This window comes from Marmota flaviventris, chromosome 14 (genome assembly GCF_047511675.1).
Source record: "Marmota flaviventris isolate mMarFla1 chromosome 14, mMarFla1.hap1, whole genome shotgun sequence".
Lineage (NCBI taxonomy): Eukaryota > Metazoa > Chordata > Mammalia > Rodentia > Sciuridae > Marmota > Marmota flaviventris.
The window spans coordinates 84,107,057-84,248,372 of NC_092511.1; the positions used below are offsets into that span (position 1 = coordinate 84,107,057).

General features: G+C 53.9%; 3 long non-coding RNA genes across 4 annotated transcripts; 2 read left to right on the forward strand and 1 right to left on the reverse strand.

The window, feature by feature from the left end:
- Positions 1 to 6,926: 6,926 nt before the first annotated feature.
- Positions 6,927 to 10,298, reverse strand: LOC139701743 (uncharacterized). Its single transcript, XR_011704252.1, has 3 exons — positions 9,559 to 10,298; positions 9,336 to 9,412; positions 6,927 to 8,168 (listed from the first exon to the last, which is right to left on the reverse strand). It is a non-coding gene; the product is annotated as an uncharacterized lncRNA (long non-coding RNA).
- A 39,409-nt stretch (positions 10,299 to 49,707) lies between these two features.
- Positions 49,708 to 97,969, forward strand: LOC114105528 (uncharacterized). The gene is made up of 2 exons (XR_003585019.3): positions 49,708 to 50,517; positions 97,669 to 97,969. It is a non-coding gene; the product is annotated as an uncharacterized lncRNA (long non-coding RNA).
- LOC139701821 (uncharacterized) lies at positions 50,534 to 64,296 on the forward strand. Of its 2 annotated transcripts, none has more exons than XR_011704419.1 (2): positions 50,534 to 50,915; positions 63,964 to 64,296. It is a non-coding gene; the product is annotated as an uncharacterized lncRNA (long non-coding RNA). The 2 variants fall into 2 exon arrangements; XR_011704420.1 differs by lacking the exon at positions 50,534 to 50,915 and adding an exon at positions 63,297 to 63,599.
- Positions 97,970 to 141,316: the final 43,347 nt, after the last annotated feature.

Here is a 141,316-nt window from a genome sequence, read left to right on the forward strand (position 1 = left end):
CAAGTCCGTAGAAAACTGGGCAAAGGAAATGAATAAACGTTTTATAGGGGAGGAGATACACATGTCCACTATGAGCAGAAAATCGCCACCGTTGGTTGATCAGGAACATGCAAATCAGGACCGCAGTGAAACACCATTTTACTAAAAAACAATAACAAAGAAAGAAATGCCACTTTATGTCCATTTGATTGTCAAAATTAAGCAGTTTGGCAATACTAAGAACACACTGAGGTCATAGGTGGGAGTTTCTTTGGAAAAAGGACTCTTCTCACCTCCTAAGGTTAAATGCTCACCTATTCAATACTAAGGGTTCCTTTCCTGGCCCCCGTAGGAGCAGATACGTGCAGGGATGTTCCTGCCACACTGCTGCTAAAGTGAAGCTCTGGACCAACTCCAGTGTTCATGGTAGATGATAGAGCCCGTGGCGTCCTCACGTGACAGTAATATAAAGCGCAAACCAAACACATGTGCCTTTAAAGACAAGGGGCAGACGCATCAGAGCCAGGAGCAAAGGCCACGAGTAAAATAAACACCAGGAGGCCACGCAGAGTGCTGCCAGTGTGTGTCGTGGGTCCAGAGGTTCCCCCACCCTCAGGAGGACTTTCTAGAAGAGCAAGTGTAGGAGGTAAGGCAGTGGCTGGAGAGGAGGAGCTTCCCGCCTCAGCAGTGTAGAGTGGCAGCTAGTGTCCCCACCCAGGCCACAGCACAGGGGCAGGTAGGGTGGCCTGCTGGAGTGAGGAGCAGCCCAGGGCTGACCCTCTGTGACTGCCAGTCCCTGGGTCCGTCCTCCTTCCCCTTCAGGAAAGAGAAGTAATTCCACCCATGATCCCAGATATTATTGAGACAGTTGATGAAATTTAAATTCATACTATATATTAAATAATGCAATGTATACATGTTAAATTTCCTGAATTCAATCATCATTATAGTCCTCTAGTGTGCTGCTAAGGAAGCAGGTTTGGCGTTTCATGTGGGAAACCCACAAGTCCTGCAGACAGGCAACGGCTGAAGACGGCCTGTTGCACTTCATGTGAAGGAAGTACACCTGGAGGCTGTGGCACACTTACCAAGCCCTGGACCACGAGCTCCGGGAGGCCACCCATCTCATCTCTCCGGCTTCCTACACGGGAGTTTCTTCACTGACATTCGACTCTGGGGCGTTCAGTGCTGTGTCACCGTCTCCATCAGCCCCCAGGGCCCAAGGCTCCAAGTACAGTCCTAGTGTGGTTTGTGCTCAAGAAACAGAGTTGGACTGGAACGCAGTCTGGAGATTCCTCGGAAAACCAGGCATTGAGCCACCATTTGACCCAGCTACCCTCTCCTCCGTGGCCAGTGGAGTCGCTGGGACTGGTCTGGTCCCTGGGACTGGGAGGCCTCATTCCCCCCAACATCTGCATTAGGAAAACCTGTGGTGAGTGTACCAGGACTTAAATATATCCAAAGGACTTAAAATCAGCATACGATAGTGACTCAGCCACATCAATGTTTATAGCAGCTCAACTTTCAATAGTCAAACTGTGGAACCAACCTAGGAGCCCTTCAGCAGATGAATGGATAAAGAAAATGGGGTACATATACACAATAGAATATTACTCAACCATAAAAAAGAATGAAGGGATGGCATTTGCCAGTAAATGGAAGGAACTAGAGAGCACCGTGCTAAGTGAAATAAGCCAATCCCTAAAAGCCAAGGGCCGAATAGGGAAGAATAGAAGTTCAGTGGATTAGTCAAAGGTGATGAGGGAAGAGAGGGAGATGGGAATAGGAAAGACAGTAATAGATGGGACATCACTTTCCTGTGTTCATGTATGAATGCAACACCAGTGTAACTCCAGGTCATGTACAACCACGAGGATGACAAGTCCCACTCCATGTATGTATAACATGTCAAAACGCACCTCTACTGCATGTACATCTGGAAAGAACAACTGAAAACATAAAATAAAAGGAAACAGAGTTGAAACACCAGCTTCAAAGCTGTGGACACTCGGCAGGTTTTCACTTGCCCTCCCCTGTGTGAACTCCTGCTCAGTACCACACAGTTCCAGGGTTACCTGAGAAGCTGCACATAGGGTCCATGTGATGTGGCCTTGGAGTGCATCCTGTGGAAGTCTATTGCAGGGTGGCCGAGTGTCAGCCCAGCATCACACGTAGCCACAGAGGCGGGGACTATTCGTGCCAGGCCTGTGCTCACATCAGGTCGCCCTGGGACATTCTCCCAACATCTGCATTAGGAAAACCTGTGGTGAGTATAGCAGTGGCCACAAATAGAGGCTGGTAGGTCCCAGGGCGTGTCCACCGGCCAGATATTGACCGAGCTCTGTGTTCCCGCCTCACTCAACCCTGCTTGATGATTTTATCATTACCGTCCTCTCACGGAGAAGGAAACTGAGGCCAGGGAGATGGCTGGCTAGCCTGCGCTGGACAGGGCAGCGGTGGAGCAGGTGGAGGCGGAGGTCCTTCTGCAGCCTGCTTCCTGGTGCTCACAGTGGGACACCACAGTTTGGTGGGTCATGGGGAAAAGAGCTTGGTGTGGGCACTGGGTTCTGAGGTCAAGGGAGCCTCTGGTGGTGGCCAGATGCTGGCAGCACGACAGTCCCCTCTGTGTACCTCAGGGAGGGAACTCCAGCATGCGTTTCAGATGGGACGAGCCTCAGAGTGTGTAATGACCCCAGGTCCCTGGTCTGGACTCTCTTGACACCTGGTGGTTTGCAGTCCTGGGACAGGGTCCTCACTGGACAGGAGGCCACAGTCCTCTGTGTGTAGGCCAGGCCCTGCAATGACTAGGGGAGCTGCTCTCCCGCCCTGGCTGTCCCTGCTCCCTCCCTGTCACTTTGAGGGAGACAGCCAGAGCCGCCTCTGCAGAGGAGGGAGAGGGGTTTGTTTTGCACTTTTGCACCATGATTCATTTTATTTGGGGAGGCACTGTTGCCTTGAGAGAGGATTGTTAGGTGCTGGGAGAAATAAATGGACCTCCGAGTGAGCTGGCTGCTCCGGACTTCCCCCGTGTGACCACTGGCTTCCTGGCCAGCCGCCCTGGCGGGCCCTGGGCTTGGGGACAGATGCTGGCTGGAGGCCAGTGTCTGAGCTGAATGGTGAGGGCAGACGGTGCTGTCCCCGGCCAGCACAGCTGTGTGCCCACTCTGGAGCAGGCAACGGTTTGGGAAAACACGCCGGGCATCAGACCCTGGCCTTGGCAGCTGAGGCCCAGGCTTCGCCGCGTACCTTCTGGAAGGACTGGCTTGGCAGTTAGCTGCCGGACGTTCTCAGGAGGACCGGCCCAGCTTAGGAAATGTCTCCTGCCCAAGAGGAAACCCAATGTTTCACAGCTGACATAATTGGAGACTGATTAAAGCAAACCCATGTGCAGTGAAGGCCGGGAGAGGACCCAAAGAGCTCCCTTTTCCATTAAAATGCCCTCTTCCTGCTCCTCTCCATTAGGAAGGACATGACATCCAAAGAAAAAAGTAGATCAAATGCACTCGCAATCCTCCCGCCAAGAAAGTGAACGGGCCTGTTTTTGAAGACCATCCAGCCCGTCATTTTCTTTGGTGAGTCAAACCTGGGCACGTGGACAGCTGGTGACCCTGGGAAGTGTCCTCTCAGCTGTCTCCGTGTTGTTTTTGATAACGAGCGTTTCCAGGCAGGGTTTTGGTAACTCACCGAGGTTCCCCCTCCAGGTACATCTCCCACGCCAAGCCGCCTCTGCCCACCTCTCGGGGCTTCGGGGGTGGGCTTTACCACCTGGTGGTCTCCTTGCCCTTGGGATCTCAGGGCCGACTGCCCCTTGAGCTCTTTCTGCAAGGGGTGGCCAGGGTTAGGAGAGACACCTGTCCACACCCCTCACCTGTCTCTGGGACTTTAGCAAAGTCACCCCCCAATCACACACGTGGGTGTAGGGCCAGCCATCCTCGAGGGGCTCTGGAAGAGGGGAGTCGGCTGCAGCCTCCAGGAACCACTGTGGTCAGGAGTGAGTCTGGCCACCTGCACCAGCACCGCTGGGCCAAGGGGATCCATGTGTGCCCTAACGATCTGGAAGGGGCAGAGCGCCCTCACGCTGTTGAAACGCTTCCTGTTGTATTTACCTTTCTCTGGTGGCTCTTGTCACTGGGCCCCTCCTCGACTGTCTTTTTGAGACACTCTTTTCAGACCAGGACTTGGGACGCTCACACCCCAGACCTCTCCAGGAGGATCCAGAGGTGTGCGGAGTGGGAGGAGGCCCTGCCCTTCCTCCCCGCTCCGTGCCTGGCCAGCTCCTCTGCGACCTCCGGTGCCTCTCCGTCCGGTCTGGAGTTTGCAGGGAAGACCGTCCAAGCACGATGGCTCCCGTGCCTTATCTAGGGAAGGGCTTGTCTGGATGCCAAGAGCTGCGTGATGAAAGTCAGTGTGTGGACTATTTTGAGTGCTCATTTGAGATTGGAGAGCAAGAAAATGGTTCCAGTGTCACAGGATCACCACAGATGAGTGGTTTTAAGAACAAGATAAAACCTACCGAAGCAAAAACAAACAAAATAACCCTTTTCAGTTGGGACTCAGTATTTTTGTGGCACTCATCTGGGGTTTCGAGTCTCGGACACTGGTGTGAGGTGGCAGGGGCTCAGCTTTGTCCCCCCTTGTGCCCTCCTGTCCCCATCTTCCTATGGGTGCTGTCCTCATGGGAAACGAGTCCAGACTTGGCACAGTCAGGAGGTCCAGGCTGGGCACAGAGGCAGGGCCATGTGGGAGGCCCCCTGGGGACCTGTGGGCTCTAAGCTTCCAGAGGGGACCCCCAAGCTCGGCCCCCATGACCACGTACAGCTTCGTGACCTCGGAAAAGTCAACCAGCTGTCGAAACCCCCCCACTTTGCCAAAGGGGTGAGGAGAGGCTCTCCATGCCTTCAGGCTGTCACAATGGGTTAGATGAGACCAGGTACGGGACACGACACCACAGTAACTGGAAAACGGTGACCATTCTTATTCACACCTCCACCACCACCAGGGGCATTGGCCGGCTCCTGCTGGGGCCAAGAGTCACCTGGCACTTGGGCAGGCCACCCACCCATCTGGATGCTGGCGTCCTGGTCTGCTCCCGACTGCTGCTAGCCTATACTTCTGGCCCTGCTCTGACTCTGCCCTGTCCCTTCCTCCCGAGGTTGCCTGCTGACCCACCGGTGGCACTCTGGCTGCCCACCCAGTGCCCATGCACGGCTTGATCTCTGGGGACCCCAGGTGCTTGCTTCTGCCTCTGCTGGGAAGGTCTTAAAGGCAGGAGCACCATGCCCCCCAATTCTCTGCCTCCTGGAAGGCGGCTGGTGGCTGGTCCTCCAGTGCTGGTCAGCCAAGGGCATGAGCACCACAGTGCGTGTGGAAGGGACGAGACTCCCTTTGCTGAGTCCAGCTTTAGCAGGACACTGAGTACCTGGCCAGGAAACGTGTAGGGTAAGTTCATTTGGATAAGAACAACCACTGTGACCACAAAAGAGCCAGCGGAGTAATGGGCTTTGCCTGACGGGTGTGCGTGTGCGCGTCCGTGTGTGTCGGGCAGGGGCTACGGCCTGAGGGTGGTGGACAGCTGCCCTGTGGAGAGTTGGGGAAGAGATTCCTAGTAGACACAGGTAAGTGGCAAAGGCCCTGGGTTGGTGGCAGAGTCCCTGTATTTCAGGGGCAGAAACGAGGCCAAGGTGCCCGAGCAGCGGCGTCTCCAGGGCATGGTGCAGGGCATCCTCTCTGCACCAGCAGGAGCCCTGACAGCTGCCCTGACTCTGGGAGCCATTAGCACCCACAGAAGAGGGCATTTCTTGAGGTGTCTTAGAGCCCTGCTCCAAAAAAAGCCACCACCTCTGAAATGTGTGGAATGGGCGGAAAACACAGAAACTAGCCCTCAGGGGTAGGCAGGGCTCCTCTCTGGCTCTACTATATCTGAAAACCCCCAAAGGACGGGAAAGCTCTGGAGGGAGAGTTGAAAACTTCTCAGATAAGACACAGTTATCTGATGTCAAGCCAAAGGGAAGAAAAAGTGGCACAAACCTGGGGCCAAATTTCTCCTGTGCCAAGTCCAGAATCAGCTGTGTTGCCCTGTACCTCATCCCAGGTGCACCGGGTGCTCCTGATGTTTGGGGGGTGACAACCACAAGGGCCGTGTGTACTGAAGCCAGGCCCTTGTGGGGGCTGTGGTTGGACACTCGGACACCTTTGGGGGAGGGAGAATCCAGAGGTGATGCGCCATGCTGGGAGCCGGTTCTCGGGGGCACCATGCTTTTATGGTGTGGATAAGCTACCTAGTGTCCAAAGCAAGCTCATCTTCCACTAAGAAATCCAACAATGGCAATCAAGATGGCAGAATCCCATCCAACCCCATTGAAAGAAATGAACAAAAGGGATTGCTGGTGTTGCCCGTAGAGCAGGCAGACTTTAAACTGTTCTTCCAATCTGGCAACACCAGGAGCTAGCTGTCACAGATGGCCACCTCACTTTGTGGACTAAGAAGGATCGTATCTGGCCAGGCACGGTGGCACACCCCTGTAACCCCAGCAGCTAAGGCTGAGGCAGGAGGATGGAGAGTTCAAAGCCAGCCTCAGAGATGGCGAGGCACTAAGCAGGGTCTCAGTGAGACTCTTGTCTCTAAATAAAATACAAAATAGGGCTGGGCATGTGGCTCAGTGGTACCAAAAAAAAAAAAAAAAAAAGATCATATCTGAACAAACAGAATAAAATCTGGTGTTGGATCTTTTCTGAGTGTTACTGGGAAAGACAGCGTCTCAGAGGAACTCAAGGAGACGGAGTGGTGCAGGAGACAGAGCCAGACCTTCAGCCTCTGGAAGCAATGAGGAGCCAAGCAAAAGCACATGTCACTCCAGCAAGCCCACGGCCTCCGGTGGGTACTACACCTGCCTCCAGCTGAAACATGGCGTAGGCAAAATCTGCCCCAAGCCTGCCCTTGCTCACTCCTCTTGTGCGTGCAGGAGCATTCCTGATAGTTCTGATATGAAGTCATCGTCAGTGAAAACACAGAAAACTGCAGATACTGATGCAAGTTTCTAATTTCAACCTGAACATTAAACAAAAAAGCAAGTATCGTGCTTTCTCCAGAAAAGAAACCACAGATAAATGGCCTTGATTCCAACTCTCTGCAGTTCTGTCCTATTAGCAAAACCAAGAATCCAAGCAAATACCTTGCCTAGTGCCATGGAGTGTGTCCCATAAAGGTTTATGGACTGGAAACCTGGTCCCTCAATTCATAAGTTAATGGCCTGGGAGTGGGGTGTTCTGGAGGTCACCAGGGTCCCATGAGGCTGAGGGGGGGGGGGCTCGCATGCTGGGGTCAGTGGCCTTGTAAGAAGAGATCTGAGCTGGCGTGCCTGCTCCGACCCACCATGTGCTGTCCTCCGCCATGTTACCATTCAGCATGAGGCCCCCCGCAGGGGCAGAACAGGTGCCTGTGCCATGCCGTGCGCTGTTCTGTCTCCAGAACTGTGAGCTGAATAACCTTGATTGCTTTATAAATAACCTGGCCTTAGGTGTTTTGTTAGAGCAACAGGAAGTAGACCAAGAAGCCAGTATTCCCCCTGAGGTGCCCAGTGAAAGTGGCTCCAAGAGGATGGACGGTGTGCTTCCCATGAGCTTGCAGTCGGGGTAAAGCAGCAGGTGAAGAGGACATCTCCGGTGGGCTGAGTGTGGGCGCTGGAAATAATTAGCACACTTAACGTTTAAGAAGGAGGGCGAGGAAAAAGCCCAATGACAGTAAGTGTTTCAGTCAGCTTTTTCCCTGCTGTGACTAATGACCAGAACAATTGTAGAGGAGGATCAACTTATTTGGGGCTCGCAGTTTCAGAGGTCTCAGTCCATGGATGGCTGGCTGCACTCCTCAAGGCTCCAGGTGAGGCAAAACATCATGGCAGAAGGTGTGCACAGGAAGGCAGCTTGTATGACGATCAGAGGGTGCAGAGACTCCACTCGCCTTGAGGCATCAGTTAATTCCACCAGGAGATTGACTTACTGGTTGGGAACACCTCATATCCAAAGCTGAACAGCAAGTGTTCCATGCCGGAGGACAGAAGTGCTGACACAGTTGGCCACGAGACACTGGATGTGGTGGATCATGGAGCAGCAACCAATGAAAACCATGCAGAGATGTGCAACAGCCGCGTGTATACACAAGTGCACATACACAGACGTCCTTGCTCGGTCACCTGGGAGGGCCAGGGATAGTAACACCTCACAGCAACAAGCACACATAGCACACAGATGATGGCCTCTGACACCACCCTCAGTAGAACACAGGAGCACCTCCTCTTAGAGAGATGGCTGACTCCAGGGCTGGGGCAGGAGACAGGCAGGATGCGCTGAACATCTCAGAGTGCCGGGATATAAGGAGTGTGCGTGTGGGCATGTGTGTGCAGCCAACAAGAAGAGCACTCATGCCCAAAGCTAGAATAATTTCAGCAAGAAAATAAAGTAGTATTGGATTATGACCCAAAGTACCTTGGGGGCTCAAAACAGGATACCCTACACTGTAGCGCCTTGGTATGCTAGCTATGTTACTGTCACCAGGAGACAGCAGACCCTTCCCTGAGGTTGCCCTGTCTGTTCAAAGGCCAGGTCTACCAAAGGAGAACACTATGGCCTTCCGTCTTCCTACGGACTGTCATTGACTGAGGAAGAGGAGACACCCCATCACAGAAGAAGACGGAAAATCCTAGCATACATGGGCCAGGAAGTGTGCTGCAGGCACTGTCTGTCCTTCAGGCCATTCGCGACCCTCTTCCTCTAAAACTGCCTACAGTCCCTGTCCCTCTCCCCTTGGAGAAGGGGCGGAGAAGCTTCAGAATCTCACTGGTGTCTTGGTGCCCCGCCTCCAGCCAGGCCCCTGGGACCAGGCCTGGTACTTTCCTCTCCTCCATCTCGTGGCTTTATTTCAGCAGACAGAGGTGCAAACTTGAGAGAGGGAAGTGAGGAACTCTTTACCCCTATAGTATAAAGTAAATATCCAGATAAATCATCTGGTAAATAAATAAGTGGGGCAAAGAGACAAATCTCCCTAATGAAGAATTCCACGTAGTTTATATAGTTACCACACCTTCAAGGCATGAGTGCAGATCCCCAGTAGCCCTGCAGTGTAGACGTAGTGAATGTCCACACCACTGTGTATGTAGTATGTACATAGTGAACAAATATAGGCTTTTGCTAAGAATAGTGTATCAATATTGGCTCATTAATTACTATAACTGTACTATATTAACATAGAATGTTAACAATGGGGGCACTAGTGGGAAGGTATATAGGAATTTGATATAAGATAAACAATGAATAATGATTTTTAGTATAAATACAACCTGCCTGGGTTCAGTGGTACATACCTATAATCCCAGCAGTTTGAGAGGCTGAGGCAGGAGGATTGCAAGTCGAGGCCAGCCTGGGCAACTTAGGTGAGATTCTGTCAAAATAAAAAGGGTTGGGGATAAAGCTCAGTGGTAAAGCACCTTGGGGTTAATCCCCAGTACTAAATAAAAACATCCCATGTAATATTGGGGACATGTTTGTACTATGCATTATTGTTGTTTATCAAGAATTCAAACTCACCTGGGTACCCCCTGCTTCTCCGGGTGGCCCTCCCGGGTCTCAGTGCTATCACTGGCTGTCCCAGCCTCTGCTGTCACCTTCTTTGCTGACTGTGGCTAGGTGAGGGTGTGAGGTGTGCAGAGATAACAGAACCCTATGCCCTCCGATGTCCTGGGGGCCACGGGCAAGGCCCGGCAGGCCGGAGTCCACCCTGGTCCTGCTCAGGCCCTCTTTCCCAGACCCTGACAACTCTGTCCCTTCTGGTTGTCACTGCCCCAGATCCGCGCAGATCAAAAGCTGGGCTTGCGAGGAAGGGAGAGAAGCAGGCTCTTACACAGATGAGGGCTTGGGGTCTCCCGGGCCGCCACTCAGTGTCCCGCCTCATAGGCCTGTTAGGGACACCTACAGCTATGCTGTGGGGAGCGGGAGCCCTCTCCCCTTGCCCTCCAGCCGCAACCCAGCTCTTTCAGCCTCAGAGGTCACAGTCATTCCCCTGCTCGGGCTGAGAAGGCAGGGGGCGCCCTGGTTGCCTCCGTCTGGCCCTCCAGGCGGTCTGGCTGCTCCCTCTCCTGCGCGTTTCCCACACCCAGATTCTCTCAGGGCCTCCTGGAGCAGCACCCCCAGGTCCCATGGGCCCCTCCGGCCAGCGCTTCCTTTCCTCAAGTGCACGCGGGAACGGGAGCCCGCTGCTGGGAGCCGCAGTACGCAGCGTTTCCCAGACGTTCCGCTCCGCTCCCGCTGCTCCCACTTCCGGTCGGGAGCTCGGCTCTCATCACGAGCACATGGCGCCCACGTGCTGCTGTGGGCGAGACCTCCGTGCCTACGTTGTGGGCGTGGCCACGGTGTTAGGGTTGTGGGCGTGACCGCCGTGCCTGCTTGTGGGCGTGGCCGCAGTCCTGGGCGGGGGCGGGGCCTCCTCCCTCCTGCGGACACCCCAGTGCCGAGGGACTATGAGGGCCAGCACTGGCCTGCCAGACATGACTCCAAGATCTCTAGGAATTTTTGCAAACTCCTTGTTAAACACAGCCATTATTTAAAATGACAGAACCTCTGGTAGACAAATAAAAAAGGAAGGTAAAGGACACTCAACACGCATCATTTCCTATTTTAGCACATTTTACTACTTCCTGTGCCGTGTCTGTGGGGTTCATGAGATGCATGCCCCCCCCCCCCCATCCCTTCAGGAGCTAGGCCAGTGGGAGGTTTACCCAGGGAAACAGCCAGCGACGGGTTAGGACCTGGAGAACCGGCTGTTAGGTTTCCTAGCACAGCACTGTCCAGGCGGTCCTTCTGATCTAGAGACAAACCCCGGGCCACCTTTTTCTAGCGGGGCATGTGATGCCAGCCCAGCACCTCCCCCTTGCGGTCCTCCACTGCTGTGGGCCCCGGCACCTCCACTCAGCTGGGCAGGTCTGTCCCTCTCCCTGTCACTGCCCCCCAGTGCTCCTCTGCCGCCTCCTGTGCCCTCACCTAAGCGCCACAGCTGGGGCCCCACAGAGCTCCCTCCCGTTGTCCTGATTCCTCACCCCCAAATTCCCCGGCCACGTTTTAAATAAGCTCATCCGAACTTTCCGGGAGGAGCTCACAGCACCGCTACCAAAACAGCCCCTGGAGACGGTGCCATGTCTCCGCGCAGGGCACCTGTTCACTCTGCACAGTGACACCCGCGCCTGCACCACTCTGGAGTCCCACCCCTCCCTATAAAAGTCCCCCCACCCCTCCTTGTGCAGACACCCCCTCCTCCCTGGGCAGGTCCCGCGGAGTCCTGATACCCCGACGAGAAACCAGCACAGGGGACAGGGTTGCATTTTAGGGATGGGAGAGAACTCTCCAGATGACGTCAAGCCATGTGTGAGACCTTGAGGATTTTGTGGCTGTGCCTTGGGACTCTGAGTAGGGTTGGGGAAGAAGGGACTTCACCCCAACATGGGTTTGGACAGAGTTGAGTGTCCTCTAAGGGTGGATGGGCTGAAGTTTACCACTGGGAGGTAGTGAGAGGATGGAGATTGATCCAACTCTAGGTTCAGAGGTGGAGCCTTTGGGAGGGACAGGGTGAGATGACATTGTTGGTAGGGCCCTAAGCACTGTAGTGAGGCCCTGTCTCTAACTAAAGAGGGCTGGGCGGTGGCTCAGTGGTTAAGTGCCCCTGGGTTCAGTCCCTGGTACCAAAATAAAAGAAGCGCTCTCTGGCTCAGAGGCTGCCCTGGGCTCCTCTCCACGCCTCCTCCAATGACCTTGAATACCCAAAGTCCTTGAGGACATGCTGAGGTCATAGACAAAAATCTCCCCAGCACAGTGATCGACCCATGGCAGGTGCTGAACCCATGTCAGCTCCTGGTGCCTCTTAAATGCATCTCTCACTGTGCACCAGGACAGCTCGGAGCAGGAGGGAGACAGGGTTATGTGTCCTCGTCCATGTCTTCGTCTTTCTCGAGCTTTTCCTACTGTATGGCAGGAAGTGGGGTGGGGATGCTGAGTGGAGCTTCCACTGGAAGGTCAGGGTGCAGGGGGCACATGGGGGCAGGGCAGAGAGGCCAGAGTGGCCAACAGGCATCTTGAAGGGAGAGTAGTGGCACCTCGTGCAGGTCTCTGTGCAGCTCTGGGGGCACCCTGCCTACCCTGCCGCACCCCCAGAATCCTCAACAGAGCTACATCGCCTGTTAAAAGCTGGGCCTGAGTCCCACTCAGCCTCTTCCTGGCTGCAGGAGCCTCTGGGTTGTGTGGGGTGTAGCATGGGGCAAAGGTCACCCAGGACACAGGGGCTTGGGGGTCAGATGAGCACTAGGGTGGGGTGATGGCGCTGGTCCCCAGCGCTGCCTTGGTTTCCATGACGATGGCGATGTTGGTGGCAATTCCTAACACCTGCTGTGCGGGGCGTTCATCTGTGTGAGTTCCTCATGGAACTTAGATTCTATAGGGGACAGGGACAATCAATGAGCAATCACGATGGCATATAATGTGGCAATAGGAATATAAGAGCAATCACCCCCGAGCCATGCCTGGGGGCTGCAGTGGTGGGGCCCGGCATCTCTGAGGAGCCCGTCTCTTTGGGTCTTCCCCACTGCTGGCCACCTGGAGGGGACTGGAGACCGGCTGCCATTGTTCTCCCTCCTCTGAAGCTTCTCCCTCACACCCTCCCTTAGCCCCCTCTTTCCCTGGCCAGCCCCTGGCCAGCCCCTGGCCATTTTCTCCTAGCCTAGGAGTATTTTATACTGTTCTGCTCAGGGTACTTTCCCAGGCAGGAAGTTGAATGTCCTTGGGAGGTGCCAGCCCCCAGGCCCTGGTCAGTTCTTCCTTTTATGTGGGTCCCTCCAGCTGCACACCACAGGTTGGGGGTGTTTCCTGGGGGGGGGGCAGGTTTCTGTTCTCACGACTAAAAGGCTCAGGGGTCACTCCAGTTAAACTGGGCTAACTGGGCTGCACAAAATAACCACACAAGAGACACAAATATCTTTTTCTTTGGGGTTGCTGTGACAGCTCCTCTGACCTTAAGGGTCTGCAGAAAGAGAGAGAGTGAGAGCAAGTGCTGACCCCTTTTATTGAGAAGAAGCTATTCAAATGAGGCAGGGGGTCAGGTTTCAGGGGGCTGAGTCTATCTTCATGATGTCCACTGTCAGCAGGTTGACTGACACCTGGGTAGGCCACACCCAAGGGCACAGTAAGAGAAGGGGACACACAAGGCATTTCCATGGAAGATTCTATCCTAAACAGGGCAAGGGGTTATATTACAAAGGAACAGGTGAGCGTAGCTTCACCCATGGGGATGTAGCAAGACACACCCATACATGAGACACCGACCCTTGGACCCAAGAAGGGTGGGAAAAGCTCTGCCATATTTCTGCGACTGAGTGCCTCAGCACCCAGCCGGGGAGTGTGACTCAGTCACGTGTAAGGTTGGTCTCCCACAGGGGTGTTTTTCCCTGGGATCAGGATGATCCAGTCCTTCTGAATGATGTGATCATCTGCAACTACGTCTTTAAGGTCCCGTAACATTGCTTTTAAAGGAGGTGCTGATTTATGGTATTTCTTGCCACCCATTCATCAGTGCTGAACGATCTGTGTGATACTGTGAAATATAATATGGCAGAGAACAGGGTAGGTCTTGCAAGTCAGGGGGTGGGTGGTGATATGTTTACCTGTACCACATTAGCCATGCCGCTCCCCCACCCCACCATGCTGACACCATGGTGAGAGCCACTTCTGTCCAAATCATTACAACACAGCACGTTCAGGCTGCTGGGGTTTAAGTTCGAACAGCCAGGGTGACAGGTCACTTGTCCTGCTGGCTCTGCTTTCTTGCCTGCCTCCAGGGTTGAATGGCAGGATGTGCATAGCCTTTCCAAGGCTCAGAGCAGCTGTGCCACTGCTGGTGCCCAGTGTCCGCCTTGCCAACTGATCCCTGGACACTCTGCAGGCTCTAGTTCCCAAGTGCGTTCTTCGGAAAGCCCCACCCTGGACTTGGGTTTCTGCCTGTACATTCCTTCCTCCTCCCTACCCCCAGGTACTCCTCCCTGCCCACCCCCACTGAATGCCCCACCTCCCGCCTGCCCTCACCCCTCCACCTGACTCCAGGTTCCTGCATTCCAAACTACTTCGTGGGTTCTTCCAGCTGTCTGCCCATCTGGAGCTGTCAATGCTCAGCTCAGGGGTTCATGAAGTTCCAGAGCCCCACACAGGATGGCGCCCCCGAGGGCTGCTGCCAGGTGCTCAAGTCTCCAGCGACTCTTGTTACCAGTGAGTCTGGCTTGGTGAAGCATGGAAAGCCACCTCCCGAATGGCAGGTGCCATTTGCACCACAGAATTTCTAATGGTTTAACTGCAGTGATTTGCAGAGAGCTTTAGTGGTAAGATGCAAATGAAGATGAGAAAATTGAACAAGGAGACACATTCAGCCCCGTCCAGTGGAGGTTCCCATTTCAAGGGTCTCAAATTGGAGGATGTTGTTGGAGAGTCCAGGGTGAGGGCAGTCCAGGGTGCTGCAGGCAGGGCCAGCCTCAAGCTTTTGTCCGGCAGGTAAAGACTGGATCTGGGGACAGCTAGGACAACTGTGGGACCTGGGGCAGAGGAAGGAGGAAGGAGGTCTCTACACTAACTGACCCTGGTGCTCACAGCTAAGTCAGGCTGGTGCATGAGCAATCAGGAGGCGGCAGGCACCTGACACACTGGACAGACAGGGAAGGTGTGTCGGGCCTTCAGATTCACAGGGTTTTGCAACTGCAGACAGGAAGCGCTCAGAGCTGACAGTGCTCAGGAGCAGCCCCTCACCATCTGATGGTGACCTTGGCCACAGGAGAGAGGCCGCCCTCCCACCCAATGAGGGCAGGTGGATTTTACATAAATCAGAATAATGGGGATTTGAAACTTGACATAATGCAAAAATTTCCTTAGTAGAAAACCACCTCCAACAAAAATGCATAGAATTTCAAAGCTGTGTAAGGGGGTGAGGTAGGGGGCATGAAGCGTGCTCGTTTCAGAGAGTGAGCAAGTGACAGAAGTGTCACTGTCCTTTGTCCAGCTGGAGTGACCTGCTGTTGATGTGCTTCCTGAGTCAGGTTTTTGGCGATCGTCCTGTGATCATTTGAACCCTCATGCTGAGTTGTAATCTTCAACACAAGCAGAGCATCCGGCTGCCACTCGGGTGCTAGCTCAGAGGCGAAGAGCACACCATCATTGGCAGCTTTGGCGGACAGTTGGGGGAGGTGGACTGTCATGAAGGTCTGAAGACGTGGGACCTGCCAGCCTGCTGGTTGTAGGACAAGCACTCCTAAGAAATATCGGTGATGCTGCTGAGAAAAGCAGAGCGTTAAAGATCCAAAAGTGGCCTGACCTTCTTTCTTTTCAGTTGACCCCAGGGAGAATCAGCCTTGACCTGAGGGCTTCAGCAGTGCAGGTCTCATCTAGAACATTCTACCCTGAATCTTCAGAGTAGGAGCTCCCAGGGTGGAGCTTCCCCGGCAGCAGAGGCTGGATCAACACCATGTAGGACGTCACCCCCAAGATGCACCACATCAGCTCTGTCAGGAGAGGGGCGGGCAGTCTGGACAGACCCATTCCCGTGCCTCTGGCTGCGGGCTGCGACTGCATCCTTGAATGTGCATGGAGCAGGACCTGGAGGTGACATCCTCACCTGCAGACTGTGGGTGCTTCTAGGCCCCGACTGTTTTCCCAGGACGTCTCTGTTCCGAAAACTGGGCCTTATTTAGAAAGCAAGAAAGAGGTGCCCAGGCACACCATCCTGGGGGCCAGGGACTGGGGAACAGGTCCTCAATCCCTGTCCCAGCTGTCCTGGTGCAGTGTGGCAGTGACCATCGAAGAGGGCACAGCATCCCCTTCTGTTTTCCTGCCCTGAGCTCACAGCACCTCCGGGGTGGGGGGATGTAAATGAGGGGCTTAGTCAACAGATGCCTGTTTCTCATGGTTTGGAGGCTGAGGTCTAAGATGGGGTACTGGCAGAGGTGGTGTCTGGGGAGACCCTCTTCCACACCTTCTGATGGCCACCTTCTCTTGTGTCTGCAGATGGCAGAGATGGGAGAACTGGTCTCTTCCTTTGTGTGTGTGTGTGTGTGTGTGTGTGTGGTGCTGGGGATTGAACCCAGGGTCTCGCACGTAGGAGGCGAGCGCTCTACCGCTGAGCCACAACCCCAGCCCCTCTCTGCCACTTCTTACAAGGGCACTATCCCATCCGGAGAGCCCTACCCTGTAACCTCTTGTAAACCTAATTATCGCCCAAAGTTGGCCAGGGCTCCCACTGGGGCTTAGGACTGCAACATACTAATATTGGGGAGACCCAAACACTCAGTCCATCCCAGCACAGCAGGGCTCAGGACCTTCCAACGTGGTAAAGGCTCTTTAGGTAAATCCCTCTGCAGGAGGCTGCTCTGGGCTCTGTGTGCTCCCCACGTCACTGCCCCTGCAACAGCTGCCACCCCATTGTGGCCCCAGAAGTGTCAGGCAGAAAGGACAGCCCGGGTCTAAAGGAGGAAGGCAGAGGGTGGGGTTGGGCCTTCCTGCTCCATTCTGAGGAAACTCCCCCAGAGAGCTCAGGGCCAGCCTGGCCACTGGGCCACAGACTGGGAGGTGGCTGTCAGCTGGGAGTAGGGCCTGTGCCCTGGACCCAGGAGCCCAAGAGAGAGGTGGATGCTGAGGTTATCGCAATGTGGCTTGGCCGGGAGGATCAGTCCTCAACCAGAAAAGGTGACCGCAGCCACTTGCTGGACATGACCCAGTGAGGAGCCAGTGGAGTGCAGACCCTGTCCCATCATTGCAAGAAGCCCAGGCACACCATCTTGGGGGACAGGGACTGGGGCACATGTCCTAAGGCCCAGGGAGTGCTTGCTTGGATGGGGAGGGGAGGGAGTTAGCCCAAGGCCAGCACAGCTACCCCAGCCTGTCCCCGGAGGCTCCGTACTGTTCCATGCCATGGGCTCGGCTCTGCTGGGTGCTACCCTCTAGATGCCATGTTTCCTCAGTGACAGTGACAAGACCATGTGTTCTCTGGGGACAGAGAGCACTTCCCCACTCAGTGGGATACATACAGTCGGTCATCAGACCAATGCTTGTGCCGTCTCTCGGAAGTGATCTTGAATGTGGAAGTGAGCATCTCAGAGCTGTGCAAAGCACCAGGGCCTCAGCTTGGACCTGCCAGCCTCCTCTGTCCCCCACCCCATCCAGCACCTCCTCTGCACGAGCGTTCCCAGGAAAGATGTGATCCTGGGAAACCGGCCATCTGTATAAGGGGTCCACACATTTCCACTTATCTGTCAGCAATCACTTATTTAAGAGCTGCACGTTTAAAAAAAAAAAAAGGATTATTCATTCCCCCCCCTTTTTTTTTCTTTTTTCTTTTTGCAAAAGATATCGCAAAACAGAACTCACCCTGAAACTGAGAGAAGTGATTCTGCGTTACCATGCTCTGGAAGGTTTTAGCTCCCATCCGGGAGCAGTTTGCAAACCACCCCCCACACCCCCCCTTGCACCACCCCCCTCCCGCCTTCATTTATAAAGAAACCTCCTACATGGTGCTATTAAAATAAAAACTTACTCATCTGCTTAGTCAATGCCGAGCAGAATTTCTTTCATAGGTTTCCTATGAATGAGTTCTGAACTCACAGGTCTAGAAAATGAAACTGCTCAAAAAGAATATGAAAATGATTTGAAAAGGTGCCAGAAAATACTCTGTGCCTGTGTGATACGGGTGGGGAGAGGACCGGCTCGTGGGAGGGGAGTGTCCCAAGGCTTCAGGTGATGATGATTAGAGGATAAACCCCGGAGTTGCCGTGGGAAGATGCCGTCTAGGCTACGACACCCCCACTCCAGACCCCTGGGCTGCTCAGTGCATGGCCTCTGCTTCCCCGCTGTGTCTGAGGTCTTGGCGTGGGGTCTCGGCTGTCCTCAGTGCTGGCTGCGTGTTGGGCTAGTTGCTGGGCCAGCCTCAGCCCCATCTCTTTCCTGGACTGTGGGTATCAACAACACTCCGTGGGATGCGGGCTGACCTCGTCCCTGATTCCTCTGAGTTCAAGATTCAGAGTAATCCCAATCCCTGGTCATAACAGGCTTATGAGTGGCTCTCTGGGTTAGTTTTGGTTATGTAATCGGTTACTTCCAATAATATAATAAGCACCCAGGAATCCACCTCCCAAAACCAAAGCTAGGTCTGGGGCCACAGCCTCCATCTCACCATGGAGGCCCCAGAGTCAGCATGGAGGGCCCAGGTGTGCACCACCACCCTGGGTCCTGTGTTCTGACATCCCGGCTCCTTCTTGTCCATCTTGACACTTCTGTAGGGTTCCTAGAAAGTGTGTGTAGTTTTATCCTGATGGTTTTGAACGTTATAAAAATGGCACACTGTGTGCAACTTCTGGGGGTTTCCTGTGTTTTATCAATGCTAGGCACTAGGGCCATCCACTGCACTATGTCCCTGTGGTGGGTGAAGGTGTCTGAGTGCACTGAGTCTCTGTCCAGGCTGCCACCCAAGGTCCCTGAAAGGGGAGGAGGGAACTTGCTAGTTAGTCCAGTGCTGTAAGAATCCTCCTTGTGCTCATCCTGTGGAAGCCTAAGTGGGCGTGGACCTCAAAGGAGATCATGTCAGAGAACACGGGAAAGTTCAACTTGAGAAGCTTCATCCAATGTGCTGTTTCCTTAAGAGACTGCACAGATCTGTAGCCCCCGGGCTTCATCCCGCACCTCTAGCTCACTGAATGGGGGGACCATGCTATTTCCCTGTGATCTTGATTTGCAGGGTTTTTTTTGTACTGGGGATTAAACCCAGGGGTGCTTAACCACTGAGCCACATCCCCAGCCCTTTTTTATTTTTTTATTTAAAGACAGGGTCTTGCTAAGTTTCTGAGGCTGGCTTTGAACTTGAGATCCTCCTGCCTCAGCCTCCCAAGCTGCTGGGAGTACAGGCATGGGCCACTGTGCCTGGCAGTTCTATGCACACTTTTAATACCAAACCTCTGAGGCTGACATTATGAACATCCTGTTCTAGGTTCCCCTTTATCTACTCTCTTTTCAGAGACATTGCCAGGTGGATGGCAGTTCTTGGTTTTGATACAAGTTAAATGTATCATTTTATAGTCAACAATTTTTGTGCTTAAGGAAGTCTGCAGCGATCCTAATCTTTTTATCCTATAGAAGATTGTCTACTATGAATACGTGGTATTATCTACTATAGATTTTAAAGTTCGTTTTTGTCACTTAATGCCTTAATTTCTTTGGTACTGCTTTTCAGACACTCTTGGGAGAGGCCTCCATTTCTTTTCCTCACAGGGTGACCATTTTCTTCAGTTCCATTTATTGGTCCTTGAATACATGGTATTTCCAGGCTTGTTTATTCTCTATCATATACTAAACCTCATTCTACGCATGGCCTTTTTCTGGGATCTCATTCGTATTCCATGGTCATTTTTTCCTGCCCACGGACCAGTTCTGTAGGATTTTAATTACTCCAGCATCATAGAAGTCCCACTAGCTAGTAAGGCAAGTTGCTGATCACTTCTTCTTCAGAAATATCCTGGCTATTATTTGCCCTTTACTTTTTCAAATAAATGGGGCTGGAGGTGTAGCTTGGTGGCAGAGTGCTTGCCCAGCATGCAAGTACCCCCAGCAATCCCCAGGCCCGCGCACGCACACACGTGCGTGCACACACACACATACCCACACATACCCAAGGATTTGGTAGGAATTGCCCTGAAGGTGTGGATCAAATTATAACATTTAGTCATTTTGTCCTTGAGCATGATATCTCTCTCCATTTGTTTAGGCCTTCTTTAATATCTGTTAGTAAAGTCTTACACTCTCTTTTTAGAAGCTTTGGACATCTATTGTTAGATTTATTCTCAGGAAGTTGACGTTTTTCTAGCATTTTCTAGTACTGTTGCAAATAGTATCAGGTCTTCAATTGAACTTCCTAGTTATTGGATGCATGCAAATCTGTATTACCTTTCTGTTACTGTAACAGATATCTGGATAATCAACTTATACAGCGAAAAGGTTTGTTTGTTCTCACAGTTGTGGAGGTACCAGTCCATGTGGGATGGGCTCTGTTGCTTTGGGCCTGTGGTGAGGCAGTGCCTCATGGCAGGAGCGTGTAGTGGAGCAGACACTTACTTATGGCTGGTGTGTGAAAAGGAGGAAGAGGAAGAGACCAGAGTCCCACAATCCTCTTCGAGGGCATGCCCCCAGTGACCTCCCATGAGGCCTGGCCTTATCTCCCGATGGTGCCACGCTGGAGACCCGCCTTTAACACGGGGCCTCCTGGGAGACATTCCAGGTCCAAATTATAGCACATTTTTATATCTTCATCCAATTTTATTATTTCACTAGACATTTGTAGATTTGGGGGAGTTTTCTATATGAGCAATTATGTCTCATGCAGACCATAACAGTTTTACTTCCTTTGTAAGATTATTTTAAGGACTAACTAGGGTTATGCAAACAGAGAAGCTGCAGCGGTTGGCAGCTGGTTCGCGCCGTGGCTGCCGGGTCCATCCCTCCTTAGTGAAACAAGACTTCTAGAAATTGCTGCAACCAATTGCCTCATGCTGAAGAAGAGGGAGCTCAGATCCATTTCATGATTCCTCTGGGGTCCCACGGAGGCTCAGTGTCCGGGCTAGACCTGGAAAACTTGGGTTCCTGGGCTGGAAGGTGAGCGTCCTTCCTCTTAATCCCCAGTCTTGCTCTGTGTGGCATAAACATCTGCCAAGGGTGTCTTCCTGTGAGCAGAGATCTCTGGTGCCCGAGACCAGCAGCCTGAGCGCCCCTCCAGCTGAGTCCCAGGATTCCCACCTGCACACGCTTCCAACAGAGGAAAAAGCTACGCACTGCAACTCAGAGGTGCAGAAAATAGTCATGCATCTCATTTAAAAATTCTCGACACTGATCACATCGTTTCCTGTAGGAGGAAGGGGAGGAAGACAAGCCTTCAAATTACCCACAGAAAGCAGCGTGGACTCTCTGGGTCTAATTCACTTTCTTTTGGGTAAATACATAACTTAAAATTCAGATTTCCCTCTCAAAGGGTGCCTTTTCACCCTCCTCTGTCCCTGGTTGGCAGCTGGAGGAGGGAGAGGCCCCAGGCTCTCATGATGTGTGTGGGGGCCTCTGAGCAGGACTGGTGGGCTGGGGGGGCCTGGGCTGGACTTCAGCCATAAGCCTCCAGCCTCCAGCTCTGGGCCCCTGGCTCTGGCTGGCCCTGGGACCTCAGGGTCTCCACTGCTCAGACCTTCCTGCTCCTGCAGACCCTCTAACCCCCAGCTGTGCCTGTGGTCTGTGCCCAGGCCTTGAGTGGTAACCTGCTGACAGGCTGGCACACAGCTGCACGCTCCGGGAACACACAGGACACTGGGGCCCTTTTCAGGCCTCGATGAAGTGGATGGAGAGGCAGGCCAGGCTTCCCTCCCTGGGGTGGACGTTCTTGGACAGTGGCTCCGTGTCCACTTCTCTCATCTCCTCTTCTCTCTGCACACCTGTCGGCCACTCACCTGGCACAGGGCACCTGCTTCCCCTCCCTGTGGGCGGGGCTTCCCTAACCTTATTCCTTGGCCTTCTCTTGATTCCTAGGCTGGCCAGGCCCAGCTCTTTGTCGGCGAAGGGGGTTTTGAGACCTGGAATATTGTATGTCCTTTCTCAGCAAAGCCTGACTTTCAGGGCTTGTTTCTCCAGGGCCCCTTAAAAGGTCACTTTTGATATGCAAATGTCCTCCACATGTTGTCCCTGTTCCCCACGGGAGTGGTTGGCTTCTGGGTTATGACTAAGACTGCAGAGGGACAGAACATGTCCTCCCGCCCACTCTCTGCTCGGTGGGGGGGCAGCTGTGTGGGAGGGGACAAGCATTCCCTTCTCCTCCTCCCTTAGAGGACAGGAACGAACGGAGGCCACGTCTGTCCTCAGCAGCCGTCCGTCCCTGCTTAGCCACCACACAGGTCACTGCTGCTCAGAGATCAGCCTCCAGTTCCACCCTGCAGACCCCTGAGAGATCCTTCACTGGAGAAGTTATCTGAACCAATTCCCTGGTGTTCAAGAAGGAATGGAACCAGATCAGCTTCATGCTTCATGGGGGCCCTCAGCTGCTCGGGTCTTGGGCTGCTTAGATACGCGCCCTTGTCTTATCCCGGGGTCTGTGTGCGCTCCTGTCTGCCACGGATATCCAGTAATGGGGCCGTTCCCAGGAGCAGAGTATTCTGGCGCCTCCATGACCAATATTCATTAAATGAGCCCCGTGAATTAAGCTGCTTGGAGTTGCAGAGCTGATATGAGGCCAAGGCAGGACTTGAACCCAACAGGGAGGCCCCCCGGTCTGTTTCCTGACCTCTCACCTTTGTTGAGGCTGCAAGAAGTGGACAGGTGTAATGGCGCACTTCATATCACGCCTCTTTCTACCCGATTTCCCTGGAGTCCAGGACAATTAGCCAGGGGGCATTCCAGTGATCTCTCCTTGGAGTTCTAGAGAGAGGGACTATTTCTGCGGGGTTTGGTGGGTCCTCCTGGCCAGCCGGCCTTGCCTGCTATCTGCTCTCAAGGGGGGTCCTTTAACTCCAGCAGCTGGGGATCCACAGGAAGCCCTCACAGAAGCCTCGTTGTGTCTGTGTGGGGGCGGTGCAGGGCAGCTATGCTGGGGGGTCATCTTCAAGGGAATGTCTTTGCTTCTCTGCCTCAGCATGCCGGGTGCCAGCCAGGCCAGGCAGGAGTTGGGACATGGCAGCTGGAGATGTGCAGTCCCCATGTGCACCTGTGTGTCCCAGGAGGACCCTGGGCTGCAGGGTCCTGGGCTGCAGGGTCCTGGGCTGCTTACCCTCTCCCTGTCCTACCACCATGAAAGCCACGTGCACCAGGCATTCACAGAACCACAGGGGGAAGGGTACATGCCAACCTTGCCCTGGGGTCCCCTCAAACAGTGCCAGTTTCCACGCAACCTGTCCTCTCACCAGAACCCCCATACCCACCAGTGTCTAAGTGACAACCCGCAGCCCACAAGAGGAGGACGCCGGGCACCTTGGCTTGCGCTGGTATGACCCTGTGCTGGTGTGGCCCTGTGCTGGTATGACCCTGTGCTGGTGTGGCCCTGTGCTGGTATGACCCTGTGCTGGTGTGGCCCTGTGCTGGTGTGGCCCTGTGCTGGTGTGACCCTGTGCTGGTGTGGCCCTGTGCTGGTATGGCCCTGTGCTGGTGTGGCCCTGTGCTGGTGTGGCCCTGTGCTGGTATGGCCCTGTGTGGTGTGGGCCTGCTGCTCCCAGAGGAATGGGTGCTGCTCCTCTCCTGGGCACAGATACCCTTACCTGGCATGGCCTGGGTCGGATAAGCAGAAAACGCAGAGTGACCGGTTCTCCCTGGATCCAGTCAGGAGAGGCCTCGGCTTCCACAGCTTTCTGTAAATGGAAGGGAAGGACCCCAGGGAAATGCTTTTGGTCCCAGACTAGAGGGACATCCCATCATGTTGTGCCTCCTGCCGGCTCTGAAGGAGCTCTGGGCAAGGTGGCTGTATCGAGCTGGCGGTGAGGCCTCCTCAGTGAGCAGCCCATGAGCCACGCACGTACCCTGAGTCCCATGTGCACTGGTCACGCCTACAGCGTGAGCCACACAGGCACCACTGGTCACCGGTGACCCCCAGGCCCTCCAGGTGAGCCTGGGCAGCTGTTTCCAGGGCCTCTGCTTCATTCACATGCTCCGGAGGACTTCTAGGCAGGACTTTTGGCCATGCTGGGGACTGAAGGGCCTGGTGGCTTCAGAGCAGGGCTCTCCCACGGCAGGTGACATGCAGCAATTCCATGTCAGTGCTATTGATTGCTACTTTGCGAGGCAGCTGGTGACACTGGGCAGGGGAAGGACACAGGCCCTTGATTGGAAGTGGCCACAGTGTCAGCCTGACAAAGCCTGAAAGGGCATGTACACCACGTCCCTCAAATGTCACCGTCACTAGAACCAGCCCTTCTGAGACACTCTGGTTGACCCTCTGAGGCAGGTGTGGTGGGCACTGCCTGCCACCCTCCCTGTGTCACATGTGGGGAAGTGACAGGTGAAGAAGTCAAGTAGCTGGCTGAGGCTCTGCAGGACCCCACAGACTCTGGGGGTCCCAAGGGCACTCCCAGACATCCCCACACTCATTCTACCAGAAGTTCAGATCTCCCAGGACTCCTAACCTCCTCGGACGCCAGCAGCGGGAACCACGCAGGCCTGGTGCGTGGACCCCGGCCACCCCTGCTTCCACGCCACTGGTCTCACCCTTGGCCCTCTTTCCCAGCCAGCCACCCTTCCCTCCTGTCACTCAGGGGCAGCCAGAGTCCCCTCCAGTCTCTTCCTTCAAGACTGCTCCAATGGGGACAAGCAACCTTGTCACATCACGCACGTCCTTGTCTCCGGCAGATGGGGGCTTCTTTCTGCAGTCTGATCTTCTGGGAATGCTATAGGTGGTGGCTTCCTGAATCACTTAAGGGTGCCTCACAGCAGGGCCTGTTTCTCTCAGGGAGCTGCCCTGGCCTCTGGGAAGGACTGAAGGACCCTGAGAACAGAGAGTCCCCCTGAGAATCCCCAAAGCTCAGTGGGCTGCGCTGCGGTGCTCAGACCCCGTGGTCCTGTGGGGATGGAGGTGCAGAGACACCCAAATCCTGTGGGCCTCTCAGCAGCACCCTGTTTCTTTCCTCCTCATTCAAGAAACTGAGTAAAAGATTTCTCAAAAGTGAAGGTTGGCAAGTGTCCCTCTAAAGGGTCTCTTCAGAGCCAGGTCCTGCTCCTCATGAGGCAATGGGACCTCAGAACCCCTGAGCAGCCCGTGCTGAGTGGCGGGGGTGGGGGCGCTGGATGGTGAGTCTGGGGCCTGTCGCTTGGACCCCCTGGGTGGAAAGCAAAACAGAGAAGGTAAGAAGGTGGTCTGGGTTGAACGCCGTGGTTTCCCTTCTGCAAGACAAAACCCATACGATTGAGGTATATGCAAAGAAATCTTTAGAGTTAAAAGGAAACTGAATTTCAAAATTAGGAGATACCCCCAAGAAAGACGTTCGTATGTTTTATCATATTTAATTAAAACTTTTGTCGAAGAACCTCTCAGATAATATGCTGACACCGATCATGACCATGAGCTCCCCCTTCTCTGCCCCTGGGCTTCAGCGATGACCTGCTCAGGGACAACCACCTCGCTGTGGTCTGCAAAGTTTTCAAAAGCAGAGCCTAAGCCTCATATGGTTTTGTCTGTAAATATTTCAGTGTGTATCTGTAAAATATAAGAACTCTATTTTTCTTAGGTGTAAGCGCATGGGCTGTGATTTTTAAGGGGAACAAAATCCAATTCATGAGGTTAAGCCCGATCCCCTCCATCACACCCTTCTTGTCACCCTTGGTTTTCAATGACTCTTCATGTTGTTCGAAGGCTGCTTTGCAGTCCACTTCTGACCCTTCCAGAAGTAGCTCCTAGATGCGTTCGAGGTGCCCCCCCCAGGTGAGCCATCTAGACTGGAGCCTCTGGCTCTGGAAGAGGTGAGCCTGCCCGCTATGGAGACGCCTGGGTGTGGCTGTGAGTGCACCCGCCCTCTGGCTTCCGACATGGGCACTGTCCCCTGAGTGGCGGCAGAAGATCCTCAAGGGCAATGAAGGCGGGACTGAGAACAGAGCCACCATCCAAGACAGCAGCCAGTCCAAGGACAAGTGTCTGCTGACAGGGTCTCTTTCAAAGAGAAATAAAGAGCTGTCAAAGCACCAGGCACCCCAGACATCCAGACTGTATGGGATGGCTGCTTCCCAGATGGCTCTTGGCTGGCCACAGAGATGCCCCAGGTAGTTGACACAAACCACAGACACACCCTGACTCAGTGAGTGTGTAAGAGAAGCCAGGTAGCCCTCTGCTGGGCACACCCGGCTCCACAGCTAGTTGGGTTTTCGTGGGTGATGGAATGTGGGATGACTGTATGCTGTTCCTGGAGCCACAGAGGCCACCGTGAGTGCCATCATCAATGGGCCTGTGATGGAGGCCAAGGGAGGCCCATGGGGTCAGGTATCTCTGAGCAGCTTCTGCCTGGAGGCTCAAGGTCAGATTCAGAGGTGACTGTCTGAGAGGCTCAGAAAGGTCCCCTGTAGTAGTCTCCCCCAGAGTCGTGCCCCTGCTTGATGTCCACTAAAGCCGAAGTCTGCAGCGGGACAGGACCCGCTGGCTGTCACCCCCGGGAGTGTTTTGCTCAGGTTCAAAAGCCTGACTGAGTGGTTCTCCTCCTGAGGGAGCGCCGTGGGTTTGGCGCCCTGTATTTCATTAGCATTCTTCTAGCAAAACACGGTTCTGAGTCATTTCTGAAATACCTGCTCTGTCTGCAGGTTGTTTCTGTTTTGACAAAAGTTGCCTTTTCTACTTACTGGCAGAAGGGTTTACTGCCACAGGAGCCTAAAATGGGCCTGCTGAGAAAAACACAGCGAGCTGCCCGGCGGCCCTTGGCCCCGGCCCAGTCCCTCTGCACAGGGGCGGCCATGAGGGTGAGCACCGTGGGAAATGCCCCGTGGGGATGTGGCCACCTCGGCCTTCTCAGGTCTGAGCTGGACTGAGTGGTCAGAGGAGGTTGAATGAAGGGAAAAGGAAAATAGGGACTAATATGTAAAGGGTGGTTAGTGAGTCGTAGTCAGACAGCAGCGCTGGCCCGGCCTGGCCTTTGTCCCTGGCGGGGGGCACTTTCTCCAGGAAGGCCGAGAAAAGATGTTCCCTCCTCCGAGTGAGTTATTAGTGTGGTTCTTCCGACCAGAGGCATCGGAGGCTCCCATGCCGTCTGGGTGTTGTAGGACTTGCCCGGTTTGCCCTTCAGGGCCAGCCACACGGATCTCTTGGGTGCCATCCGTGGGCAGTGCCACCTGCCCTCGCCGCTGGCCTCCACAGCAGAGAAGTGGTGCTGGCCTCTGAAAAGGCTGTCACACTTGTTTCCATCTCTTGCTTTTCAAGGACACCAGGGACAGACCCTGGTCCATGACCTCTGCCCTCACTCCATGGGCTCCTTCACACCCTCTGAGGCCCCACTGCGTGGGAATGTGGGTGTCTTTGGGACAGGCTCTCTGGGCTTCACTCCACCTCTGCAGGTGGGGCCTTGACCCAGGGTCAGTACACACTCACAAAAGACCCCCAAGAACTTCCACAACCTCTGGCTCATGGACGTCCCTGGAGCACATGAAGGAGCTGCTCTGTCCCTGACGGGAGGCCCGGTCTCCAAGACCGAGCCCAGGGGCAGGACCAGGACCATCTCCAATTCCTTCCTGGACTGTAGAGAGAAGCCGTGGGTGTGGCCGCTTACAGGCACCTGGGCCGCCCTCCTGGCTCCTGGCCACTCACGCCTGTGGGAACTCACAGGGACCTTGAGGCCTGCAGAGCTGAGCAGAGAGCCCTGCTCTGTCACTCTGTGGGACACAGAATGAGCTGGAAGCTCAAAGTGGTGATACTGGGATGCTGTCTTAGGTGAGGCCCAGGAGCCCCAAGACTGCTCTGCCCAGGAAATGGACCCAGGCCCTCGCCCTCTGATGCTGCAGTGGCCAGGGCCTCACCTGAGGAGGGACGGCTCTGTGGGGAGGGCCACCAGCCACTCACAGACACATTTAGGGGAAATGGCCTGGGCTCCCTGAGTGGAGCCTGGGATGCACCAGTCAGCACCAGGTGAGGGCCAGAGCCCAGGGCCAGCAGCATGGCAGTGACCAGCCAGGCTCCAGGACCAGGAGCAGATGGCCGTGGGAAGCGGATGGCTGGAGCAGCACTCGCTTCTGGAAAAGGTACATCTGGGGTCACTTAGGTACCCTGCTCCCGGGTCTCCTTCCCAGACACAGGTCCTCCCCCGGCCTCGGTGCACCACGAGGAGGCACCAGCCCCTGGTCCTGAGTCTGTGGAATGTCAAACAGTCCCACCGTCAGCACGGTCCAGTGACACCTGGGGGGCATTTATTGTTGTGAAGCTGTATGCAGAATGCTGTGGTGGACACGATATGACAAATGACATCCTCCCTCCCCCACAGGATATGATGGTCCAGAGGGAGAGGCGGGCCCTGACTGACCAGGGCTAAGTCATTTAACACGTGGGCACCTGCAGCACAGACCGCCGAACTGCCTGGTGTTCTGTGCTGGCCTGGGGGGAGCAGGGAGAGCCACCTGTGCAGATCAGCAGGAACCATTGGCTGTTCCTGGGGACCGTCTGATGAGCTTCACCCAGGGGACACCACAACCCAGGTGACCGGTCTCTGAAAGTTGGAATTTGTTGAGCAATTCCACAGGTGACTTCTCCTCTGGTGTTTTTGCTCTCCCATTCCCAGAGCTCACAGGGACGCCCTGATGACAGCTAGCGCATGGATACTTCACTAGGCACATGCAGGCTGTCCGTGTGGTGCTGTCCACGGTGTCCCCGGGCAGTCCTGCACATGGGAGATCGTGGGGCAGTCACCTGGGGACAGGTATTGAGGGGGCCTCATTGATACCTTGCAGGCTCAGCAAATGTGTCTTTCCAAAGCACGCTGTCCACTGCCCAAGCCGGGGTTTCCTGAGCAGGCCCAGCACCACGTGGCTTCCCTTCCCACATCTTTAAAGCAAACTGCCCTGTCTTCTCGTCGGCACGTTCCAGAAGCACTTGATTTCCCTGGCTGCCCAAATGCCCTTACTTTCAAGTTCAAACCCCAAAGAAGCAGTGTGATTATTCTTCAAGCTGATCCAGTGCAGAGTAACCGCAAATGCCAGCCCGGGTGACGGTTTCTAATTGAATGTGACTTTCTTCGTTAACGCCTGTCCTTGCCCCCAGCAGCAAGCTGACAAGCAGGGCCTGCCTTGTGAGCCAATATGATGTGGCTGATAACCAACAGCTTGTACTAATTTTTCCTGATAATCTCACGGTCCTTTTAATGAGCTCCGTGGCAAACAGGCTACTTCTGGGGCAAATTAATTTGCCCTTGCAAAACAGGGTGTCAGCAATTTTTATTTCCTTTGTGTCTGATGTGTAACGGGCTGTGTTTTCAGTGGAGGTTGATATAACCTAGTGTTTTCAGCTACACTGCAGGGAGGACAAGATTTTGCCAAGAGCAATAAAATCAGCACAACCCGAATTAAAGCAGATGATTGACATTTGGAAAACGGCTTGCTGATGGGTCTCCCATTCTTTTCCATGCCAAAGTGCGCTGTAATTGAGAAAGGACCCAAAGACTGAGTGAGGCAGTCAGAGGCTCGGCCTCTGTGTGGCCTGGCCATGGAGAAACTTAGTGGACAGGGAATGAGACCCCTGCTCCCTTCATGTGTGCCTGCCCTCTGTGGTCAGTGACCAGGCTCTTACCTCATGGGCAGGTGTGATGCTGGGGACCTGCCTCAGGCCATTTGCATTGCTGAAGTGATAAGGTGAAGTTCTGGAACACGCATTGGAAGGAAATATTCTGACTCTTCCATTCTCTCGTTTCCAAAGTATTGTTCCTTCCCAGCCATCCAAGAAATCAAATCCACATTGCCACCGGGTTTGGAAGGGTTTGACCACAGTATCAGTCATGGCAGATTTTGTCTTCTTTGCTAAACCTTTTTTACTTGCCTTTCTTTAATCAAAGCATGGGATGGAGTTTGGAGCTGGGGGGATTCACGGAACCACACTGACAATGGACCCAGCTGGGTGGAAAGGAATTTGTATGGGGAATCACTAGGTTTCAAAGTGTAGCATCCCTAGAATTTTAACTAGGAAATCGCCTGCTTTTAAGTGTTTGTTGAGAGAAGATACAGGCGGCAATGGGTTTGATGAGCAGCAGGTGCCTAGAAGGACCTGGCGGTGCAGCCTGCCATCTCAGTGACATGGGAGGCCGGGGCAGGAGGAGACCATGATTCAAATAAAAAATGAAAAGGGCTGGGGGTGTGGTTCATAGGAGAGTGCCCCGCCCCGGGCTCAATCTCAGGGTTATAAAAGGAAAATAAAAAGAGTGACTTGCGTGGTAGAAGGAGGTCTTTCCACAGACACCAGCAGAAAGCGCAGGTGGGATTCTACCCTCTGTTTAATTTCATCGGAACCAGTTGAGGACGAGGAGCTTCCTCCGCAGCCGCTCTGTGCTGTCCTGGGTGAACCCCTCTGGCGTGGCTGGCGGTGTCTGGACCACGGCTTCTACAGGGCGGCAGGGAAGGGTGGCAGGGAAGGGTGGCCTGGGAGCTGAAGGGCCACGTGTCAGGGGCGTGGGCCAACTCTTTTTGGCTCATGATTGGCAACTTGGGGCACCCAGCGTTGGACAGCTTGCACAGGAAGTGCCCATCCTGCCTGAGCCAAAGTCTGCTTCATTGCTTTTAGCTTGGATTTAAAAGCAGCAAACCACATAGGTACCTTACTCTCAGGCAGAAAGGCTTGGGATTCCTTATAATCAAGGGAAAGCTGGGTTTTTAGCAGATGTTTTCAAAATTGACCTAGACAGTAGGATAAATGTTGCTTTTTGGCCCCAGTGACGCAGACCTTTCCAGGGACACGCAGCCTGCACGCCCTGTTCTGTTGGGGGGTGGAATTCCAGCCCTCCAGGTCACCCTGTTCAAGACCAGCATGTGGGCCAGCCCTCTGGGTCCTGAGTCTTCCCCAGGGGCTTTGGTCAAAGGGATTTTGAGAAAAATACGGCCCCTCTGTTAAGTCAGTCTTTATCTGGGCAAGAATAAAGCAGTCTTTGAACATTTTCAGAGTGTCCCCAGCTCTGCCTTTCTCAAGAACCCGGGGCCAGAGTTCAGGCTCAACAGGAAACAGAGGTCAGGTTCCTTGGCGCTGCCTCTCCTCAGAACACAGGGACCTAATTCCCGCTTGGATGACTGTGACGATGCCAAGATCCTCTTGAGAGCGGCATCCCCAGGTTGGGATAAACAGCAGTTTGTGATGCTATAAATAGAACAAGATGAAACTTTTGATCTAAGGTTTTCAGGTTGCTTCACAATGTCATTTACCTACCCTGGCCTTTTTCTCGCTATCATTTTTTGGAAGGATGGATATAAATAAACTGCTCTCTTTGCTTCGTGGCTTGGTCACCTGAAAACCCAGAATCTGAAGTCAATTCCCAGCAAGAGAAATTGTGCCTTGCCACATACAGTAGGTCTAGAATGAGTCTCTGTGTTCCGGTCTGACTCAGGATGTGGCCGTGGCTGCGCGGTGCCTGCCAGGGTCTCTCACTCAACTGAGACGAGCATCTCTTCTGGTGCACATGAGTCGCGCTGTGCCCTAAAGACACTGTTGTAAAATAAGGACGGGGCTCAGAGACAAGGGATGAAGGTGGCTGATTGTCACACACCAAAGGGTGGCCTCGCTGAGTCTCCTCTGTGGCTCTGCTGATCGATGCAGCAATCTCCCTGGTTTCCCACGACTTCACAACACACAGTGATCAGTGTGTTTCACACCAGGAGTGTTAACGAGCACCCAGATGTGCACAGATAAAGAAGATAACTATGACTGAGTGTGCCTTTGTATTTTGTGGACATATATTTATAACACAAATGTCAATATGGTGTTGGTGAATGAATGAATCTTTCTTTTTCTCTTTCCTGGTGCTGGGGATGGAGCTCAGAGCCTTGCACACATCTTTGAACAGCCCAATGTCTTCAGTGGCCTTTTGACTGGCCACCTAGCACAAGCACTCTCCATGTCTACAGTGACATACAATGATGTAGAATGACTACCAGTGGCAAGTGGATTTTCACTTAGCCTCGTGAAATGAGAAATTATTTTCTGGCATTTTGACCATTCTCAGGTTAAAGCAGAACAATGTTATAATTTTAGGGCATATGTATTTTTTTTTCCAAAAAGTAAACCCCCAATTAGTACTTTCAAAATTTCTGGTTTCTCATTGAAAAACAAGAAAGACAAAAAAATCAGGGCAAAGACTACTGAATTAATATTTGCTTTTGTCAGTTTCTTTTTGCTGTGGATACCAAAAGACCTGGCAAGAACAATTAGAGAGGGAAAAGTTTATTTGGGGCTCACAGATTCAGAGGTCCCTGTCCTTAGGTGGCCGGCTCCATTCCCTGGGCTCCAGAGACATGGCTGAAGCGTGTGACTCAGGAAAGCAGCTGTGGCCCTGGCACCAGGAAGCAGAGAGCTCAGCTAAACCAAGACAAAGTGAACCCCAAAGGCTAGCCACCCCCCCCCAACTCCCTCCCTCTGGCCACACCTGCCTGCTTACATTTTTAATCCCTATCAGGGCATTAACACACCCTTGGGTGAAGACTCATAACGCAGCCATTTCACCTCTAAGCTCTCTTGCATTTTCCCACACTTGAGCATTTGGGGGGACACCTCACATCTAAACCAGGGCAATAATTTTTTCCACGTTTTTCATAGGTGCATCATGGTCGTGCATGGCGGTGGGGTTTGTTGTCACATATTTGTATGTGCACACGATATGACGATATAATGTGGCCAGTATGCCTCTCCAGCACTTCCCGCCAATCAAAATCTAAATAATGTTTAAATACCAGATTAATTTTTAAAGTAATGTTGCCAAAGAAGTTTCTTGCAGATGAATGGCAGGCTTCAATGGGAAAGGTTTTTTTTTTTAGAAGAAAACATTGGATAACTTCATGATCGCGGAAACTGGACCCAGAAACACCATAAACCTAAGTAACAGGAAAGAAGCCACTGAACTAAGATTTGGTCCATGTTTATTCCTCCATCCGAGTGAAAAACCCAGAACAGAAACCAACAGGGCAGCATGTTTCCCCGTGTTGGAGGGACAGGCCTCAGAGGCCAGGTCACTGCCAGCTCGCTCCCGGAGGTAGGGAGCCCATGGTCACCGCCAGGGCTCCCCCTTCACCCACTGTCCCCTAGGGAGGGGTCGCCATGTGGGACCCTTGCCCCCCGGAACACCGCATTCCATCTGGACAGGACCCAGAAGTAGATACAAGGAAACTGAGGCCGAGTGAGGTTGGGTGATTTGCCCCAAACCAGGCCCCCGTCCAATGGTGGGGGGTCGTGAGCCTGTGGACCCTGTAGGGCCCCAGTTGTGCTCTGGATGCAGGCCTCAGGCCTCGCCCCTACCACGCCCTTGACCACGCCCCGCCTGAGTTCCTGTGGGCCCCTTCCCTGCCTTTCCTGGGTGAGGGCTCCCGAGCAGCCACGTGATCTGTTTTGTTGAATTCGGAGCCTGGACCAACCGTTTGAACATAATTCTGAACAAAACCCACCCCATTCGTTTGTTTTTCTCCCTGCAAACCATGTTCCTAGTGGGTTCCATTCGGTTTGAAGAGCCTTGATTCAACTGGAGGACGGAGAAGGAGAATAGACCCCCCTCTTCAAGTTCAAGGTCAATCAGGGTGTCAGTTCCCTGTTGAGCCATCAGAGAAAGGCATCCTGGGACCCGGCTGCGACCCAATATCCTCGACATCCCCCTCCTCCAGTGCCTCGGACGTTCTTGTCGCCTCCAGTCAGCAGCTGTCAGATGTGTGAAGAATGACAGAATCACACTCATTTTGGGGTCTCAGGCTACGAGCACTTGAGCATGTTAATATCAATTAAAAATCCAACACTCATCTGCTGAGGTGACATTCAAAGAGTCAGGTGTAAATGCTTGCTTGGTTATCTGGATGTATTTTAGACACTTACTTTGAGAAGTTACCCCTGTGACTGGGACTCAAAAAGAAACTTCCAGAATGAATGTATCACCCATGGGATGTAGGCTATGGAGAAAAATCTGTAGCACGATTTTTAAACCTGGCACATAATAATTGCACGTGTATTTATGGGGTAGAGTGTGATATTTCAATACATGTATACAATGTGTAATGATCAGATCAGGGTCATCAGCATATCTGTCACCTCAAATATGTATCATTTCTTTGAGTTGGCAACATTCAAAGTCCTCTCCACTAGCTCTTTTGAATTATGTTTTTAACCATAGTTACCCTACTGTGCTTCAGAACATTAGAAGGTATTCCTCCTGCCAGGCACAGGGGCACATGCCTGTAATCCCAGCAGTTTGGGAGGCTTGAGGCAGGAAGATCGCAAGTTCAAAGCCAGCCTCAGCTATTAGTGAGGCCCTAAGAAATTTAGTGAGACCCTTTCTCAAAGAATAAAAAAGAACTTGGGGTGTGGCTCAGTGGTTAAGTACCCCAGGATTTAATCCCTTGTACAAAAAAACAAAAAAGAAGTTATTCCTCCTGGCTACCTGCATCCCCATACCTGTTAAGCATCCTCCCTGTCCCCTCCCCTCCCCCACCCTCCTCAGCATTTGGTAACTACTGCTCTACTCTCTGCTTCCGCAAGATTGACTTTTCCAGCTTCCATGTGTGAGTGAGGTTTATTTGTCTTTCTGAGCGGTATAAGTTCTGAGTACTTCCCTTCACGTACGTGAGCTCACCTGTGTGTGTTCAAACCTTGACAGTCTCAGGTGTGTGAGCAAAGTCCTGTGGATGCAGCATGGCTGTGCCGACCCCAGCCCCCGATCAGAGGTTGTGCCTCCCATACCTGTAGCTCCCCTAGCCCCTGAACCCAGAGGCCTGCTCCTCCATGTGTGGTTCTTGGGCCAGCAACAGGGCATCCCCAGGAAGTGTGTTGAAGATGCTGAATCCCAGGCTTGACCCAGGCCTACCACGGAACCTGCATTTGTCTGAGAGGCTGGGGATCTGGCTGCCCATGGGCACTCAGGAGCCCCATGCTGCTTTCGGGCCTGGGCAGGGATGATGTCCTCTTCCATTCCCTGGGTGGCACCTGTCTGTGGCTCCCGACATCACTCAGGTGACTTATTGATAAACGTGGCCAGGGCTGAGTACTTTAAGACTTCTTGGACTTCCGAGGTGAGTTTGGCATGGTCTCTGTGCTATCTTTTTGCTTTCTTTCTTTCTTCAGTACCTGGGCCCATGCATGCTGGGCAGTCACTCTTCCACCGAGCCACACCCTGGACCCTGGGTGCTGCTTCTATGGCCTGGCGTCCTTGGTTGGTGGCCTTACCACTTTGTTTACTAAGATCTCCTTTGGAAAGAAGGAAAATTTCAGATGGATTGGATTTCAGCAGCTGAGAAGCAGAGAAAGCTTGCTAGATCCAGCCATATGTGAGGCGGAGTCCGTAGGCCTCTGAGAATTCTCTCTGGGCACAAGATGGCCCTGTCCAGTCTGTCCTCATCTCTAACAGGGAATTTTAGCAGAATATTTGGAACTGAACTATAATTGTACCTTCAATTCCAGTGGTAGCAAGCTTGCAAACATTCTGTCTGATAAGACGAGCAAATTTCCCCCAAAAAATCTGGATGAAAAATATTTTAAAATCATGTCAGCATTTGGTTGATTTCTCTGATTTAAGGATGCTGATCCATAGTATCTTGTGGGGTGGGGATGGGAAGATTAAATGAACTCTAGATAGGGCAGAGAGGAAAGGGGGAGAGGGAGGGAGGGGTCATGGGGGTAGGAAAGACGGTGGAATGCGACAGTCATCGTTACCCTCAGTACATGTAAGAAGACACCAAGGATGTGACTCTACTTTGTGTACAACCAGAGATGTGGAAAAATTGTGCTCTGGGTGTGCAATAGGAATTGTAATGCATTCTGTTGTCACATAAAACAAATCAAAATTAAAGCAATAAATAAAATCATGTCAGGATGAGGAGAGCATGGAGGGGGCGGAGATGAGGAAAGGAGGAAATAACAGAAATTATAAAAGAACAGGCCAAAACTCCCCTGCGGGATTGCCTGCTCCGTTTGGCCCTTCTCTTGGAGAAGTCCACCTCAACGTGTCCTTCTCTTTTGAAATAAATCTGCTGCTTGCTACTGCTACTTCTATGCTCTGTTCTTCAATTCTTTGCTGAACTAGGAGACAGTGAAGCCAGCACCCCTAGGCGGTAACAAGGTCACCTTGACTTTTTATCTTGGTGACTAATGGATTTAGAGGCCAGGTGGGTTTTAGGATCCATTGTACTTCTTGGATTTACCTCCTGTTCTCAGCGGGATCCCCTGGGGTTTTCTTAAAGCCTGCTCTTGGCAGCTTAGTGTGAGTTCACAGCCACTCACACCTTCCCTCTTCCCATCTGCCCTGTGGCCGCCTGGCCCTCTCCTGGCCCCTCTCACAGGCTCTCTGCTTTCTCTCAGTCTTGAGTCCAGACTCTCCATCCATCAATGGTGGATGGAGCCTCGTGACTGGGGGGTGGGTGCCCACGTGGACCAAGGCTAACTGAGGTGAGGCCACGCCCCCATGGGGACAGATCCGTTGGGCCCAGATGCTCTTCTTGGCCCTCCCTCTCCTTTCCTGGAAGAAAAATCCTAGAAACCTCAACTCCACTGTTACCACCCCAAAACCTGAGCCCACTACAGCCCAAATCCAGGCTCTGCATATTTTATGTGCTGCTGGTAAGAGCATCCAGCAGTAGAGAGCCCCAGAGGAGGACTCGCAGGGGCCCCAGAGCTGCAAGTCATACTGTGTTACAGGACATGAGTCCCCAGGGAGGAAAGATGCTCAGCCTTGTCCACTGGGAGGCAGGGGACAGAGGGACTCCAGGAATTCCAGAGTGATCCTGAGCCCACCCTGTCCCCTGTGTGGACCAGCACACACACTCGTGGGCAGCATGTCTCAAGCTCTGTAGAAGTCACCTTTTTGCACGTGGAACAAGTTTTCTATTACAGAGAGGTTCTCTAAGTGAACAGCTCGTGCAATGAGGGACCCCCCCCCCAAATGCAGCTAACTGAGCCAACGTCTGCATTTGGCTCTCAGAAGCAATGCACGCGCCCTACATAGATGTCAGTGCATTTTTACACTAAAAGATCCATGGGACAGAGTGACACCAGCAGCTGTGCAGATACGGCCCAGCATGCAGGTGACTTACTGCTCCCTGACAACCCAGCAGGGTCCCCTTGCTTCTGGGAGGCCCGGTGCCTTCTGTCTCGTGGCTCCCCTCGGTTCCCTGGGACCTCGGACACCTCTGCACCAAGCCAGCAGACAGGCGAAGAATGGAGAAACCTGTGTCTCTGAAGCCTTGGTCCAGGTGTGGCTCACGTCACTTCCCTCACTGCCCACTGGGACACTAGGCCCAGGGCAGCAGCCCTCCGTGGGGAGCTGGCTGGCTGAGGGTGGCCTCAACTCCACCATGAGAAGACAGTGCACTGCATTTTGGTCACGGAGGCCATTTCCATCACGCCATAGGTGCTTCTGCGCCGGCTGATAGCGGTCTCCTCAGAGGTGTCAAACTCTGGAGCCTGAGTGACTGACTGGGTCTTCATGGAGGGTGAAATAGTCCTTGCATTGGGCAGGCTCCAGAGTAGGACCAAAGACCCCGGGACGGGCTGTGCTCTGCGAAGCCTGCCTCCAGTGTCACTATGGTCTCGAAGGCAAGTTTTAAGAGGGCAAAAGACAGCCTGGACTGAGCTGCCCAGGAGCAGCTTTGTGGCCCGGCATTTGGAGACAGGATTGGACCTGGAGTCCTGGCCTCAGCTTGAGCACCTGCCAGGCTCTATTTTGGGTCTGGGTCTGGCCACTGTGGGTTCCAGAGCTTCTGACTGTGTACTGCTAGGAAGTCCCTGGATTTCATCACTACAGCGGAACCCGGAGACAGTCCTGTTCTGCAGCCTCAAAGCACAGACGTACCGAGCTCGTGGGAAGACCCAACCCCATCTCCTTTGCTCTGAGTGCAGGTGCTCAGTGTCTGGGGGGGACACAGCTTCTGCCCGGAGACACAGGTGCCTACAAGGAAAAGCCCAGCCTTAGGGTCCCACAGCTTGGGAATTGCCCAGCTCTGCTCCCCGAGAGCATCTGGGCTCGGGCCTCCGTCATTCATCTGAAAATGAGCAGAATCCCCCGCTTTGCAGAGCTGCCTGGGCTGGAGATGTGGGGGCTCCCCACATGGCTGACCTCTCCCCCAGGCGTCCCTTCCTGCTCTCCCACTCCTGTCTGGTCTGTCTTGACTTCTTGGGTGCCGGGGGACGCTTGGTGTGCCATTTGAGCTTCTCTCTCTGAGTCTGATGGCCTCCTTTCTGCTGCCCTGCTCCTGCCCACAGTGTCCTCTGTGGCTCCTGGCCCCTCCACACCAAGCCCAGAGGTCCTTTCTTACAATGGCCCTTCCTTCTCTCTTGGCAAGGGTCTTGCTAAGGACCCCAGCTCCGAGTGTCTTGGAATAAATCCTCTGCCCCGTCCTCAGGGTCCTGCGGTCCCCTCCCACCCCCAGTTCTGGTCCCTGGATTGCCCACTGCGGGGGTCTGTGTGTCTGGCTGTCCCCTTAGCCTTGCTCTCCGGGGCTCTTGTGACCCTCCACAGCCCCGCCACCCCATCTTCACCCCCCGTGAATCCTGGAGCCTCTCCTCTGCACACGGCTTCAGCGGAGACATCGGAGACATCGGGCTCTTTCCGTGGTTTTCTTTTTAGACAAGTCCCCACCTCCGGGAGGTGGCAACGACATGGACGGGGTTCTGCGTCTCTCCTGGACTCTGCCCTGGGTCTGCGCGGGGGGTCTTGACAGGGAGGACTGCCCCTCTCCGTCTGGCCTGTTCGTGCTGCTGCTTGCCACACCTCACCTGTCTTGGAGTCGCAGTAGGTTCTGTGACCCATGCCCCTTGTCCCCATCCTAACACATGCTAAGCCAGCCAGCTGTTGTCCTGTGAGGGCTGCCAGGTGTGAGGAAGGAGTGGCCATCTGGGTACCACACAGACCGCTGAAGGAGAAGAATCCGTGTGCACATGGTGGGCTTGGCACTCCTAGTCTAGCAACTCAGGTAAGCCAGTGAGTCTGCTCTGTCCCACGTCCCCAAGGTGGCTTTTAGCTGTAGAGACACCAACTGAATCTTCCCTACGTGAGTGACTCTAGAACCTTAGGAGGCCCTCTGGGTGCTGGTTCCTGGTGTTAACAGCCATCCTGCCCAGTCCTGAGAAGGAGTCCACTTTGTCCCCTCAGGGCAGCTTGGGGAGGGGGTGACAATTACGTGAGATGCTGTGATCGGGTGTGCTGGTTAGTGTCGAGTGACAAAAGCGGGGGACTCACATGTTCTATCTGTCAGGCTCTTTGGTAGCAAGAAAGAGAAAACTTGAGGTTACATAAGAGAGAATTTATGGAGAGACCTGAGACCAGCTCAAAGAACTAAGGGAGGCTTGGGAGGTGAACTCTGGGAAGGAGGGGAGGCGGTCAGCTCCCTGCCAGCCCTGGTCCTGTGCGGAGAGTCCAGCAGAAGCCCATAGATGGGGACATGGCCCATGGATGGCGACGGTGGTGGGCGCCCTGTTGTATAGATCCGCAGCACCCTCTGTCCCCAGGCCATGAACGCAAGTGGAGGCGGCCTCAGGAGCGCTGGGCTGGGGGCTTCGCGGGAGCACTTCTCTCGGGAGTCCCGACGGGTCAGGAGGAGGAAATGGGAGTGGCTGGTATTCGGAAGGACAGAAAGAGGCCTGTGGGCACGCGGAGTCCCTCTGACCCTTTGAAGCAGGAGACCCAGCCCCTGCCTGGAGAGCGACCTCCCTGGACACCAGTGAGGGGCTGGTGACTTCCAGCGACAAAACTCACAATCCTGTGCTTTTTTTCTCTTTATTAAACAGGATCAGGATCTGTTTCAGACTTATGTTGGGACCACAGTGTCCTAAGCTAGCGGCTGCCATGTTCCCACGGAGGTTGAGGGAGACATGATTCATACATTTTGTGCGTAGCTCTGGGTATCAGTTTGGTAACTGGAGACGTCCTGTTTCCTTCCAAGCCCCGTAGTCCAGTCCCTTCAATCCCACGGATCCGGCCTGGTGATCAATGTTCAGACACTGCAGGGTTTTTTTTTGTTTTTTTTTTTGGTGGGGGTTCCTGGGGATTGAACTCAGGGGCACTCGACCCCTGAGCCACATCCCAGCCCTATTTTGTATTTTATTTAGAGACAGGGGCTCACTGAGTTGCTTAGGGCCTCGCTGTTGCTGAGGCTGGCTTTGAACTTGTGATCCTCCTGCCTCAGCCTCTGGAGCTGCTGGGATCACAGGCGTGGGTGACAATGCCCAGCCACACTGCAGTGTTTAAGAGCCTAAATGCTCTTCTCCCTCAGGTACCAGGACCCAGCCAGAGCTCTGTCCTCCAGTCCACCAAAAAAGTTCTAACAAATGAAATAAACTTTCCATGTGGGGCCAATCATGGAAACTGCTTGGGCCGATATTCTCCTTTGAAGACTGAGGAGGTCACCTGATTATTATTATTATTATTATTAATTTCCTGGCTGTTCTCACTCAGGCATTGCACGGCCTCCCTGATGGAGTGGCCTGGCTGTCCCCAGGCCCAGTGTCTTGGCCTAGGAGCTGTGAGAACCGATGAGCCCCTTCTGAAGGAGCGCTGGGCTTCCAGGAGGAGTACCTGGGTGCGTGGGGCGTGGGCCAGGCTTCCCTTGTGCCGGCTCACGTAAAGCGACCTGAAGACTGGGGGAAGGACGGTCCTTCTGGTAGGTAGGACCCAAAGAAACAGGGATGGAAAGGACCACAGCGAGACTCTGCCCAACATCGGCCATTTCCTTGAGTAGTTTGGGGAACTGTCCTGTCCTTTGGGGCCATTGGTAGAGTCCAGTGACATTTCAGGAAGTTGCTACCACTATTTCTTTCTAAGGAATCCAGGAGATGTCACCTTTGGAAGGACTTGGGGGTCTGCTCTGCAGACCATCAGGGTGTGTCCTGGGGCAGAGGCTGCAGGCTCGATGGCAATGAGGGGCCCTGGGGGACAATGAGGGGCCCTGGGGGACAGAGGGAAGGGAAGTGCTGGGAAAATAAAAACCGGGGAATGCTCCTGGGCTCCTGGGTGGGTAGAATGTTCCCTGAGCTCTCTATAAGACGCAGGACCAACCATTCATCTGCCAAATGCATCGGAGTGAATCGTGCAGGAAGCCCCAACAGGTTTTACCCTGAATTTAAAACTGGAGTTAGAGAGAAGATATTTTAAAATATTTTTCCTCATCATGGGGATGACGTCATGCAGACCTGGGTGTATGCAAATGCCCAGACATTGAGCATGTCCTTCTGTCCCCCCCGGGGGGTGGGGGGCGGGCAGCCTGGGCCGGCCAGGCATGGTCACTTCCCCCCTCTCCTCTTCCTGTCCCTCCCCCTCCCCCTCCCCATGGTCACCCCTCCAGCCAATACTTCCTATCTCTGTTTTGCGAAATCCTGTCCCCTCCAACACAGAACTCGGATTTGGCAAAGGTGGCTTGTGGGCCAAGGCTTTGAAACAGACCTGCTTTGGATCAGGGCACGATGTGGGTTTTAGGATCAGCTTGCCTGGGGCTACCACCTGAATGTCTCGGATAAGGAAAAGCTGCATGGGTTGGAATGAGAGTCCTGTCTGTGTGACGGGAAGGAGTGACCCTTGTCGCCTCCCAAATAGGGCACCCTTGTTCCCAGACCCTTGGAGCCGATTCTGAAATCGGGCCTGGCTTCTGGCCTTCGCGGTCCACCTTGGTGTGTCATTACACCAGAGGTCAACGTGGGGTGCTCGGGAAGCCTCTTTATTTTTGGTATTGGGGATTGAACCCAGGGGTGCTTTCCCACGGAGCCACATATGTTATTTAGAGACAGGGTCTCGCTGAGTTGCTTATGATCCTCCTGCCTCAGCTCCCGGAGCGGCTGGGATCACAGGCGTGCCCACTGTGCGCATCTGGAACCCTTTTAATTTAACAGGGCCTCTGCAGAGGGATTTGCCTTGACCACATCCCGGAACCAGGACAGAAGTGCCAACCTCAGTAAATTGAGGATGATCTAGTCACAATTGGCTGGTGAGATGCACTTTGGTGTTTCCTGGGCTTTACCCATGAGCTCCCTTCAGTGCTGGTGCTGTGGGTGGTGAACAACCCAGGATATGGGTGTGAGGTGGCCCCCAGGAGCTCAGGTGAGAGACAAGAAGGTTCAGAGGAGAAATGGCAGGGGTCAGCGATCAGCCCCGGGTGGGATGAGCTAGCTGATGGCAGCTGAGGTGGTGGGTGTGGCTGGCAGGTGGGTATGGGGCTGGCTCTGGGGTGTGTACTTGCATCAGGTAGCGGGGTCTCTCTCTGCTTCTGGATCACCTCGTGAGCTGCATCCCTCCAGCACACACTCTGCCTGACGTTCAGCCTCACCTTGAGCCCCAAGAAATGAAGCAGCCTTCCACGGACTAGGACCTCTGAACCCTGAGCCCTTAAATAACTTTCCCTCCTTTACGGCTGTTCTGGTTGGGGCCTTGGAAGTGAACACAGGTCCACCCGGATCCGAATGTCCTCACGGCCTGCAGCGCCTCTGCCCTACATGGCTGAAGACACCTCAGTGCCCCTCTCTGCCCCATGTGTGCCCCCTGAGGCCCCCAAGTCAACGACGCCTTGGCTAACTGTCGCCCAAGTCTGAGCTGGAAATCAGGGCCACCCGCCTGGGCTAGCCGGGCGGGGCTGGGGAGTTCCTGGTGCACGCCCTGCAGAAGGCCGGGCTGCTCCACCCAGCAGCTGTCTTCCAGTGTCTCAGTGTGTGGCCTGCCTGGGGACACGGTGGAGAGTAAGTGACAGCATCCAGGCAGCCCTCAGAGGCCCAGTCCTGCCCTGCTTTGCTGTCAGTGGCTTGGGACAAAGTCGCTCTCCATTAGAGACCTGGGGTCTCATCTGCTTACCTCCATCTTCCTACCATGGCTAGTGATCAGAGGTCCAGTCCCAGAGAGATGGTCTGAGTGTGGGTCACTGCTCGCCACTGCTGTGTCTCCTTGGGTGAACTGCTGAACCTCTCTGGGCCTCACTGCCTCATGGAGCAGACAAAACCCTTCCGTGCTGCAGGACTCCTCGGCCCTGTCTCCCAGGGCAGGGAGGTGGCAGGACAACTCTCCCCTGGTGCAGAGGCCCCTGCGGTTCCTCAGACAAGCAATGCCCGGCTTTTGAGCTTCCACATGGCCTCAGATACTCTTCTTTATTTTCCAAAATGTTCTTATTCATTCATTTATTTATTTTTTGGTACTGGGGATTGAATCCAGGGGTGCTTAACCACTGAGCCACATACCCAGCCCTTTTTAATTTTTATTTAGAGACAGGGTCTCACTAAATTGCTCAGGGCCTCGCTGCTAAGATGCTGAGGCTGGTCTTGAACTTGCCATCCTCCTGCCTCAGCCTCCCAAGCTGCTGGGATTCCAGGCATGTGCCACCACATCCTGCCCCAAAATATTCTTTCAAGGTTCCACCTGCTGCTGCATCTTCCTGGAGGCAGAATGGCATTACCCTGCTCTGGACAGCTCGCTGAGGACGCCGCCAGCCCTGTGGGCCACTGACCTTCAGCATCCGTAGTGCTACTCCATGTTCTTGCCTGGTACCGGGGGGACGTAAAAGAATGAGAAGGGGAAGGACAAGAGATTTGAGGAAGGTGACCATACCGAGGCCAGGAGAGTCTGTCTGCCCCTCAGGGCATGTCCCCCAGGTCCCTCTGCCCTTCTTTCTCTGAAGCCACGTCTGCCTTACCCTGGGGATCGGGGCAGTGAGGGGGCAGAGCCGCTGCTGAGCCTGTCACTCCTGCTTCTTCAGTGTGGCCCCAAGAGACACTCATCCAGGACAGGGCCGCTGCCCACCGTGGGTCTGATCCTTTCCTGGGCTAGAGATGTGGTCATTTCTGGAAAGGCCGGCAGCAGGGCACTCCTCTCTGTCCTGGGTGGACCGTGTGTCGTGGCCCCTCCTGGGGCACTGCGATGCCGAGCAGGTTTGGGACGTCACCTGTGTGAAGCGCTTGTGCAGTTTCCCGGTGGATTTCCCGGGACGCGGCCCGTCAGGCACTGAAGAGCACCTTTGGAGCCTGGTGATCGGCTCTGCTGCACTGGAATGTTCTCGTGAGCCCGGACTGGGTTGGGTTTCAGTGCGTAAGGGGCCTGGTGAAGAGTCACTGTCCATCCAGGATTCTGAATGCTGCAGTGTGCGTCAGGCACCGTCCAGATGTTGGGGACACAGGAGTGAGCAAGTGGGCGGGGCCCTGCCCTGTGTCATTGTCTCTGCAGACAAGACAGTTTTCTTTAAGAGACCAAATGGGACCCCAGGAGCCTGGGCCGGTCCATTTTGAGTCCACGTCCAGGGCTGCTCAGACTGCCAGGCCTGCCCTCCTTGTCCTGGGCCCCCAGGTGACTTCAAATGCACACATTTGGACCGACTGCTCGCTGTTCTGAGGTGAAGCCAGCAGCCCTGAGCTGTCCCTGCCTGTCACTCCCCTGGCCTCCCACCCCTTCCGTGTCTGGGGCGTCCCCTGCTGGGGCCTACCTCCTGGGTGCAAAACTGACCTGTGCTTTTGCAGGAAAGCGCTTCTGGGCTGGCCGGGCTCCTGGCAGGCGGGAACTGGGCCCTGGGCACGAGCAGGCAGCTGGGGGGTCGCCACGTCCTTCCCTCCACGGCCTGGGTTCTGCTGCCTGCTCCGCGGACGGGGAGCAGCCCCTGACTTTGGAGGGACGTCCTGGAGGCCCTTCTAACTTGCCTTTGCCTATGAAGCCTGGGTGAGACCCCACGGAGGATCGTCTGAAGCCCACCAGTCAAAGCAGACCTCGTGCCAGGCCCTGGGGTTTCAGTAATGCTTATAAGTGAAATGAAGCAGGGACCATCATGTGAACAGTGTGGACACAGGAGTGGGAAAGGAGGGAGAGAGACAGGAGGGGAGGAGGAGGAGCACATGGAGGAGGAGGAACATGTGGAGGAGGAGGAGCACAGGGAGGAGGAGGAGCACAGGGAGGAGGAGAAGCACAGGGAGGAGGAGGAGCACAGGGAGGAGGAGGAGCAAGTGGAGGAGGAGGAGCACAGGGAGGAGGAGGAGCACAGGGAGGAGGAGGAGCAAGTGGAGGAGGAGGAGCACAGGGAGGAGGAGGAGCACGTGGAGGAGGAGGAGCACGTGGAGGAGGAGGAGGAGCATGAGTAGGAGGAGGAGGAGCACAGGGAGGAGGAGGAGCACAGGGAGGAGGAGGAGCAAGTGGAGGAGGAGAAGCACAGGGAGGAGGAGGAGCACGTGGAGGAGGAGACCAGGTAAATGTTAAGCAGAAGCCCGAGGCAGCCGTGTCCCTGGGCCGTCTGTGGATGACCTCGCCTACAAAATGAGAATATCAAAAATGACCTGAGAACAGAGCAGAAGTTTCATGACTACATCACAGAAGGACTTCCTCTTTAGAACGTGCTAAACCTATCCTGGGTGAAATGAGGGTGCTCTGCGGTCGCCCTCCAGGCACATAGTGGATGGGGGGATGGAGGGCAAGGCTGTTTCCCTCACGACCCTGTAAGTCCGCCCAGAGGCTGCACAGGCCAGGAGGGGTGGCCTGCAGGCTCACGGCGATCCTTCCCCCGGCACTCGGCAAGTTTTCCTGCGGGAACACGTGGGATTGTTCTGCTAGAGACGGTTCATGTCCTGATCAATCCCAAGAGATCTGAGAGGACAAGGGCATCCACCCAACCCCAGACCGCATGGTGGCTTCTCAGTCTGGGACCTGGGGCTGACTAGGAAGGAGTCATTACACCAGTGACCTCCAGGGCTGGTTGCCTTGAACAGAAACCCGTGACCACAAAGCCCAGCCCAAGACCTTTAACCCTCCGGGTGCAGGGAACCAGGGGCGGGGGACAGGACTAGCGGGCAGCAGCCAGCGTTCCCTCAGCCGGTTCCTTCGGCGGGTGGCCATGTCCAGCTGCGAGGAATCAGCAGGGTGATTGCTCTAGGAAGGCTCATTCTGTCTGGCCCCCAAACGAGGGGCTCAATTATTAGGGACAAAGGGGACCAGAGATGTGGGTTAGGCAACCAGCCTTCTGTGGGGTGCTCTGGTCTTCGTGGGGCCCGGGGCAGTCTCAGCAGGGTCCTGTGTGGCCTTCTTGGACCTGGAGGCCCATCCGCAGGTAGCAGAGCAGGACACATTGGCTTCTGCACAGCCAAGACCCTGCTGTGGGGCAGGGACAGGCGGGGGCAGCGGCCCCTCCCAGAGGGGAAGCCTGGACCCTCAAGCCCGGACCAGCAGGGAGCCCCAGACATCCAGGCCTTGGCTGGTGCCTGCTGAGACCCCCTGGGGACAACACCAGGGCCATTGTCTGTTGGTGACGCAGACCCACCCAGGAGCTGCAAGCTCTTTTGGGCGGGAAGGCCGGGGGTGGGCGCCCACCGCTAAACCATCCCATGTCTTTAAAGACCGAGGTGGAGTCCACGCGGCAGGCACTTGGCCACGTGGAAATGAGCAATTCCACGGCATTTATGTGACCACAGCGTAAAACCTCTGTGTGGCTCTAAGACCTTCCATTGCCCCAAAGGAAACACGCGTCCATCAGGAGGGGCTCCCTCTGGCCTCCCCAGCACGGGCAACCCGGCCGCTGTCCCTCCACCCTGACCGGCCCCTTTGGAGGAGCACGTGGAGGAGGAGGGTGGTCAAGCCCAGCAGTCCTCCAGGTCCCCTGCTCTCCCCAGGCCCAGCTCCGGGGCCCAGCTCCGCCCAGCGGGGATGAAGGCTGCGCCTCTCCTGGGTCTGGATCAAATCCCGCCTTTCTGAGCTCATGGCCTCTGACACCCGGTTCAACCCGCAGCTTCCCATCAGCCCCACGCGCTGCCCTGCTCAGGCCTGCTCGGCCCCGCCCTCCACTGTGGCCCTTGACTTGCTCCCGTGGGACTGGACGGTGGCCACCTCGATCCCTGCTGGAACACAGCACGGGCCTGGCCTCGCCGTGGGTCTCTGTCTGAGCCACTCGGACGCCCCTTGCTGTTTGGGATTCACACCTGGCCACTTTTCTGACTTCATGAGGCCCTGAATTTCAGAACCGATTACAAGTCCGTCGACTTCCGAGTAGCACTGGTCACAGAACAGTGCCACCAAGAAAAACCACACCCACCCAACATGCCACACCACACGGGCCAGGAGCTGGCAGGGACGTGCCTCTCAGGGTCACTGCGCAGAGAAAAACCATCCAACTTGAGTGGCCAGCGCTGGTCGTGAGGTCTTGCTGTGTGTCCGCAATGGCGGTTGGTACTCTGGGAGTACCTCTAGCCTCTCTCCTTCTCTCGGGGGCGGTGCAGATGGAGGGGGTTCAGAAGACACCTGCTTGGATGACGTTTGCCACACACCGAAGCTCCGGCTGCTGGTTGTTGGTTCTTCCATCCAGGGACAAAAGTGAAAGGTCACATGTGGGAGGGTATGTGGGTGGGAGGGGATTTTCCCCCCAGGTCCTTTCAGTCTGGTGGGAGGGGTGGTGGATTGCAGAGGGATGGCAAGGAGCTCACAGAGCACAGGGGGAGGGGGGCTGAGGAAGGCCCCCAAGAGGTGACAGGGGACCAGGTGTGGGCACGAGGACATGACCAGTGTTTTCCGTCTGAGACCATACAAGGGTCAGCCTGGATGGAGGGGTTGCGGGGGCTCTGTGAGGAGGCAGGATCCACCAGAGGGGTCCCCGATGTCACCCGCGGACTGGTAATGACAGAAGCTGGCCATCCATCACTACAGACTGCGGTCTTTATGGCAGTCACCCCCCACCCACGCCCCACAGCCTCAGCCGAGGGCGCCTGGTTCCCCTGGTGACGACGCCCCCCTCCTGGAGCTGTCCCTCTGCTGGCTCCGTCTGCCCTGCGTGCTGATTGTGTCCTCCCTGTGGAGGGCGGTGTCCCTCCACCTGTGCCCACAAGGAACGGGGGTCTTCCCTTTCCCAGCGTCCAATCCCATGGAAGATCACAGGTGGCCAGGCCTGGCCGTCGGGCCCTGAGGAGCTGCCTGTTCTGCCTGGTATCCCGCCTCCCCTTTCTTAACTGAGAACCCTGGCGTATGGCAGGTGGCCATGTGCACTGTTCCTGGACAGGAGACAAGATGACCACAGTGTCGGGCGTGGCCTGCGGGCCCAGCCCCCTCCCCAGCTTACCCACCCCCCACCCGTGCTGTGCTGGGGACCCCCATGACCAGGGGCCTCCTCTACCTCTGCCTGGGAAGTGGAGGCTCAGGCCCTTCCTCAAGACCCCAGGACGAACCCTTAAATCCTGCCCGGACCCAAGCCGCCCTGCGGATGTGACAGCTGGAGTGGGTCATCAGATCCGAGGCTGTGTGTCCTCACCCAAGTGTGTGGGGGGGGCACTCAGAGCTGGTGGCCGAGCTGGGGAGGGGGGTGGGGCGGGGGTGGGCACATCCTTTGAGGAACGCAGAGGAGGCGGCCTCACTGGGGAGGCTGGGTGGGCAGAGGGGGACCGTGCAGGGCCGAGCGCCAGCCTGGAGACTTCCTCTCGGGCCCTTGGCCAGAGGCCTCTTACACACTGAACCCGCGGTTCCCATGAAGGGTCGCTAGAGATTAACGTAGTCTGTCAGGCTCCCGCCTGAGGGGATTCCGCAGCCCCCTGTGGCCACGGCAGGAGTGAATTCCTTTCAGGGCCGTTAAAGTCTTGAATCTTGGGCACTTAACCACTGAGCCACATCCCATCCCTTTTTATATTTTTATTTACAGGCAGGGTCTCCCTGAGTTGCTTAGAACCTCACTAAGTTGCTGAGGCTGGCCTTGAACTCAAGATCCTCCTGCCTCAGCCTCTCTGACTGCTGGGATGACAGGTGTGTGCCACTGCGCCCAGCCAAGTGTGTTCTTCTCATGCTGTGTGACAGAGTGACTTGGACAGCCTTCATCTGTAGGCTCTCAGTTCCATCAGTCAGAGAGCAGGCTGTCGGCTCAGGGTCTCGCAGACCAAAGTGGAGGTATGGAGGCCGGGGCTCGCTCCTGGAGGCTTTGGAGGAAAACCCACCTGCACGCTCCCTCGTCAAAGCCAAGTGCTGTCCTCAAGCCGTCCGGCCTCACCCCTTCCTCCTCACCACCAAATTCCCTCTGGGAGAAAGCCTGGGTATGGGGCTGAGGCCCTGCCCTGGAACCTTCCAGAAGCCCTATGGTAACACATTGCCGTGGAGGGAGCCACTCCAGAGCAGCAAAGGGGGCATGGCCGTGTTTCTAAATGACTTTGGTTTCTTGCATTCCTTCCTGCTGTTGCTTTTCATATTGATTTGTTTGTTTATTTCTGTTCTCACAGGGACTCTTGAGTTGGCCAAGGAGCGACTTCATGCACAAGGTCAAGGCTGGCCTTCCCCACACAGGACAGACAGGACGGCATGAAGATTTCTGGGGGTCACTGCACTTCCGCCGCCTGAGATCTGTCCCCGTGGAGGACAGAGGTGAGACGCTGCCTCTCGCCCCAAACAATACACACGGCAGCCGGGCACCGTGGCGCACACCTGTCATCCCAGCGCCTCTGGAGCCTGAGGCAGGAGGATCTCAAGTTCAGAGCTAGCCTCAGCAACTTTGTGAGGCCCTAAGAAACTTAGGGAGACCCTGTCTCAAAACAAAAAAATAAAAAGCCTGGGGATGCAGGTCAGCTGTTAAGCCCCCTGGGTTCAGTCCCAGAACCACGACAAACAATTAAAAAAAAAAAATCCAAAACACACTGCAGACAAAGATGTTCCGAAACTCCAGCAAAGCAGCAGGCTTTGCGCCTTCCTGGGAAAAAAAAATAACCCCAAAACGAAACTGCAAGGACTCAGGTTTGGCCAAGTGGCCGACTTTTATAGGGAAAGCAAACACTTGGTATTGCCCAACGGGAAGATGCCCTGATTTCGCTGGTGAAAGATCTGAGATAGAGAATAGGGAAGCAGGACTCCCCCTGAGATCCGTCCCGCTCTCGGTGGGGCGGGGGCGGGGGCCCTCCAGGCCCAGTCGGCCACACAGATGTGGCTCTGCCCTGGGAGGCTCCACAGACCTGCTGGGTGACACATGGAGTCTGCTCTCCCCACTGCTTTTCATAATTCAAAAAATGCCCAGTGGGGAGACTGCCCCGCCCTCCGCATCATTCAAAAGAAAACTGGAGGCAGGCGGCCACCTCCGCGCCTGCACAGAAACACGTGTCAACCGTTTCAGAAGCGCGAGTGCCAAGCCAGAGCGTCTCACCCCGGGGACTGGGCTGAGCTAGTCCAGCTCAGTCTTGGAAATCTGTCGGATGCAGACAAGAGACAGGTCTCCAGAGTCGAGGACCGCACAGCAGCCCTGGTCAGCAGCTCTGCAGAGGTGCTGGTGTCGGACGCTGGAACTTGTGATATCAGGGGACGGGGAGGAAGAAAGCAGCCCGGAAATGGGTGTTAGCAGGGCACAGCAAACCCAAGCGCCTTAAAGAGTAACGAGCCCATTTCTCATTCTTTTCCCTTCCCCGGGACTTTCGCAGCGCCCTGCACAATTTCAGCCTGTACTTGACATTCAAATGCATGTACGATCATGCATCTCATTTCTCGGTGGTTCCCAAGTCGCCTAAATAAAGCATTTCCCAGGGTAGGCGATCCCGGGGGTTAGGACCGTGGGAGCAGCCCTGGGACCTCTCTGCCTGGGTCAGGAAGGCTGCTCTTTCCGGAAGGGCGGCAGAGACCCTGGGAACTGGACCAGCCCAGCTCGCAAGTATGAAGAGAATGCAGGGGGAGGAAGTGGCGGCTCAGAGTCAGCATGAGTCATCGTCCCAATGAGAATGAGGGCCGAGGTGTGCGCCTTTTTTTTTTTTGGTCTTGATTGCGTGGACATCACTGGGAATGGAGGGAGCCGGTGGTGACTGTACCGCTCGGTCAGTTTTAAAGCAGCGCTCCGTGCGGGCAGGCTGGGCCTGAGCATGACTTTGGTCCCCGGGAAGGAACAGCCCTCCGCTTCTCCCTGGTGAGTATGTGCCTGTCATTTATCCTCATTGCTCATGGTGCGTCCTGGAGTGGACGTGGGTTTTGGGAGACGTTGAGGGTCTGTGCGTCTGGAGAAGCGGCTCTCTGCCCCCCAGCCTGGGGCTGCTGGGTTTGGGCTGGGCTCTTGGAGGAGGTGTTTGGTGGCTCACTGTGACAGCATCTTGCTGTCTTGGAGGGAGACTGGAGAGGAGGTGCTTGGCTGGAGAGGAGCGGTCAGGCTGCTCCCAGGGCACAGAGGTTCGGAGGTGGAGGTGTCTGGATTTTGTGCAAGCCCCAGAGCTGGGCCGTTGGCTTCCGCTTCTCAGGCTTGGAGGAAAGAACCCTGGAGCAAACTGTGGCCTCTGGTCCCTGCAGCCCAGGCAGAGCTGCCCGGCTTCGGTAAAGTGTCCACAGGAAGAGGGTGGAGGTTGTTCTTCCTTCCCTGGACCCGATGAATGAGTCCAGGGGCTTATTTTATGTCCTTTCCTTCCCTTGGATGCTGAGAGTCACAAAGTGGTAAAATCAGGAAGGAAAGAAGCTGAGGGGCCAGGGCGGGGGTGGACGAGGGTCCTGGAGGGCTGGGGGCTGAGTGGCCTGACAGCGAGCAGCCCCTATTCGGCTGGCTTTGCTGCCAAGTGACACCAGGAAGACTTCTTTTAATGTCACCCCGTTACTGTAACTGGGACGGTTGAAATGTCATAAATACCTTGTGATAAACACTTTTCGAATTTGCCTAAGAGGCAGCCCCGGGGCCAGCAGGCATGACGGGGAGCTTTTTCAGAGCCACCTCGGGCTCTGAGTGGCAGCTTCCTGGGTTGACAATGACTCAGCAGTGACTTTCTGAACCTGGGGGTGCTTCTAGGGCTCAGCTGCTGGGCCCTGGTTGACACTGCTGCCACGGCTGCTGGGGGCCTGGGGCTCTCGGGGGCCCTGGGCTCCGCTGCAAGGCGCCAGCTTGGGGTCTGGTGGTGGAGGTGGGGACGTCGCCTCCTGTGGCCAGAGCTGGTGACTTCTAGGCCCCCCTTGAGGATGTGGCTGAGCAACAGTGATGAATGAGCCCTCAGGCTGCGCCCGCGTCCTGGCCACTGGCTGTCTGTGGGTCACACAAACTGAGGGGTCGGGCAGGAGGGTCGGTGAGGCCCGGAACCTCGAAGCTGGATGGGTGACACGTAGGAGGGAGGTGAGGTGGGCCTCAAGTCAGAGGGCCACGGTCCAGGAGGGAGGCTTCCCTGGTGTGGGCTGGGCTTTGCACGGGCAGCCTTGGGGCACAGCAGCCCTGGGACATGACAGTCCTGGGACACAGCAGCCCTGGGGCACACAGCCCTGGGGAGCAGCCCTGGGTTCTGTTTGGTGGCCCAGGTGGTTTTCTGAGGGCAGATAAGGCTGGGTGGGGTCCCAGCTCCGGGTCACAGGCCCTGCCACACCCTGAGGCTGCCGCTTGGCAAGAGCCCTGGAGGGCAGCTCTGAGGCTGATGGCCCAACCCTGCTGCCCTGGCTGAGCTGGCCTCGGGCCCTGGGCTGGCCTGAGATCCCAGCCGTGGAGAAGAATGGCCCTGCGGTGCCCAGGCCGGCAGGGCCTGTCCAAGGCTGAGGACTGGGCCAGCAGGGAGGCCCTGTCTGTCTGTCGGTCTGTCCTGGTGATTGGTCCACCCTGGACCTGAGGCACTTCCGGGGAAGGTGTGGGAAGGTGCTGTGGGCACAGGCAGGGACCCAGGAGGCAGCTGCCCCAGGCCATCGCGGGTCCCACACTCTGACCCCGTGCATCTCTGAGTCCCCCGTGAGCAGGGCTGGGCCAGGGCTCCAGGTGGTTGGCAGTGATGGGGACTATGCAGGTGGGCCACCTCTGACCCAGCAGGATCCAGCCTGGGGTGACCGACATTCCCACTCCTGTGAGTAGGCAGCGTCCCTTGCTATGCCGCAGACACAGGGCACACGGGTTGCTCACGAGGTGGCATGGGGCTCGGGGGGGGGGGGGGGGATCCAGCTACCAAAAGTTCACTCCAAGTGTGGTTGCAGGCAGGACAAAGAGGGGAACTTCCATGGTAGAGATGGAGCCTGTGTTTTAGAAGGACATGATCTCAAAAAGGAAATGCCCACAGATCAGTGCCATCGGGAAGTGCCTGGGGGTGGGCACAGAGCCCTCTACCTGACCCCCGCCGCCCCTTCTCCACCCTCCCCATACAGGGGCCTCTTTGTGCCTCCAGCTCAGGGGCTTCTGCTGTCCCACCCTATGTCCCGCCCGGTGCACCCTGTGTCAGGCTGGTTCCTCAGGTGCTTGGAGTCCCCGTCCTCACAGTGGCATGAGTGTGAAGATGGCCCCAGGCTCGTGCGCTCCTGTGAAGGGGCCAGAGGGCTCCATGACCCTCAGAGCCACGTCCATTCACTTAGAGAAGCATCCAGACACCGGGGCTACCTGGGCACGCCTGCCTGTGGGCGTCCACCCAGGAAGGATTCTGGGCTGAGTCCCTCTGGTGGCCTCCTTGCCCGGCGTGACCTCTGCTCTCAGGGCAACTATATATACGTTTTTTTGAGGTGGGGGAGCAGGGATTGGACAGGGCATTTAACACTGACCCCGCCCCCAGCCTGTCTGTCTATCTATATTATTTAGAGACAGGGTTTCTCTGAGCTGCTTAGGGCCTCGCTAGTTGCTGAGGCTGGCCCTGAACTTGGTCCTCCTGCCTCAGCCTCCCGAGCCGCTGTTACAGGCGTGCGCCACAAGGCCTGGCTGGGAATGGATATTTTTAGGTAAGTGGGAAATGCTCCTGGTCCTCGCCAGGGCAGCCTGGGTCCCCGATGTCATCACAACCTTGGGATTGTCATTGTCACTGTGGTCAACATCAGAGTTCAAAGAACAACTCCCCGTTCGTCCAGGTCAACCACATGCTGGTGCCTGCGGAAGGGAATACAGGAGGAACAGGAGACGGAGGAGGGATACATTCTGGGCAGCGAGGCTCTATTCAGCTCCGTAGGGCACATCGCGGGGCACATCGCGGGGCACATCGCGGGGGCCTTGGTGAGAATCTGAGTTTCATGGGGTTTAGCGGAGCCAGGTCATGGGGGAATTACTTTGGGGGGCAGGGCCAGGTAATGAGGGAGTCCAGAGTGGGGCAGGGGACCGGTGGGCAGCCATACCCTGCACTGGGGACGTGGGTGTTCCCCCAGCCTCCCACCTTGGAGGCCAGCAAGGAGGCCAGCTGAACTGGCCTGGGCCAGGGCCACAGCTCCTTGGAGATGCTCTGGGGCGGGGTCCCCTGGCACCCTCTCCGTGTGGGGCTCCAGGGTGACCAGTGCAGACTGGACGGCTGGCCTGGGGCCTGCCCGAGGGCAGGGCAGAGCGGGACTGTGCTCCGTGTCCCCAGCAGCACCAGCTTGGCTTGGCCGTCCAGTCTGTTTACTGGTCACGGGGAGACAGACTGAAAGGTATGAAGAAGACAAACCAAGCCAGGGGCACGGCTGTGCCTTCCTCGTCCACCCCACTCTCGGGACCACACAGGGGCCAGAAGCCAGATCCTCACGCCCCACCTGCCAGGGTCCGCGAAAGGTAGCACAGGCCCTTCCAGAAGCTTCTGTGCTGTGTCCCCTCTGAGAGCTGGGCTTCCAGGCGGCCTGAGGGTGGGGTGCAGGGGGTGCTGATGGTGGGTGTGGTGGGGGTCCCTGCAAGAGGCGCTGGAGCCAGCAGGGACTCCCCTGCCCGTGGGCGGGGCAGGCAGCCTGTCTAGGGTGGGTCAGGGGCAGGGACAGGGCCCTGCAGGCGCCCGACCACAGATCAGAAGGAAGTTGGGCCCCAGGAAGCAGGAGTGGGTGGGGTGCTGGCTGCCGAGGATTCCTTCTGACTCAGAAAACATAGCTGTTACTGTCGTGCGCGTGATGGCCCAGCCGGGGACGGGATGGCCCAGCGGGGACGCTGGTCTTCTCCACACGGTTCTCTGCTGCTCTTTGGCTTTGAGATGGATGAATCTGCAAAGCCAGGCTTTGGCCCCTCTCCACCCTGTGCTTTTAAAAACTTCATAGGAATTTTTAAACTATGGCAGAAAACATATTATTTCGGCTCTTCTCCTTGCACAGACGGTTCACAGAGCATGAGAAGGACGCACAGGTTTCTATCCATTCAGCTGGACACAAGAAAACTTTATGAAACAGCAGTGGCCCCCAGAGGACTCTGACTTATTATCTCCCACACAGAAAAAGGATTCTGTCCCTGTCATGTGCTGTTCTCTGACAGGAAGGGAGACGCTTAGGGCAAGGTCAATGGACAGACTGTCCATCCATCCCCTGCTCTCTCAGCCTTCCTCCAGCTTGTCTTAGAATTCCAAGAAGGTTGCTGGAGCTCCGGCCAACACCTATGCATTTAGGAGGCAGGAAGAAAGTGGTGGACAAAAGGTTGAGACTCCTGTGTCAGCCTCCTTAAAGGGCTTTCTAGGACCCCCGTGGGCCTGCGCCTCTCACTTGCCAGCCTACCTGTAAGGGGCTGCAGGAGTGAAGCAGACCCTTTCTAAACACTCCAAACAGGAGCCATTGGCTCTGTGGGAAGCAGCCTGGGCTTGGAGCCGGGTCTGAGGTCCTCTCTGCTGCCCTTGGGGGCGGGGACGCAGAGCATGGTCCCAACAGAGAGAGCCGGCAGGAGGCACGGGGTACACAGATTCCTGGCTCTGATGCTTCCTGCCCCGGCAGGGCCCAGCTGGGGGAGGTGACCCTCTTTGTCAGTCACCTGGGCAGCCACAGCAACCTCCCTGGTGGCTTCTCTCCAGGGAGGTCCAGGGTCCCAGCCAGGCTGTCCACCGAGCCCGGCCTCTGTGAGTGATGGTGCTGCCCGGCCTCGTGCCTCCCTCCTGCGTGGACCAGGGACAGAGAGGGGCCCCTGTTCAGAGGACCCAGACACAGGGTGTGAGGACTGTCCCTGTGTCTTCAGGGACAGCATGAGGCTGCTGAGAGCGTGGTGGCGAGAGCCGTGGTGGCCTTGCAGGCTTCAGCAAGCAGGGTCTGCGGTCTGACCGCCACGGCTAGCGGCTCAAGGCCCCCGACGCCCCGTCTCTGAGGCTCCTCCTGCAGCTTCTGGAGGGAGAAAGTCGCAGAGGGGTGGAGCCATTGCCCAGCGTCCACTCCCAGGGGATGGCATGAAGACAGAGCAGTCCCTCCTGAAGCCGTCCTCTTCTGCTCCCTGTGGGGCAACAACTGGCAGGTTGTCGGGGCGACAACGTTTCCAACTTAGAAACTGCATTTCTCAGGCCCTTTCCAGATAGAGTGGCCAGTGAAAGATTAGACCCAAAAGCTTCACAGGGGATTCTGGGAAGACTCTTTAAAGGAGCCTGCATCTAACCTTTTGCCTACCACTTCCCTTCTGTCTCCTGTCTGGAGTGCAGAGGTGATGGCTAGAGCTCTAGCAGCCTTGTTGGCCACTTCCTCATTAAACACACACACACACACACACACATTATGACTTCCTTGGCTTAAAGATCGCTAGCATCCAGGCTGGGTGTATTACTATAAATCTATTTCTATTAGATTCATTTTTCCCTTTGATTTCAAAATACATTAAAACATTTTTGTGGGCTCCTGAAAGTAGCATGACCCTGTGTACTGGACCCTTTATGCCCGGTGGAGAAGTAGGCCCTAGAGGGCAGAGAAGGGCCAGGGAAGGGCCTGGCTGGAGAGCTAGGAGGCTGGGCTCCCGAGGGGCAGCTCCTGAGGGGCAGAGGGTGGACAGCAGCACTGGGGAGCGGGGGCTTCACTCGCCCGAGCTCGGCAGACAGCTTTGGTTGCTGGTTCACTGGCCTTGGAAATGGTGGTGTGGAGGTTGGGCGCCGGCTCTTCTGTCCTCTGCCTGTTTTTATTCCGTCGTCCCTCATCCTCTCCTGTGGAATCTCCTCTACTTGCTCGACTGAGTCTTCAGTGCGTATGAATTTCAGTCTCCGACAGAAGGTACCAGAAAGTGATGGCCCTTGGGGCTGGGGATGTGGCTCAAGCGGCAGCGCGCTCGCCTGGCATGCGTGCGGCCCGGGTTCGATCCTCAGCACCACATACAAACAAAGATGTTGTGTCCGCCGAGAACTAAAAAATAAATATTAAAATTCTCTCTCTCTCTCTCTCTTACCACTGTGTCCTCATCTGTCCTCATCTTGGCCTACGTGATGCCAGAAATCAGGGGCAGGGCCTGTGGGGGCCGGCAGCCACCAGGGCGCTTTGACACCTGGGGACTTGGTGTGCCTGGCTGCAGGACTTGCACGGTGGCGGTGGCCTGGTCCCTGACCACAGGTGATGAGCACAGCGATAGCCGAGGAACAGAAAGGGACAGCTTTAGGGGGCCTGGGGGTCACACAGTGCCTTCCACGGCCTCTCAACAGCACCATCCAGCAGCAGCTTCCGCCGTGACGGGGATGGTCTTTCTGCCAGGCCCGCAGTGACCACCAGCCCCACGTGGCTCCTGAGCAATGGGAAGGTGGCCAGTGTGATTAGAACTGACCCGGAAGTTTTATTTAACGTCAGTGGATTTATGCCCACAGCCACCTGTGGTAGCCGCTGCAGGTTGGCAGGTGAACTTTCCTGTCTGAGGTCGGACATCCTTGCAATAGTCCCCACCCCACCCTGCCACTGTCCACAGCTTTCCTTTCCTAGTTCCAGTTACACGTGATCAAGTAAGGTCCACAAAGCATTACATTCCAGAAATAATCGATCTGGGACTTTTAAATTGCTTGCTGAGCCGCATGATGGAATCCCTCACCATCCTGCTCCCTCCTGCCGGGGACGCGAATCAGCCCTTGGTGCAGTGTATCCACACTGTATCTGCTACCTTCCCGTTCAACACAGAGAAGCCACAGTGATGCCGGCGATTTTATCATAGATATTGTTACAGTTGTTCTATTCTATGGTTAGTTACTATTGTTAACTCTCTCATGTGCCTAACTTGCAAACTTTACCCTAGGTGAGAATGTATAAGAAAAAACATAAGCTCTGCAGGATTCGGTGCCATCTAAGGTTTCGGGCATCCTCAGGGGTCTTGGATCGTCTCCTCTGTGGAAAAGGGGGGGCTACTGTACTCTCCTGTGTTTCACCTCAGGGACTGACTAGATTAGCATAAGCAAACCTCAGATCAGGGTCCTACCAAGTACCCGAAGCTGGCTTTGGGTGGCTTTTTAAGAGAGAAGCATTAAACCTGGTGCAGACACAATGGGCTGAGACCTGGGCTGTCCCTCCCCTGAGCCACCCATCAAGTTCCAAGAGGTTGCAAACAGCTTGTCCACCACACACAGTGCCTCAGCTCTAGCTTTGTGGACTGTCCTTCCCTGGGGAGGCCGTGAAGCACCCTGGTCATGCCCCTGCCTGGGCCAAACGCCAGCTCAGCTAGTCACCCGCTGCACGCACAGCCCGTATTCTGTGCCCGGCCTCAGTTTCCTGATCTGCAGAATGGGTGTTCAGGAGCAGCTACCACAGGGCACAATCCTCTGGAAGGCGCTGCGCCCGACAGGTGCTCCGTGGTGACGGCTCCATGGTGACGGCTGTGCGCAGGGGATTTTTTGTCTTTTTGCTGTTTGTTCCTGACCATGGTGCCTTTCTCTGGACACTCACCCACCAGCCTGGGGCCACTTTCATTACTGAGACTCTGGGTTCACTGGGTGCCAGGGCAGTTCCGGCCATAGCAGTCCCTCTGAGAGTCCCCACAGTCACCCAGGAGCCCGTCCCCTTCCCCAGGCATCCCTGTGCATGCCGTGTTTGTTCCTGGCTCCGTCCCCTGGAGCCACTCGATGGCCCTGTGATTCTAAAGAGGGTCAGGTCACTGTTCCTGGGCCCTGGCTTGCCGGGCACCACTGCACCAGAAAGGACTCCACGTCCACTCTCCCTCCTCTCCTGGGAAGTCCCCAGGGACACGGTGTCAGCATCCGGGTCCTGCTGCCCTCCTCCTCTGAGCACAGGGACCTCCCTGCCCTGGACTCAGGCTGAGGCTGTTGGCAACCACGTGCATCTGTTGGACCCACAGGGTCCTAATAGCTGCTGACTCGGGGACGCGCCACCGGCCACCCCTCTCTGTTCTGGGTCTGAGTTGGCCATTTTCTTGTTTTTGATTTTTTTTAAACTTCAATCAGACTTGACCTCGTCCTGATGCAGCCCCGATGAGGCTCGCGCTCTTTAGCGGGAGGTAGGAGCAGGGGGCCACTCTTCTGCACCCTCGGGAGACTGCAGGTCAGTGGGGACCGAGAGCTCTGTCCCAGGCTGGCTCCAGGTGCCAGTGTCCCAGCAGGCATCTCCTGGGTGCAGGCTGCCCCTCTTGCTGCATAGGATGGCCCCAGGGCCCTGGGAACATGTCACAGGTTGAGCGGGCGGAGCTGGGCGCTCAGCCTTCTCTGCAGGGCTCTGTCCCCGTCCTGAGGCTCAGGTGTCCTGGCTTTAGCCACTTCTGTGTGGCCGCCCTGGGGTCTGTGGGCTGGAGGCGACCAATCCGCCTTTGAAGCTGGTGCCCCTGAGCCCAGCCTGACAGGTGCTGGCTGCCCGTCTCCGTGCAGTGGTCTCTTTGAATTCCCCAGAAGCTTCTCTCACGGTCCTGCTCGCAGAGGGGAGCCGGGGACACAGGGTGGGTGGAGACTGCCACCCAGCAGTTCAAGAGGTGACTGCAAGGCAGGAGGTTCTGAGAGGAAATGAGTCCCGGTCTCACCTGCCTCTGTGACCACGGGCCTCTGCCATCACAGGCTGAGCCTATCGTGGGGCACCTGGACACCACAGGACCTGTCACTCAGGGGTGGACAACGGCTGCCTGTCCAGCCCTAAAGGAATGCAGCCCTCGGGGCTGGACAAGTGGCAAGGTCTGTGTGACTCATCCCCAGCAGCTGTTCCAGGGCCCAGTGAGTCCTGAGCAGCACCCGGGGCTGGCGCTCACCTGGACAGGGCTCCGGCTGGTGGGCTGACCTTCTGCGGAAGCTTCCAGCAGCTCTTGAGAAGAGCAGATGGGATGTCTCCTGCCACCTGCGAAGGAGGCCAAGGAAGGACGCGGTTGTCCAGCTTTAATTCATTTTGTGAAGGAGCAGAAAGTGGAACTGTATAAACATCCTCAGCAATGGGACCTTTATCTTCTTATTTCTCACAAAAACTATCACAAAGAGCTTTTTCTTTCTTTCTCTCTCTCTCTCTCTGTCTTTGCTTTTGTTCTCTGGTGCTAGAGCTGGAACCCAGGGCTTCGCGCATGCGGGGCAAGTGCTGAGCCTCTGAGCTGCCCCAACCCCCAGCGCCCTGGCCCCCAGCGCCCCCCGCCCCAGTGTCCCCCGGCCCCCAGCCTCCCTTTCATAGTCAGCACCTGAGACAGAGCTCTGTGTCCTGAGCTCCACTGGCCGCCCCTGGTGCAGGATGGGCAGCTTCCCTTGTGAGTCCTTGGGGTCCTGGGCTCTTCCAGGCATCCCCTGGGGAGGTTGGGACTTAGGGACAGGAGGCCCTTGCCAGAGGGGAGCCACCCTGTATGGTCTCTGTCCCCAGTGAAGCCCCAAGGGCTGGAGTGGTAAGTTGCCGTCAGTAGGATCGGTGGTGGTTTTGAGGTGTGCTCTCAGGGGACTGGGACTTCACTCCCCAGGTGACAGTCCTCAGTGAGAGCCGAGACTTGGACACCACATGCTTCAGGAGGGTTCCCAGAGTCACCCTGACACCAAATTGTATTTGCAAAGCAGAAGGGCTAGGAAGCGGGTCTTGGAAGGAGGTCGGAGTGTGGGCACCAAACCTCTCCTGGGGACAGCAGGGTGGGGGGCTGAAGGCACCAGCCTGGGTGGGTTTTCACGGCCCCCTCTCTGGGCCTGAGCTGTTCTAAGGGGTCACACACTTTGGCCCCCATAGTGACAGTCAGAGATTGTCCCCGTTTCCTAGGGAGGAGGCAGAGCTGAGGTCACCCAGGGAACAGGTAGGGGAGCCAAAGGAAGGCCACCGGCTCTCCACCTGTCCCAGCAGCTCCTGTGCACACAGCCACCGTCCTGAGAGCAGGGGACGCTGTCCTTGCAGCAGCAGCCTCAGGGTGCCCATGACATTAGAGCCAGCAGGTGGCATGAGAGCCGAGAGGCTGGGGCTCGGGGAGTGCGGCCCCGTCTGGCCAGCCCTGTTCCTTGCAGAGGCCAGGCCACAGTGGGGGCCCCTGGGGAGCACCTCTAACAGGGGCAGGACTTTGAGCTGCCCTGAGCTCCTGGCCTTGGGTACCCGCGATCGACACCTTAGCAGAGACGAGGACAAGAGAGCAGATGCTTACCGGAGGCCTTCGGGGCGCGAACTCAGGGGGAGGACGGCCCAGGGAACCACAAGAGGGGGACGGGCCGACGCCGGCGTCTCTGCTCAGGGCCTGTGTGGGGGTTGACTGGGGCTCCGGGGTCCAGTACTCCCCGCGGCTCAGAAGCTGACCTTGTTTGGCAACAGAGTCCTGGAGCAGGGTGGGCCCCTAGTCCCGTGTGACTGGTGTCCTTACAAGAAGAGGACATGTAGCAGCCGACACACACACACAGAGAATGTCACGGGACTCTGGAGTCACCCCGTAGCAAACCAGGAACAGCAGAAGCTCAGAGAGAGGCCTGGAATGGACCCTCCCTTCAGAGGGGCGCAGCTGACCTCTGATCTCCGACCAGGCCTTCAGCGTGTGAGCAACAAGCGTCCCCTGTGAGAGCCACTTGCTTGGTGGTGTGTAGATGGCAGCCTTCACAAACGGATATGGAGTGGACTCAGGGTACAGTGTGTCCTTCCAGGTGGCTCCTCCGAGCAGGCCCCGGAGCCCCAGGTCTGCGGCTACTCCAGGGCTGTCTGTCTGCGGGACGGGGCGCACTGGTGACCCGGGAGCAGGAGATCAGGATGCTTTCTTAGTGACGTGCACCAAGGTTCCTGCTGTCTTTGAACTTTCCGCGGGCGGCAGAGAATCAGAGGTTCAGACGTGGAATTTGGTCTTTCCATTTGCTAAGACAAAGGCAAGACGTGTTTCATCCTTACCGGTGACGTGACCCACACTCCAGTGGGCTGTGGATGTGTCCCATGCAGGGACCACGGGGTCCCCCAGACTGGTGGCTCCCAGCTCAGGTGAACCGCACACCCAGAGTCTCGGCCGCAGCGGAGACTTTCACCCGAACTGTAGTTTTCCTTTTCCTATGCCTTTCTCTGGTGCTCACCAGCATCACCTCAAGTGACAAGTGACAGAGAGGGGACAGAGGCCAAATGTCACTTCTAATGTGGGGCCTCTTGGCCTCATTTCCTAGTTATGGAACAAGGGTGCTGGGTGAGCCTGGCAGAAACAGGGTTCTACCAAAAGTTCAGAAAAACAGGAACCCTCAGTTCATGAGAACCCGAAGAGAAAAATAGTTTAAAGAACCGAGAACGTGCCACATTATAGTGAAAGAGTGTCAGGTTTTGGAAATGACAAAAACGAGCCATTGCCACCCCGAGAAGCCCGCAGATCAGTCACACGAGAGCTAACCGCACACAAACACAGGCATTTCTTATAAAACCCCGGGCTTTACAGTCAAGTCGCCGCTCCCGGTTGTTCATGGAAAGTTATTCTCGTCGCGGGGTCACCTTCAGCTATGAGTGTGTGTCAGGAGAGCGAAACCGTGACTTCAAAGTTGGGCGGTGACTGAGACTTAGAACTGGAGTGTCCAGACGGTGCCCAGGCAGCCTCCACTGGGCCCGGAGGTCCTGCCATCCCTGCCCACTTGGCAAGTATGGCCAGGCTGCTCTAAGGTGACAGCTGAGAAGCACCAGGGGACAGACACCCATGGGCACAGGGACCCCAAGTATCACGGCCCATTACGGAGAAGGGGCCCTGCTGTCTCCTGCCAGCTCAGGGTTTAGGAGAAACCCCTTCAGATCTTTCTAGCACCAGGGACAAGTGGTGCTGCCAGCCAGGCCCCCAGTCCTCGGCCTCTGTGCGCCTTTGACAGCGGCGTCACCATCTCCCACACCGTTAACCCCCTGGCAATTTATAACCACACAGTCGAAGTCCTGCCCTGGCCTCCGTGTCCATGGCCACCTGACTCAGCAGTCACACAGGTGGTCCTGACTGAACGCGGGCTCTGCATCTGGGGCTGCGTTTAGAACACCCCCCCGCCCCGCCACCCCCCTGCTGCCCGCTGAAGTTCACGGCACAAGTTTAACAACGCTGTAGCTATGCATTGAAAAGGATGTGCCGGAGCACATGCAGCCTCCAGAGAGAGTGATCCTAAAATCAGGGATCCTAGGCAGGCGTCATAGTGCAGGCCTGTAATCCCAGCAGCTCCGGAGTCTAAGGCAGGAGGATAAGTCTGAGGCCAGCCTCAGCAACTTAGCAAGGCCCTAAGCAACTCAGTGAGACCTGTCTCTAAATAATAACCTCTAAATAAAAGATCTGGCAGACAAAAAGAAGACCCTATTAATTGATCTTTTACAAATAACCTGCTCATAGCTCTGCCCATTTATTCCCTTCTCCCTCCTTCTCTCTCTCTCTCTCTCTCTCGATTTCCCACTGCTGCCCACTCCTCCCTCCCGGCCGGTCTTGGCTACTGTGCTGCTCACTGTGCAGATTCCTTCTAAAGCGGCTGTTATTTTTGAGGCTCAGGCTTCATCTGGCTTAGAAAGTCTGTTCCCACCCCTTGCTTACAAAATATTCTCCCTTTTGTTCTGATACTTCATAATTTCATTTTCGAAGTTTTAAAACTAGGAAATCCAGTTTGAGGCCTGTCTGTGGTTGCAGCAGGGGTCTAACTTTCCCCTAAGGAGGCAGCTACTGTCCTGAAGCACTTCCTAAGTGGCCCCTCTTTCCCCGAGGAAAGGACGACTTTGAAGTTCCTAGGTCTTCGTGGTGGAGATTCTGCCCTGGTTGAAGAGCCTCCAGCCCCGGGGGCTGTGCTCTGCGAGGACCTGCAGAGCGGGAGGCGCCACCGGCCCTGGACACTGGCCGCAGGACACCTCTGCCCCGTGGAGACCCTCTGAGTTGGGAGCTGAGCCGGAGGGTCCCCATGTCATCCGCCAGCTGCAGGCTGCCCTGGGGTCTACCAGGTTCCCTGTTCCCGATCCTCCTGCCGCCATCCTGTCCTTGTGCCCCTGGATGTCCTCCCCACACAGGGGCGTCGTCAGCCTGGCCTCGACATTCAGGGACAGAGGGCACAGGTGAGAGGTGTGATGGCCTTGTCACTCAGGAGACAGCTATGCAAATGAGCCCCCAGGGGGAGGGGGACTCTGTGGCGGTTAGGAGGAAAGCAGTCCCCCCAGGCTCTTCCAACCCAGGCTCTTCGGGATGGTGGGCGCAGGCTCCCGCCACGGGGAGGTGGCAGGCCAGAGCTGCTGGACACTGGTCCTCTCTGCCCTTTGCAGGCTCAGGCCACCTGGGGACGGTCATTCCCAGCGTGGGGTGCCTCTAAGACAGCCCTGGAGGTCGGGGTGCCATGACTGAGAGCACCCGAGTGGCTGAAGGATTTGGAAAACCCGGGTTGAGCCAAGAGAAATGTTTTTATTTTTCCTGCACGACTTCCAGAGCTTCCGCCATGAACTGGAAACAGCCACTCGCCTGCTTTAAAGGTCCCAGAATGGCCCCATGCAGCAGCCTGGGCTAATTGGACATGACCTGCAGCCTCCACGGGTCGGCACACGAACGCTGTGGAAGACTGGAAGGAGCCGGGCGCGGAGGCCACGCCTACAATCCCAGAGGCTCTGGAGGCTGAGACAGGAGGCTCACGAGTTCAAAGCCGGCCTCAGCAACTCAGCAAGGCTAAGCCACTCAGTGAGACCCCGTCTCTAAACCAACCAACCAACAAAAACCCAACAACTACAACAAAAACCAATAAAAACCGGCTGGGGTGTGGCTCAATGGATGAGTGACCCCGGGTTCAATTCCTGGTACAAAAAAACATTTGAAAACAGTTCACAAGGAACAAATTCCTGTGGGCTGAGGGACTTGCTGACATTTGGTAAAGTTTCAGAAGTGGGACAAGGATTCCGAATGCCTCTGTCCAAGGCAGAGCATGGTGGCAAGGGGTGGGCACTTCTAGGGCTTCCCGGCTCCTCCCTGGGGGGCAGATCCCAGTGTGGGGTCTTGTATACTCGGTGAGGCAGCTGGAGGGCGCTGGCAACGGTTTGGGGCCGACAATGGAACAAGCAGCTCATGGCTTGGATGAACAGCTCGAGGGCAGGACTGAAGACCCTGGAGTCCTGCAGCCTCGTAGAGGCCACTTTCAGCCTGGACACATGGTGTGGCCGGCAAGGAGCAGGCCTGGACCCCAGATGCGGAGGAAGGGCCCAGGAGAGCCACAGTCCAGGCAGAAGTGCAGCGTGGAGAGTGGGCTGGCCGTGAATGTCACAGTGACCTTTCCAGAGCTCAGGGTGGACGGGCACAGTGGGCCTCCGTCTGTGTGAGGGGTGGCCGACGTTCCTCTCACCCAGCATTAAGAGGCTGATGGGTGGCACTGTGATGGAGTCGGCGAAGCATCTCTAGGGGACTCCCCTGTCCCCCACGTGCATGTTGGCTGAGCAGCCACCAACTGGGGTGACACCTGCGTGCCAGGTGCCACCCCTGCTCTCTTTAGCAAGGCCAGCTCCTTTGCTGGGCTGTCCCTAGGGACACTATGCGTGTGACCAGGCTCGTGACTCTGGCTGCTGGGAACCAACCCCAGGCCTGGGCAGGCTGTGCTGCTTGGCTGGGTGGCTTACCCTTGCTGGTCAGCACCCATGGTCCCACACAGGGTGACATCTCACCCAGCTGAGACCTCTTGGTGTGGGGACCAGTGCAGTTCCCTGCTCATTGCATGGACTTGCGCACCCTGAATCCCACGGGGTTGCGAGTTGAAGTTGCTCATAAGGATTGAGCGGCTCATTTGGAAGTGCCCCATGGCCTGGGGGTCACAGGATCCAAGTCTCCGACCAGGAACATCTCTTCCTCCACCAAAGCCTGGTGTTTGGAGCAAATCGGCTCCTCCTAACCATCCACAAAGAGACCCTCAGCCTCTGTGCTCACCCCTCCCGCCCACCCCACCCCTCGTGGGGGTTGCTGGTCCACGCCCACCTGTGGACACGTGCTGGGGGCTCTGCCCTGCATGCCACTAACTCCTGTTCGCTCTGCCACCAGGGTGGACCCCAGGATGGCGGACGCTCAGGAGGCCGCCCAGTGGTGGCTGGGTAACATGAGGAACAGGAGAAGTCCATGCGTTTGGAGTGGGCTCTCTGCTCTGGCTGTGCACGGCAGTCAGGGGGTAACGGGAGTCCGGGTGGAAAACAATCAGCACACGTACAACTAGCACCCTAGGGTGGTCCTGATGAAGACACAGGGGGTCAGAGAGGGCCCACAGCAGTGACCGATGGCTTGGGCTGTAGGAGGGGGAAGTGCTGCAGGGGCTGCCGGGGGCGAGCCTGGAGATGGAGGAGACGGTGACCCGCCCTGGGTTCTGTGGCATGTGGACTAGACCGAGGCGCAGGTGGCCTGGGGGAGCAGGGTCCTCCTGGTGATGGGTGGGTGGAGGCCTGGGGCTCAGAAGGGGAATTGTGCCCTGTGTGGTGGCCGATGTGCACAGAGGTAGAGGACCCTGGCTCTCCCTGGGTCCCCAGCTCCAGTGGGAAGGAGACTTCAGCAAACACGCAATGGGCCCCGCAGCCCCTCGGGACCATCCATCTTTCCACTGAAGTGGACACGCTGGACAGTGGCTGGAAGTCCTTTGGGGGCCACTCTGGAGCCCGTCTGGAGCCATGGTGAAAGGAGCCCTGACTGCTTTGGCCTTGACCCAGCCAGCTCCCAGGCCACCAGCTCACTGGGCCTGATAGAATGTGTCACTGCACCTGGCAGCCGTGACACGGCTGTGGGCCCTCAAAGCCATTCCAGAAAGAGCTCGAGAGCCCGCCCGGCCAAGCCAACGCGATTCCGGACACAGGGCTGGCGGGAAGGATCAACGCGGCCTTCACTGACACCTTCCACGTGCAAATCTGTGCGACTCCAGACAGGACCGGAGTGGGCCGGCGGGTTTCCCTGGTTCCAAGCACAGAGACGATTCCCTCCTTCTAACAAGGGAGGTCCATCTGGAACATTCCGCCTCCGCCTCTCAGCTGGGCCTTCTCAGGACTCCCCAGGGCTCCTGGGGCCTCCTGTCCCCTCCCTGTGGCGGCTGGCCAGAGCTCCGCAAGACCTCAGCTGCGTCTCCACCAGTGACTTGTGCTCTGTGTGTCCAGCGCTCCTGTGTGGTTGACAGTGACGTCCTGGCTCTCCTGGGGCTCCTTGTGGTGTCGGAGTCACAGGGGGGACACTGTGGCGTACCCTGAGTCTGGACGGTGTGGCCTCCTCTGAGTAGGTGCCGATGGCAGCCTCCACGGTGGTCAAGGAGGGATGTGACCCCGGGCTCTGAGCTGGGCACAGCGTCCCTGGGCAGCAAACCCCAGCTCTGCTGTTAGCTTCTCTGAACTTGCTGTAGCATTTTGCAAAGGGATTTTTCCTTTCTGACACTCACCCAAGGCTGGAGAGGACCAGCCACCATGGTGTCCAGCCCTGCGAGTCCTCTTGAGCTGTGCCAGGGCGGGAGGTCCTCTGTAATGACCGGCAGCCCCGGCCTCCTCCTGATGACTGAAGGTCTCTGGTTTTCATTGAACTGGCCTGTGGGGGTTGGGGGCACTGCCAGCCTCTGGTCCACATCCCACCTCTCCGTGCGGGATGCTCCAGCGCTATCAATGATGGAATCTCGCCAGATTCTCTCCCCTTTAATTTCTGTGACCCAGACGAGCCTCCACTGTTTTAAACTTGTGTAGTTGGGGTCTTTTCTTGTCCTCTTGCCTTGCTCAGGTCTGGAGGGCTCCCTGACTTACTAATCTTGAGACCCCACGAGAACATGGGGTCGGCTGGCAGAGGCCCGTCCTGCCCACCCTTCCTCTCGGAAGGTTATCTGAGGCTTGCTCCTGGCGATCTACTTTAGAACCTCGTCAAGGAGGATCTGCGTCTCGGGAATCATGGAACCACCTTCCAGCTCTTCCTGGACACCAGAACTGCCCAGTCCCTTGAGCACTGAGACACTCACTGTGCTGGCTCTGACCTGCTGGGCTACAGGTCACCAGGACGGAGAAGAGCTCTGTCCGTCGATGTCCAGGTGTCCTGCACAATTTCCACCCCTGGCCTGGGCTTCACGGGTCTGTGGGTCTTGCATCTCTGCAGTTCTGGGCTTGTAAGTTCCCGCCTGCGGCTTAGAGTACGATCCTGCTAAGGCCTGCTAGTGCATGGACTCCATTTTCTTTGCATGCTGAGTTTTCTATGGCGACAGTGAGCTTAGTGTGGACCCTGCAAACACACCTTGAAAATGAAACTGGGGCCAAGTGGGGGCCAAGGAAGGGTGTCTTTGAGGGAAAGAGGAATTACTCTCTCAGCCAGGCGCAGTGACGCACGCCTGTCATCCCAGCAGCTCGGGAGGCTGAGGCAGGAGGATCGCAAGTTCAGAGTCAGCCTCAGCAAAAGCGAGGCACTAAGCAGCTCAGTGAGACCCTGTCTCCAAATAAAATACAAAACAGGACTGGGGATGGGGCTCAGTGGGTGAGTGACCCCGAGTTCAGTGCCCCTGGTACCTAAGAAAGAAAAATAAAAAGAGAAATTACTTTCCCCAAAATGCCTCTTCCTTTGTATCTACTGATTGAAACTGTGACATATTTTAGGCAAAAATGCAAAATCATTCTGAATTTCATAAATAGTCATGATTGCGGATTCATAGAATCATTCTGGTCTAAGACTCATGTGATGAAATCCCTGGGTAAGTTGTTTAACAGGACAGTGTGGGAGGGCCTCCTGTGTCCCTGCCCCACCAGGGACAGTGTGGAGGGCCTGCCTGTGTCCCTGCCCCACCAGGGACAGTATGGGACAGTGCACCTGTGTCCCCGCCCCACCAGTGACAGTGTGGGACAGTGTACCTGTGTCCCTGCCCCACCAGGGACAGTGTGGAGGGCCTGCCTGTGTCCCCGCCCCATCCATTTTCCGCACTGTTTGTGGTCCTGGAATTTCTTAGGTGAGTGGATGTCCCCAAGTCACTTGCATTCACTGCGAATGAGTGACATGAAATGCAGGTGAAGTGACGCACACCTCAGGTTCTAGAACGTGCCTCGAGAGTGAGCCAGACATTTGTTAAACCCCAGGGACACCCAGGAGTCTGGACGTGACTGTGGTCACGGGCCGAGGCTGTCTGTCCACCCTCGGGGCCTGACTGCCCTTGGACTGGTGGAAGAGCAAGAGGGGATCCCGGGCTGCTCTCCCTCCTTGCTGGTGTCCCTCTGGGCTCCACTCTTGACCTTCTGGGGATTCTCTGGCTGACATCTGTCCCTGCACTGGGGCTTTTAAAGAAGCTGCGGTGCAGAGACCTCACTGTCCCCTGGCTGTGGACTTGGGATGAGGGATGAGGCCGGAGGCCCCGGGGGGGCGCAGGGAGGCGTGTGCAGGATGGAAGTCGTCATCGTAGGGGGAAACTGAAACCTGCCGTGGGTGGGGCCTTGTTTCCTGACATCAGCGTGGCTGCCCACGAACGTCCCCACCAACGCAGGCGCCCTCCAGCCACCCACAGGAGCAGGGATGGAGAGGCCGGGGGTGGGGGCGCCTCATGTGAAACCAGAGGCCACACCTGGTGCCCAGGCTGGCTGCAGGCTCCCACTGTCACAGAGATGCTCCCTGGGGACCAGGGTGTGGATCTGCCGCTGGGGTCTCGTGGGTGACATGAGACCCGAAAGCAAGGGTAAATCATTTCCAAAGAACTGCCCCTGCTCATTTTCTGCCTCCCCTGAGAGTTGTTTTCTGAGTCAGAGCATCCAGAACTCGCTGTCTGAGGGTTGGAGGAGGCCAGGGTCCATATGTGCCGGGGACGCCTGTCCTTCTTGATCTGTGCTCCTGAAATCTATTTATTTTTAATTATTATTATAATTTTTTTTCTACTAGGGATTGAACCCGGGGTGCTTTACCACTGATCACATCCCCAGACCTTTTTTATTTTGAGACAGGGTCTCGCAAAATTTCTTAGGGCCTAAGTTTCTGAGGCTGGCCTCAAACTTTTGATCCTCCTGCCTTAGCCTCCTGAGTCGCTGGGGTAACGCCCAGTTGCTTTTGTGCTTTTGCTGTTCTCAGCAGCTGTCGGCCTGTGTGCTTGCTGGGCAGAGGGGGGTCCTCCTCCCAGAGAAGCTCCAGCCACTCCTGGGGGCCTGTGTTCCCTGGACCCCCTCGGTGGCTCTGAAATGGACCTCTGGGCAGCCCTGTGAGTACTTGCCAATCAGTGGCTTGAGCAAGAGTGGCCCGTCACATGAGTGGCCTGACACAGAGGCCCTGTTGCCATCATCAAGACAAATGCCTCTGCATGCAGAGATCACCTGCGTCTTCCTTGGTGACACGCAGTGAGGCGTGATGTGCCCTGGGCTGTGTGGGGGGCCGTGGCCTGGGCTGGAGGGGAGTGTCCAGCCTGGTGGCTTTGCACTGGCTGGAGGTGTGCCAGGGGTGGCGGTATGCACCCACACTGGGGTCCTCTGGAGGTCTTCGTGATCATCTGGTCCCTGTGCTTTGGGCCCCAGGAGGAACGATGGCTCTGCTTATGTCCCAGACACCACTGAGCCCTAAGGGAGGAAACAGGAGGCTGGACTTGGCAAGTTCACAGTGTGAAAGACAAAGTGAGCTCCACGTTCGTGTTTCCTGAGGGCCAGATATGTGCTAGGCGCTGTGCTGGACCTGGCTGTTGTGCAAATTGTTTTACTTCATCTTCACATAATTTATGAGAGAGGTGACAGCAGGAGCCCTATGTTAGAGATGAGGAAAAGGAGGCACAGAGAGGTTCAGTGACTTGTTCAAGGCCATACAGCAGGCAGGTGGCAGGACCTAGATTTGAAGCCAGGTAATTGGATCCCATCCCCAAATGCAAGGTCTTAAGTGCCATGTCACTAAACCACACTCTGAACACAATCTACCGAGGGCACAGAGGACGCTGGGGTCAGCTGCCTGTGGAGTCTAAGGTGTGTTCAAAGAGCCAATGTCTGGCTCTACTCGGGAGGGCCGGTGCCTGGTCGGATGGACACATAAGATGGCCCTGCTTCTAGTGGCAGTAGAGGGAAAGTGTAAAGCCGAGCCATCTATCTACACCCAAAGCCGAGCTCAGGTTAAAGGGCCCTGGCCGTTTCTCGCCCCCGTGCCCAGGTTGAGCACTGCTCATACCAAGATGCTGGGCAGACAGTGAGAACAGGAGACTTGGAAGAGGAGTCACGAGAAACGCTGGCCTGGGCCTCTCCTGCTGGTGGCCAAGGGCGCCCCACATGCAGGGTGAGGAGAGGGAGGCCTGGGAGACGCCCCAAGGCCCTCAGCAGCTTTGACCGGTCAGAGGCCAAGAGGAGGCTGCATCTTCTCCCACAAGGACAGGAGGCTGGCTGGGCCCCTCCCGCTGCCAGCCTTGCCCTGGACCCTGGGCTCTGTCCCCAGCAGGTCCCGGTGACTAAGCAGGGCCAGGCAGAGGGCTCGGCAGTGGGAAGGAGGGTGGCCTGGTCAGCTTCTTTGCCACTCTGACCAAAAGACCGGACAAGAACAACGCAGAGGAGGAAAAGTGAACCTGTGGCTCATAGTTTCAAGGTCTCAGTCCATGGATGGCCAGCTCCTCGGCTCTGGGCCCGAGGTGAGGCAGGACTTCACGGTGGAGGGGCAACTCAGGAGGAGAGCAGCTCAGGACGTGGCAGAGAGAGCTCTGCTCACCAGGGGCAGATACACACCCAAAGGCTCAGCCCAGGGACCACCTCCTCCTGCCACAGCCCACCTGCCTGCCGTCCGCCTGGTAAATCCTGTCGGGGGTCACTTTGCTGAGTGGTCAAGGCTCTCAGAACCTGGTCACCTGTCCCCTGGACCTCCTTGCATGGTCTCACACGGGAGATTTTGGGGGACACCTCACATCCAAAGCACCACACAAGGCCCAGCAGACAGGGGCCAGTAGGGGAAGGACATGGGGACACTTGAAAAACTGTGACGAAGAGGGACAGGCGGTGTCGGGCCAGAGCGAGCGAGGAGCGAGTGCTATCCTTGGTGAAGGTGGGTCCCCTGCTCAGAGTGGAGGCCAGGCCAGCCATCCCCGCTCCCCGCACCCTGGCAACTTGCTGGTGCTGGCTGTGGGCAGAGTGTGTCCAGCCCCAGATTCACAAGGTGGGGCCTGACCCCGGGCCCCAGATGGGGACTGCGTTTGGACATCAGGTCTTGGAAAGGGAGATTCATATAAAGCAAAGTCACGTGGGTGACTTTGCCACCCATGTCCTCCTAGGAGGACATCACGGGGCCACAGACGAGGCAAAGACCGTGAGAGGACACAGCAAGCGGGGGCCACCCACAGCCAAGGACAGGGGCCCAGGGTGAAGCCGCCTGCCCCAGCCTGACCTCAGACCTCCCTCCAGGCCTGAGATCCCTGCCCCTGGCCTCCACGGGCTGCCTGACCAAGGTGCGCTCCTTGTTTCTGAGGAAGGAACAGTCACAGCCCCAAGGTGGGGACCCAGCCCCAGAGGTCTCTCTGCGCCTGGGAACCCCACGACGGAGGCCTCTGGGCTTTGGAGCTCTGGGTGGTGGAGTGGCGCCTGGGACAGTCCAGACAGCTTGGCCAGGGGCTGGTGGGTAACTGAGGGGCCCTGGCGGGTGAGGGGCTCCTTCCTTGCTCTTCCTGGAGCGGCAGGGAGACCTCATATGGGGCAGGAAATTGGAATTCTCCTTGGGAGAAAGCCCACCAAGGTCCTCTCTCACTGGACAGAGACCAGCGCCCTCCCCTGTAAAATGAGGCCCACGGAGCCCCGCTCAGAAGTCAGAGTCCACACCCATGGATTTCCTCGGGGCAGCATGATTTTAGGGGGACCAGGTATGTCCCCAGATCAGATGGAGACTTTCAGCAAGAAGCTGTGACCAGCTAGAGATCTCCTAGGGACACGAGGAGAGGCTGAGTGTGATCCTCCCCAGTCAGCTACAGCGGGGGACCCAGATGGCCACCGGGCAGCGGTGGGCTTGCTGGCCCCCATCTCATCTCCACTGGCAATGGGGGGCTGGGGGCCCCTCCTGGTCCTGGGCTGGGTGGACTCGGTTTTACATTCTAAGCTCAGTGACGCGGGCTTTTTGGTTTGGCTCAATTGCTGGGCAGAGGTGAGTGAGGGCCAGGTCAGCCCAGGTCAGACGCCAAATTCCGCCCGGGCCTTCCACACTCTGCACAGCAAATCGGAGTTTTCTGGTGTCGAGGACGCATTTTTAAAGAGGTGTGCTCTGATTGGAGTTGGATTCCTATTTCCTTTTCCTCTGAGTCTTTCTGTGTGAGCGTCTGGCCGAAGTCCCCGTTGTGCTGAGCTGTTCTGAGTCTGTGAGAAACCAGGATAGGGGACTATGGCAGGCTCCCCCACATGTGCCCTGCTTGGTCAGATTCCACAGTCGGGAAGGCTGGCCTCGTCCCAGCCCTCTCTATACCTTATTTAGCAGTAGGGTCTGGCTGAGCTGCTCAGGGCCTCACTAAGTTGCTGAGGCTGGCTTTGAACTCACCATCCTCCTGCCTCAGCCTCCTGGGTCGCTGGGATGGCAGGCGTGCGCTACGCACCCGGCTTGTCTTTTAACGGACCGTTTAATCTGGCTTTCACATTTATCTGGATGCTTTAGCTTCTCTTTTAACTGCCTTTATAACTGCGGGCACGGGTCCCGATCTTTGGTTAGGTGGGCCGGCCGGCCCAGGGGACTCTGTGAAGGAGGAGGAGCCGGGCTGGCCATCGTCTCCTGTGGCTGCGGGTGGCATCTGACTGCAGAGGCATGTCTGATTTAATCAGGAGTCTTTATGCTACAAGTGTCACCCTCCTCCAAGTGGCTTAAGCAAAGTCCAGACTTTGCCATCTCCTGTAAGTGAACAATCTAGGAACAGGGGACATAGAGACAGCCCACATGACATGGGTAGCCTCAGCTTCCCCCTTGGCTTGTCCTGGCTCAGTGTCTAGGTGTGACCTGTTCTTCAGCAGACTCGATTCTCATGGTCTCAAGGTGGCTGCCATTGTGATCTCATGTCCAAATCCAGCAGAAAAGGACGTTGGTCTTTGTCTTGCTGGACAAGTGCTGAGGTTCAGTCAAGCTGGGCCAGTTGAGGTCGGGTGCCCCTCCTGGGGCCCATCACAGGGTACAGAGGGCCATAGTGACCTGACTGATTTTCCTGACTTCTGTCCTCTCCTGGGGGTGGCTGTCAGGACTCCAGGGAGGTGAGCTATAGGTGTCCACTAAGTCATACTTAAGGACATAAGTGACCCACTAAATTCAAGCTCACTGACGTGCACAGGAGCCCTCTCTTGACTGGCAAGTAGCCACCTGCTGTTCACCTGGCACACAGGGCTTTTGGAGCCTGTCTGGAAGAGGGGCCTCGGTCCCTTTCCAATGACCACCCGTATTCCTCCACCCAGCAGGTGGGAGGGCAGGGCAGTTCCCATTCCAGGACCACCTGCCCTGGTGACTTGTCCCCCAGCCCCCCAGGTCCCGGTTCCCAGCGCCTCCCTCCCTCCTGGTGTATGGGGCCGTCCTCTGTGTCTGAGGAGGACTCTCGCACTCCGGGCCTCCACCCTGACCTCCCGTGAAGCCCACTTTGGAGGCTTGTCTTTCTGGATTATTCTACTGGAGCCGACGAGCCGCTTCGAAACGCCTTCCAGGTGCTACTGTGCTGTCAACTCTGTGGCCAAGGAGCTGAGGCAGGAGAGGATAGCTCTGGTGCACCGGTCAAGCATAGCACAGGGCTTCCCTCGTCACGAGGGTCCCCTTCCTAGGCTTGGGTACTGACAGGTGGGTCGAGACCACTGGGAGAAAACAAGCCACTCCACATTTCTTGGTCTCCCAAGTTCAAGGCACACCCAGCGAGTTCTCCGTGACCACAACAGATGAAGGATGCGGTGTCACTGGGTGACCTTCAGTGTTGGGATGGTTCAGGTCACTTTTAGTCCCTTAGTACTTTCAGTTATTAAAAAAAGGTGCATTTGCCATCTGGTCTCTAGTAAATCCACATTTCGGTTTTGATGTATGCCTTGGCTCTCTGCAGCGTGATCTTGCTCTTGTGGACACCGGGTGGCCTCTCGTTTCTTCCTCCCTTGTCTTGTGAACAGGGAGCTGGGCTCAGGCGCAGCTAGGCAAGCCACGTGCACTGACAGCATTGGACACACGGAGAGGCCATGGTAAACTCCTGATTCCTGGGGCCTCGGGAAAGGTCTTGGCAGTCTCCCGAGCTGATAACCTTCGATTTCTGTTGTCTTTCTTGAATTGTGAAAACATGATGTTCATAAATAAAGGGGACCTGGTGGTGTTTAGAACAGGGGACATAAAAGAGAAAGGGCCCCATGGAACGTGAAAATGTCCCAGGACTTTGATCACACATTCCAGGCTGCTTTCAGGACCGTCTGTGGCCTCCCAGACCAGGGATCCCATGGCCATCAACTCCTGTTGGATGTCATCAGGAAGGAGCCCAGAGGACAAGGTGGCAGGCCGTTAAGGAAGAAGGGCAGAAGTCCCCGCAGTCCTCTGCGGCTTCTTGTCTCACCTGGAAGGACCCAGCAAGGGGCTCTGCTCCTGGGAGAGAAAAAGCAGGCCTCTCGGGTCCTTTGTCCCCCTCGGAGCCCAGGAAGCTCAATGGACACCTTGGCCTGGCCAGCACTCCTCATCCTCCTCTGGCCCAGCCACACCCATCAGCAGCCCTCCCGGGGCCATTTCCCTTTGGCTGTGTTCAGGGGGATTTCTTGTAAATTGTTCTTTCTTGCTGATGGAATGTGGCCTTCTGCAGCGTAGAAATGGAAACGGTCTGACAGTTGGGGGGAGAACAAGGCCCTTTCTTTTTTTTCCAAAAATTTAGAATTAATATGTGATTTTCATAAGTTGGTGAATTCCTCCCGTTTCTCTCCTCCTCACCTCTATCTTCAGAGGTGTTCAGAGGCCAGGTGAAGGGTGTTGTCAAGGGCAGTGTGTGCGTGGACATTCATTTGGCATCCACCCCCCCCATTTAGGCAGACTTTTGTTCTGCTCTCAGATAAAACACTAATAAACAGGAAGTTGAAAAAAACGTGGGGCAATTGTTCCAACCTTGTTTTTCTTACAAGGCGCCCTGGGCCTCGCCGCCCCGGCCTGTGCGCGGCAGCCCCTGTAGGTGGCGCTGTGAATAAAGAAACCAAGTCCCCGGCCGCCCGGGTCCTGCGCAGGCCACGGCCTCCACGGGACTGTAGGAGGTGGCTCGGGCTTTTCAGCCCTGTCCTCTTTATTTGTCCCGAACTAAGTTGTAGAATTTCAAGGAGGTGAAAAACCAAAGCCATCCTATAGAAAATATCTTTTGCTCCTTTACTCCTCATGTTGAGTACCTAAGAATATTGTGTTTCCCCTGAAAGTGTGTGTGTATGTGTGTGTGTGTGTTTAAGAGAGAGAACCAGGAACAACTTAACAGGAATATGTGACCTTTTGTTTATCTTTAGAGCACTTAATTAGCCACTTAATTTGTCATTTGAACAAATTAAGAAAAATCTGGGGTGTTATTTTTTTTTAAGTGACTTTTTATAACCATAGTGATACTGATTCGGTTTCATGATCTACTACAAGCTTATGGGCAAGGACAGAAACTCTTGCAAAGAGCCCTGTGCCCCTGTCCGTAGCAACCCAGCACACCTGGCCTGGCCAGCCAGTGAGATCTGCAGGGTTAGAGACTGGCCTCCAGGAACTGCCTCTAGAGGCCAAGAATGGGCCCTGGGAGAGCTGAGTTCCCGAGTCCCCGGGAAGGTCACACTGGCTCCCCGCTCTGCAGAACCAGGCCTGAATCTCAGACCCTAGCCTTTTGCCTGTCCTTGGGCTTCCTGTAGTGGCTGCTGGGCAGGCTGCTGGGAGGGATCTCAGAGCACCCTGGAGCTGCTGGGAGGTTCTGTCACCAGGGGTCCAGGCTCCCTCTGGGAGGTGCTGGCGAAGGGGATGCCTGGCTCCCCAGGGCACAGGGAAGGCTAACCCCCTCCTCCCATCACCGCTGCCAGGCCTCTAGCTCCAGGATCTCTGCTCCTTAGACAGGGCCTACCTTGGGCACCTGGACAGGCTGAGCCGGTGTCCAGGCCTGGCCTGCTGTCCCTTTACTTTCTGTGAGTGCTAAGGAAAGCCCATTGTTAAAACTGGAAAAGGCCAGAGACGGGGGGGGGGGGAACAGGTGAGGGGGGTGAAAGGAAGATTCCAGAGACGGTGCATGGACCCTGGTCCCCAGATCGGCAGGCAGAGCTCACCCAGGAGGCTCAGCTCTGTTAATGTCAAAAAGCAGAGAGAGAGGAGACACTCCCCTGTGACCCTGCTCCTGGAGGAGGGCAGACCCAGCCATCCTCGGTGGCCCCTGCTTACACAGCCCAGGAATCTTTTCTGGGGGAAGAATGGGACCATGTGTGAGTGTGGGGACATTTGCCCTGTCTCTGGGGAAGGTTCCAGAAGGGTGAGGGCTTCCAGGGGCTTTAGGTTTAAGGGGCCTTTTGTGGCACGGCTGGGAAGAAGCCACAGTCCCCGGGTGTTGTCAGCTCCTGAGGGATCTGGCACCGTGGCCCTCGTTCTTGAAGACACCAGAGTGTCTCCTGAGCGCAGGGCACATCCTGGGGTCAGCTGTGCAGATGGGCAGCACTCTCAGGACTATTTTTGACATTTCACTTTCTGTTCAGGGTCAGGAGCTTTACCCACCTAAGTCAGTCCCCAGCACTAAGCAGACTGTCCCAGCAACCCAAGTGTCTGTGTGCTTCCTAGACCAGCTCCCTGCCGTGTCTGTGCACCCCAGATATTTAGATGGAACCCCAAAGTCAAGTCAGGCTTCAATATTCTGCAAGGACCCTGGGCCACTTCTTGAATTCGAGCCAAGTTTTTGAGTATCATTGAAGACTCTTAGACGGCCGGGCCCCGTGGTTACACAGCAGATAGGTTACTTTTCTCTTTAAAGCTGAGCCTTTTCACTGATCTCAGTCTTACTCATTAGCAAAGGCTACGCTCACCCACAGATGCCCGGGGACCTAGAACACCCACTCTGGTTTCCCCATAGACCTTTCAGACCACTGTCCTTCCCCGCTGTGGCTTTAGGGAACTCAGATGTGAGCTGGACCAGCAGGAAGCCGTGAGTGGTGGTTCTGGAACGTGCCCACCCCACCCAGCTAGGACACTTGGTGCCTGGAAGGGGTGTGAGATAAAACCCGCACCCCAGAGTCCTGTGAAAGTCACGCCCCTGGCCCTGCCATCGGGACCCGAGAGTTTGGATGTTATTACTAAAGATGTGACTGAGCAGGAAGCGCCGGGCCCTGGGCGTCCTCACCGTCCTGAGGTACGGGGGTTCTGGCGCGAGGTACGGGGGTTCTGGTGTGGGCTGCAGGCTTGCCCATCGCCGTCTCACCTTTGCCTCAAAAGCACAGGAGTGGGTTTGCTTTGGTACAACATAGAGGGACAGTAATTTTAGTGTTTCCTGTTGGCTTGTCAGCTCAGAGTCATTCTCTTCAGTAAACTGTAGAAAATATGGTCCCCTTCCAAATTCTGCATCCAAGTAATAAAGAGAACCTACAACTAATCAGGCCAAGTCAAGACTTTGCTTTTCTCTGCCATGTTTCCTCTCTGTTTCTTAAGAAGCCTCTTAATGAATCTTGGTGGTTATCATGTTTTACATTTTTATATGTCTCTGTATATTGTTTATTTAATTAGGCACATATAAGCAAATCATCTGAGGCTTTTTCAAGCAGAAGTAGTTATTAGCTGATTAACCTCAGTTTCTGTTTGATGTCAAGTGGGTAATAACCCCCAAAGAGAGGGTTCAGGAATGAAAGTGAGTGGACATCGCCCAGCTCTGAAGGAAAATGAAGCATTTGTCTTTCTTGTGTTTTCTCTGAGAAGGTTGAGTTTCTGTGGATGGATCTTTCTCAGATCTTAGATAAACAGGACTTAGAAGTACATTTCAAGTTAGAAATGTTGCTTCCCCACTTCCACGTTTGTCTCTGTATGACATAGCAAGCCATGCTCTTAAACTAACAATTCATTTTCTGAACCAGTGACTTTTTTTTTTTGACCTCTATATTCATCCATATTGTTTGATATCAACAGCTCACACGGGCTGGCTCTTACATTGGCCTTGCAGAGAAGCTCACTTAGGAGATCTGCACGCCCCATTGGCCTGCCCGTGACGTGGACTTTTCTGTGATGTCACACCTCATCTTATAGCATCCAAGTTGACAAGATCAGCAAGATCCTTATTGTACAAACCAAATGACAGATGCTATCCTTATCAACGGTGTTTGATGTCTACAGAGGGGTTTTAAGACTAGAGCTTGGCCCTCTGTCAACAAGGAAAGCTTCTTCCCCCCAGTTTTGTGGGTTCCATTAGGGGTCTTAAATCCCTGGGAGGACTTCAGTGGCCCTCTCTTTGGGAGGATTTGTCCCTGTGTTGTCTGCTGGCAGTCCCCGGGCTGATGCGGGCTTCCCCGGGCACTTCCTATTGTCCCCGCAGTTCTGTGGCGGTGAGAGGGGGGTGGCGTGCGGAGAGCCACAGGGACAAGGAGCTAGCAGCTTAGCTTGTTTTACTTCTGAAATGACTTTCAAAATATCAGTTTTAAAAGTGTGTCATTTACCAAACCAAAATAGCTTTTGCGTCCCGGCAATTCTCACCGGGTGACAGCCTTCACGTTTGCTTTATGTGAATGAGATGTTCGGGGCCCCACTTCCATTTTTCATATCTGAAAGCTTCACTGGTGCCAATGACTTTGGAGAGAGCAAATAAACTATGCCCCTGCCGGGTGCCTATGATGTTGGAGGTATTTATGAAGGTTAAAAAAAATTATATTTCATTAGGGAGGCCCTAAGCTACTCAGTGAGACTCAGTCTCAAAAGAAAAAAAAAATTAAAAATAAAAATGAAAAACAAGCTGGGAGTATGGCTCAGTGGTTAAACACCACCGGCTTCAATACCTGGTACCAAAACCAATTTTCATGACAGTGCTTAGATGAGGTGCCTGAAGTACTCGAATCCATAGCAGAAGAAATTAAGCTGGAGGTAGCAGGGGTGGGGGAGACGGGGAGCTGGTGTCTGATGGGCACAGAACTTCTGGGTGGGGTGATGATAGCACTATGAGGTATACCTCATGCCCCTAAACTGCACTCTGAAAAGTGGTTAACATGTTAAACTTTTTATGCATATTTTAGCATAGAAAATGCATGGGAATTGGGCATTCAAACCACGGTGTTTCATGAAGTTAGAGAAGCTAGATGGGATAGCAAGAAATTATAGAGGAGCAAAAAAATCTCAAGATCACCTTTCACAACATTTGCAGGTGGGGAAACTGGGGCCAAAGAGAGCCCCTGTTTCCTGAATGACAGGAGCCGCGAGGGCAGGAGCTCAGCCTAGAATTCTGTGCTTGCCCTGTGCTGCACCCCGCCCTGCAAAGTGGCCATTATTCTCTGAGTAAATGTGCCACTGATTAGATTAGATTAGCTTCGTGATAGAGACGCAGCAGGGACCTCCGAATCCTTTAATCTGGACGGTTCCTGAGTTACTGGTGTGTCTCCAGGGAAGACTCCCCCACGGGAGCTGGTGACACAGGGCCCCATGGCCCTCAGATGTGTGAGTGGGGGAGCCCTGCCTTCCACAGGGAATTCAGTGTGCAGCCCACTGGCTCTTCGGGTAGACAGCAAGCCTTTCCAGGGCGGGGAGACAACATCGCTGTATGGGAGCTTTGAACCGGGCAGGGCCTAACCCACGCTTTCACAATGTACATTCAAAACCCCTTTTTATCTAGCATCATCTTAAGAGCATCATTTTGCTATGCGAAAATGATCCATATGGTTTTCATAAGTGGCTTCTCTCAGCTCTGGAGCTAAAACCTCCTGCAACCACTTTTGATAAGCACTCCGTGACCTTGGAGCACCACTTCCTATGCCTTTTCTAAGGTGTGCCTTTATTTTTGACTGTACTATGCATCAAGCAAGGTTATGAGCCACATTTGACCTTTTTTGGAAACCCCACCTCGGTGGAAGGAACACTGATTCTGTTTAATTCCCCTTAGCTGTTGTCCCCATGCACCGACTTCCTGGCAGCAGACACCACGTACCCGTGTGAGGTTTTGTCGTAACACATTTGTGCCTGGTAGCAGCACTGATGGCTTTGCAAGAAGGTGGAGTGAAATGAAGAAATCACCTGCGTGGGGGACCACAAGGGACCTGCTATGTGAAGACGGGCTGCTCTGTGAACAAGAGGCACGGCATACTTTTCCTTTCCAAATGAGGCAGCGTCAGAACTCAAGGGCCCGCTCACCTTTCACTTTCTACAGAGCAACTTGCTGGGAAAACCAGAGGCTCCGTCCCGCCCATAGCCCCGTGGTGCCTGGCAGAAAAATGCACAGGAGCGACAGTGCCCTTGGATCAGAGATAACTGGAGATGGCACAGCAGGGCTCTGTGCCCCTTTCAGATCACCATCCTCTGGGCCGTTAACTGCGGTTGGTTTTGTTACTCGGCTGGCTGGAAATTTCAGGCTGAAGTGTGTTTCCCCTAATCTGAGACATATTTTCCTGATTCTAAGCTTCTTCTGAAATGGACCACACACGTTGAGTGGGGAATGCTGAACTAGAAGTCACCGGGAGCAGTTTGGTGGCCAGAAGGCTCCCAAGAATCAAATAAGTAAAGCAACTTAGGCAGGAGAAAGATCCTAACTCCTTGGGTGGGGAGGTTGCTGATACCCGGGGCATTTGGCATGAAGGAGGGCAGCCAGACAGACCCGCCATACCCGGGAGGAGGCTGTTGAGTGTGGGGTTAAAAATAAACCTCCTACTGGGCACCGTGGTACACGCCTGTCATCCCAGCAGCTCAGGAGGCTGAGGCAGGAGGATCGCAAGCACAAAACCAGCCTCAGCAACTTAGTGAAGTCCTGAGCGACTTGGCAAGACACTGTCTCTTAAGTAAAAAGGGCTGGGGATGTGGCTCAGTGGTGAGGCATCCCTGGGTTCATCCTGGCTACAGAAAAGAAAAAGAAATAAACTTATGAATGGGAGTGTCCTTCAGAGTGTGAAATGGGCTTATCAGAAAGATAAAAAAAAAAAAAAATCCTGAATGCCAGTTCCACGGATGTTGGAAAGGAGGTCCCATGGAAAGCTCAGGAACAGGGAGAATGTCTGTCAGAGACGGAGCACTTGGCCAGGTCGAGGCTGCTGGCCCGAGGGGCAGGGGTGGGTTTTTAAAGTATTTTCCATGCGCCGACTCATCAGGGAGACTGAGTCCCCAGCACTGGCAGACCTACGCTGGATCAAGAGCTGTTGGACACTCAGGTGGTCCTTTACCGTTTCTGTGCCCGAATTTGGGCATTGGGTCACCTTAGGACCATGGATTCCCAAAGGTGACAGTCTGTGTTCCCACAAAAACCTCTTTATTACTGTGAGATATTGTTTATGGAATCACAGCTAAGAATTCATACAGAAAATTATCTTTAAAAACCATCTTTTGACTTTCCAAATTACAAAATTGTCACTCATCTTGATACACTTTCCATTACAACTGTATTTGTTAAAAGGGCCCCACAAGATGCCCCCTGCCACCTCCCCCCTTTGGACTGGTCCTTCCCCTGCGGGCAGAGATGGTTTTCTTAGCAGAGGACTCCAGTGTTTCTCCTGGTCTTGGGTTGATCTTCCTGGCTCTGTAGAGTGATCTGCCTTAGAACCCTCCCCCAGGGGCAGGTACACTGAATCTTCCGCTCCCAGACCCGGGGCTGTTGGTACCAGTGCTGTGACGCTGTGGGGAAATGTGCCTGTCGGGTGGTCCTCACTGGTGTGTGTGTGTGTGGGTGTGTGTGTGTATCACGTGTAACAAAGTAAAGACGATTCCCAACCAGAAAGGATGGTTCTCTGTAGAAGACTCAGTCTGGGGGTCTTGTGATTTCTGCAGATGCTTTTTAAACACTCCACAGAATAAATATTTGAATGAAAAAGGAGGCCGTGACTTCTTCCTGGCTCTGTCTGAATGGAGCGCCTGCCTGTGCTGGGTCCTCCTACTCTCCTCCCCACCACTCTCCCCCTCTTCTCTTCCTCTTTCCCCTCCTTTTCACTCTGGCTCCCCACCTGTCCTTTATTCTGCAACTTATTTTTAGTTTTTACAATGTACATGAATTGCTTTAAAATTTGTTTCGAAAAAGGATTTTGCTGTTTGTTCTTTAAAAAATAAAAAGACATAGGGTGGCGCACGCCTGTCATCCCCGGGCCCTGGGAGGCTGAGGCAGGAGGATCAAAGCCAGCCTCAGAAACTTAGTGAGGCTCTAAGCAACTTAAAATACAAAAATAAAATCTTAAAATAAAATATAAAAAGGTCTGGGGATGTGGCTCAGTGGTTAAGCACTTCTGGGTTCAATCCCCAGTATCCCCCCCCAAAAAAAAAACCCCAAAGACCCGAAGTTTAACAATTAACCCACCCTGAATAAATCAGTCTATATGAAGAAAATCAGAATGAGATAAGAAGCAAACAGTAGAAGTACAGCGTTGGTTTTGCAGCTGTGGAGAGACTCCGGGGATTCTGTCCCCTCCTCAGGGGATGAGCTCCCTGATGGCCTCTGAGTGGGGGTGGGCCAGATCTCTGACTTGGCAAAAAAACTGCAAAGCCCTGGGTGGTCCCCCTGACCCTCCTGGTGACCCTGGCTGCCCCTGCTCCACAGGCCAAGCAGGAGAACAGGGAGGGGACAGTCTGCCAGGTCCCCTGGGGGAACACTTATCAGCCGCCACTAATGAGCTCGGCCTGTCCCCAAACATGCCCTGCCCTGCCCTCAGCCTGGCCTGAGGAGGTCTGCAGCTCTGCTCTTAGCGTCACAGGCACACACACGGCTGCGCTGGGGCCCTGTCAACCTCTGGGTCAGGAGGCTGTGTGCAGCCCCTCCCCGTGTCTCCAGGCCACGGTGGGTTTGGAGGACAGGGGGACAGTGACAGGGTGGTGGAAGGGAAAGGTGGTGCTGTGTGGTTCTGGGAGATGGAGCAGGCATGGAGAGGGGGTCCACGGGACACTGCTGGCCGTGTTCTGTCAGAGCTAGAGGGACCCGGCAGCTTGAGGGTGGCTTTGCCCAGGGAAGAGAAGGCAAGGTCTGCCCCTGCACTCCTTCCTTCTCTGATGCCTGAGCGCAGCACCCAGCGCCCAGACTGGGCTGGCCTATCAATGCTGAGATACTGTGGAGGGGATGCACCCGGACCCTGACCACGGGGTGTGTGTTCCTAAATACGAATCACTTAAATCCTGAGAATCACCTTGCCAATCATTTCCACATCTGTGTGGCGATTGGTGCTACTGGGTGTGTTTTAAAGTCCTCTGGGCGTGTGGGGTGGGCGCACTGGTGCACACCTCTGCAGTGACTACGGCATGTGGCAGTGGGCAGAAGCCAGGTTAGCCACAGTGGGTGGCCAGCATGAGGAGCCAGCTCCTTGTCCTTGAACCCAATTCCCCACCCACCTCCCCTTGGGCCCTCAGGCCTCTGTTTTACCAGGCAAGACCCTTCTAGAATAGCCCAAGCTGCGTCCTAGGCCGGTTCCACGGTTCCTTCCCATGCACCTGGAGCCATCTTGGTGAGGATGCCTTGCGTTTCTCTTGGTCTCTGCCCGTGAGGCTTCTCAGCAGAGGGCTGGATTAGGTGCGCCAGACTTGCTGTGACTGTGAAGGTGAAGAGGTCACACACTCGAGCCTCCAAAGATAAATGTTATTTAATTGGATGGACAATCTTTGCAGCGCTTTGCTTCTCTGCTTTCTTCCAAGGCACCGCTCTTGGGCTGAAGAAGCCATTTTTGAAAAGATTTCCACTCGAGTCAGTGTTGGCATGAAAGGCTTCCCTGCGGGGCACGTGGCTGCTCGGAATGGCAATGGTGTGGGTGGAGGAGAGAGGGTTGGCATACGGTAGTGCACAGGTGGGTCTGAGAAGGCCCAGCCCTGGCAAAACCATGGTCTCACTGAGGAGCTTCTCTGGGCCCAGAGGTTTCCTACCCTTAGCAGAGGCTGAGTCCCGGATCCTGAAGGCAGCCTCCTCCTTGCCTGAGGAGGCCTCGGGGTGGGAGACAGGAACACAGAGAGAGTCTTGAGAAGCGAGAGTCGTAGAATATTAGCTGAGGAGGTTCAGGGTGCACCAGGCAGAGAGCAGGAGGCCCAGGGTGCTCCAGGCAGGGAGCTTGGTGCTGGAGAGTCAGGGTGGGCTGAGCATCTGTCAGGGGAGGTCACCAAGGCCCAAGGGAGGACTCTGTGGGCTGGTGGGGGTGGTGGCCGTGACTCGAATAGCAGTGGAGCAAGAGCCAGGGCTGGGCCCGCAGGTGTCTGGGTCCTTCCCTGAGCTGTGGCCACCAACCTGGCCACCCTGTTATTGGCTCCTTCTCTTGAAGGAGGAGGAGGGGCATATTTGCATCTGAGGGTTGTCACATGGTGGGCCCAGGATGGCACCTTGGTTTGTGGGGTCATTGTTCACCTCCTTGGTCCTGTGGTGGCCGTGCTGGTTGGTGTGGAATCCCATGTGCGAGGTCAGTTCCTGCTCCCAGCCACTGGTGAGCCCGTTCAGCGGGTCCTCAGCAAAGCCGGCCCTGAGTGGAGCTCGTGCTGAGCAGGGTGCCAGCCCCAGCCCTGGCCTCCCCAGCCCTGGCCTCCCCATCCTGACGGCCCTGACCCCCCAGTGGAAACTGACGCTGAGGCCCGGTGCTGCCGTGCTGAGGCCCACACTCCCAGCAAGAGGGCGAGGACGTGCCTTTCATGCCACAGAGTGGAACTGGACTTCTGCTTAGTGTGGGTGGCAGGGGCCTGCCACCTCTGCCAGCTTCCTTGTCACTGTCACCAGCCTTGGCCAGATGCCACACACCCCCATGAAAGGCACAGGCAGGGTTTGGGATGCCACATTCCCCAAGATCTAGGTGACTCAAGTTTGAGGAGGTCTCTGCCCTGGGCTTCCAGAAGCTGGACTCCAATCTGGAGCCCCTGGGGGGACACAGATGGAGAAGAGCCACGGTGTCCTGGGTGCTTGTGGGGACACGGCACCTGCTCAGAGCTGGGAGACCCTTTCCTTTGGTTTGTGTTTTTAAACGCTTTGACGATGTGGTTTTCTTTCCTTTTTTCCCTCTGAGGGGAAAAAAAAAAAGTAAATAAAGGCTGACAACCGAGTAAAGCCCAAGACCCAGCAATTCTAGGAGCCGCGGTTCCTCGGGACACCCGGCTGGTGACCAAGGGCAGAAATTCAGTGTGGAAACTGAAGACCGTGTGTATTTCGTGGCGGGGCACACGTGGCTGTCCTGATGAGGGTCCCTCCAGGATGATTTCTGCTTTTGTCACCAAACTGAGACCTTTGCGCTCTTTCACTGAGGAGTGGCGCCCGCTGCCCTGGTTCTCCTCGGGAGGCCAGCAGGGTTCGTCCCCTAGCAACGAGTCGCAGAGCAAAGAAAGCTTAGCTGGCTAAACACAGTGGGGACGGTGCCAACCACAAAGCAGCCGAGGAGGGACCCCGGGCGGGGTGCGGGGGCTTCTGAGGAGGCAGTGGGGAGCAGGCCCCTCGGGCTGGTTGGAAGGGAGGACTTGGTGTGTGTCACAGGCCAGCCTTGCCACTTGGGGGTCCTTCTGTCAGAACTGTTGAGGTGCTGTGTTGTCATTCTGTCCTTCTCAGAGCTAATCCCAAAAGCAAACTGGCTGATCAGCTGTTCCCTGGGGCCTCTCTGCCCTGGCGCAGAACTTCCGTCTGGCAGAGTGGGGCTTCTGAGCCTGGAGAAGCTGGCCACAGACCCCTGCTGCCCGGGGGGCCAGCCTCCTGCCCATCATACACTGGCCTCAGTGATTTCTCCAATGAGCTCCGGCGCCCAGGCCCGAGGGAGAGAGAGCTCTTGATAAAGGAAGGCTGGTGCCTGTGAGATGAGAAATAAATCAAGGTTGCTATTTCCTGCTGGAGGACAGGTGCAGAACAGGTACCAGGTCCCCGTTATTATTGTCCCTAAAAGGTCCCCTGTCTTGCTTTCTTTTCTCACTACTCTGCAGGGCCCGATGGGGACTTCCTCTGGGTGCGTTCTCCTGGGCTTCAGCTGCAACCCACACGGACAGACTTTAAGCCACAGTTTACAACTTTATTGAGATGGAATTGGCACACCACCTGCTTCACCCTTTTTGTTACACATTTATTTTTTAACTGATAAATACAAACATAAAAGGTGTCCTTTTTTTTTTTTTTTTTTTTTTGGTGTGTGGAGTGCCATGTGGTGTTTTGGTGCCTGTCTACCCTGTGTAATGTTTGAATCAGATTAATACCTCTCTCTCCTTAAATAGTCACCCTTTCTTTCTTCGTGGTGAAAACATTCAAATTCCTTTCTTCTAGCTTTCTGAACTACGTGGTGATTTGCTACAGTCACCCTACTGTGTAATAAGACCACAATTTTTCTTTTCTTAAACAAGATGATCAATAGTGAAAGAGGTGAGCTTGGGGGAAAGACCTTTTTAAAACAAACTACGAACAATGATGAACGGGGGGTAGAGCTTCGGCAGTGTCTTCTCCCTGTGATCCTTTAAGAACGCTGTTGCTGGCAGCCCTGCGACTCCCAGGTCCCTGACCTCCGGGTTGTAAGTGCAGGCAGAGGGGTCCTAAGGCGCAGAGTTCCTATCCTCGTGTGCAGCTCTGTCTGGTGACACCAGCCTTCCCTTTCTATTTGCAAGACCTGTGCCACCCCAGGGTGAGGTGCTGAGGTTTGGGGGCACCACTGGGAGACTTCACTGGGGTCGGCTCTGGGACGTGTGTTTCCCAGCCGTAGGCAAGACGGGAAGGGACATCTGGAAAAGAGCACGATTTCTGTGACAGCGCAAGGGTGGTGACTCACATCTCCATCTTTTGACAAAACAAAGGGGTCATTCTTGGCTGCTACAGGATGGACAGAGACCTGAAGACAGATATTCATCCAGGGACTTTCCCGCTCCTTTGATGGGACGTCTGTAAAGAGGGAGGTGAAGTCTTCGGTGTCTCTCTGGGTTTTCCTCATCGTCATCAACTTTTTCAGTGTCCACTGAAGGAAAGCCCGCCATGTCAGGACGAGGTCCACAAGGCAGCCTGCAGGGCAGGAGTGGGCTGGGGGGGGGTCCTCCTCCACCCCAGGAAACACCTCGCTGTCCCTGAGACTGTCCCCGTGGCCTGCGTCCCGTTGTCATCCCTGGGATGGCGTGTGGAAGTGGGCCTTTGCTCTACATGTCGTCCCCGGGTCTACTTTCTTTGGAGTAGATGTCAGGTTGGGAAGCGAGAGGGTCTGGGAGGTGGGCAGGAGGTAAACAGAGTGGAATCTTCAGACTTCTAGGCTGGAAGTCAGCAAAACAAGACGTGATGGTAGGAGGGTGACATCTCAACCAAGTAGAGACTGCAGATCAATCTGACAACCTCTGACATCTCTAAATGTCAAACCCGCGGCACATCAGAGATGACATCGTGCCCGGTTGGACTCCCTGTCAAACAGGCTTCATGTAAATACATTTTCGTGAAACCACAAGTTGCTCCTCTCAGTTTTGTTTTCAGCTGTCTTTGATAAAGAGATTGATTGGCATCTCCGGCGATTCAGCAGGCTTCAGGCCAACATGGACAGGGCCCAGGTGACTGTCCCAGGCACACTCTTCTCTGCATGGTCTGGGTGTATCCACGGGCCTTTGACCTGTGCTAATGGTCCCTTCCAGAAAATCACTGAGCTGTGCTCTGAGCTCATGGCCCAAATCATCCTGTTCTCGGTGGGACAGACCCAGCCCTCTGCAGCAGGGGAACTGCGGGTGGAGTCCAGCTATAGCACCGTGTGCCTTCCTGAGCTCACTCAGGTCAATTAGTGTTAAATAAACTGCAAACTTCTTAGGCTTGCTGTGTCTTTAATTTTATAACCAGAAATCCATTTTGTTTTTTCCTCTGTAAAAAAAGAGAAAATGAAATGTGAAAAACTCACATGCCCAAGGCAGGAATTCTGAGTTTCTGGGTTTCTCTGTTTGATTTAAAAAAAAAAAAAAATTTTTTTTTTCCTCTCAGTTGAAGTTATTTCTAGATTCTAGAAAATTATTCCTGACTTAAAAAAAAAAAATACTTGGTATTGTGATTTCATAGTGGAGCCAGCCCTAAGCCCTAAAGTCAGATTTGCTTTAACAAAATTGTTGCCTTCTTTTCAAACATGATAGATTGGCTTCAAATAAAAAAAAATTAAATGGTGGGGAAGCTACATTTTACTTACACTTTCTGCCTCTAAATAGAACAGAGGTTTTAAAAATCTTGGTGATAACAAATGCATTTTGTGGAGAAGAGAAAGAATAAATCAGCTAGTTTTCATGTGAAGTAATTGTGCTGAAAGGATTGATTTTTAATATAGGAGGTTTTACATTTTGACTCATACACTTGTTAAAAAAAAAAAAGTAGGATTTTTAAAAAAGCTTTTGTTTATTGAGTGAAAACTTTAGTGCTGCGCTACCCTGCTCTTAAGAAATTCCCGGGTGTCAGAGACCATCGAGGGTGAACTTGAACTTGTTTGGTGAGCACATGTTGTGGTGAAGTAAAGTTCAGATGACAACGGTTCTGAAGAAAGCGATTGAAGACTGTGTCCTGTTTCACTCTTTCCAGATGACTAAAGTCACCCTCATCTCCCAAGCCTCGCTTCGGGGGACGGGGATCTGTGTGGTTTTATAAGAGTGACATCTGTTAGCTCAGGACAGGCTTTTTCTGAATGTGAAGTTCAGTTTTGCTGGACCAGCCTGAGAATGGCATTGGAGGGTAAAATCCCCTTACAGAAAATGTCAGACAGGAGCAGAGGAAGGGGACCCCCGCGTCCTCTTCTGGGTGTCATCTTTGGTTGACCCTGTTCTCTCAGGGTTCCCTCTGTTTTTAAATGCTGCTGTCTTGCCTGAGCCAGGCTGCTTGCTTCAAAGCATCAGAACAGCCTCGTGATGTCGAGAGCTACAGAAAGGAGAAAGATAAAGTGTCAATTCTGAATCCCGTGTGGGTGAAGCAGCCTCACGCTCTGCCTCTGGCTGCCCAGATGCTCCCTCGATGGGAATTCACCAGAAACACCACCGACCTTTCTCTGAGGCTCTTTGAAGCTGACCACGAATGTCTCTCCCTTTCTTAATGATCTGAAATTCCTCAGGCTCAGTTTTCTGTCAATTCATAGGTATTTTTCCAGTGATCTTCCTAAACTTTGTTATTTGTTTTTTTTTTTTTTTTTTTTTGGTCCTTTTGGCCATTTATTTGCTGGTGACACAAGTTTAGGAAGAAATCTACTTTCAGAAGAAACGATCATTTCTTGTTCTCTGTGGGTGTTTCCTTTCTTTACTACTTAAAAAGTGCTCCATTAGGACTAGATCAGGAGGGTCCACACGGGCAGAGGACCTCGGGAGCAAGAGGCAACTAAGTTTTGAATGGTTTGAAGTCAGACAGCTACTGTGCTGACTTGACTGGTGTTTTTTCAAAGTGTTCCTCAATTTAATTAGCCTAGCACCGAGCAGGAGTGTTTTTAAAATAGATGTGGAAGACGGTTCAGCTTTTCTAAATGGAAACAGCCGGGGCAAATGCTCCAAGGTCTGCTGCCTGAAAAAAATCTAGAAGGGTCCACAGGCTGCTGTGAACAGTCCTATCTCTTTATGGAGAGTTGTTTGGGCTTTTTAGAAACTCATTAATTTGATTGTAAGTGCCTCGGTGTTATCAGGAAAAGAAGCTTTAGAAAATGGTTTCAGAATGTGTCATTTTCTCCTTGGTTTAATCTGAGACGGTGTGTGGGCATGCTGGTATTTTAAAAGGCTAAAAATGTTGTACTTCTTGCTGTACCTTCCAGTGGGAGGGAGGGCTACAGCCGGGGGTTTTCTTCAGCCTCTGCCTGAAATTCTGCTTTGCCTCTGAGGAGTTGTTCTTGAAGTTTTAGGAGAGAATCTCTCATTTTTTTTTTTCCATTTTTAATTTGTTATTGTAATCAAGCAAGACAGATTTTCAAAAAACCACACCAGCTCTCCATCATTTTTGATCTTCCTATTTTAACGCTTTATAAAATAAAACGCCGAATTTTCATCTTAACTAAGTTTCATTATTATATTTTTTTTTAAAGAAATGATTTGCGGTGTAAGACTCCTATTTGGTTTCAATATTAACATATAGCATGAACTACGTGGGTGTTATTATTTTCAGTAGTAAATGACTGCTTCACCGATGAGTTTAGTTTAATTCAATCGACTCCTGTGGGATCTTGATCTTCAAACGTTATTTGGTGTGTGCGATTTTTTTGTCAATTAACTGTGATGTAGAGTTTCATGGTGCCGTGGTGGTGACGATCAGGGAGGATCATGTAGTTGGTTTCAAAACCAATTGTTGGTTAATTATTAATTATTCTTTTTCCAGGAGTGATTAGTTAGGTTGCTAAAGAATTTGAATTTATTAGAATTCTGTTTTTCTATATATGTACATATATGTGAGTGTAAATATTTTAATATTATTATTATTATTATTATTATTTTCATTTTAACCTTAAAAGGGGTTAATCTGTTGAGAAGAGGCACCTTCTCTGTGTGCCTGTGGCTTGTTCATTTTCTCATAAACTGTATTTGGTAGCTCAAATGTTGAAAGCAGTTTTTGGGAACAAAATGTCTGCTTACACCATGACAAAACTGGCCACAATTTGCCGATTGGGTTGATAACAAAAGCCAGCAACACAAAATAGGTAGAAAAACAGTTTGTTCGATGATGTGAGACCACTGGAGGTCTTTTTTTTTTGCATGTTATATTTTTTTTTTCATTCTGGTGTTGATGTTGTGATGGAAATACATGAAGAGGCGTCTGTGCTCCCCGGGAGGCTCATTAACCATTTCATCTTTGGATGGCTTTTAAGACTTCAGAAAGCAGTCTGCCCACCTGGCCTCTGAGGCACACGGGAGCTAAAAGCCACCTGGGCACCTGAAGCCTGGGGTTTCTTCCCGGCTTTACCTGTCTATCAAAACTCCTCACTTGATCTTTGAAAGCAGAATTTAAATTCCCTCTTCCTCCCCAAGACTCCCCCACTGAATTAATGGCTGTTGGTGCACTTCTCCAAGTGTAAAGCAAAATTTTCAGTTTGAGGTTTTTTTTCTTTTTTTAAATTAAAAAAAAAAACCTTCTCGTCTGGGAATACAGTTGACGAAAATTTCAACAACTAAAATTAGACATCGACTTTCATATCTGGACAGACTGTAAACAAATGTGAATGTTCCACACGAGACTTTGCATCTTGTTAAAATGATGGGGGTTCAAGGCAGACTCGGGTCTTGTTTTTGCCTTCTCATGCTTTGTGTGTGTACGTGTGCGTGTGTGTGTGTGTGTGTGTGTACTCGCGCACGTGTATGAGGGTCTTATTTTGTTCGCCTTCAAAATCAGATACTCCAGGACAAAACTTAGGATGGGGTTGATGTTTCTACTTATCTAATCTTTGTTTTCACAAATAAATACAAATAACTCAAACTGAAACTTGATGGCTTTGGTGATAATAAATTAGCAGCCACGGGGAAATTTTCTTCATTTTAATGTTTCTTTCACAACCCACATTTAGTTTCGGTAGGAAAATTATTAACCTTTTCGACAGAGGCTGAAACACGGGTGCAGGACTGGCTGTAGAAGGGTTGGCAGGTTGGGTTCTGTTTTGAGAGGCTGCCGTACACAGCTTTTTTCTCTTTCTGTCTCTTGCTTCTCTTTTCTTTCTTGAGTAATTGCTTTCTTTGACAGCGATGGCCATGACTTAAAAAATTCCTCATCTGCTCTCTGTTTCAACGTGGGCATATTTGATGGTGTTTGTCTTTTGGTTTTTTAATGTGGGGACCGAGGATTTCTATTTCCTATTCTCTTCACTGTTTGGATTTGCGAAAGAGGAAGTGTCCTTTGTCTCCCTATTTTTTTCTGCATTCCAGTCCAGGCTGTGAGTCCCCCACCCCCGGTTTTAAAAAGCCCACCCAGCTGCGTTTCATGGAGGGCAGAGGGCTCTTGTCAGCAGCAGCAGCCCCGTGCTCCTGGCTGCCCTGTGCTCCTGGCTGCCCCGGGGGTTGGTCGCATGTCAGGGTCCATCAGACTCAAGCAGGTCTGCCGGTTTAGGCTTGTCCTGAAGGGCCCATGGCCCCAGGCTTGCGTGGAAGGCTTTGGGGTAGGGGGTGGCGCTCCCCTGTCCCAGGGCTGTCCCGTTCTGGAGGGGATGCGAGGGAGAGGGGTCACGATCATGCCAATCCTGAAGCACACACAGGGGCAGAGCCTGGGCAGGAGGGGCAGGAGGGGCTGGAGGTCCAGGAAGGCAGTTTCTGTTTTAGATGTCCACCCAACTGGGCAGCCACACCTGCAGGCCCGGCCGGGGTGCCTCCCTGTGTCAGGCAAGCCTGTGCTCCGTGCACTGGGTCCCCTGCCTGTGGGGCTGTTCCTGCCTTTGCCAAGGTGAGCGTGGAAACTGAGGAAGGCTCATGTCATCCGTGACAGGAGTGTGCCCTGCCAGTGTGTCGCGGGTGTTTTTTTTTTTTTTCTCTTCTTCTTTCTTCTTTTTCTCATACTTCCTGTATGAGGTTAGCTTTTTAAAATGATAAACAAACTATGTTTTTTTCAACTTTTTTTTTTTTTGGCCCAGTTGCTGCCTGTGCTCTTAGGAGCATTTTGTGGGTGTCCTCCCTCTGCATACGGGTGCTGTGTGTGCGGAGCTCAGGGGCTGTGGGCTTTGCACCCCCCTCCCCCATGGCAGCAAGATCCTACCCTCACATGATGCCAGTGGACATCATCGGGGCTCAGGTGTTCTCATGGCCTCATGAGCTGAGGGGGTGAAGCAGTCGGGGGTGAGCCTTGTGAGGCTGGAGGGACCTTTGATCTGGGGGGGCACTAGGGAGCAGGTTTGCCACCCCCTGGGGCTCAGTATCCAGAAAGGAGGTTATCACCCTAGGCCACCCCAAGACTCATTCAAAGTCCTGGAGGCTTCAAGCTGCTGCTGGATCTCCCCTCCCACTCTGGGGACTCTGGAGAGAGCCGTCCAGTTAAGTTTTGCTTACCAGGAACCTAAGCAGTGCAGTCACTGTGGTCAGTAGGGACTGAGCCTAGGGACAGTGGCTACAATGGTCACCTTCCACTCGTAGTGCTTGCCTCTGTCTGACTCACCTGGGGAAGTGGAAACATGCACCTTTGGACCCCACCCCCTCCATTTCCAATGAGAAGACTTAGAGAAGCCTGAGAATCTGCACTGCTCACACGCGCAGGCACCTATGTGCTAGGTGGCACTGAGCCCCGGGTGATGGGGAGGCCCCACGGAGTCTGTGTGTCGTCCACATTCTCCCCAAGGGGTGGATCCCTCCTGTGTCCTCACACAACCTTGGGGGTAAGGCCAGCCTTCCAGAGGCCCTTTGCATTTCTTAGTAACTGTTCACAAGGTCATCTGTAATTTTGGCCTTTTGCTATGTCAACCACACTATATCTGCTGAAATGTCTATGACATTTAGCTCTTTGAAAAATGGGTTTTATGGAGCCAATACAGTGGCCAAGGTGAGGGTCCTCTTCAGGACTAGACCAGAAAATAACCTAGTGAGGGAGGCCCTTGGGTCATGACCTCCATCCATTTCTACCTTGGGTATAAACTGAGGGAGCTGTTAGAGTCTCTCTGTTCCAAGGTCTTCTGCATGGTCCTTGGGGGCCAGCTGTGGCGTCCTCTGTGAGCTCTTGATTACCCCAGGTGGCTGCAGGACTTGGTGACCAGGATGCTGGATTGCAAGATGTGTGTCACCCTTGACCTGCTGGCTGTGGGACTCCTTGTGCCTCAGGATAATCCTGACAGCCCTCTCCTGAGAGAAGACTCCGGGAGGTGGGAGGTGCTCAGTGTGTGGTGGCCAAGGGCACGGGGTGTGTCGGGGCAGCCCTGGATTGAAGCACGCTCTGCTGCCAGGGGCCTGGAAGTCCCTCCACGAGGACACAGTCTGTTTCGGAGCAATGCGTAGGTATGTCATGATGGGGGACACTTTGGAGAAATTGCTTCTCAGGTCAGATCCTTCCAAATGGCTCTGAATCCGCTTGGAGCCATGTGGATGTTGCTCTGGACACAGGATCCCCATCAGGGATATGGGCAATGCTGGTGGCTTGCTTGCTGGCCCTGACATCTCCAGCAGCTCAAAACCCTGGTCACTTGCCCAAAGAGCCATCTTGTCCCTAAAGAGAGTCCATGATGATCAACGACCTTGTTCTGAGAAATAAAAACAGGGGCCTGAGATCCACACACCTTGGTCTCACTGAGCAGGCCCTACCCTCCCACCGACTGCTTGAAATCTCAACAAGCTGACCTGCAGCCCTGCCCCGAACAGCCCGGGAGGCCTCGATGGCCATTTTCCTATGAATTGCTGAGGCCCTTGGTGGCAAGGGGGGTAGGACAAGCTCAGGTGTGTCCTTTGCTGGGGTGGGGGGCCTGGGGGCTCTGGATTGGCCTCTCACAGGTGAGGAACTGGTTTTCACTTCCCCAGGTACTTCCTGGAAGTAGAGGCATGGAGGGGTCAACTCCAGGGACCAAGACCCTGCCCTCTGGTGTGAGGGGGAGTTGGGGTGGGCGTCTGGGCTCCCGTCGCTCGTCCCTCCTTGGACTTCCATGCCAGGACCTTTCCTCTGGTTGCTGACAGGAGCAGAAAGAGCACATTGAGGAGCTGGCTCGGAGCATGCAGAGCTGACCTGGGCTGCGTTTCCGGCCCCTGACGAGGGCTCATATTTAGCGTGGTGTATGGCACCCAGGCTTCCCTCAGGTCTGTGGGCAAGTGGCTTCTGCACCCGCCATGGGGAGCGCTAAGTGGGGGACCTGAGCACCAGAGACCTGCAGGAACAGCAGCGCTGAGCCAAGCTGGGAGGGAGGGTGGCCGGCCTTAGGTATGTGTAACCAGAACCCTTGGGGCCTGTCCCAACTCTGGGAGGTGCTGGAGGTCTCCACCCACCCCAGTGCATAGTGGCAGGTGGAATCCATGTGAGCGATTTCCTTGGAATTGGGGCAAACCGGAAGTAGTCCCCCCTGGGTCCTCCTGGCTCCTTCAGTGACAGGTGGAGCCCTCGTGGAGTCCCCGGGAATTTCATCAATTCATGCAAAATCTCCAGACAAGGGAGAGCAGGCCTCGCATGGCGAGCTGGGTTCCAACTCTTGGCAGGTTGGGCCGCTGTCCCATGGGGACTAGCTGGCAAAAGCCCAGGTGTCCCTTCCAGCATGACCTGGGAAGGCTCCCTATTTTCCCATCTACAGGCCTTGCTTTCTTCACCTGTAAAACTGAGGGTCACCCGGGGACCTTGGGGCCTATGGCCACTCGCTGTGACTTTAATCCATGTGCTCATGGTGGGGTGTGCCCTCTCCAGCTGCCTGGGCTGCGGCAGTTCATGCTGATCCCAGCTGCAGGGGCTGGCTGGGAAGCCTCCCCTCTCAGTGGTGGAACGGGGGGGACCAGGGTCCCCTTCCACCCATGTGGCCACTGGTGCGTCACTTACTTCCCGTTTCTCTTTGCCCACCCAGGAAGGCACTGCTGACAAAATCCTGGGTCCGGATGCCAGTCTGTGAGCCCCACTAGAAATGCTAGCTCACCCGGCTGGGGGTGCGGCCCCCTGAGACAGTGCTGGCCTGACATGTGTGAGGCCCTGGGCTTGATCCCCAGCACAGAGAGGGGGGGGCAAACAGGCTCTCAGGTCATGGGACAGGGGGCCGTTTCCCTGCAGAGTCATCTAGGGTGTTCCTTCCAGAAGGGCCGGCTCCTCAACTGCCCCCAACTGCTCTCCCCATGGCCACTAGAGGCCATAAGTCCTGTAGGAACTGGTGCAGATCCACTGACTCATGTGTACACGACACTGGGGGACACTACGTGAAATTTTGAGAAATAAAAGACTGTCACAAATAGCCACGTGTTGCCGTGACCCCAGGAGAGGCTTTGCTCTCCGCGGCCTGCAGCTCAGGGAGAGGTTCTCCAGGGAGGGGGTGCACCCTGCCCTCTGCACCACACAGCTCGGCCCTGCTGCCAAAGGCCTGGTGCGACGGAGGGCTTGGCCCGCCCTCCCCCAGATGTTTGGAAAGCACACAATGCGCTGATCTGAGCCGCCTCCTTTATTTCCTAACTTCTCACGTCCCTTGTACTAGGCGGCGCATTGTGAATGAATCTCTAGGGGAAGGACCGAGCTTTTCCAAAATCCCACATCCTCCCTCCCACTTTACAGAAAATGTTGTGACATTAATGGAAGGAAATGGGGGAGGGGCGGTCCCCGGGCGTTCACAGTGAACCCTCCTGGCACCTTGGGCAGGCTGCAGGGGGAGGGGACAGCTGAGGAGCCAGGGAAGCTCAGAGTCACGCATCTCTTCTCTGGCCATCCACAGCGCTGGCCAGAGAACATTGCTGGAGAGAGTGGGCTGGCGTGGACTTGGCCACCCTCCCAGGGGAGCCCTGTTGCCAGTCCCCTCCTGGGAAAACTGCTCTCCCGAAATGCGTCTGAGCACAGATCTGGCCTGTGGGGCTACTGTGGGGACCCTGGGGACATGGCACTATCTGCATTTCTGAATGTGCCCTGCTTCTGTCTTTTGGAAATACCCTTTCACTTATTTGAAAGATCTGAAAATGATCTTCTGCAAACAAGGAGGCCGACGGTGCTGGCGGCAAGCGGCGGGGCGGTTATTAATAGAGCCACAGTCTTTGGGGAGCTCAGTCCTTGCAGCCTCTGCAGCCTCCTGAGGAGGAGGGTTTCCGTCTTTCCTTCTCTCCTTACCAGGGCTCCTTGGCTCAAGCCCAGGTAGCTCCTGAGTGTTGGCTGAGGCTCCTGGGAGACTCCCGTCCCCTGAGGTGGGAAGAGGAGAGGTGACACACTGAGTGAGAGTTCTATGTGACCTCTCGGGTGTCTCTGGGCCCCTGGGGAGGGGAGCTCAGTGTGTCACCCGGGCAAACTCCTGGGTGTCTCTGAAGTCCTATGCTACTCTTCAGGCAAATGGAGAGGAGCCTCAGGGTCCCCCGGGGGTGAGACGCAGCTGGAGAATCAGACCTGGCCTCAGCTTTTCAATAAGCAGACAGGATGGTCCTGCGCTAAGCAGTGAGCTTCTGGGGACATTTCTGGTGGCTTCTGAGTTATTTTTAGGTGGACACTGCCTGTCTCCATCACCACCTGCAGCTCTCATTGTCACTGTGTGAATAGATGCTGACCAATTCGACTCCCCAGCTCACCGTGGCATTTACAGTCTCTTCCTTTTGGTTTCCATGGAGTGACTGTCTCTCAGTGTGGTTGGCAGTGACCTGTGTTTTTCATGCATGTTTTTGTTTCAGAATAACTGGGAGACGGAACAGGAAGCTCTATGACACACTTGATCGAAAATGACACAGACTCAGAAAAACCAGGACTCAGCCCCCCAGCGCCTCTGCCTGCTGCCGGCTGGAAGGCAGGACAAGGGGTCTCCTGGGACCGGATTCTAGCTGCTGTGGACGCTCAGGGTTTCCATGTTCACTGGGATGTTTCTGCAATCTTTTGGTCATGGATGGTGCACTCGTGATGTTGTCTTATTTATCTGGCCAGTCTCTTGTGTCTTAATCCCTCTCCTTCATTAAAGCAAAACTAAAGAAAACCAAACTGTTTGCTTATTCGCTGTATGGAAACCCCAGCTGAAGGGGCCGACCCGTGTCCGCTGAGCTTCCCGAAGGCACAGGTGACGCTCGTCTCCACCGCGTGTTCCTTACGATGTTGAGCTTGAACCTCTATTACTCAGCCATGCTTGTCCTACTTCTTAAATCTCTAGAAGGTCTCTCTAGAGTCAGCATGGCCAGGTCGACCTTTGAGAAGAACCCTGGAATCCATCTGGAAATCTCTTGCCTCGCCCACCCTGATTCTGGCTTGCACCTGTGACCCCAAGATCACCAGGAGCCTTTCAGCTGGGGATCTTGGCCTTGTCTGTGTCCCCCTCCCTGCCCCACATCCACTACCCCTTTGCTTATTCATTCCCTAAAGTTTTCTCTGGGGCCTACCGTGTGCCCATTGCTGCCGACAAGGCCCAGGTTGTGGCCAGCTCTGCCCCCACCTCCCAGCGCTGCTCACCTCCTGAGGGGTTTCGCTCAGGGAGCGCCGGACAGATCACCAGGCCTGGCTCACTGAGATGCCCTGATTCCCCAGATCCATGCCTCAGATCTGAGGCCTGGAACTGGCCCCTGAATAGTCCTCAAAGAAACAAGATGGCAGGCCAGCCTCCTCTGCCCCAGGCCACGAGCAGGACAACCCACTTCCCTGAGGATGTGCCGAGAGAGGCCACTTGTTGTCACCTCCCAGGACCGTCTCTTCATCTATAAGCTTAGCAGACGTTCCAGAACAATGCTGAGTGGGTCACTTCTCCGCAAGGCTGCCACGCTGAGCCGTCTGGCCTTCTGACCAGGGTTTGGTGGGCACTGCGAGTCCATCTCTGAGGCTGGTTGACGCTGTGGCCAGGACTGGCCAGTGTCAGCCAGGCTCTCTCCATGACACTGCCCAACAGGAAAGGTGGCCTGCGAATCGATTCGCATCAGAAACCCAAAGTTGCTCAGCTATGTTTTTAAAAAAGTTTATTTGCTTATATTCCTGGAAAATTGTGTTGTGGAGGGACGTGTCCTCAGTGGGGTGTCTCTAGCTGCTACTTCTCAGCAGGACATTAAGAAGGCCAGATAAAGTGACTCTTAAGATCCCACTGGTCGGAGCTTCTTGGTTTTTTTTTTTCTCTACTGGTTTCATGTGACTGGATTCTACTAGAGAGGGAGCAGTGCAGAGGGGTGACATTAGTGTCATGGACCCTGAGTCACCCAGGCCTAGCTGGACTTACACACAAGGGGCTCCCCTGACAGGCACACTTTCTCCCAAGGGGTCACCCCTCTCCCATGTTCCAGAGCAGAACACAACAATATCCTTTGCCCTTTCCCAATCTTACCTGCTAGGGTTACATTGGGCCTTAAAAATATGGAAGTCAAAGGCTTGAGGAGAATCACAAATAACCCCCAGAGTGTTCACAGGCCAATCAGTTCATAGGAGGATAAGAGAAAAAGCAAGAGGGTGGACCGTGCAACTCTAGGTGGTTAGGCAGTAACTCTGCCCCTGGCCAGATAGTAGAATTACTCAGGACTTACAGAAAAACATTTTTAGACCCTCAGGCCCACCTAGACCAATCCCATCAGAATTGGGGATGGGGTCAGATCTCAGTCCTTTTAACAACTTCACGGGCCATTTTGGTGCATAGCTGGAAACACCGGCCCAAGGCTGCCCTGTCCAGTGCAGTAGCCATTAGCCACAGGTGTCCTTTGAACACTTAAAACGTGGCTCCCGTGATCAAAGAGCTAAACTTTTATTTCCTTTTTTTTATTTTGGTTTAATTTAAACTTAAATATCCACATGTGGCTTGGGTCTGCCATGTAGGACAGCTCAGAAAAGAACATATGTATCACGAAAAGAGTAATAAAGAAAGTTCCGTGGGTTCGTGTGGCCTGAGGGGGCCGCCAGACCTTACTGCCGTCTGAACGTGGGAGGCCTGTGGCGTGGCTCTGTTGACTTCAGAGGGACCTGCCCTCCTCTCCTGGGCCTACAGTGTGTTTTGCATCTATATTTTGCACGGGGGCTGTGTACCAGCAAGGCCAATATGCTTTCAAAGCACTGAGCCGTACGAGGAAAAGAATTGAGAATCAATCTCGACCCAGGTGCAAGGCCCAGACCCGACACCCTTTGTGTCCCCTCTGTCAGTTTGCTGTGTCTGCCTCTTTGGAGACCCAGCCTGGGAAGGGAGCTTTTCTGCTATGGGATGACTCTATTCCAAGAATCTGGGACAGTACCCGAAGAACTTTTGGGAAAACCAGGGACTAGATGTGTCACCCAGGAGAGGAGTCATGGTTTCGAGATGGGCTCAGGGAGGTGGCTCAGCAAGCTCCACCAGTTTGGGGTTACAGGTGAAGAAATAGAAGTCAAAGCTGAATCATTTTCTGCTTATCACTCAGAGAGTGTCAGATTTTCTTTTTCTTTCTTTTTTTTTTTTTTGTTGGAGGGAAAGCACCTGGACGACGAAAAGAGTCATACTATTTTGAATTTCAGAGCTTTCCCTTTTTGAGAGCACCTCACCCTCTTGGGCTTGTTTGGTCCTCATAACAAGCCTCTTAAGACAAGCAGGAAAGGGGCCTTTGGTGGCCAGCACCCCGAGAAGGAGCTCGACACCGTGGTAGGATGGAAGGGAGCAGGTTTGGTTGTCCGATCCCAGGCTGCACACGTGAGCTTAGGTTGTGTAACTCAAAACAAATGTACGGATTACACAGATTTTTAAAAAATTTTTAATTTACAGTGGGTTGTGTTTCTGAAGGAAAACAGCACTCTGCACTTGTTCTATTGGGTTGCATACCAGGTTCCTAATCCTCCAGGCGGGATTCTCTGGGGACATTCCTTCCTCGGAGGCTCCAGGGACCTACAGATTTGGTAAATATGCCTTCAGTGTCTTTCTGCAAGTTATTTAAAAAATGGCAGCCAGGACAGGGCCCTGTGGGTCTCCACGAGACTCATTCCTCCCTCCTACCAGGCACAGACAGCATGACACCCTTCCCTTGGGGGTCTTCAACCTTTTCCCACGTAGAGTAGTAGCAGAGAGTGCTGTCAAACCACACCTCCAGGGGACAGCAACTGCTTATTGGTCTGACCAGCTGAGACCTCATGGTGGCCCCAGCAACCAGGGCCGTCTCAGGGCTGATGTGGGAGTAAGGGTGGCAGGATGGATCTGATGCCACCAGCTGACCCCTGAGGATGGCTGTCCTGCCCGTGTGACCCCTCCTAGCCACACCATCATTGGGGCCATTGTGTGCACCCACACACATACAGGACACGAGAGGTTGTCAAATGCTCTACTGAAAGCAAGCCACCCTTTCTGGGGCATTCCCCCACTCGGCTGTGCTGGGGAGGCTCGTCAAAACAGGAAATGAGGTTAGCATGGAATGACTTTCTCTCAGAGAACTTGGTTGCCTCCTAGAGACCACCTCTAGCTTCCCAAAAGGCCGTGGGCCTTGCTCCGAGCCTCCCCTGGGCTTTCCTGGCCAGGCGAGGGCATCTGCTCCTCTGTGATGCTCGGGGCGGCCCCTTGGGAAAACAGTGGGAGGTCTCCTGGCTCCAGCCCCCGGCCCCCTCCCTGGCAGGCCAGCGTCCCTGAGCCGTGGGCATGTGGGCCTGAAGTGAGACGGCACATTCTCCAGCCACAGCTGGGTGCACACACCCGGCGCCAGGCTTACACCTGGACTCCCGGGTTTCAGGTGGCTCCTTCCCTCAGGGAGTTGATGGATCCAGCACGTTCCCACGTTATCAGGGAGGTGGTAAGAGAAGGCTGAGCCAGAGAGGTGACGCTTCGTGGGAGCCACCCACTGTCCTTCCGGCTCCACAGAGGACCTTTGGCTCAGAATGTGCCAAGAGTGGAGTAACCGGGCCTGGTGGCATTCGAGTGAGCCCCACACGGTGCCCTAGCCATGGAAAGAGCGACATCATCTCCCCCCTGCGGGGGCCTTCCCACCAGCAGCCCTGGTGGAGGTGTCTCGACTCAGTTGTCCTTTCCTTAGTGCTGAAGTGCTTTGAGCCACACTTCCCTTCATGGGGGAGAAAGGAGTCAACCTGAGGGAAGGTCTGGCCTGACCTCAATACTGGGCTGGACACTTGTCTCCAAGCACCAGGCTCAGTTGACTTTTTGGAAATGCATCTGCCCGGGCCCTGTGCTCTCACCATTGGGATCCGGATCTGCTCCTTTTCCCCACACGATGCAGCAGGACCTCAGAGGCCAGCCTGAGCGACGGCTGCAGTGGGTCAAGTCCTGCTCCTCTCCTTCATCCCAGGGCCTGGCCGTCCTCTCCCCAGGTCTAGGGGCGCCATGTTTTTGGTGATGCATGCGCCTTCCTAACACCCCGGCTCCCTGGTGAGCCTCAGTTTGCTCTGGACCAGCTTTTGGTGGCTTGTAACTGCCAACCCCACAGCAGGACCCAGGGGCAGGGTTAGTGTCCTTTTGTTAGGTCAAGAAAACTGAGTTTTGGTGAGACCCCAGGTCATAACACTTGTGACATGGTGCCTCCTGGGTTTAGATCCAGAGGAACCCAGCCCCACGCCTCTCGTCATTATGTTGTCTCTGTACTTCGTAAAGGAAAACCCATTTTCCCTTAGAAAGGGCTGTGAGTGCTAAGTGACATTGGGAAGGGACTGTGTCACTGGGGTCAGGGGCAGGCAGACCTGGGCTCTGCAGGCCACCTGGGTCAGAAAGGCAGCAAGGGGCTGGCCCTCCCACTGCCACCAGAAGCTGCACTTCCACAGATCCTGGGGGACTTTGAGGGCACGCAGGTGCGAGGTCTGCTCCTTACTCTGGGCACTGTGTGGGTGACAGAGAAGTGGGTTCTGCCCTCGTTCTTCCCAGGAGCTGGTCAGGGGGTGGGACAACCAGGCAGATGGAGGCTCCTGGGGTCCAGTGGGCAGCCCTGGCCCCTCAGCTCCTCAGGGAGGGGGAAGGGCCAGGAAGCCATGGAAAGAGCAGCGTAGAGCAGGCCATCACTGTCATGGGGGCGGGGAGGAAGGAGAAGGGGGACACCGTCCAGGTGGCTGCTCCCCCTCTGACCCTCGCCCCACTCCTCCTCCCTTCTTCCAGGTGCAGGGCACAGCTCTGGAATCACTGTCCCCGGTCCCTTTGGCAAGGTGGCCAGGGACCCTGGTTTGCTGAGGATGGCCTCTTCATGGCGGCTAGACATTGACCTAGGGCCATGCCTCACTTCCTATGTCCCTGTCGTGCTCAGAGACGTCCTGGTGTGGACGCTTGGGTCCCCTCTTTGGGCCCCACATCGGCTTTGCTGTGCCATCAGGAGCTGGATCTGCAAACACCAGCTCCTAACTCGGGGAAGTGAGCCCGGCAGCCCCCGCAGTTCTGGCAGGGCCACCTCAGAAGACGCAGGGTGGACGATGGGGAGGGACAGTGTATGCACTCGGCACCTGGGTGAAGGCCCGTGGTCATGCAGGTATACATGCACGTGTGACATGGGTGTGTTGCATGTGGGGACATGGGGTGTTTGGATGGGGTGCCTGTGTGCCTACGGGGTGGCACACTGTGAGGGGGTGTGCACTGCCTGTGTGTCTTGTGTGTGGTGTGGTGTGGTTGTGCAAGGGGGACGTGAGTGGGTGTTGTGGTACAAGGGTCTGTGGCACAGGTGGGCGTGTGGGCCTGGTGGGTGTGTGCAGGACTGTGCCCATGTGATGTGGGTGTGGAGTGGCCCTTGGCTGTGGGAGTCACATGACGCCTCGTGTGCTTCCTGGGCCAGGGAGGGGCAGAGGCACAGGCCACCTGTCTCCCCAGGTCTCTGCTTGACACTGCCTACAGGGAACGCCTCCCAGGCCTGCTAGCCCATGGGCACAGAGGCCCTGCTGAGTGCAGAGCCAGACACCCAGGCCTGGAGGCGAGGTGGGTGGGTGGGGCTTCCCCAGGTTGGGCCTAGCACCTTGCTGGGCCCCAGGAAGGCTGTATCCAGGTCACCACCTGGAGCCCCTTCCTCCTGCCCTGCTTAGTGACACAAGGCCCCTGTGGATGCTTCTGGCTCCAACTTCCTGTATAGCAGCCAAGATGGAGCCGGGAGCTCCCTCCTCCTGCCTCTTGGGTCACTGGCCTTCCTAAATTGCTTTCTCCTGGAGATAGGGCAGAAGAGACCAGGGCCTAGCTGGTGGAAGTTATGACACGAGGAAGCTGTCCCCCAGAAGGAGGGCCCCTGCCAGCTCAGTCTTGGTCTCTCCTGCTGTGTCCCCCTGAGAAAGCACATTGGGCTTCCCTCCGTCATGGCCCCGCCTCGGACATCACTCTGCTGCTGATGGGTGGAGGGTGGCTAACCCACCCCCAGGGCCAGAGGCATCCTGCCCTCTGTTCACTCAACCCCCAGCCCTGCCACCCACCGTCACCTCCCTGGAAGGGCTTTGCTCTTGGCTGAGGACCACCCAACTGTCACAGTCACTCTCCCAGAGGCAACAACGGCCCAGGAACGTTTTTCTGAAGACATGGTGGGAGCTGGGGCCCCTCTCTCAGGGTTGTGGAGAAGGAGACGTGATAAGTTACAGGAGTTGGTCACAATGGGTCCCTGATCTGGTCTGCATGGCCTCCCCTGAGTCGCTCCAAGTCTCTGTTTTCCAAATCCACAAACTGGAGAGAACACGGCCTCCCCCTCGGGCATGAGGGAGGCTGCTTGGTCTAATACCTGGCGGCCATTCTACACAGCATCCTAGTTCATAAAGACTGAGTGTGTATTAAACTATAAATATGTCAGAGAGGAGCATAGCCATGCCACCAGAGGACACTCCCAAGGGTCCTTATGACCTTCGCCATGAAATGAAAACTATCACAAGGAGGAAAAGGGGATCTAGAGAGAAGGGATAGCAGAGGTCTCAGAAGAAAGAAGGCAGGAAGGGTCAGAGAGCGAGAGAACCGAGGGACGCAGGGCCAGCCTGCCAGACTGCTGCTTCCCCTGTCTGTGACAGCAGGACACCCAGGACCCGCTCCTCATCTGCAGAGCCAGACATGGTATAGGAACAGTGATTTGCTTTAATGTAAATATTTTGACGTATTTCTTTTCCTGAACTTTTAACCTTGATGGTAAACAGGGCACATACAGTAAATGAATTGTTTTTCTGAGAACTGACTTTTGAGGAAATAGGAAAAAAAAAAAAGAAAGATTTTTATTAGCTAATTATCAGTCTAGCATGTGATTGAAAACCTTCTTATTGTGCTTCTTAAGCCTGCTTCAGGAGATTTTGGGCCACTAAAAGAGAGCCTTAGTTTAATGTATGGAAATCAAAACCATGACTATGTATTTGAGCCCAGATTCAGAGAGCAAACCTGCAGACAGAAGGGAAGTCTCCTGCCAGGTCCCTGAGACAGCAAACCATACAAGACTCCAGGTCCCAGTTTGCTGCCTGTAGAGACTCTATTCCTTCCTGGTTCCTGTCCTACCCTGACCACTTTGTTTCATGCTTATCCATTAGAGCAGGTTTTACGATAGAAGAAGGAATGTTAAGGTCCACTCTTAATGTCCAAGGGGCTGCCTTCCTTCTCCCGGCAGAAGGCCGACTGGGCCAACCTTCTTCAGAGACCCTGTCTGTGCCAATCCATTGCATAAAATTATTTTGTGAACCCGGCTGCAGTGGTGCCCACCTGTAACCCCAGGGGCTCGAGAGGCTGAGGCAGGAGGATTGCAAGTTCAAAGCCAGCCTCAGCAACTTAGCAAGGTGCTAGGTAACTCAGTGAGGCCCTAAGCAACTTAGTGAGACTCTGTTTCTAAATAAAATATTGAAAAGGGCTGAGGATGTGGCCGAGTGGTTAAACACCCCTAGGTTCAATCTCTCGTACCAAAAAAAAAAAAAAGGTTATTTTGTGACAATGACAGGAACCACACCAACTTGAGTCCCACTACTGACGGTTCCATTGAGAGTCTCCCTTCACCTCTGTCCTGTAATTTCTCTGTTACCTGAAGATCTGCTGCCTTGGTGTTAGATCTCTCATGTACTTTGAAATACCTACAGGGATGAAGACACCTCGGATCCCATGTCCTGTGAAGCCCCACTGTAACAGAGCAATGCGGGGCCGGAAGGGCCCACGAGGCCAACAGCGACCTGGCCTCAGGACAAGTCTTCACCGGGTCTCCCAGGGCTTCTGCGTCTAGCAGAGCCAGTCCTTTAAAGCTAAGCCAAGGACACTGGGATAAGTATCCCAGGTCTTCCAAGATGCGTGGCAATGCCAACGAGGCTTCTAGGCAAGATTTTCCTTGCAGTCTTAGAACAGGGAGGAAGGTCGCAGGAAAAATGAAATGACCCACAGGACCTTTGTTAAAGGACGGGATTGGGATAGACCACAGAATGAGTTAAGACGGGCAGCTCCTAGGAAGTCAGTCCCCAGCTCTCCCAGTCTCCATCCTTCTCTCCTCCACTTCCTTTCAGAGTAAATTAGAGAATCAGCTAAAATCCAAGTCAAGTGTGTGGTATATTTATCTGATTGACCTCCTTCTCCTCATCATATCTTATCTTCACTTGTAAATTATTAGCATCCTCCTCCTGGTCTCCAGGCACGTTATTCGCACGATTTCTTTAAATGTTAGTCAGTCTCTCTCTCTCTCTCTCTCTCTCTCTCTCTCTCTCTCTCTCACACACACACACACACACACACACACACCTACACACACATACACCCCTGCCCTGCAGAAACCATAGCTACTGTGAACAGTTCATCCTCTGTCATTCACTGGGAGCTTTGGTCTAGGAAGCCGCTTCTGGTGCTACTGGTGACCACGTCCACACCACGCAAGGAGCCACTCTCCCCTGCAATATAACAAGACATCAGGCAAATCCTAAAGAATGAAATTGTGGGAAGCTGAGGCAGGAGAATGGCAAGTTTATGGCCAGCCTCTACAACTTAGAGAGGTCCTAAGCAATGTAGGGAGACCCTATGTCAAAAAATAAAAAGGGGCTGGGATGTGGCTCAATAGGTAATCAATGGTTTAGTGTGCGCGAGTTCAATCCCTGATACAGGGAAAAAAAAAAAAGAACTGGGTATAGATCAATGGTAAAGCATCTCTGGATTCATTCCCTGGTACAAAAAAAAAAAAAAAGAAACTTCATTTATTTTTCTACCTGTGTCCCTTCTAGTTGATAAACATTCTCGGTAGTGTTCCAACTGGTAAGTCCGGGCATCTATAAGGCTCTGTGAATCAAGTATTTTTGAGATCTATTAGGAAAAGGTGGGTTTGTTTCACCCGGAGGCTCATCATGTTACTGCAAACAACCTGAGTGGTTGGTATGATCATCTCCGATTGATCACCAATACCCCAGGCCCAAGGTGAAGTTCTGCAGCCAGAAACTAGATCAATCGGAATGCAAGCCCCCTCCCCACTGCCTCCAGGACCCCTGGGCCAAGGTGAGAAGGTGGGCCCAGCCCAGTACTTCCAGGTCCCCACGCTCTGTGCCTGCCTGTCACACGTACCCCAGCAGCGTGAGAGCTCCTTACTCTGCATCTTGAAGGAACCCTCTTCCAGAAAGACCTTCCCCTCTGGGCGGCAAGACCCAGTGACAGGCTGGTGGCCCTCCCTCCACTGCGTGAGACCTGAAGGAAATGTGACCTGGACTGGTGGAGGCAGACGTGTCTCTCCTATTTTCTGCCGGGTTTTTTTTTTTGTTGTTGTTGTTTTTTACTTAAAGGAGGTGAGGAACCCTGGAAAACGGGGAATCCCACTTTTCTGAAGTCATCAGCCATCAATTCTCAGAACTGTAACCACAAATCACCCGAAAGCAAAACCCTGGAGAGAAGGCATGGAGGTGGGCTGGGAATTCTGTGTGTCCCCTGAGCAAGTGCCCCTGACTCATGCCACGCTGTTGGAGAGCGCGGCCATGACCCACTGTGTCCCGGACGCAGTCTGAGCTGTGTGCTTCTCTCCTTCCACAGATGGCAGAATCGGGGAGACCAAATGCAGCACGAAGAATTGTTTCAAAAACGCTTGCACCCTCTCACAAAAATGGGGAACTCGATCCCTGTGGGTCGGCTCTGTGTTTTGAAAAAAGGAAAGTAGGGGTCATTCTTCGCCCTGAAAGTTCCCACTCATTGTTGAGTGAACATCATAAATCCATCTCAGAGACAGGCTGCTGGACTCAAATTACCTCCTGCTACAACTGTAGCTTCAAGTTCTAATGCTCAACATGAATAACATTGTCCCCCTCACAGGTCTGATTAATGAGACATTTTGCCAACTTCGGGGTGGAAGATCGGCTCCCAGCCCCTCCCTCTCCCCCCTGTGACTGGGTAACCATTTCAGCAATTCCCCCCCATTAAGTCCTACAGGGCAGCCGAGTGCCACAAAAACTAAAGGATATGGGACAGACACCAGGGTCTCTCTGGGCAGCCCTTACCAGCTGACAGAGGGCAGGTTTGCTCGGGTCTGCCCCAAGAAATTCAGAACATTCCACGCACACTGTGCCATTTGCCTGTGGCCATGTGGAGCCTGCAGGTCACTCCTATAGGACCATCTGCTTCCCCCGGTAGTTGCATGTGCCCTACTTGCCTGCAAAGTGACCAAGGCCACATTTGAAAGTGTGGTAGAAAGTCACATTCAAGAGGTGACCCAAATAAGCATTTCACACCCAACCAGAGAAGAGTGGGGATTTTGTCTGATCTAGAAAGTGTCTGCTTCCACATAATTCCTGGAAGGAGCACTGATCACATGGGAGGAGCCCCACCGGGAGCCGTGGGGGTGAGGGGGGGGACCCCAGGGCTTGCTGAGTCTGCCCTACAGACATGCTCTCATTTGCCATCCTCCTGAGCAGTCAAGGACATCATCTCTGGGTTTCCCATATGATCGAGCCGTGGCTTATGGGCTGGTGGCACAGCCAGGATCTGCGCTCTGGTCTCAAGTGTGAAAGTCGCACTCACCCTCTCGCCCTGTGCCTTCCTTCTCCACACCTGCATGTGCGCACACACCCCCTACTCCCTCGTGGGCATCAGTTACATCAGCGTGGACACATCCCCAGCATGACCTGGATCTGTCCAGATTTGACGGATTGAGAAGCTACGTTTTCCATGCAATTGAGGCTTTATATAATTATTATTTCAGGTGAGTTTGATTTGCTTTTACACCAGGGTTCAGTAAGCATCTTTCTCAAGGCCACATGGTGCATATGCAGACTTTGCAGCCCCTACGGTCTCTGTGACCGTCACTCAGCTCCGCCACTGCAGCACAGAGCTGGCCATAGGCAAGACGTGCAGGAAGGAGAGTGGCTGTGTTCCAGTAAAACTTTATTTAAAAAACTGAGCGGCAGCCAGGTTTGGCCTCAGACCATAGTTTGGGACCCCAGGGCTTTCAACCCATCAAGTGTCATAGTCTGGTGTTTCAGACACTGGGTCTGTCCCGGCGGTGGCTGGGGCTAGCACCCTTGCCATCAGGGTGTGGGAGTTGCCACTGCTTAGGAAGCACTGGACGAGGAATGAGGTGGCTCTCAGCAGGGGAGGCCGGTCCATCGGAGCTGCTGGTGGGGAGTCCTTTGTGTGTGGGGACATCTGCCCAGGAGCCTTCCTTGGGAAGCCCTTGATCACACCATCGTCTTCCTTTTCTCTGCCCTCTCCACCTGTTCCCACTCAAAGGGACCCACCTGAGTTGTTTTGACCCACACAGTGTCCTATTCACCCTCCGAGCCACACCGTGGCCTCATTGGGTCATCTGCGTGGCCGTTTGGAAGGTGTGGGTAGGGCAGGGCTGCAGGGGGCTCAGTGTGTCTCCTTCCTCTTCAACCCTGCCACTGCCACCGCGCTCTGGAAGGTGCTTCTGGCCCCTTAGACCCTCCCAAACCTCACAAGGCCGCGGCTCCCGGCTTGAGAGACTGTTGGGAAGACCTGGCTCAGGAGAACATGGGCCACACTTCAGGAGGCTGAGCCAGGTGCAGCAGGCTGGGCCAGGGATGTGCTGCCACGGCCGTGAGCCGTGACCACAGGATGTCCATGCCTGGAAGGTCAGCAGCCCCAGGGCCCCAAGTCCTCCGTGAGAAGGCAGGCTTGGCGACGCAGGGTCTCTGCTTTAGTGGAGACCGATCATTGCAGCGGCTTTGCCTGAGACCTGCCTCTTGCAGACTTTAGTTCTTTGCAGTAGAGAAATGCTGATCCCGCCTGCATCAGCCTCGGAACTTTGGGAAGAAGGCTGAGGTGTCGTCTGGGCAAGGCGCCAGGGCAGCTGGGATCTTCTGGGCTCTTCTGGGGGGAAAGGCACCAGGCAAAAGTGTGGGATTGACCACAGGACATGCTTCTCTAAGTGCAGGCCTCAGTGCCCCTCAGCCTGCCCTCCTGGGGAGCAGTGAGCAGGGGTGAGCTGAAGCCATGGGCACAGTCTGCAAGGACCCAGAGCAGACGGCCCTGGGCAGCTGGCAGAGCTGGGCAGCCATCTGGGTGCCCATGAGCCTTATTGATAAGGAGTCTGTTTTTTCTTCCTGTAGCTGACAGCTGCTCTCCAAAGACAGAGAGAGTCGGGGAAACCAGGGTCAGGATCTCGGACCAGGCCTGCTCCGTTCCACCAATATGGCGAGGGTCAGAAAACAAGGCCAGGCTTGCTGTGTGCATGTGAGTATGTGTGTATATGTGTATGTGTGAGCATGTGTGTGTATGTGTATATGTGGTGTGTGTATATGTGTATGTATGTGTGTGGTGTGTGTACTTGAGTGTGCACGTGTATGTGTATGTATGTGTATATATGTGTATATGTGTGTATGTGTGTGTATATGAATGTATGGTGTATGCACGTGAGTGTGCATGTGTATGTACGTGTGTATGTGTGCATATGTATGTGTATGTGTGCGTTTGTGTGTGTATATGTGTGTGAGTATGTGTATATGTGTGTGCGTGTGTGCATGTGAGTGTGTGTGCATGTGAGTGTGTGTATGTGTGTGCGAGTGTGTATGTGTGCACGTGTGAGTGTGTGCATGTGAATGTGTGTATGTGTGTGCGAGTGTGTGTATGTACATGTGTGCGTGTGTGTGCATATGTGTGTGCATGTGTGTGTGTGTATATATGGCTCCCAGGAGTGATGACCAGGAAAACCCCCCTAAAGGGAATGAAAACCACAGGAGGGAGTGAGAAACGAGCAGCCCCCCGGAATCCCTGACAGCACTGTTTGCCCCGAGGCTGCTTCTGGTCAGCAAGGCTTGTCCATGCGCCAGGATGTGCCAGCTGCCCGTTCCCTGTCACTGAGTTCCCCTCCTTCTTGTTCTGGTCTCCCAAGGAGCCACTATGGAAGCACTAGCAGGGTCCTGTGGGAGACCCCCAGACCTCCAGTCCCCACCCCAGGGTGGAGGACCCTCTTGCGACCCCTCCTGTGTCCAGGCTGGTGTCAGCTCCTGCAGCCCAGCTCTGGAAAGCCCTGTGTTGGGTCCCCATCCAGAGAACAGGTCTTTCAGAGGCAGCTCTTGGGTCTGGCTGGCCCCTTCTTTTCGGGAAATCGGGCCACAGGGCGGCCCCTGCCCACCAGCCAGGCCTGGGCATTTTCTGCCTGGAGGGCTGGGTGCCCGTTTCCTTCTGAAAGTCAAGAAACCCCCGAGCCTCCGTTTCCCCAGCTCCAAAGTGAGGATGGCCCGTGGCAGTGCCATGGGCAGTGCCCAGAGGAGGCTCCCTGCTGAAGGGACAGGAGCCTGTCCGATTGTCAGGGAAGCCTGCTGTGCCTGTCCATCCAGATCAGAGGGAAGCTCGGCAAGCCACTTAAAAGGGACCTTGACTCATTTTGTGGTGATGGAATGTGCAGTTCAGGAAGTGCTTCGCAAAAACGAACTGGGCTCCACACCCCTTGTCCCTGCCCGCCACTCAGGAGGCACCGTGCTGTGGCCACGTTGCCCTGCTTGCCGCCCGGCACCGCTGCTCCGCATCAGTGGCATGGGTGGCTCTCCCAGCGCGCTCCGCCCACTGAAGGCTGGTGAGGGCCGGACTGGATGGGCCACCGACCTCTGCGCTCGTACCCTGCCCCACCCTCAGGCCAGGAACTCAGCTTCTCTGAGCCTCTGTCTCCTCGTCCTTTAAGGACGGGGAAACTGAGGCTCTGCATTGGGGCAACGCCAGAGCCCATCAGAGGCCGCTCTGGGCTGGGGTCTGGCCAACGAGGTCACGGGCACTCCACCGTCTTCCTGCCTGGAACCCGGCACCTAGCAGGTCTCGGTGGATTCTCATGCAAGTGACAGGACGTCCAGTTTCCACTCACCAGGCACCTGAACTTGAGCGGACAGGAAGGAGGAGGGAGAGGCATCATCAAACCTCTACCATTGAGCTGGTGGGCTGCAGAGGGGAAGTCGGGGCAGAGACCCTCGGGGCTACCTGTGAAGAAGGCGGGCACCAGGGGGACCAGAGACGGAGGTTGTCCTTGTCGTTAGCAGGATCCTTCCCTCCAGCTTCTGCAGGTCTCAGGTCTCTGTCCTTGACCCGTGGGGGTCCTCGAGGAGGGGAGAGGCGGGGGAGGAAGGGTGGACACAAGGGTGAACAGCCCACCTGGTGACATCGCCCAGAGTCCTGAGAAGAGACCCTCCCCTCTCCCTGCCCCAGAGGCCTCAGGGACAGGGGCTCCGTGGGCTGAGCAGTCCCACTGCTGGGAAACAGGGTGGCCTTAGTTCCTCATTTAAGGCGCACCCTGGTTCCCAAGGCAGTCGGGAGCCCAGGTTGCCCAACGTGGCAAGGGAGCCTGAGCCACCGGCCCTGCCCGCCCCTGGACCTGAGCGTTGTGTGCAGAGTCTCACCGGCCTGGCCTCAAGAGGCTGACCAGGGACACACTCTCCGTGTCCAGGAGCCTGCAGAGGAGGAGGAAGCTGCGACTCTGACGGCAAGGAACATGTGTTCCCATTTGTCATTGTCAAGCTCTGATGTCTTTTGGGACTCAGTCTGAAGGACAGTTTTGACTGTTGCAACCAGAAAAAGCAAAGGAATCCAATGACGATGACAGACCCCTTTTCTGGGGACTTTCCCGTTGTCAGTGGAACCCGCGTTGTCCTCAGGGGCTGTTAGGGACGGCACCTCAGCTCAGCCAGAGGGGACCCTGGAGAGCAGCCCCCCAACCCCGATGTGCTGAGGCCAGAGCTGAGGGGGACAGAGCGAGCCGTGGGGACATCCCCTCCCTACCTCCTCATGCATGTTCTAAAGGAGACCTGCAACCCTACCCCGACCCAGTCCCTGTCCCCCAGGTGCTGTGGCTGGGGGACAGGACAGCAGCTGCCCAAGAGCAGCACCCTCTGTAGACCTTTTGAGCCACTGAAGAGTGGCTCCTGCTCTGATCTGGAAGTTTCTAGCACGTCTTGCTGAGGCAGTGGACAGCCAGTCACGGGCCGCAGACCGACAGCTCCTACTCTCTGCCCTGGTGAGCCAGGCCGGTCCCCCGGCTGCGCTCCAGCTGCAGGTCCTCTGCATCTGGAGCCTACTGACAGGACGTTCACAGGCCAGCCCGCTCCAGGACGGCCAGCGCCCCCCTGTCCGCAGAGGGAGCACCGCTGAGCCAGCCCGTTTGGGCTAATGAAGGGTGACTGCTGGTGCCGGGGGGACCCTGCCTGGCCATTTTCTTCTTGAGGATTTGGGGGCTGCTCAGGGATGGAGGGTTTGGAGGCTGGTTCCTGGACGAGGTTTCAGTTCCTGGGATGTGACTCCACGGCCGAAGGAGCCCCCACGATTCTTCCTGCTTTCCTCCTGCGAAGGGCCCTCATCTTCCTGGCTGTGGCTCCACCTTCGGAAGCTCCCGGAAGGAACGCATTCTCCACAGCTCAGGAGGCCAGAGCCTGGAGCCAGTGGGACTGGGCAGAAGTCACCGTGGCCCTGGGGCTCTAGGGGAGAGCTGGTTTCTTTGCTCCTTCCGGTTTCTTGAGGCTGCCAGAAACCCTTGGCTTGGGGCTCCTTCCACTGTCCTAAAGCATGTCACTCCAGGATCTGCCCGGGTGTCACATGGCCTTCCCTCTGTGAGAGTCTAGGTCCCTCTCATAAGGACCCCAGCGATTTCAAGATCACATCTAGGGCCCTCCCAGATAATGCACACAAGCTTCTTAACTCGAGATCTTTCGATTAATGCCATCTGCAAACTCCCCTTGACTCTGTAAGTGGCACCCTCAGTGCTGGGCTCTGGGCATGTCTTGGGGGCCATTATCAATCTCCTACAGAGAGTCACACTGAAGACTCCAAGGCAGCCTCCTTAGTAGTGCATTTGGTTTGGTTTGGTACCGGGAATTGAGCTCAGGGGCACTTAACCACTGAGCCACGCCCAGCCCTATTTTATATCTTATTTAGAGACAGGGTCTCACTGAGTTGCCTAACGCCTCACTATGTTGCTGAGGCTACCTTTGAACTGGAGATCCTCCTGCCTCAGCTTCCTGAGCTGCTGGGATTTCAGGCATGTGCTACCACATCCGGCTTCCCGAGTGGTACTTTAAGGAGCCTAGTAAGAAAGGGGCCACCAGACCTGGTCAGGAGGGCTGAGTGTCTTTAGAGTCTCCCTCCAACACATCTGTGTCCCTGCAGCCTCTGGTTTGCTTTGGGGTGGTGTCCTCTCAGTCACAGGATACCCTGGGTCGGCGACTGGACCTCAATGCCAGCCCACACAGCAGTCAGAGGGACAGTTTATCCTCTCTTCTCCTGGCACGGCCAGGGGTGGACATGCGATGAGCTCTGTCCCCGGGATGCTGTTCTCTGAGACTTGAGAGCTTCTGCTATTCAGCTCAGCAAGGACCTCTGACCACATTCCTCCTGCTTCCTAGTATCTGCCCCTGCCAAAATGCCCATTCCCAAGCCGGAAGAACCATGTCCCCGTGGTTCAGGGAACCGGCAACCCTCTTAGCACACAGGCCCCGTGATGGATTCGCCGGCCCACAGGCTCTGTGGACCTCAAGTCCCGAGACAGGACTGTCTGCTCTGTGGGGTGTGCCTGGGAGGTCCTGGGGCGATGGCGGATGGAGTGGCTCCGTGGATTTCTGCCCTGGTTATCTGTCTCGCTCAACAGCTCTTCTCGGTATCAGTGTTACTGCCAGAGCCCTGTGTCGATGACATTCCCATGGACACAGCAGCTTGGAGGACTCACAGGATAGAGAAAGGGGCATGAGGTTGTGACCCAGCAGCAGGCCACGGCCTCAGTGCACACCGGAGGGTCTTGATTTCGGGGACCTAGACAATGACCACATGCTTGTTGAATGAACAAACCAACGAGGGCCAGCTGGGCCGAGCGTCCTTGCTGGGGACTGCCGTGGCCAGGCACGTCTGCTGTCCCTCAGAGCAGAGCCTCTGGTATCTGCAGAGCACCAAGTACCTCCCAGGCGCATCTGCTTTGCGTTGCTGCGTTTTCTCCCACGGGGACCCCGGGGACTGGAAGCGCCAGGAAGACGGATGCCCCCCATTCGTCTTTCTCTGGAGGTAGGAGATCTCTGCACTGTGAAGGGACCCAGGTGGTGTCATGCTGATGCACGCTGTTTGGGTTTTTGTGTCCTGGGTGCTGGGGGTTGACCCGGGGCTTGTATATGTTGAGCGTGTCCCGTGGCCTGAGCTGCAGCCCCCCACGTCCAGGCATTCTGGAATTATGCAGCTCTGCTGAGGATGACGACAGCAACCAGAAAGACATTCTAGCATCAGAACCCACAGCTTAGTGGATTTACAGGTAACACCGCACTGAAACTTTCTAAACCCTGGGTCCCTGGGGAAGTAGTCTGGTGACACTGGGTATTGGCACCAAGAACAGCCAAAGCAGAGAGTGGAATCCAGCAAGGCAGGGGTGGGTGGCTGAGTGGGTGGGGTTGAGAGGAACAATAACACCATCCAGGGTGGGGGCAGGCTGCTATTGCCCATTGCATCAGAACTCTTAAACTGAAGCTCAAGGGGAGGAGGCAGCCAGGGAGGCTGGGCCTCTGACCTCTACTCTGGGCCTGGGGCCAACCATGCTGGTTGAAGGGACTGAGAAATACCCTGGGATGTGGGACTTCCAGAGCTAAAACCAGATCAACCCCAGAGAACTGGGTGGCTGTCACTCAAGTTCCTGTCTATTTCATTTTTTTTTTTTTTTTTTAATTTTTAACTTGTTTTGATTAGTTATACACGACAGTAGAAGGCACTTATGCACTTTGATATATCATACCTAGATGGGATGTAATTTTTCATTTTTCTGAGCATTCATATTGCAGACTCTGTAGTCATGCAGTCACGTGTATACATACAGTACTAATGTCTGTTTCATTCTCCTGTCCTTCCTATCCCCTCCCTCTCCCCTCCCCTCCCATCACTTCCCTCTACCTAATCTAAGGTAACGCTATTCTTCCCTAATGCCCCCCACCTTATTGTGAATTAGCATCTGCATATTAGAAAAAATATTCAACCTTTGGTTTTGTGGGATTGGCTTATTTCACTTAGCATGATATTCTCCAATTCCAACAATTTACTGGCAAATGCCGTAATTTCACTCTTCTTTAAATCTGAGTAATATTCCATTGAGTATATATACCATGTTTTCTTTATCCATTCATCTATTGAGGGACATTAGGTTGGTTCCATAGTCTAGCTAATGTGAATTGAGCTGCTATAAACATTGATGTGGCTGCGTTGCTATAGGATGCTGATTTTAAGTCCTTTGATATAAACCAAGGAATGGGATAGCTGGGTCATATGGTGGTTCCATTCCCAGTTTTCTGAGGAGTATCCATACTGCTTTCCATAGTGGTTGCACCAATTTGCAGTCCCACCAGCAATGTATGAGTGAACCTTTTCCCCACATCCTCACCAACATTTATTATTCCCTGTATTCTTGATGATTGCCATTCTGACAGGAGATGAAATCTTAGAGTAATTTTGATTTCCATTTCTCTAATTGCTAGAGATGTTGAACACTTTTTCATATATTTGTGGATCAATTGTATTTCTTCTTCTGAGAAGAGTCTGTTCAGTTCCTTAGCCCATTTATTGATTGGGTTATTTGTTTTCTTGGTGTTAAGTTATTTGAGTTCTTTATATATCCTAAGATTAATGCTTTATCAGAGGTGCATGTGGTAAAGATTTTCTCCCAACCTGTAGGCTCTCTCCTCACATTACTGATTGTTTCCTTTGCCGAGAAGAAGCTTTTTAATTTGAATCAATCCCATTTATTGATTCTTGACTTTACTTTTTCCTCTTTGGGACTCTTGTTAAGAAGTCAGATCCTAGGCCGACATGGTAAAGATTTGGGCCTAATTTTCTTCTATTAGGTACAGGGTCTCTGTTCTAGTGCCTAAGTCTTTGATCTACTTTGAGTTGTTTTTGTGCAGGGTGAGAGATAGGGGTTTAATTTCATTTTGCTACATATGAATTTTTAGTTTTGCCAGCACCACTTGTTGAGGAGGATATCTTTTCTCCAGTGAATGTTTTTGGCACCTTTGTCTAGTATGACAACTAAATTTATATGGGTTTGTTTGTGTCCACTATTCCGTACCATTGCTCTACCAGTCTACTTTGGTGCCAATACCATGCCATTTTTGTTACTATAGCTCTGTAGTATAGTTTAAGGTCTGGTATTGTGATGCCTCCTGCTTCACTTTTCTTACTAAGGATTGCTTTAGCTATTCTGGGTCTCTTTTTTTTTTTCCAAATACATTTCATGATTGCTTTTTTTACTTCTGTGAAAAATGTCATTGGGATTTTAAGAGGAATTGCATTAAATCTGTAGAAGGTTTTTGGTAGTATGGCCATTTTGACAATATTAATTCTGCCTATCTAGGAGCATGGGAGATATTTCCATCTTCTGAGGTTTTCTTCTTTCTTTCTTTAGTGTTCTGTAGTTTTCATTGTAGAGGTCTTTTACTTCTTTTGTTAGATTGACTCCCGGGTTTGTTGTTTGTTTGTTTGTTTGTTTGTTTGTTTTGAGGCTATTGAGAACAAAGTAGTTTTCCTAATTTCTCTTTCAGTGGATTCTTCACTGATGTATAGGAATGCATTTGATTTATAGGTGTTGGTTTTTATATCCTGCTGCTTTGCTGAATTCATTTATTAGTTCTAGAAGTTTGCTGGTGGGATTTTTTTGGATCTTCTAGGTATAGAATCATGTCATCAGCAAATAGTGATAGTTTGAGTTCTTCTTTACCCCAAATTTATATCCCTTTAATCTCTTTCCTTTGTCTAATTGCTGTGGCTAGAGTTTCAAGGATGATGTTGAATAGAAGTGGTGAAAGAGGACATCCTTGACTTGTTCCAGTTTTTAGTGGGAATGCTTTCAATTTTCTCCATTTAGAATGATGCTGGCCTTTGGTTGAGCATACATAGCTTTTATAATGTTGAGCTATGTTCCTACTATCCCTAGTTTTTCTAGTGTTTTGAACATGAAGGGGTGCTGAATTTTGTCAAATACTTTTTCTGCATCTATTGAGATGATCGTATGATTCTTATCTTTAAGTCTACTGATGTGATGAATTACATTTATTGATTTCTGTATGTTAAACCAACCCTGAATCTCTGGGATGAACCCCACTTGATCATGGTGCACTATCTTTTTATACATTTTTGTATGCTATTTGCCAGAATTTTATTGAGAATTTTTGCACCTATGTTCATCAGGGATATTAGTCTGAAGTTTTCTTTCCTTGATGTGTCTTTGTCTGGTTTTGGCATCAGGGTGATATTAGTCTCATAGAATGAGTTTGGAAGGGTTTCCTCCTTTTTTATTTCATGGAATACTTTAAGGAGTATTGGTGTTGATTCTTCTTTGAGAGTCTTATAGAACTCGGCTGAGAATCCATCTGGTCCTGGGCTTTTCTTAGTTGGTAGGCTTTTGATGGCATTTTCTATTTCATTACTTGGAATTGATCTGTTTAAATCATGTATGACCTCCTCATTCAGTTTAAGAACTTTGTTTTTGTCTTTGATATTTTCTTTTTTATTAGAGTATAAATTTTCAAAATAGTTTCTAGTTATCTTCTGTTTCTAGAATTCTCTATGAAAGAACTTCACCCTCTTTAATCTTGCACTTGGTACCCCTGGGATGCCCCCCCTTCACTGGTTGTTCTTACAGGGGCAGGAGAGGGTAGAGGGATGGGCTGCCCTATGGTTCCCCCTTGGAGTGGAAGGAAGGGTTCCCCCAAGGTCTTGGACTGGGGAGTGGAAGGTGCATGCTTAAAAACCTTCAGGATTTCATGAGACTAAGAAGATCTTATTTTAACAGTAAATTACACTATTTGGCAATGTGCAGACATCATGCTTTTTAGAGCAGGTCTTGAGTTGATATGGGAATTATTCTTTGTCTAGAGGTGACATGGCCCTGGGGTTCATTGGAATTAGACAAGGAGAGGAGTTCACTTCCTGGTGCGACGAAGAGGGTCGTAGCACTTTTACTTCCGGGGACACCTTGGTGCCAAGGAGTCCCAAAGCTCTCTCAGTGGAGTCCTCAAGGCCTCAGGCCTCTTGGGTCCCCCTTCTCTGACCTCTAGCAGGCCTCTCCCCTCAAGGCCCACCTCTAGCATTTACATCCTCTAAAACCCCGGGAGCAGCTCAATGCCATGTCGAAATTGCAAAAAATCACAGCTTCCATTTGGAAAGCACCCATGGAAGCTCATCCTCATCGAAGCCTCCTTCCTACTAGTGACCACACACTTCATTCTGCTAGCCACAGGTTTCTCCCTCTGGCCTGGTCTGGCCATGGGCGTGACCCTAAGGCCAGCTATGATGTGTGTCCCCAGATTGGCTGAGAAGCACTTCATTGCATAGTTATACCATAACTTGGTTAGTCACCTGTTGGTGGCTTGGATATGAAGTGTCCCCCAAAGCTCCTGTGCTAAGGGGAGGTGATTAGACTGTGGGGCTGGAACCAAATCAGTCCATCCTAGTTGACTGACCAGGCTGGTGGTGACGGTGGTGGGTGGGCATGGCTAGAGGAGGTGGGTCCCTGGGGGCTCCCTGAAAGGGTGTGGCTTCCCTGTGGCCCCCTTCCCAGCACCTCTCTGCTTGCTGACCCAGCCGAGAGCTGCTCTTCCGCCACACCTTTCAGTTTTTCTCCATGTAGAACGATGTTGGCCTTGGGCTCGGCATAGATACCTATGTTGAGACTGGTTTCTATTATTCTTAATTTTTCGAGTTTTTTGAACTGAAGGATATATTTTTAAAATACAAAGTTTCAACAAATATCAGTCCATCATAGGGGGCCCATATCACTGATCTCATGTATATGGTGTGTCATTTTGTGGGGAGTGCTGCTTGAGGTTTTTGGTTTTCTCTTTTTCTTTTCAAGAGTTTGGGTATGACCTGCCTCCATGCTTGTGTGTGTGTGTGTGTGTGTGTGTGTGTGTGTGTGTGTGAGAGAGAGAGAGAGAGAATTCACCTTCCTTGAAGTTTATTGAGATCCTTGGGTTTATAAGTTAATGCTTTCTATCAAACAAGTCATTTTCAACCATATTTTTTTAAGAGAGAGAGAGAGAAAATTTTTTTAATATTTATTTTTTAGTTTTTGGTGAACACAACATCTTTATTTTATTTGTATGTGGTGCTGAGGATCTAACCCAGCGCCCCGCGCATCACAGGTGAGCGCATTACTGCTTGAGCCACATCCCCAGCCCCTACAACCATATTTTTAAAAATATGTTTCCGTCCATGTTTTTTTCCTCTTCTGAAATTCTAATCACACATTCATTAAACTGTTTGATATTGTAGAAAATGTCACTAAGATTTTCATTTAAAAAAAACCTTTTCCCTTGGGGCTGAGGATGTGGCTCGAGGGGTAGCATGCTCGCTTGGCATGCGTGCGGCCCGGGTTCGATCCTCAGCACCACATACAAACAAAGATGTTGTGTCCGCCGAAAACTAAAAAAATAAATATTAAGAAAGGAAAAAAAAAAAAAAAAAAAAAAAACCTTTCCCCCTCTCTATTCTTAGGATTGGAGAACTTCTATTGACCTATCTTCTGGCTCATCGACCCTGCATTTTGTGACCTCCAATATGCTGAACCTATCTGCTGAATTTGTCATTTCTGGGTCTTGTCAGTTCTAGAATTTCCATTTGGTTCTTTAAAAAATTTGTGTGTGTGTGTGTGTGTGTTTCTATTCTTTCCTGCAATTCTTCACTGGCTCCCTCACATGGCAATGTTTCCCTTAAGCCCTTAAACACACTGACATTTGCCATTCCTTTTTAGTTCCCCGAAGTTTTATTGGTGCCCTGTAGTTGAACATAGCGGGGGACTCTTGTTAGGTTTAATCCACGCACAAAAGCGGAGCAACACGATTTGGCCGATATCGACCCCCCGGGATTTCTCCCCTCCTCCCCTCCCTCCCCGATCCCTGTCTTCTCCTGATCCCCTTTGGATTTTCATGAGACACCCTCCCCCCATTTTCCTCTCTCTCTTCCACACATTAGAAAGAACATAGCGCTGGGCCCTCTGAGTTTGGCTTAACATAATCACTTAACCTAATCAAGTTCCATCCATTTTCCTGCAAATGACCTAATTCCGTTTTCTTTACGGCTGAATGAAGCTCCAGTGTGTATAGACTCCACAGTTTCTTCATCCATTCATCCACCAGTGGACACCTAGGCTGGTCCCACCGTTGGGCTTGTGAACTGCGGCCATCACAGGGTGTGCATGGGTCGCTGTACTATCTGGCTCTAATTATTCAGGATGAATGCCAAGGAGTGGCCCAGCTGGGCCCTGCGGTGGCTCTGTGGCTGGTCTTTTGAGGAACCTCCATGCCGATTTCCACAGTGGTTGGACTGTTGGAATTGCTATCTAGAGGTCTCCATCTGACGTGTGGCGGGCCTGGGGCAGGCCTTGGCTTTGTGTCTACTGAGTGGTTTTCTGTCTTTGATCTCAAAGCCCCTTGTCTCATTCCCCTGCATCTCCGTGGCTTTTTATGGCATGCTGTTTTTCATGGATGACAGTTTTAGAGATTCTGGATTCTTCCGCTGACCACACCGGGCGGTTGATGAGGGAACATCACCTCGAAGCTGGAGAAACTTGTTGGATTCTGTTTTGGGGTAGGGTTGTTCAAGATTTTTCCCTTGGTCTGAGGGAAAGTCTTTAATCCTGGGAACCCAGTCTTTGTCCCTAGGTATGACACCCCCCTAGGTTTCAGTGATAGTCCCAAAGCCTCTCTTGGAAACACTGGCAGGATTCAAACTGCAAATTCTGTCTCCCGATCCGTGGACAGGAGCTGAAATCTCTGCCTAGCTTTCAAAACTCTGAACCTGCACCTCTCAATTTCCAGTCACTCTGGTGGCCCTGGGCTCTGTCCTCTGACTCTTAGCATAAGATGGCAGCTCTGTGTTGGGCAGACTGGACGGAGCCCTTAGAGAGGACACCCCGTGCAGTTCCCTCTTTCAAAGGTCGAATTTCAGTTTCTGTCTGCTTCTGGTTGCTCCCAAAACTTTCAAATAATCATGGTTTTTTTTCTTTTTTTTTTTTAATTCAGAACTTATAAATCTTTTCTGCAGTAGGAGCTGGAACTTCTATAGCTCTTTTAAGGTTTTTAAAATGTATTGCAAAACTGACCTCCACAAATAACAGCAGATGACATTCCACTCCACTGGCGGTACATGGACGTCCTGGTCTCCTTTCCTCTGGGTAGCCGGACTCTCTCAGGTTAAATACTGTACAACACCGGAACCTTAGGAAGCCGGACCCAGTCCCTCCCAGCTCAAGGACCCTGGATTCTGAGAGGGTTTGTGAAGGAAGTCCAGGGCGGGGGCAGTTTCTGGAAGTCAGTGGAAGGGGGTCCAGTTAGGAAAGCTTTACCTGCCCTACCTTGGACTAGATCTGTGTCTCGCTCTTCATGGAGATTTTGGTTTTCTCCTGCTCGTCAGGAGCACTATGTGATAGTTGGCTACATTTTTGGTCAACCCGAATTTAAAAAGCAGAATGCAGCATTGTCGATAAGTGCAGCGTGGCTCATAGGACACAGGGACCGCGAAAAGAAGGTCTATCCGAGGAGCCGCGTGGCCCTGGGCGGCTTGAGCAGACACTTGTGGCTGGTGAGTCTGGGCCTCATGGATGAACCCACCTCTGACCACCGAGATGGGACAGTTTCAGCTGTTCTGTTGAGACCCGGAGAGAGGAAGAGTGGCCTGAGGTCACCCAGGCTGGCTCCCGCTGGGCGCAGATGGAAGAGCAGGCTCAGGCTTTGTTGTGAGCTCGCTGCTGTCGTGGCCATGAAGGGGCAGCTCCAGAGGGGGACAGAGGATGCGTTTGGAGAAGAGCACGCGAGAGAGGCACCCGGGGCTCCCTGGACGACAGCCGGACCCTTGACCTGCCTGGGGCTCCGTTTCCTTGGCTCACCAGGCAGGATGGGGCTGCGTGGCACCCAGGCGACTGGCTGTTCGTGGGGCATGATCCGCACTCTCTGGACGGTCCTGTCCTTGTCCAAGGCAGCAATGTGACTGCACCTATCCGCTCCTCCCACTGGGTTTCCCTGGGCTGGCGGCTCCCTGGCCTGCGGTGACGTCGGAAGAGAGGGGCGGATGCAGCACAGCTCCTCCTGGAGACGCTGGGCTCATCTTGCTGTGCATGAGTTTGGAGGTGTGAGGTTGTGTGTGTGTTTGTGTGTGAGGTTGTGTGTGTGAGGCTGTATGTGTGTGAGGTTATATGTGTGAGATGTGTGTGTGGTTGTGTGTGAGGTTGTGTGTGTGAGGCTGTGTGTATGAGGTTGTGTGTGAGGTTGTGTGTATGAGGTTGTGTGTGAGGTTGTGTGTGTGAGGCCGTGTGTGTGTGAGGTTGTGTGTGTATGAGGTTGTGTATGTGAGGCTGTGTGTGCGAGGTTGCGTGTGTGAGGTTGTGTGTGTGAGGCTGTGTGTGTGAGGCTGTGTGTATGAGGTTGTGTGTGTGAGGCTGTGTGTGTGTGAGGTGTGTGTGAGGTTGTGTGTGTGAGGTTGCGTGTGTGAGGTTGTGTGGGTGAGGTGTGTGTGTGAGGCTGCGTGTGTGAGTGGCCATTTAATTTCTAACTGACCTAGTGGGTCTTGGGAGCCTGGGACACTCCCGTAGTGTCTGAAGCTCGTCCCCAGGAACACAGGACTCAAAATTGTTGGGACCCACCCTGAGGTCTGGGGTTGAGGTGCCAGGTGGTGGGGGGGGACGGGGTGGGTACGGCACAGCTTTGAAGACGGGGTGGTTGGCTGGCTGCTGAGCAGTGGCCCCGGGGGCCTCTGTCCACCTTCATTCAGGCACAGCCACAGGCTCGGCCACTTGGCTCATGGGGTTCAGGACTGGGGGGCCAGGGAAGTACCGCCAAGTGTGATACCAACAAGACGCAGGGCCAGGTCCCTTTCCCAGCTGCTGTGTGCCCCTCCTGCTGGACACCAGCTCCACGGGGCTGGCCTGGTCCTGACTTACCCACCCTATGGCCACCGTGGCCGTGAGCTCGACGTAAATATCATTAAAACATGGAAAGCTGCTGGACCCTCCTGTAGGAGGCCCAGGGGAGCCCTCTCCTTCCCACTGTCCACAGGCGACCAAGGCCAGGAGTGGGAAGACCAGGACCACTCAGTAACAGCTGCGGAGGCCACAGGCAGCCGCTCACGCCATACCAGGGTCACCCCAGAGAGGCCACCAGGACCCTACGCCTCTTATTTTCTTTCTCCATGGAAAACTACAAATTTGCAGGATCTGAAGGAGCCTCCCCAGGTTTGTAGGGTGGAAATTCAGGGGATACAGGTCAATTCTGAGATGTGCTCACTGGCCCCTGTGGAGTTTCCCGGCTCCAAGCACAGGGACTGGCGCTCGGCTTCTCTGCGTCACTGGAGCCTGCAGCTTGGCGGGCGACGAGGGCGGCCCTCGCAGGAGACTGGCCATGGGGGGCCCAGGGAGGGAGTTCCATGTGAACTTCTTCACACCGTGCATCTATTAATTTTCAAAAAAAGTGATTAAGAATTGTGATGAGGAAAAATGCTTACAGACCCTTGGTAAGCTGAACCCCTCGAATAAACACATCTTCCTTGTGACCCCAAACCCTGACCTAGGCAAAGGGACTGCCACTGTGTTTGGGGCTCTGGCAAGAAAACTGTGGGTGCGGGGCTGGGTGCAGGGGCAGATCTAGGCTTCTCTGTCACCCCAATAATAAAGAGCTCAGGATCTCTTTCGGAAGTTGAAACGCGCAATGAACTAAAAGAAAGAAAATATTTATGAAGCGACGATGGTTCACCTTCCCCAGTGCTCTTCACGCTTGGAACTGCTGAGGAATTTCATGTGTAACAGCCAGCGGAGTCCTAATCACAGGCCACGAGATAGTCACCCACATTTAGTTAACAGAGGAGGAAACGGGGCCCAGAGAGCTTGAGGAACTCGTCCAAGGTCACACAGCTGTAGACGTTGCAGTTGGGCCACAGTAGACAGCCTGGCCTCAGAGCCTTCTCACTTCCACGTGTCTGCAGCAGGCGCCCACAGCATTTGGACTCTCAAGTTCTTTTATTTGAAGAATTCAAATAAAAGCAGAGCAAACACAACCTGTATCCATACATGCAAGTGCACAGGCCAAGGTCCCGGGCGTCCCACGGTCCCACATCACCATACAGAGTCCTTCAATTGCCACAGTGCCAACGAGGACAAGCAGAGACAGAAACCCAAGCTCTGTCAGGTCAGGAGACAGGAAAATAATGAAGGGAGCTCAGAGGACACCGTCCCCCACGTCCCCTATGTCTGCTGCCCTGATCTTTCCCCAAAGGTCACCGAATGACAGCCCCAGCCAGTCTGAGGGCTAGAAGCTTCCTGAGTCCTCGACAGCTGGTCCCTGCAGGGGCTGAATCCCACTGTCCCTCTGGCCGAGCGGTTCCCAGTGTTTGGCTGCTGGCTGCAGTGCCCACTCGCGGGTCCTGGGTGTTCCCTGCTCAGGGGTGGCTGGGCCGAGGGAGGACAGGCAGGCCAGCTCTGCTCCTGGATCAGGAGGCAGCAGCCAGCCTCCGGAGGCCTCCGCACCTGGGCCCACTCTTCTCCCTGCTGGCTTGGATCTAGACATGTCCCCTGGAAATTCACGTGTCAGGTAACAAAAGATCGGATCATGAGAGCCATAACCTCATCCAGGTGTTAATCCCTCTGATGGGTCATTCAACTAAGTGGGTTAATCCATTTGATGGACTAATACTTGAGTGGGCTTCCAGGTGGTCACCGTAAGCAGGTGGAGCAGGGCGGGAGGAAGCGGGTCACCAGAGGTGTGGCCTTGGCCTACATCTGTGCCCAGCCTCTTGCTCCCTGTCCCTGTTGCCAGGAACAGAACAGGGGTCTCTGCCATGATGCTCTGCCTCACCCGAAGCCCAGGGGAATGCAGGCGGCCAGCCACCTAGTAAGGTCTCTGAAACTGTGAAATCCAAGTTAACTATTCTTCCTCTAAGTTTTCTTGTCAGGTATTTTGGTCACAGTGACAAAAAGCTGACTAACACAACTTGGAAATAGGAGAGAAAACCTCACGTGTCCCTGGACCTTGTGGACATGGTCCTCCCAGGGACAGGCGATCAAACCTTACTGCGTCTGTTTGGTGGTAAAACCGGCCACATCCCCAGGGACTGAACCTCAGTTTCTCCTTGGAGCCGCCTGGGACTCAGGGGCAGCCCCTTCCTTCAGCTCCACCCCGGGGACCCTCAGAGTGTTTCTTTCTACTCTGCTGGGGACGCTGGTCCCCGCCCACCCGCCCGATGGCCCATATCCAGCCTCTGCACTCTCTGTTCACAGTCGGTTCTTTTCCAAAGACTGGGAAGTGAGAGGTCAGGAAGGTGGTGGCCGTAGGAGGAGGCAGCCCAGGATGGCCGCTCTCAACTGCTTTTCTGCTGGTCTGAATTTCCAAAATTCACACAATGAGCATCGACCGAGTGTGCACTCTCTCCATGGTGCAGTGGACAGTGGGCTGTGGCCTTGACCTTGGAGACCCAGCTTCCCAGAGGCCAGCTGCCTCTCAGCCCTCTCTGTGGCTGCCGGGGTGACGACCACTCACGCCATTGCAGAGGCTGCGACCTCGGTGGGCCTGAGTGGGCAGACCTTTCCTGCCTTGGGGACTTGATGTCCCTCTGCATCTGACATGTAGAGCTGCAGCATTTCTTGGGGACCCAGGGGCCCTCTCCAGCTGGTGCCCACACACACTGTCTTAGGCCACCCTGACGCCCCTATATGGCACAGGGACCCTGAGTGCCTGTCCCCACCTTCAGGGCACCCGGGCCGTCTCTACTGGCCGCACGTCTGTGTGGGGTGTGTTTGGTAGCTCATCAACCTCCCCGTCCGCCCGGGGCCTCTGGGCCTTTAATCCCAGCCTCCGCAGGAGCTGTGCCATCTCTTTTTAATTATCCCTCCTTTTTCTAAAATGGAAGTTTTCTATTGAAGTTTGATGACCATATAGAGAGGTGGACAGAGTCCAACAAAAATGAAATCTTTCTGGAATACTCATTCCCCTCCCGGAGCTGCGCGGGGAACGCTCCTCTGTGGCTGTGGGGAGGGCAGCCGGGCTTGGCTGTGGCCCAGCGGGCTGAGTGACGGGCGGCAGAGCTGGTGATCACGGCCACTGTGGGGGTGGGGGGACAGGAGGTGTGCAAGACGAGGCGTAAATCTTCCTGGGTGCCCCCCAACCTTGGTGTCAGCTGTTCCCAATGGGCTCCGTGACTCACACCCGCCCTGCAGGGCCCCTGGATCCCGGCACGTCCCCGGGGCCAGCTGCAGAGAGCCGATCTGAATGGCTCCGGATCCACAGACGGAGCTCCAGGCAGGTCAGGGACAGGGTCACTTCTGCAGGTGTAGGAAGTCCTCAGTGGGGGTGGGGGTGGGGTGGGGGGCTGTCATTCATTTATAAGCAGATCGGGGGGCACCTGCCCTGGGTGCGGCCCCAGATCGGGGCACCAGGGATTTCTTGGGGTCTGAGCCCATTTTCTATGGGCTAACAACACAAGAGCACATATTATGGAAATTATCAAGAGGAATTTATTTTAGCTCGTGGTTCAAGGTCGAGGGGCCACATCTGGTGGTGGCCTTCTTCTGGCAGAGGCCCAAGCGGGTGTAGAGCATCCCACGGAGGGAGCTGGGCGGGTGTGTGTGTGTGCGCGTGCATGCACACACACGTGCGCTGGCCCTTGTTCTTGTAAAGCTGCAGTGTTCAGTCACGGAGGCTCCACCCCTTCACCCATCCTCGTGACCTCTCAAGGCCGCCTCTAAGGAGCAACGTCAGATTCTTTTCCCTTTCTTAATACCACCAGGGGAGTCAAACTCCACAGGAGCTCAGAGGGGACAGATCATATTCAATCCACAACACTCTGTCACTGTCCCTCGGCTCACGGAGCTGATGTTGCTCAAGGAACAGAAAAAGTCAAGGGATGAGACGATTCTGGGCATGGCGAGGGCCCAGGGTAGGTGGGAGGAATGACGCTGAGGGAGACAAGCAGGAGACTCTGCTGTAGACAATGGTGACAGGCCACAGCAGAGCTGCAGGGACAAGGACTGAGGAGCCAGCTTGTCAGGTCAGGTGAGAAGCTCACCAGGCAGAGGGATCAGCATATGCAAAGGCCCTGGGGCTGGGGGCATGAGTTTATCTAACTGAGAAACAGAAAGATGGGTGTGGTTGGGGTCACGGGAGCCAAGGGCAGAATAGAGAGACCTAAGCAGACAGGGTCTGGAGTCTTGCTCATTAACAGCTCCTATTTCAAATGTCTAGAGCCACATTTTGGTTGCTGGGCAGAGATGGACTGCAGAATTGTATCAGAACCAAGATGCCCAGTTTTGGGAGCCATGAGGAAGGCCGTACAATGGTCCTGCTCTCCAGAGCTTGGGGGACAGGCCTCCACCTCAGTTTTGAGGACAACCAAGAAGTGGTTCAATCTCCTACAGAGAATAAACTCTGGGTAGCAGACGGGTGCTTGGGTCCTACATACCAATCTCGTCAAGGAACCGGGTCTCCTATGTAAGTGCACCCACTGGCGGCTCAGTCGGAAGGAGTTGAGTACCCTGAAGAAAGAGGAAGTGAACAGAGGCAATTACATGGTGGTGGTCTTTCTCACATTTATTAGGCTCTAAAACTGTCCTGGAAAATACCATTACAGTATTGGAGCCAGAGATGTTGATTAAATAGCCCAAAGTCACACAGCTACCAAGAGGCAAAGCTGGAGTTTGAACTCAGTCTGCCTAATTCTAGTGCACTAGCATCTGCCACTCATGACCATGGCATTAAACAGCATCTATGTGCTAAGCTAGTCAGTGGGACCCTCTAACAAAAGCTGTCAAGGTTCCTTTACAAGACCGGAGGCCACGGCTGGGTGAGCCTTGGGTTGAACCTTGAGCTGTCAGAATTCTTTCCAGGCCCTCCCAGGCACTGACTCATAGACCCAAGCTATACCTGAGTCTGCCAAATTGCAAGGCGTGCTTCACACTGTAGTTAAACAAACACAGGAGGAGGGTGCTCTAGACGCTGTGCATAATGATGCACACCTGTCACCCCAGCTACTTGGGAGGCTGAGGCAGGAGGATGGCAAGTTTGAGGCTAGCCTGGGAAAGCTGGCAAGACCTAAAGGGAGGGGGCAGGGGATGCCAGTCAGTGGTAAAGCACTCTTGGATTTAATCCCCAGTCCTGAAAAAAAACGGCTCTAAAGTTTTAAAAAGCTGCACAATGTAATAGGAATTCAAATCAACGAGGAATAAGAAAAATGTGTTCTTGCGTTTGACCTTCACTTTTCCTTCTCCGACACCCATCACCGCTCTATGCAGATTCAGGTTTGCAGCTTGTATGGTTCTCTTTCTGCTCAGAGGGCTTTGGGAGTTCCTGCAGGGCAGGGCTGCCGGCAATGCGTTCCCTTCCTTAGTTTTGCCAAGAAAAATCTTCATTTGTCCTTCACTTTTTAAAAGTTAAACTTTCATTTTGAGACAGTGGTGAATTCACAGGCAGCTGTAAGAAATAAATCAGAAAATCGCATGTGCCTTTTCCCTGTCCCTCCCCAAGGTGACATCTTGCAGAGCAATAGTGTAATACCACACGCTGAGGAGTGACGGTAATATGCACTAGTGCCCGCGGTGTGCGTGTGCCTGTGGTGTGTGTGTGTGTGTGCGTGTGTGTGTGTGTGCATGCATTTGTCTGCGGGATGTTCTCTTGGGTCTTGAGATTCCTGCATTCTAAGCCACCGTTGCTGGGGCTCTCCTCCCACCCGGGGGGTTGTTGCCTTTACAGCCATTTCCTCCCATCCTCTCCTGTCTTTAACCCTCGGCATTCAGCAATCTGCTCTCCATTGTTACCATGTTGTCATTTCAGGGACGTTACACCCCTGTAAACTCAGGGAGCACCCATTACACAGGGTTAGCTCATGGGTTGGAGGGCGAGGGGACGGGGACGGAGCCTCTATTCCTGACATCCTGGATTAGACCTGGGGATCTGGGACCCACCAGGAGTAACAAGCGGGGACTAGGATTTGGGGACTAAGGTCTTTCATGGAAAGTCACAGGACTCGAATCACCCCAAACACTGTGTCTCTGGGAAGAGGCCCCCTGAGTTCCAGCTTGCAGATGGATTTGCAAGGGTTTGGGTTTTGTGTAAACTGTTCATAGCATCCGAGTGATGTTCGTTTATTGTAAAAAACAAACATACAAACAAAGCAGGATGAAAAAGAAATCTATTACTTATAAATTTATTATAAAAAAAGAAATTATTACCTATAAATTTTTACTATGTGCCTATTTCTTATAAAAAATGTTGTCTTACTGCACGTTCTGTTTTGAATCTTCTAGGCTTTTATTGGGTAATCGTATAAGGCAGAGCCTTCCGAGGTTCTAGAAGCTGAGACGGCCCTGGCTAACAACCAGCCAAGAGACAACCACAGAGAACCAAATTCTAAACACTTGAACAAACTTGTGAGCAGGTTCTTCCCTGGAGCCTCCAAACTAGAGCTGAGAACTTGGGCCTTGTGAGACCCCGGGCAGAACCCCCTGGGGTCCACCTGGATTTATGCGTTGTACAACCGGGAGGTGATAGATGAGTGGGTGTTTTGTTAACATTTGGGGTTTTAGCTGGTAAGTTTGTAGCAAACAGAATAAAACTACACCCATTTTCCACACCAAAGAACTTTGTGACATAGCCTGCTTTAGTGGCTGCAGAATACCCCATTCCCTGGCCCTCTCCTACTTTGTCTAATGTCCCTCCATGATGGACGCTAAATCTGCACTGGACTTAACACCCTCGTTTGCAGAAGGGACCCCCAGGACAGCCCTCGCACGGCTCACTCTCATTCATGGGGCAAATTGCTCTCAGAATCGTCCCCTCCACTCATGGCCCATGGCCAGGGCACACCAGACTCCTCATCCCCAGTGCATGTTGGGTCTTGCTGCCACCACGCCCAGGTGCAGCCACTCAGTCCACCATCCCTGTCTGACCTTGGGAAGATTTCTCTTAAAAAGCAGACCCTCTGCACTTCTGATTAAAGGAGTGAAATAGGTCAAATTTAAACTCATAGGAAATAAGAAAAAAAATGGCAAAGGTATATGAATCAACAAAAGAACTAACTAGAACTAACCACAGAGAGTTTAGATAGTGTACAAGACATGGGGTCGGTAACAAAAACGATCAGAGTTTGCTGGTGAACAATGAACAGTAAGGAATTTTTTAAAATGCCATTATTATAACCTTAGAAATTTGAAATATTTAGGAAAAGCCTTAGTATTGAAAAGCCTTAGTATTGCTGAGAGGAGCTAAACAAAACCTAAATAGCTCTGGGCCAAAAGTCTGTATTGTTAAGATGGTGTTGTGGTTTAATGAGGTGTCCCCCAAAAGCTCAGGTGTAAGACAAGGCAAGAAGGGTCAGAGGAGAAATGACAGGGGTGAGAGTCGTCCCCCAGTCGGTGATCAATCCCCTGCTGGGATGAGCTGATGGCAGCTGAGGTGGTGGATGTGGCTTGGCAGGTGGGCATGGGGCTGGCTCTGGGGTACATATTTGTATCTTGGAAGTGGAGTCTCTCTCTGCTTCCTGATCCCCATGTGAGCCTCTTCCCAGTGCCACACTCTCCCGCCATGAGGTTCAGCCTCACCTCCAGCCTGAGGAATGGACCCTGCTGTCCATGGGTTGACACCTCTGACACCGTGAGCCCTCAATAAACTCTTCCTCTTCTACGGTGGAGCTGCTCGGGTCATTTAGTCACAACAACGAGAAAGCTGAGTAAAACAGATGGTTAATCCTCTCCAAATTGACATAGAATCAATTCAATCCCAGTCAAAAAATGAAATTGAAAACAGGAAAACAAAGAACAAAATCAATGAAACAAAAACCGAGCCTTTGAAAAAATCAATGAAATCAATAAACTTCTAGTCACGCCAACTAGGAATAAAAAAAGGGAAGACACAGATTGCCAGAATGAAAGAGGGGTCCTCATGACAGATCCTCTGGACCCAGGAGCACCATCAGGTGATCCTATAACCCACCCTGTGCCCACGAGTGTGACGGAGGTGACCGGAATCTGGGCCTTGAAGGACGTGAACTGCCAACTCACACAGAAAGAGCAGCCTCACACTCAGCAGTGTCAACCTTCATCACACTCAGCAATGTCAACCTTCCAGAGAAGGAGCAGAAGGCCCAGAGTGTCCCAGGTGCACTGAGCAGAACTCTGAAGAGGAAACAATGTCCCTCCACACTGTCCCCAGGAAACCTAGGCAGAGGGGATGCTTCCGCTCCCTCCATGAGGTCGGCTGACTTACTTCACACTGTAAACTGGGAGCTTCTACACCCCAGGGATCTGCTTCCCATAGTCCTGAAGGCTGGGAAGTCAAGCTCAATGCATCTGCAGATTTGGGGTCTGGTGAGGGCTGCTTCCTGGTTCAGACCACAGCACCAACATCACCTGACACTACAGTCTGATAAGGACTTTTAAGAAAGGGAATGATACAGTTTAGATATTAGGTGTCCCTCTAAAGCTCCTATACGAGACAGTGCAAGGACATTCAGAGGTGAAATGAGTGGGTTCTGAGAGCCTGAATCCCCTGATGGGGAATAACTGAGTGGTCACTGCAGGTGGTGGGTGTGGCTGGAGGAGGTGGGCATCGAGGCTATACTTTGGGGGTGTACAATTTGTATCTGGCACATGGAGTCTCTCTGCTTCCTGATTCTCCTCTGCCACACCCTCCATCATGCTGTTCTTCTGTCTCACCTCTACCCTGAGGAGTGGAGTCCGCTGTCCACGGACCTCGGAAACAGCAAGCACCCAATAAACTTTTCCTCCTAACATGATTCTTTTCAGGTCTTTTAGTCACAGCAGCAGAACAGCCAACTAAAACAGGAAAGCTACTGACCACTAGCTTTAACGTTCATAGCTGCAAAAATTATTGGAAAATATTACTAAATCATAATTAATAATACATAAAATGAATTATAAACCAATGCTAAATGGAATTGTGGGTATCTAAGGATGATTTGACACTAAAAAAAAAAATCCATGTAGTCTATCATATGAACAGTCTAGAAAGGAAAATTCATATGATCCTATCAATTTATGTAAAAAAAAAAAAAAAAAAGCATTCAGCAAAATCCAGCATTCATCCAAGTAGGAATACAGGAGAATTTCTTCAACTAGATAAAATATTTACAAATATCACACTTCATGGTGGGAGGCTAGACAGCTTCCTCCTAAAATCAGAAACAAGGCAAGGAGTCTCTCTCCCCCTCCTATTCAACATCACACTAGAAATCCTAGCTGTAGCAATAAGATAAGAAAATGAGCTAGACAAAAGGCACACATATAGATCAGAGAGAAAAACACTGTTATCATAGAGACGTGATTATCCGTGTAGAAAATGCCAAATTTACTACAAAAACAAAACAAAACAACAACAAAAGCAACCAAACTCGTGGCACTAACAGGGGAGCGTGCCACGGGCACAGACATGGGCCCAATATACTAAAGTCAATTGCTTTGCCGTTTACAATGAGCTATCGGAATTGGAATTGAAAAACCACATTAGCAATTATAAGAGCAATCAAGAAATCAGTACTGAGTTATAAATATGACATAATATGCATGGGGTCTGTATGTGGAAAACTAGAAAATAGTGGCAGGAGAAAAATAATCTTAATAAATTTAGATTCCATTTTCAGGGATTAGATGACTTAATATTGTTAAGATGTTGTTGTCGTCCTCCCTGCTTCACTGTGACCAAAAGACCTGACGAGGACGACTTAGAGGAAGAAAAGTCTACTTTGGCTCACGGAGCCCGAGGTTCAGTCTGGGGTCAGCTGACTCCATGTGCCTGCGCCTGGGCTGAGGTGGGGCGCGTGGTGGAAGGGCGTGGGGAGGGCAGCCAGGAAGCAGGGGGAGCTTAAAATAGAAGCCAGTGGTCTCCAGGGGCTTGGGGAGGGCAGAGAGCTGCAGGAGGGAGTGGGGAGCTCTTTTTAGGAGAGTAAAAACTGTGTCTATGACGCTGAGGCGTGGATACGCCATGCCGCACGTGTCGAAGCACGTGACCTTGACATCACCAGGTCAAGTGAGCTCGCAGGTATGCAAAATAAAACAGAATCACACACCGAGACTGGAATAAACGAGGGGGGGAGGGCGGAGGGCGGGAGCCAGGCTTTCAGGGTCAGAGTGGGAACCCATAGACCAGCCAAGGGCAAGGTCGGAATGAATCCTGTTAGTGCGCGAGTGGTAGAGAAATCAGCGTGGAACCAACTTCTGCTTCATGCAGATGCAGCGGTGCCTACAAATAGTCCCAGATACGGGCTGGGGTATATGCACGGATTTCCTCAGTCTGTCAGCGGAGAGGGCCTAACAGAAACGTCACTCCTGTGGCAATGGGCACACCCTGTGTCCAGATCTTAGTTTTCAGTACCATCCTTTTTTTTTTTTTTTGGTACCAGGAATTGAACCCAGGGCCTCTTAACCACTGAGCCACATCCCCAGCCCTTTTTATCCTTTTTATATTTTATTTAGAAACAGGGCCTCACTAAGTTGCTGAGGCTGGCTTTGAACTTGCTATCCTCTTGACTCAGCCTCCTGAGCCCCTGGGATCACAGATGAGGCCACTGCGCCTGGTTTGGCACCTTTCTTAATACCACTTAATAAAAGGAACTGTACCCTTTTGGAGGAATGGCTGGTTTCTAAGACAGGCAGGGAACGGACAAGAGGAGGCTGGATCTGTTTACTGTACCCCAAAGTAAGAAAGTGCTCAGGAAATCCAACGAACCCACAGCACAAGACGTGTCCAAGGAACATAGTAACCAGTTGGAAGAACTGAAGGTGGCCAAAGCGGGAACAATTTGAGCAATACAGTGTTGTATTATAAATAACCCAAGCATAAAATACATAGCCGTAACTCTACACTGATATATGTGTGTACAATTAAATAAGTGAATTAATTAATGGAAGAGAATACATAAACCTCCAGAGTGCAATAGGGTTCAAATGATTTAGAAGTTCTTCATCCCCAAGAAGGTGAAGCCTAAATCCCCTCCCTTAGTGTGGTCCTGCATAGTGACTTCCTTCCACAGTGTACTGTGTGCGAAGCCCAGGGACTTCACAAGGAGAAAAGCTCAACAAGCACTACTCAGCCAGATGATGAAGGTCAAGGTCAAGAGTGTGTACCCTCGACAATGGGATAGCTGAACTTCACCTCTATGGTCTTCTCCAAAATTCATGGTCCCGACCCTACCATGAGCAGAATACCAGATAATGCATGGTGAGGGTCATTCTACCACATATCTGCCAAGTATCTCTCAAAACCATCCTGGTCACCAAAAACAAGGAAAGTCTTGCGGTGCATGTCTGTAATCCCAGGGACTTGGGAGGCTGAGGCAGGAGGATCACAAGTTCAAAGTCAGCCTCAGCAACTTAGCAAGACCCTGTCTCAAAATAAAAAACGAAAGAGGCTGGGGATGTAGCTCGGAGGTAGAGCGCTTGCCTAGCCTGTGTGAAGCTCTGGGTTCAATTCCTAGTATGGAACAAACAAGATACCAACCAAACAAACAAAACACAAAAACAAGAAACTGTCACTGCCAAGAAGAGCCTGGGGAGCTCTGGTAACGAAATGTGACGTCGGATCCTGTACAAGAAAAAGGAGGTCAGATGGAAACTAAGGAAATCACAGTAAAATATAGACTTTGGCTAACGATGACGTGTTGGTATCTGTCATCCATCATGGTGAATGTGTGGTCCTGATGTCAGTTAACTCACAACAGGGAAAGGATGTGAGGCACATGGAAACTCTCTGGACTATTGACTCGCCTTTTCAGGAAATTCAGTACTGTTCTAAAATAAGGAGTTTACTGAAGAAAACCGGCAATCCTTCTCCTCTTTCCCTTCCTCCCCCCGCCCTTCTCTTGCTCCTCTCCTTTAGAAACGCCCCACCCCTGTGTCCAGCACCCGTGACTTCCAGCTCTCTTCCTGTGGGTTCTGTAGAACCCTGACCGGTACCATGTTTGCTGTGAGGCGTGTGCTCCAGTTCTCAGATGGATGTGTGTTCCTACCACTGTCCTCCCTGACTCTGGCTCTGATGGGACCCACCTGCCAGAGGTCCCAGGGAGAAGTCGCCTGTCTCCAGAAGTGTGTGGGGGACTGACAGGCATCGCCATGATGCTGGACGTGGTCTCGCTGACAGGATCAGCTGCTCTGTGCAGGTGAATGTGCCGCAGGGAGTTCATCAAGTCCCAAAGGAAAAATTACATCTGCAGGAAAAATATCTGCCGCGAGGTGGCCGTCCCGCCAGGATCTGTTCTCTGTTCTTGGACCACAGCCGAGCCCTGTGCATGCACTGTGGCCCCTGAGACGTGGGCACTGCTGTCCAGTGGGATGAGACTTCCTGCAGGTCGAGACCCATGAGAGCCCAGGAGACTGCGACTCTCTCTTGGGCCCCGCTGCCGCAAGCACAGCCCTCTCCTGGTGGAAAACATGTGTTTGGCACGGGAACAACGGGGCTCCTTCGTACCCCGGTAAGACTCCTGCTTGAGGTCTCCTCAGCGGTTGAAAACAGATGGATCTCTGAGATTTGCACGGCGCTCTGCACCGGAGCTGCTCCTGTGGGTCGTGATGCAGGATTTGCGAGACAGAGCAGGAGAGGGTGGTCTGCCACTCAGCCTCGGAGCAGAGGCTGTGCAGGTGGCTGTGCTGGAGGTGGGTCACATCCAGCTGTCCACCCCGAAGGCCTGTGCAGAAGACGGACTTACTTGAAAGCATGTTTAGGTTAAACTGAAAATTTTCAGAGGCTAACAGATGGAACTTTCCAGAACACATGTGTCATGTGACACCCCGCCCCCACCCTGGCATGCTGGCAACATTGATGCCATCTCCATAGACACGATCAATACCCTCACTTCAAACCAGAACATGGGGCTTCCTGGTTCCTCTCTGCCACCTCCCCAGCCATGTGGCCCAGGATGTCACATGGCCTCTTATGAAAGAAATGGACTTTTGAGCTCAGGGTTCGATCCTCAGCACCACATAAAAATACAATAAAATAAAGAAATGGACTTTCTAAAGGATCGTACAGCTCTGAAAGTCTGAGTCCTTTTGCCACTGGATTAATAAGGACATCAGCTACAGTTGATGCTCCTCAGGTGTGGTCTAAATTGGGAGATGCAATATCCCTAGATGGGTTGACCAAATGTCTAAAGTGGAAGGAATCAAGCTTCGACAGATCTTTACTGAGTGACTTCTACATTCAAACCACTGAAATCCTACAGGGGACAAAGGGAGAGGTCAGTCTCTCCTCTGAAAACAATGTATTCTAATAATGCACCAGGTTATGCTTAGCGGGGGTGGGGGGTGGGAGGGGGAGAGCCAGGCCTTGCGTAAACAATAGGAAGCCGGGGGACTGCGGGCTGAACGGGAATTCAGGAGGCGACTGTGGAGAAACGTGTGTTAGTCAGCTTTTCCTTGCTGTGACCAAAAGACCTGACAGGAACAACTGAGAGCAGGAAAAGTTTATTTTGACTCCTGGTTCCAGAGGCTCAGTCCGTGGTTGGCTGACTCCATGGCTCTGAGCCCCAGACCAGGCAGAACGGTGTGGCCAAGGAACGCTGCTCGGGACTCGCAGCCAGGGAACTGGGCTCACCAGGGACAAAATGTAAGCCCCAAAGGCAGGTTCCCAGTGACCTACCTCCCCTGGCCACACCCTCGCTGCCCACACTTATCATGCAGTTAACCCATATCAGTGGATCAATCTACTGATCATTACCTCATCATTTCACCTCTGAACATAATTGCATCGTCTCATGCAAGAGTTTTTGGGGACACCTCATGTCCAAAACATAACAGAAGAATCCAGGGATAGAGTCACAAAGTGGCCTTCAGTCACCAGGCCTAATAACATGGCCTTTCTCTGTGGTTCCCTCCACCCCCCCCCCAGAACTGCAAACTTCAGCCCTGAGAGCTGCCCTATCCAAAGCTCCATCACAAGGAGGGCTGCCAGGGTACCAGGGTGGTGGCAGGTTCTGGGAGGACTTTCCTAGTCCCACAGGGTGGTGGTGTCATTGGGTTTCGGGGACACCGTAGAGATAGAACAGAGTTTCACGCTGCCATAGGGGGGATCCCCGCCACGTGGGAAGGACCAGGTATCTGGCAAAGTGGGCCCTTGACCTCTGTGTGAACCAGCTGCCATCTCGGTCCCCACTGGGGCCTCCTCCACCTGGAGAGCTGGCACTGCGAGCTCCTGCCTGTCACTTCCACTCTACTCACGGGAAGGAGTTTTTACTCTCCTGCAAATTACATGGCAGAGTCAGGAAGTTGGCAGGAGGCCGGGTCTCAGCTGGTTGGAAGAGGCACTGTCACACCTTGTCACGTGCCAGGGGACCACCTATGTCCAAAAGAGGAAGTAGGCATTTGTCTGGCTTTGAAGGCACTTTGGGACAGTTGGGAAGAACAGAATTCCTGCCGAAAAAAGTCAGGTCAGGGTTTGGAGGAGGAGAGACCGTCCTTCTTCCCTGTCAGGGTGGTCTGGAGCAGGGACCTCACAGACTGATCACGGTCATGATCGAGCATCTGTAGTGCTGAGCAGGGCGGAGGGTGGGTGTGACCTTACAGGTGACCTCGGGCCTGCAGCGCCTCTCACCTCTGGCTCTGCTGGCACGTTGGCATTCCCTGGCTGTGGCTTCGTGGCCCAGCCTGTGCTTCCTTCACGTGGCCTTGGCCCTGCGTGGGCACCTGTGTGCCCACATTTCCCTGTGGGTCAGGCCTCCAGTCCTATTGGACGAGGGCCACCCTAATGACCTTGTCTCAATGGGGACGTGTACAATAGGCCTGTTTTCAGAGAAGGGTACGTTCTGACACGTGAGAGGTCAGGACTGAAATGCAGGCATTTGGAAGGGGACCCACCGTGCCACCTGATGGCATCCTTTCTAAATGGGCAGCCAAGTCTGGAGAGCCGTCAACTCTCAGGCAGGGAAAGGGGATGCACTGCACTGGGCCCCTCCCTGGGGGGCAGCCCCAGACACACTCAGAGCCACTGTCCCCATGTTGTGGATGCGGACTGAGTACATGTCGTGACAGCCCCCGTGACTTGGAGCACACCCGGTATCAGTGCCTGTTCAGCAGGCTGGACAAGGGCAGCCTCTGAGCCCTCTGTACCCACCCAGGCAGGGCGACCTTGCTGTGTCGTGACCTCCTCCAGTGGAATGGGTACAATGCTCTGCCTGCCCTGGTCACCTACAGTCAAGTGAAGCTCAAATGGATACAAGATGCAATGGCTTTGCAAAGACCCACACAATGGCCCTGTGAGGCGCCATCCGGCTACGGATGCTCGGTGCTGCCAAGAGCTAGCTGGCAGTCTCACCATGTACCACCTGCCTGCCTGCCTGTGGGCCCGTGTCTAATCACTGAAATGTGCCTGGCCTTCCCGTGGCTGGCTCTGCAGGCAGTGGTGGCTCAGCCAAGCCTCCCTGGCAGCCTGCCGGCAGCCGGGCACAAGCTGAAACCCACCCGGGCTGGGTTCCAGGAGTCCCAGCCTGCGCTCCCACTGGTGCACTTGGAAGGCAGCAGCCTCTCAGGCTGGGCTCTGGCCAGATGAGGCAGCGGGGAGGGAGGGGGGCGAGGCTCCGGGCGGGCGTGCACCTGTGGCTCAGGTTTCTCCCCATCAGCTGGAGCTCCCTCCACGGTGTTTTCCAGAACACCTCCATCCAGCAAGATTGACAGCTCCCTCTGGGTTGGGATCAGAGCGTAGGAAGTGGGTCTTTTCAAACTTCCCTTGCAGTTGGGCTGCCAAAACCCCTACCACCGCTTGCCTTATTTATCCTGGCCACCAGGTCCCTCTCTGCACCCTAAGAAAACAGATTACTGTCCAGGGCAGAGGCCCTGCGTGTTTCCTTTCTGGAGGGGGATCAAGTTGTGAAAGCAAGCCTTCCTGCAGCCCAGGACTCCACCTGAGGGGCCAGGAACCAACCTGCCATTGGGGCCCAGCCAGCATATGACTGGGAAGCTTCCACAAAACGGAGGCCTTGTGCTGGGCCAGGCACAGCGCACACAGGGCCCAGCTCCAGATCTGAATAGGACTCCGTGTAACCTGATCTGTTTTCTTTCTTTGCTCTGCTCTCTGTGTACCAGATTTAACTGGGCTCCCAGCTGCAGTCTGTATACACAGTGTGGTGCAGGGGGCGGGGAGGGGCGGCCAGGAGCAGATGGGGGCGCAGGGGATCCAGGAGGGATTTTTCTATCTACCTTTTTTTTTTCTTGCTGCTTTTCTTTTCTTTTTTCTTTTTTTCCCCCTTGCGGTGCTGGGGATTGAACCCAGGACCTTGTGCAGGTGAGATGAGCACTCTACCAGCTGAGCCACATCCCCAGGTCCTTCCCAGCTTGTTTGCAACTGCGGGGGGGCATATCTGAGTGGCCCCACTAATTGCTACACAAGCATTTCCGGGGAAGTTCAAGTTTCCAGAGGCAGGAGGCTGTTAACTCTAAAAGTCCCCAGTACGGCAGACAGGGCCCTGGGGGCCTTTGGTGAAGAGGTAGTTGGGAGACGCAAAGCATGCTGGGTATCTGTAAAGGGTTAATTCTGGGTATCTCTAAAGGGAAATGCGCTTTTCTCACCCTTTCCCAGTACCGCTTGGCAACTGTCCTCTTGTCTTCAGCCATTAACCCTTTAGAGATACCCAGCATGCTTTGTGTCTACCTCTTCACCAAAGGCTCCCAGGGCCCTGTCTGCTGTGCTCCGGGACTTTTAGAGTTAACAGCCTCCTGCCTCTGGAAACATGAACTTCCCCGGAAATGCTTGTGTAGCAATTAGTGGGCCCCACTCAGATACGCAAAAATATCCCCTCAGTTGCAAACAAGCCCAGAAGGACCTCGGAGCCCAGGGTCACCCCTGCACCTGAGGCCCAGGGCAGGCGCCTCTCTTCAAAAGCCTCGTTTGTGTCCTGCAAAACTACAAACGCTGATGTTGCAGGAAGGTTCCCAGAGACACAGGGACCCACTGTCCATGAAAGGCCCCTTGGGCCTAGGCTGGGTCCTACACTGGCAGCAGTGAACCAGCCCTGGGCTGTAGACAGTCACAGTCACCTGTTGCTGGCCCCAGGGTGACAGATGACCCTTCACGGGTCCACAGAAGCCCTGGTCCCTTTGCTGGACA